The following is a 144,179-nucleotide window of genomic DNA, read 5'->3' as shown; positions in this document are numbered from 1 at the left end:
CACAAAAAAATGAAGAGAATAACAACAACAGTACTGCAAAATAATGAAGGAAGTAAAATGTGCCACACTCACGTGCCAGTCCAGAAAGAAAGATAACGTAAAAATTGATTAAAAACATGTTTTATAGGCCAGAACGCGTCATGGCTCATTGATTCTGAACGAAACATTTCTTCACTACATTAACTCGAGAACGAGTCCATATGTAACGAGTATAGACCCAACTTTAATCACCTCTAACGCTAATCATGTTGCATTACTAGTACATCGCACCTCAGCAGGGTTTTCCAGCTTCAGTCTAACAAACGCACAAGGTGCTAGATTCGATTTCACAGCAATCATTATCACTCTTCAATATGAAAGGGCGTATAACCTTGCCATATCTAATGAAGTTTTTTAAAGGATGATTGAGTGCATGGGAAACGTTTTTCATTTTGTTTTGTTTTGATTTTTTTTTTTGTCAGCAATGTTGCCGTTTCCTTTTTGACTTCCGTTTCGATATTGTCACAGTTAAGATTAAACTGCCATGGAGTTTGCAGTGGGAGAAAATCAAATATTTGAACGACAGTTAAAACGGTGTTTGCTCTATGATATTCGTTATGTTATGGCATGTATATATATATCGAAATAATGATGCATTAAAGCACTATAATACATTACCCAAATTCAGAGACATTTCAGCTTCCACCTCTTCAGTAAAATTTCAGGCTTAAATTCGGTCTCACATGCTTGTACTCCTCTCTCTGTTTGATAATCCAATATCGCAAAGAAAAAAAGAACTTCCGCAAAACAAACCCAACTGAAATTCCTAATGGAAGCAATGACTACGATATTGATAATACAGATGATGTATGTGACTGCAAGAAACAGTTTAACTTCGTTTCGGTGCATATCCTTGATGGGTGATATCATGTTTGACATTTAAATTCACCTAAAGTCACGTGGTGATTCAACCGCAGTGTCATTGTACTTTCGATGGAAATGACCAATGGTGCAAGTGACGGGGGGTTGGCGGTGAGTTCAAGCGCCCGAGTGCATTCCAGGTAAGCGCCGCTGAAGTACATTATGATTGATACGGTCACGTGCGACGTAATATTTTGTTTCGTCCACACAAGTACAACTGTTTTATCTACTTACCCCTCTCTCTCTCTCCCTCACACACACACCCACACACACACACACACACACACACACACACACACACGCACGCACTGTATATCTATTTATCTATCTATCTATCTCTATCTATCTCTTCCTGTCTTTCCTTTCCATTTCGCACATATATACGCACACATGCTTTTTTTTTTTTTTGGCTCTTCCTTTCCACGTGCGTGGTTGTGTTTGTCTGCACAACATGTACCTACTGTGAGTTTGTGTGTGCATTCATATCTGCCTACCGGCATGTTATGAACTCTCTCGCCCATTTCCACACATATACATCAGCACAGAATTTGTCTTATGCCATTCATCATTATTTTCCATCCTTTGTTTGTTTGTTTTTGTTTTTGTGCAATGTTGCTTTTGTGTTTATGACAGTTATTTGCAGAACTTCGCTTATTTGCAGAACTTTCATATTATTTTCTTCTTCTTCAGAGAGATTAGACACAATATGCGTTAAAGGAATGGTACACTATTGGTTGAGGTGAGGATTCAGCCTTTAACTTTTTGCGAGATACTTAGAAACCACTTTAAGAAATATTAAAGAGCATACAATTCTAAGGGGAATTCAAAGTTTATTTGGTGAAAATCAGTTTTGAAATGGCTGAGAAATCCACCAAAAACAAAGTAATACAAAGATATTTTAATAAAAGGTGGAACTTTATCAGGATCGCCTTGTTTAGGATACCTCAGCCTTTTCAAACCAAATTTTTATCAAACAAACTTTGAATTCCTCTTAGAATGAAATATGCTCTTCCATATTTCATGAGAGGTTTCTCATTATCTCAAAAACTCATCATAAAAACGTTGGAAACCTAAAACCCCATCTAAACCGGACCTGTACCATTCCTTGAATGTGTAATTCATGGCGATGGTACGGAAGTAATGGGTGAAAAGTTATCATACTTCCGGTACAACCGCTGGTGGTTTACTGCAAAAAAAAAGAGCTTTTACCTTTATTTTTTCGTGTACAATGGCTGTTCCCTTTAGTTCATTAGTCACATGGGAATTTTCGAAATTTCTTGATGTAACATTTTCAACAAAGTACACACTCTTTTCATATGCATTCATATCACTGCTATATCTTTGTGTTGAGTCTGGGTTACCATTTTCTCTTTTTTCCGTCTTCTTTCCCCTTAAAGTCTGGTTTCCATCTTCCATATTGGCAATTTTTCATATTATGTATACAACAAAACGAAAACTCTATGGTAAAATTAAAAAGTTGCACGTTAGTGCCAAGCATTTGGTACGATATTGTCATCAAAGAGATAATTCGACTGCTTTTTTAAAGGCTTGTATTGTCTATCGCAAGTCATGAACTCCTATAGTTGTTTTAAGACCTTTGTCGTGTGAAAATTTGAAAATTGTATTTAGCTATCATAATCCTTATATTGCTTGGAGAAGTCGCGCTGATGCACGTCAAGGAAAGCCACTGATTTTATGTTGGTCCTTGTGCCATGGTCTAACTTACTGAGCTAGGGTTAAGGCATCGGCACACCTACCACGGTAACGGCACCGGTCCGTGTTTTGTTTGTTTGTTTGTTTGTTTGTGTTTTATGATGCGCGAAAAGGCGCATATTTAAAGAATTGTTATTTCAGTACAAAATCACCCCAAATTTTGTTCACATTTCAAAATCAAAAGCAACAAAGTCACCAGCTGAAGATTTATTTTGTAACAAAATTAGTAGCGAGGAAGTGATATTGTAAGAGAACCAGACATGGTTACTTTTGGCGTTCCATAGCAAAACACCGTTGTCGTGCTCGGTATGCCGAGGCCTTTACACAGAATGCGAGATGACGAGAGCCATCGAGGAGTGTGTTAGAAAGGTACAAGATGTCCAACCACGATCCTTATGTTTTACCGCACACTTCTCGAGGAGAGGGGACGGTGCGGTGACGCGGGCGGGCGAGTGTTCCTGGTTATTGATCGGGATCATATGATATTACGCATATTGTGCTGATAACGACACTCATGCGCGAGCCATCCTCTATTAGAATCTCGCGTGTCAGATATGATAGGTTTGGATACTGGTTGATTCGCGCTTAGCCATGTTTAGCGGGCATGCACAATTTATTGTGGAGTGCACGGGTTTGAAGAGTGCTCGTGGGTCGACTCCCTTCAACATAAGATACGTTCAGACGACAAGCCTTAACCTCGAGGTTAGGAAACCTCGAGGTTAAGCTTGTAGTTAGGGACCGTGTAGACGCACTCGTAGTTAGCTAACCTCGAGGTTAGCTCGATGTTAAGAGCCACGAGATATCTTATGGTTAGCGCTTTAACCACGAGCCGCGGGGGGTCCCCACTCGTAGTTCAGCACCGCGTGGACACAAAAATCAACGCACTCAAAGGGGCAGGAGCTTAACCTCGAGGTTAAGCTTCGTCGTGTGGACGCACGTCGATGTTAGGGGGCAAGAGCTTAACCTCGAGGTTAGGGCTTGTCGTCTGAACGTAACTATTGCTGTTGATACGGGGAACAAAGAATGCCGACTCCTCTATTCATCTACTTCTTTGCCATATAATCTGATTATCAATTGGAGGGAGTAGTGACCTGGAAGAGATAATTATGATTATCCAAGCTGAATGGTTTCATCCTCCAAGACAGTGCTCCCTTTGGTGACGTAAACGTAAAACTTGCCTGAAGTCGATAACCATTTCATTTGGAATGACTGAAAAACTGAAAAATATCGTGAAGTAGATCACTCATCAGTACAACCTCTGCATTGTGACTCCACGATAAACCTGTAACTGTAAAAAGTTATCGCTTTTTCTTGTAACGTTTTCATTTCTTCGCCGCGGAAATAGAAATGGAACCAGGATGGGCCACTTTTATTTCGTCATAATTTGAGATCATTCGATGTACTGTGCTTTCGTCTTCTCCAATCCATATTATGTGACTGTTGAGGTGTTTATCAGATTAATCATTTGTTGCGTATGTGTTTTCAACCGGAGAGTTTTAATCTCTTGTAAGCCTACAAATTATATCTCATTATACTCTTTGTGACGTTATTTGCGTATGCTATTGAAGAAATATAACTTTTTTTTCATGTCTTACCTACAGATTCAGAGTGCCGGGGATACCGGCATGTTAAAGTGCATCCGGCATTATATACAGTCACCTATGTGCAATGGAGTTACGAAGAACGGAGCGACTTACTCTTGCAGATTTACATCACTGTCAGGAACTAACATCAATATCTCATCTATTAATTCTATTTCAACCGAAGGTGACTAAAAAGAAAAAAAAAAGAGTAGGCGCCATTACGGGTACCTTGTGCAGTGTCACTTTTATTGGCAGCTCGTGTACAAGGTTACCGTGGTCAGCTACCAAGTAATTTAGCTTATCTGTTGTGTTCTCCTCCCATCGTTTGAATAATTACGCAGTACCCGCTGCATGCTAAAAGGATTAGAGCCAACACTTGCTGTCGGGCGAAAGCTTGGTGGTCTAGTGGAGATGACGCCTGTCCGGTGATCAGGAGGTCGTAGGTTCGAATCCTGCTCGAGTATGTACGCCCATGATTTTTATCATGGCTACTACTAAACCACTGATCAATTCAGTGCTTATTCACGTCGATGTAGGGCAATTTGTCAATCAGTTGTTATGTATGTTTAGCGTTGTTGTTGAGTCAGGAAAAAGAGCACTTTCATAACACTACTAACTGATTGTAGTAGTCTTTTGATTCTCCCTTTTCCACCACTTCATTCCATCAATCTTTTTTTCATCTTGATAATTTCTTTATCCCTCACTTCGCTTCCATGGATATCTCCTCTCTTCTTACTCTTCTTGTCTATACACCTGTCTTTTCTTCATCTTTTCTCATTTCTCTTACTCCCCTTTTTATTTCTTCTCTTCCCTTTCTAACAGTTTATCTTTCTATCTTCCCATACTCGCTCTCTCCCTTCCCCCTCTCCATCTCTCACTCTCATCCTATATACCATCGTAATCGAATCGACAACCGCGATCCTTGTGCGCGGGTATGAATAATCCATTTCAGTCAAATCATAATTGTGACTCTGGGCGCAAAAATAATCATTCCGATCGTCCTCCCGAAGGAAATGGAGGAGTTGCCAAGTCCGGTGCAAACAGGCTTAACCTTTCCTTACCTTCGGGTGTTCTGAGATTGCGACGTTCCGACCTTTAACGAGAGCTGCAAGAAATTTGTTCCTCTAGAAATATTGTGAAAGTGCAGACGAGTTGAAATGGAATGGCTCGTAGGAAAGACACGAAGAGGATGAGATGCGTCATTTATAACATTGTATTATTCTTGCTTTGCGTTTTTATTTGAAGGTGATATCGGCAGGTGTAAAGCTAGATAGCCCGTAATAATGGTTCAATGCTACAGATCCGTTTAAGTATGAAAGAGAGGGTTTTATTCTATCTTCTAGATTTTATATTGTATATCTTGATATCTCTGTCAGATATCAAGGGCGGGAATATTTCATTTTCCTTGTTTTTGTTAATGATGTTAATAATAGTAATAATACCACGCAAAATCTCAAATCTGTTTCTTTGGAGGTTATCACGGTCCAGAGGAAATTGCACAATTTTGGCATTGCATTGCTCCTTTTTATTTATTCATTTATTGATCTATTTGGTCAGTTTTGTTTCGTGTGGGTGCGTGCTTTTTGTGAATGAGTAAGGAGTGGTGTTGAAATATTGCACACGTCCCCAACTTATAACATATACGAGCACAGAATCAACGCAAGCTTCAAATGAATACATGGTACCATCAAACATTTCACGTCAGCCTTAGATAGTAACATGTTAAAAGTCAACTTCAGCGCTGTGCAACGAACTGCCGGGTACGTACTATACCTGCTTTGTGGTGCTGCCTTTCCTTTAGCAGAAAAACTAACAGGTGAATGTGTAATATAGGAATAGATGTCGGTGGATAGTGATTACGATACTCTATGCTATGCGGGGTTAGAAATGACCGATAGCGCTGCGTATTAGACGAGCATTACTGATGCTCTGTTGCAAAAGACCAGTGATGATAAATGTTTGATGACTTAGTATGTGTGGGTATGTTGGTGTGTGCGCGCGTGTGTGTGTTTGCGTGTATGTGCGGAAGGGTAGAATGTCATATCTTTTGTTGTCAAACACCTGCTGGTTTGTCACATACACATCCATACGCACAAACGCACACGCACCTCCATATGCATTAGTTCACTATATATGCAAACACACGCGGCCTGCACACACACTAAACAAGCACACGAACACGATCTTTGTTGTGTCAAACAGATTCGTAATGACAATCCACATGCACATAGAAAGTACACCCTTGTAGTATCTTTATTGGAAATGTATCATGATTTTCACAGCATTGGAAAAGGAAAGGAAAATTGACAGAATGGAGAGATAAGTAATTCGTCATAAAGTCATGAATCATAATGAAGTTATAACACTCTTTCATTTGATGAAAAAAGCTGCTCCTTTCAACGTCGAAATGTATTTTATATCCCTCAAATCGGTCATACCAGGAAAATACTATATTTGATGAGGACGCACAATCTCATTATTACCTTCGAAGCATCCATCAGATATATTGGCTCTACCACCAGCACAAGAACGGAAATAAATAAAAGGTAGTTTCACACTTCCTAATCAAAGTTTAGTGGAGAGACATTTCATAAAATTCAACCCCAGGATAACTACCTTGAAAACCGAAAAGGTGAAAAAAAAAAGAGATCAAAACGTCAGGAAACCAAGTCCCTTCCCACAAAAGTCCCGCGAGGTTGAGGGGTAGTAATTAGAAGTTGATTGGGTGGCAGGTGTCAAAAATAATGGCCAGTCTGCTGATCAGAAAATTCATCTATGTGATCGTGTGATAAAGGCCGTCGTGAAGTGGTCCCCGGGAGAATAATTGCATAGAAGGGTACTGTTAGATCAGCTCGCCGGTCTCCTAATGGCTCAATGTCGATATAAACCTGAGTCCTACACCCTCATCCTACCTTTACCCAACGGCGCAATAGCGATCGCCTGTGGGGGATTCGAAGTGTTTACAATACGATATAGAAACACATTAATGTCGACGAGGAAAACCGCACAACTGTTTGTTTCTTGTCAGGCTTGTCAAACATAATACGAAAGATTGAATGTAAAGACAGTGGAGCTGTAAGTAGAAAATGAAATTAAAATCTAGAAATGTTTTGAAGACGAAGAAAAAGAATAAGAAAGTTTTGAAGTGGAACTGGATTTCGAGAGGGGTAGATTTAGGAGAAATTGGATCAGACGGCGTATCATTAAATAATCGGATATGATAGGATCAGATGAGGTAACTTGGGACGACCAAGGTGTAGATTGGATGTGATGGGATGGGATGGGATGGGGTGAAAAGGCATTGATGGGATTACTTTATTGGGGTAGGGACTGGTTAAGGTAAAAGGGATTTATGGGATTAGATGAAGAAGCATTGTGATGAGATGAGATGAGATGAGATGAGACGGGGTGAAATGGGACGAATGCGATTATATTGTACTATTTTGGAAGTAAGAATGTGTATTTTGGAAAGGATGAATGAGATTAAATGGGGTAGGGATGGGTAGGTTGAAGTTAGATGTATGGGATTTGGCGGGAGTTGCATAAGATGGTATAGGGAATGGTAAGTTGAAATGGGATGTATGAGATTATAGATAGGTAAGCATAATACGGTGTAGGGATGGGTAGGTAAGATGACTTTTATATCGGATTAGGTGTAATAGGAAGAAAAAGAGGATAGAGGGATTGGAAGGATGGAATGGCACGTATGGGTTTAAATGGGATTGGGATGGGTTGGGTACATCGAGTACATGGGGAAACATAAGACGGTAAAGGGATGGGAAGGTTTGAATGAGACATATGGGATTAGATGGTTTAGCATAAGATGGTGTAGGGATCGAAGGGTAGGCTGGAATGGAATGTATGAGACTATGGGGAAGCATAAGATGGCATAGGGTGTGTAGGTTAGAATGGGATATACATTGTGTTCGTAATGGATAGGTATATAGGAAAGATGGCATATATCGGATTAGGTGTGGAAAATAAAGAGGGTAATGGGATGGGTAGGGTACAAAGGGATGTATGGGATTAAATGGGAAAGCATAAGATGGTATTTAGGGAAGGGTATATAGGATGGAATGGGATGCATGGGATTATAAGAAAGCATAAGATATGGTATAGGGATTAAGGTAGAAATGGGATATATGAAGTTACATGGAGGTAGCGTAAGATGGATTCGGGAAGGATGGGTTGAATGGGAGGTATGGGATTAGATTATGGGGAAGCATTAGATGGTATAAGGATGTGTAGGTTAGAATGGGATGAATTCATAATGGGATTAGATGGGGTAGGGATAGGTAGGTAAGATGACATACATTGGGTTAGGTGGGTAAAAAAAAAGAGGATGATGGGATGGGATGGGATGAAGGCGAATAGCTTAGTTGGTATGGGTTTGCCAGATTGAGGTAGGGATGCCGTAGATGAGAATGGATGTACAGGAATATATGGGTGGGATGGATAAAGGATAAATGGATAAAAGGGATGACTTGATGGGATAGGGATGGGGTAAGATGGAATGAAATGTACGGGATTAAACAGGAAGGGTGAAATGGGATCAATGGACCGAGTGAATAGGATGAATGGGTCTACTAAAAAAATGGGATAGGGATGGGATAAGGATGGGATGGGATAATAGGATGGATGGGTGTGGTGGTATAGGATAGGGATTAAAATGGATGGGATCGGACCAGGTGTAATTGCACAAACGGGATTAATTACTAGATGATGTAAGGATGGATAGGGTCGGATGGGATAGAATGGGACGAATTAGGTTAGACACTGTTAGATGGCGTGGGATAGGATAGGATAGGGTACCAATGGACGAATTATATTATGTGGGATGGGACCGGTTGGGGTGGGAAGGAGGAGGGTGGAGCTATACAAATGGGATTGATGGGGGACAGGGATGTGATGCATGGTGGTAGTCTTGACACAACTAAGAACATTACTCCCTAAAAGTACAGCGCCAGCAGTAAATACTACATCCTTTCCCTAATCAGTTTTAATATGCGACATTTATTTTTTTTCAATACAATACGTTTGATTGACAAAACATGCTCTGTGTAGAACATAATGGCAGCGAGTCTCCACATCATTCACTTCTGGAATTCTGCGTTTACTGATTTCCTGTGTACCGTGTTAGCAATGACGATATTACATTTTCTCGAACAAGGTTATACACTCCTGTAACCCAAAGGTTTGCTATAGTGTCTTAGATTACAAAAAAGAAAAAGAAAAAGAAAAAGCAAGATCTACTTTGTGTGTGTGTGTGTGTGTGGTTGGTTTACACTTTACTGAAAGCGTACCAGCAACATCTCTGGAATCTCACGCAGCGTACACTAGAAGTATGGAATAACACGAATCGTTTTTGTTTTGCTTCGCTTCCGATTTCCTCCTGTTAATCTTGCTGGTGTATGAAGGAAATCAAGTATGGCCTACAAGCATGAATAGTATTCGACTTTTCTGCTGCGGTAACATGCACAGGAGTCAGCGTATGCTATCTGCCTACAGTCAAACAATATCATGAAAATGTTAACGCACACGCACACACACACACACACACACACACACACACATATATATATATATATACATACATATATATATATATATACGTATGTATATATATACATACATGTACATGTTATTCATATGTATATTCACGCTCTCCGTCTCTCTATCTCTCTCCCTTGTTATGTACAATATTGTAGTAACGTGATACCGTATGTCCCCCAAAAAAATTACAACGGTGCCCTCCGTAACAAAAGCTTTAAAAGTAATGAATCAATCCGAACACAATTTCATAGTATGAAACTATAACTCATTGCCCACATCTTACAGAAAACCCTATTCAATTTGCTTCTGTGGTCAAAGAGAAATGAGGATTTTTGTATGTCAAAAATCCTTTCCCTCCAAGTTCTGTCTGTTGTGTTTACACATTTATGCAGTTCCAAGACCATCCAAGTGCTAAACTTGGAAGAATCATACTCATGACATGCTTTCCGTTTGTGTCTGTGTTTCTGTTTTTGTTTTTTGCGGGTTGCGGGCAAAAAAAGGGTTTTTTCCAAAAGACAGATTACATTGACTGTAACTATTGGTGTCTTTACCAGGAATTTGAAATTGTATTCATATTTCCTGGTTATTACTCAGGAAACACGTACTTGCCAAAGCAGTCAGTTTTGTTTGTTGTTTTTTTTTAATCTGAAATGTTATATATCATATAATATATAACGTATAATATATACGCGTATATCTGTTCATTTGTATACTGAGGGGGGAGAAAGAGAGAGAGAGAGAGAGAGAGACTGATATCTCACCCAGGTACGTGCATGGGTGCCTCTGTATTTGTTTGAGGGCACGCAGAGTTCTCATCATAAATACTCAAATTATATTCTACGGAACATCTGGTACACTCGTTAGAAATTTGAGACAACATACACGAATATTCTTGAATACGTGGTAATAGAGGAAATGTAAGCCATCTGCTGTAGATATAGTCTATATCTTGGAAAAGGTAGTAGGCCTACATATTGTATATGAATTTTGATATATCAATACATATTCGTGTGTGTGTGTGTGTGTGTGTTTCTGTATGCTTGTGTGTTGATTTATCCACGTATTGATATTCACACATCTATTAAACGGTTGATGACTTTTTTTCGTCAACAAGTTAAATTGTTCATTTATTGTCAACCAAAACCTTGAAGAAGGTGGAGTCCTCAGAAAATTCGGCAACCAAAATGACTTGTTTGCAAAAATGAATTAATTGTTTTCTTTTGACAATCATATGCATATATACGGATAGATATATATATATATAGAGAGAGAGAGAGACAGACAGACAGACAGACACACAGACTGATGCAGAGAGAAAAAGAGAGACTGATATACGAATACACCTCCATGTTTTTTTCGCGGCGGTGTTTTGACAAATACTTAGATTAAATTCCGGATAGATTCTTGAGAATTATTGGGAATTTCAAATAATGTCCTCGGATACAATCATATTGCTATCACTCACAGCTGTAAGTTTCTTTCGGGTTCAGAACAAAATGTTCTCACCAATGCGGAATTTGGTTATCGTTTTCAATAACAAAGATGTGAATCTAATGTGGGTGATATGATATCTGCGCTCATCTCTATCTGATTTGATTAGACGTGCGTGCAAATATCTGAGATATAACGACGCAACTCAATATGCCTCCGAGGTATATATTCCAGATCCGAAGCATCAGTATAGATTGTAATATTTCGTGTTTAGAAAACTGCGACAGTGTATATGTGTTTCTGTTAGTGTGTGTTTGTGTGTATGCGTGCACAGTTGTTGTTGTGAAGAGAGAGAGAGAGAGAGGGGGAGGGGGAGAGATATTTCATAGGCGAAGTTCTACTGGTTGGTGTTGTTTTCAGCAAATTGCACTCCGCTCCTGCTGATTTCCTCCTACTGTTTCAAATGTGGAACGTTGTAATGCTTTATTTAGCATCCAATTTCATTCGCTTAAGTGAAAAAAATAACAACAACGTACAGATTCTCAGTGTGACATTAATAGGCCGGTTTAAGAGGTGAGTAGATCATTAAGTTGTACAATGAGCGCGGATGGGCAATTAATTAGGAACGGTTGGCAACTTCGTTCATTGCATTCATCAATGCGTTAAGTATATAGCTTAACATGACAACAATATGCAACGAGTCGTGAATGAGATACTTGGTGGCCTACCGGCATCTTTGCTGAAAGGACTAAAACATCTGTCTTTTGTATAGGTCAATTGTTTTGTTTACCATCTTTCATGAGGAAAAATGCAGGCTCGGACTTTTCCTTAATGTAGACTATTGATTCACTGATCTTAGGACTTCAAATCTCTATAAGAACTGGGTGAAACACCTTGCTATTGGTTAATCTTCCTTAGAAAAATTTGCCTTAAAGATATATATTACTCTTTTTTCACTGTTTAACACAGAAGATATATGTTTTTCCAAATCTTGGGGTAAATTGCTTGTGAATTTCATGACAACATGCAACTTGTACCGGAATGCACTTGTATATCATTGGCACCTTGTATCATTTTCCGTATCTCTGTATGATGGTGTGATAATAATGTCGAACAAGTCGATCCAAGTCATAAATGCCATGTTTCAAGAATCCACGGTATAAAAGCCACTAGAGGTAAATTCATCGCCCTGCGTATGGATGCTGCGCAGATGCCTGATCACATTTCAAGCAAATGACCCACTGCTGTTGCCATAACCACAACAACATTAACGTTCGTCTTCCTGCGCTTTTAAGCTCAACTCGTCTGGGGGAGAATTCATTATTTGCACGGAGAATGGACGATCGCCTGCTAATGACTATCACGCATCAATTATCGTCTTAGGTTATTGCCATTTGGTGTGGAATATCGTAAAATATTTGTCTTGTCTCTGAGGGGAAATGGAATGATTTGAAAGACAGGCAGCGGGGAGGACAATGAGTGTAAACGATAGCGAGAGAGGAGAAAATGCGGACGTGGAGGAAGCTCCAATCAGTTACGGAAAAATAATGTAGGCATCTGTGTGGATAGTAAATTTATGCACAGTGGTATATAACACGCTCCCTGTTCCTCTTAGTAGCGGTCGCTTTGAATATGATGTGCGCGGGGGACCGGTATGATATGACGGCTGAGAGAGAGAAGGAAATTACAAGCTTAACTATATGCCCTCTGTGTACCAACGATCGCTTAAAGGGGGACATGACTCCTTCGCTGGATGCGGCGTCTTACCATCAACCGAAATAACAATCAATAATAATTTTTGTTTGCCTCTCATGTTTTTACTGTTACGTAGACGTCTGAATAGAGTGATGTTGTGACGAGTTTTGTTTTGTTATGTTTTTTTTCTCAAGGAATATATAAGCCGTCTCCTCTTACAGCTGAATGCAACAGCGTGTAAACAATCCAAACTGAAACTGTTATGGCGACGGGTAGTTTTTAGAATAGCAGAGTAACTGTTTCTGTTGAGTTACAGACTTTATACCAACTGGAATTTTTTAACTCAATTGATAATCATTGACACTGATCAGCTGTAAATATCCTACATGGACGTCAACTCATTGTAATAAGCTAAAGTTTAAGGTCCTTGTTCGTTGTTTAACAGCTGACTAGATAATGATAATACTATAATTACAGTGTGTGTGAGCGCGATATAAATGTTGTGGATGGAATAGCAATTAATGAGGAAGCCACAGACTAAAATAATCCAGCCATCCCAACTAACATGTACGAAGAAATGTAATGGGCCATGCTACTGATACGGAGTATGAGTATTTTAATTAACGTGTGATCTTTTTTTTATATCAAATTACTGGCACTCACATCTCAATAAAGGAAGATCAAAATCAGTTTCGCTCTAAAGAGAAAGCGGAGTCATAATTATTGAAAGAGATGAAATGGATGGGGGGGGGGAGGGAATAGAAAGAGGGTGAGAGAGAGAGAGAGAGAGAGAGAGAGAGAGAGAGGGGCAGACACGTACAGTTACACAGAAGAGGAGACAAAAAAGAATTGTGAATCGTGACTTGTCACTGATTAATGGCGCCGTGCATAGCCTGTTACTGTCCACTGAAAATGAATTGTTCATCATCACATCATCAAAATGATATATCGCGTGTGGAGACTAATAGAAAAACCCCAATAAAAGGCACGCACAAATACATACTATATATATATGATATAATATATATATATATGTAAATATATATATATATATATATATGTATATATATATGTATATATATATACATACATATACATATATATATATATATATATATATGTGTGTGTGTGTGCGTGTGTGTGTGTGTGCGTGTGTGTGTGTGTGTGTGTGTGTGTGTGTGCGTGTATGTGTGTTGCGTGTTGTATATTGTTTGCATAAATTTAACTCTAACAGAACCTGGGGGGGGGGGCAGAATCCGCCCTCCCCCCCCCCCCCCACGTTTCGCGCTATAATTCTGTAACGCGAGAAGGCCTCTTGATTTTCTCGTTCAAGTCTCGCGGAACTTTTGAGACCAAATTTGCAACGTCCGCGCACACTTTTTCGAAGCCACGCCCATTTTAGTTACGGCATGTCCCCCTGAAACGGACACAATTTTGTGATTTTGTGTACATTTCCTATGGAAAACAGTGCTGTGTCATAAGTCATAAAACCTGATTATTTTTACAATTGATCACTTTCATTGATTGATTTTATGCTAATTATGGTGGAAAAGTGGTCAGTAACAATTTCCAATAAAAACAAACAAAAAACAAAAGTTGAAAAACAAAGAAATTCATAAGAAATCCTGAAAACAATAAAATACATAAGAATTGAATTGAGCTTTAGAAGTTTTTGTGATGCACAATTGTTGAATATGCCAGAACATATTTACAGACCAATAAGTAGACTCTCAATGCTTTTGATTAGGCTAAAATATGATCTTGAGCTTAATTTGCATAATCAATTAATCAAAATTAGAAATTGATTGTTTCAAAGAATCTTATGACACAATCTTGTAGATTATGACGTGGGTGTCACGCATGCCACATTTCGTCACGATCGCACCACCGATGGCCGAGATCTCGGGGGGGGGGGGGGCGGCGGCGGAATCCGCCCCCCTCCGCTGGCCGAAAAAGCCCGGCCTGATTAGGGTTAAGATGAATGTTTTGTCGTGGTTTAAAATTATTGAAATCAAATAAAGATTATTGAAAAAAAAGTGTGTTTGTGTGTGTGTGCGTGCGTGTGTGTGTGTGTGTGTGTGTGTGTGTGTGTGTGTGTGTGTGTGTGTGTGTGTGTGTGTGTGTGATTGTAGCTTTATCCTTCTGTCGGAGGAAATTTACAACACTGATCATTATTTAGTTCGCATGTCGGTCTTAAATGAAACTGAGGGTATACTAATAGTTTCCATGTCAATGGGCACTTGGACTCTACTCGCAGCATATACCACGACTTGCCATACAATTGCCATATGTGTCAAATTAGGGCTGGAAAATGATAACACTTCGGTGGAGAAGAGGGTGATGATGGTAAACACCCATCGCTCGAAATGCTAACTATGGGGGACAAAGAGTTCTTGAGTTACAGCAGTCGCCCGTGTACACTCCGCATTATATTACACATTATTTCGCAGCTGTTTTGAGAGGGAGGGTCTTGTTTTACGTTATATATAGTGTTAGCAAGTTTGCAAGCTGCTGCCAGTGCTCTGCCTCAATAAAGAATATGTCGAATTATGAGTGCAGTGTTTTCCCTGGTCATGACACAAGCATTCTGTGGCGACAAATGTATAACTTTCATGTTTTATTTTGTTGTTGTTGTTGCTCAAAAAGAGTGGTGTACCGCTCTCTTCATTCAATTGATCTTTGCATTTATTCATGACGGAGTGTTGTGGTAAACTTTGATTAAGCAGCCACTCAAGAAATAAACAGAAAATGTGGACCAGAATAGTCTAAACTGTAGCCCCCCCCCCCCCCCCCCCCCCATCGCATGTCAGTGCGAGAAGACGCACTCTAAATAACGTGTACACGAGTAAGTGACACGATTACACGATGGTGCTGAAATCGAGACAGGTGCGCTGACACAGCCACTCAATGCAAGGTTGTAAATCATAGGGTCGGTGTTTTCGAGCTTTAGGAAAGTAGGATAGATAACTCAAAGCCTCTGGCTTAAAGGACAAGTTCACCTTCATAAAGATAAGGATTGAGAGAATGTAGCAATATTAGTAGAACACATCATTGAAAGTTTGAGGAAAATCAGACAATCCGTTCAAAAGTTATGAATTTTTGAAGTTTTTGTGCAGTACCCGCTGGATGAGAAGACTACTGCAGTGTATGAATAACTTAGATGTCACATGCGTACAACAATATAAGGAAAATATAAAGAGAATTTCACAAAATTCCATCTTTTGAAAAAAGTACACATTCCCCTGACTTGTTACCGACAAATGTTATGGGTAATATTATTCCCCCTGCCTTTAGAAAGAGGCAAGTCAAATGCTCTTTTGTTATGCGAAAAAAGTGAAAATATGTTGAATTTTCTTTTACATTTTCTTTATACTGTTGTACGCATATGACTCACAAGCTGTAGTAGTCTCCTCATCCAGCGGTTCCAACACAAAAATTTTAAAAATTCATAACTTTTGCATCGATTGTCCAATTTTCCTCAAACTTTCACTGATGTGTTCTACTAATATTGTTGCATTTTCTCAATCCTTATGTTTATGAAGGTGAACTTGTCCTTTAACTCAGTAGCTTAATTACTCAGTAGTTCCTCTTTCGATCAAATGGTGACCTTTACGCTCCACTTTGTACACTTCACTTTCACTGCTATAAAAGAATGTTTTGATAATAAATTATACTCATGTGTTTTTATGCTAACCCAGCGGTATACCTTCGATACAACCTTCCACTATAAGTGAGGATGTTTAAACGGGCTCACTTGCTGCTAGAAGAAAATCTTACGTGCTAAACATAAGTGAGCATTCGATGCAGTCTGAATCATTATGAAACTTTGTCCAGAAAGATGACCGTATACTCTGAAATCTCAGGGCAACTATAGACTTTCTTCCGTAATCCAAGAAAGAGAAAGATGAACTCAACAAGCGTGCATAATCATAACCAAAACCGATATAATGTTACCACACATTGATCTCCCAGACACGATGCTGTTTTTTCATCATAATAATTGCCATGGACAGAAACTGCAAGGGCTCGTTCAAAGCAGTTGCTACCCTTTTTTGCACTTATTGGTTGCTGTTGGTTGGGTTTTTGTTTTTTTCATTTGCTTCGCTTTTTGCCTCACAGTTGCCGAACGGCGTTTTTTTTTCTCACACCGTGTGATATTGAGTTCGTTGCTCCGCCCACACGCTTACAAGGGAGGCCGATAATGCTGTTCATCTGGAGGGTTATTGACCATGACCTATGGCAGAAAGATAAATACACTCGTGTCTTCTGTTAGCGGTCACACTGCTACCATCTCCCGTCCTCGCTCTCTGTCTGTCTATGTGTCTGTCCGTTGTTGTCCCTTCTCTCTTCTTTCTTCCTCGTCGCTTCTGCCTTTGTCTCTGTCTCTTTTTTCTCTCTACAGAACCCTCTCTTTTTCTGACTGTTTATGCAGGTATACGACTGCCTGTGTAGTCATACCTGCGCAAACCTATCCTCTACTTTTCAGTTCTGTTTAATCGAGCAGGCCACGGAAAGCCATCCGGATACCAAGAAGAGAGAGAGAAAAAAAAATCCAAGCGTAGGTAATCACATCGTGTTGCTGATATTATGTTTTCTACGAGGAAGGATCTGTGCGAAACCAAGCTAATCGGTAATCAAGCTCTCACTATCAGCGCCGGGTGATGTGATGATTCGCTTATCCTTTTCCTCTTCAGCTCCCATAAATTTTGTGACGGACACAATATCAATCGATGAAGAATCATCGGCCTGTACACTGTGTATTATAGGAAGGGATGTTGGTGGGCTCGAGTTCCCACATCCCTGATTCAGTGTAGGCCTACCACTGATACGAGCCCACTTACCAACATCCGCGTGAATGGTCTTTTAGTGAAAACGGTATCAAACAACTTTGCGTTAATCACGTCATCGGGCTGCTTCCTATATAGTAAATTACGGGGATTGTTTAAGCATGTAATACGTAACCATACTTTCAGCACATAGTTTGGGTAGTGCCGTTTGAAGTGTTTAATTCTATCACCATATTGTTATACCATAACGACAAGGGGGGGGGGGGCTTTCAGTGACCTCATGTACCTACAAGTCTTTCAAACAGAGTGATGGTGCCACCATTAAGTGATAGGCCTACCATTGTTTTCACGGCGTTCATTGCTTTAATTTATGCATGCAGGCAGGACACGTAATTCTACACACTGGAATGTACAAGCAAGAAGTGGGGGCATTTCCACATCCTTGGTACGAATTAAAAAAAAATCATGTTTTTTTTTAATCTTTAGTTTTTTTTAAATTCTTTAATTCAGTTTTTATTTTCCACATATTTAAAATAAAACAAATACAAATACAAGTCACATTGGAAAAAAGTGCACTGCTTGACTCAATCAAGGTAGTTGGTGTTCTCTGCATCTCAACTGATATCTACATCATATACTTCTCCTCATCCTCCACATCCTCATAGTATTCAACATAAAACATAATCAAAGTCTATACTCTGGATAGATAACTATAAGAGTGTTTTCCAGTAAACATATCTTTCCACTTTCTCTTGAACTTACTCACTTGCCTATTCTGAATTGCAATTAACTTCTCACTTTTATATATTTTTTTCCCATTTCATCAACAACAAAAAAACATAAAGGAGTGAAGAATTCCAAGAAACCTGCATATAAAAATCATGTTGCTCAGGTTGAAGACAAAATAATATTCTCGACGCGCCCCTTTGATCCTATAAAGAGTAAGATAGGGTCGATCTCAAATTGTATTCGATTCTATATTTTGCTTGTATTTGCGTGGGGATTTTTTTTTTCAGCCTGGCAAACCTTGCAGCTTTTTCTTTCACCCTCCCTAGGTAAAATACACGCACTGCCAATCAGTTGTTGCTACATTAGCCAGCGAAAACTTTTTTTTTCATAAAAAGTCACATGATTATGCTCTCTCTAGATGAAAGAAAGATGGATACCAAAAAGTATGTCAACCGAATTCCCTCTGCGCTCAACTAGCTGTAACGAATGCTAGCAGAAAATGTCATATTTGTAGGGTACTGTTACGCTCATAATCAAATCATATTGCTGTCTGATATGTATCAGTCTGTCTTTGTTTTCTCGCATAGAACAGAAACATGGAGCGACTATCTGTTAATGTACGTTGGGTCGATGTGTTTATAAGTGTGGGTCTATTTGCCTCTGTCAGTGGGGTATATATGCTATTATTAAAAGGTCTGCACTGTGTGAGCTGGTTTTCTCTCTCTCTCTCTCTTTCTCTCTCTATCTATCTCTATATATATAACATGTATATATACATACGTATATATATATATAATATATATATATATATATGTGTGTGTGTGTGTGTGTGTGTGTGTTATGTGTGTGTGTGTGTGTGTGTGTGTGTATCTGTCTGTCTGTCTGTTTGTCTGCTTGTCTACTTGGGTTCTCTTTCCGGTTGGGGAGCGTCTGAATGCTTGACAAGTATAATAGCGACGCCAATCCCTTTGGTTCGTGAGCACTGCAGGGGTTCGACTGCTAGGCTATGTACAACTGATGCGGCAAAGCTCTTCACTAGATTATGGTTGGAATCAGATACCACTTACGTTTACGCAGGCTTTAGATCGCTATTGAAACTTTAATATTATACACAACCGAAACTTATATCGCAACCCCAGGAGCGTTATGTTTGTATGTAAGTGATTGTATGTCAGTGTGTATGTGTGTAATTGTTTGTGTGTGTGTGTTTATAGGTGTGTGTGTGTGTGTTTGTGTGTGTGTGTGTATGTGTGTGTGTGTTTGTGTGTGTGTGTGTATGTGTGTGTGTGTGCGTGTGTGTGTGTTTGTGTATCAACAGGATAAAAAGACAATTACCCTAGAAGGAAATCTGTATCTGTATCTCATATTAATATCCTCTTATGTACAGTATCCTGATATTCGTTGCCGATTGTGTGTATTGTGTGTACTTAAATTTCCTTAGACACTACAAATACAATGTATATATATATATATATATATATATATATATATATATATATATATATATATATGCATAACATATACACTGTTGGTGTTGCCCCTGTTATCAACAAGGACCTGCAAATGAAATTGCAAAAGTTACTTTAACCAAAAAAGAACGAGTATCAATAAAATTGCTATGCAGCTTAGAAAAAAAAACAGAGTGCAGAAAAATATTTTGCATTTCGATGTTTGACAGTGCGACGCTAATTGTACCCACACATTGAAAATACATGTACATGTATAGGAAGGGATAGCAGGTGACAAGACTCGCCAGCAATTGCAACCTTGAGGATTTTAATGGCTTCTTTTAATACAGCGTGCCCTGTAATTAGCGGGTCAGAGATTTCATGGGTATAATTTTTGTTGCCAAGGTTCTATTTTACATGGACGTGTAAGGGTTTGTCCACATCGTGCGATGCAGGCTGGATGTTGACGGCAAGTCTTCAGCGGTATAGAAGATGCAGAGAATTGTATGTAACATGTATTGAGCACAGAAGCAAACTCATCTTTCTCCCTCTCTCTCTCTCTCCTGCCGGGCTACTTTCCCCGTGACGCAAATCCCCCTCACTCCGAGATGAAACGATGAAAGGAATATATGTGATTTGATAGAAAATATGCGAGGAGACGGCGAGTATAACCTAACCTCGTACAGTCACAGCCGCTTTGGGAGCTATAGGAAACAGCGGGGGATGTAAAATGAAATTATCAATTCAGAATATAACGTTCAACTTGGAAACAGTACCGGGCTGCAATGTGTTATGGCGAATAGGGCTTACTTTCAATTCGTTCGGATAGGAGAAACGACATGTTTTTGAAGATGCTGATATCCGGAATATGAGGAAATATAATTTACTTACTGAATACGCATGCAAGCATCCACTCCGCATTGGTTGTCATGAGACGCCTTAATTTTTTTTTTTCACCCGGCGAATGAAGGTAATGTCACTGCGCTGGGGAAAAAAAACCCAAACACACCAAAAATAAGAACAGGGGAAAACGGTTGGTGGACCGTCTTTGAACGTGAGTGTTGACTCGTTCATGTATAAAACATAGCCACTTTGCATCCATGCCCAACGCACCACTTTACCGTCACTGTATTTTTGCAGAACACATTCTGCATTGTGTTAAGATGTCTCGATTCGACGCAAGCGACAATATTATGCGCCATGCACTTTGTACCGCAGAATGAGTTGTCATTTACTATCGGCTGCGGGGAAGTGGAATTCGGTGCTTACTTAGAGAAATAGAGAAATTGTTAATGGCATGTATTTGCGTATCATTAATTACACACAGTGCATATCTATAACCGATGACGATCCAAAGGACAATGGAAATTGTTAAAAATCTCATCTAGAGGCTTGTCTTAAATGAATACTGAAGGGAAGGGTATTCTTGCTTTCTAACCCAAATTTTCTCTTCATTTCTACTACTAGTAGTCACGACGATAAGGCCATGATAGAATCAGAAGAGCAACTTCCATAGATGTTGTCACACCTTCAGCTATTATACTTCTAAGGTCTCTTTATATCCCCTTCAACCTAATTAGTGATACAGTTTACTCCTCTTCCATTCTTTGTATTCGGTGATTCCTTATTTTACCTGTATACAAAACTATATTATGTTTCAGTAGAAAACTGAAACATGTATATATATATATATATATATATATATATATATATATATATATATGTTTATATATGTTTCAGTAGATAACTGAAACATATATATATATAAATATATATATATATATATATATATATATATATATATATATATATAAGTTTTCTACCCAGTTTGAATTTGCCATATCAAAGAGAACGCTATACGCATTGATATTCATTTAATATCTGCATTATATCATAACATTGCGTATCATTTACGACCTTGACTTATAGTCGGTCTGGAAAGTCAGGTCTGTTTGTGTGTCTGTATGTGTGTGTGTGTGTGTATGTGTGTGTGTGTGTGTGTGTGTGTGTGTGTGTGTGTGTGTGTGTGTGTGTTTTATTGGGTGATCTGACAATCAAATCATCCTGGCAAGGTGCAGTGAGACCGGCTTTATATATCCCGTGACAACTCTTCACACGTGTTATAAGAGATGGACTTGCTTCCTTTTGCCCTGAGGCTAATTCAGTGCAAACGGATGCCCAGCCACTTCCTCTATGTAGCGCTAATGTCTTTCCATATACCAACGGGATCAAAGAGTAGCTCCTTATGGGTCAAATAACAACATACTAGTAGCGATTCTTTGTTCTGCGATACGCATGATACGCACAAAATTGTCCTCACTTCCCGTCTAAATAGCATCGAAAGCAATCCGACATACACGCATATGAAGCCTCAAAACCATACCAATAACGCTCACCAGGGGCACATATCTTATATACTAGTTGGCAACAATCGCGTGTGTATAGATATATAGATATATCTGCCTTTTATTTGCAGTACAATATCATTCATAATGTAAGTCATTCCACTCGTAATGAACACGTACAAAATTATCATCAGTTTACAAACAGTGGCAAAAATCACTAGATGAAGGAAAAGAAGGGTACGACTAGGATTTTGTTCATCATAATATAGTCTGAGGAGTGAAGTGCACTATCGACAAGTTCACGTGAGTTTTTGACTCATTTGGTATGATCACATAATTATATCAATGACAATGATTCGCCCGCTTCCCTAACTACTTAACGCAGTCTATTAAGATTCTTTAGTATTGAGAACTACTGCAATCAGGATCAATTACCAAGCACTGTTATTACTGCAACACTCAATGACAATCAATTCCAGTGTAAAAGAAAACACATTCTCCCTTATTGCGCTTAACGGCAGAGGGGTTACGTAGTGTTCAGTCACCTCTATAACAAAGCAAATAGACTATCTCCTTTAAAACACTCAACATTGTATCCTGAAACCAAGTTTGGAAACATTTTTAGGTTTGTGGTTAGATAAATGACATTTGGTGACTATCGGGCCAAGCAAAATAACAAGAATAAGACAAACTACAATGAGGTCGTCAACGCAAGTGAGCTTCATACAAATGACCTAGCACAGGACATTCGACAATGTTTCAAACGAGTAAATTTTGTAAAACCAGAGAGCACATGCTCATCTCAGGTGTGCAGTGCGGTATAAAGTGACTTGGCAGGTCCATTAGAGGACCGTTAATGGACGCTTTCTCTATGCCCCACCTGTACACAAGACCATACAGGTTCGCGCTGTAGGATGTCCAGTGATAGCAGTTAAGCCACACTATCAATTTGAGGAAATGGTTCGAACTTCCTGAAAGTGTTTCCTTGTTTGTTCTTCCGTTGAGATTTTTTTTTTGCGGTTGAAAATCCTCAGTATCGTCACACACTTGGTTAGAAAAGCGCTTATAACGGAACATACGCGCACACACACACACACACACACACACACATTCACACACACAATATTGGTATTACATGTGTCGTCATATCTGTCTTCATCGGGTAACTGTTACAATCCGCGAATAAGCAGAACCAAAGAACAACACCCCCATGTCAAAACAGCTGCTATATTACACAGCTAGGTTAGAGTTGCTGTTTAATTGTTCATACCATTTCTGCTCGCATCTAATAAGAGACAGGAAGAGAATATCTCTATGAGTTAAACAGATTATTCACTTTAATATTGCAATGAGAGAAGCGAGTGAAATATTCGTGACCTATTTCAAAGTGGTTGCTGGCTTCTACACTTACGCCGAATGGTTTGTGTATTTTTGTGTGAGTGATAACAAACAATGTGCGATAGGTCATCAAAGTAAGATAACGAATTAGATTTAAAACAGCTTAAATGTTACTAATTTAAAATAATGAAACAAGAACGAAGATGATAAATTGAGGAGTTGCTGTCTGATGAATATCAGTACACACGGTTTCATTTCTGTGAGCATAACACAATGAAGGGTAACTAATGTCGCTCATACTATATGATCCACACACGAAAGAAAAAAATCCCACTCCAAATGACATTATGCTTCTACACTAATAATCGTAACATAATAATAAGGTCTCCTTTGTCCAGGGTAGCCTCTTCAGTGTTGCCATTGCTCTACCAGAGGGCCCTGTTATTACTATTACCCCAACGTTGTCAGGTACCCATCTATACACCTGGGTCGAGAGGGACGTGATGGGTAAAAACATCTTGTCCAAGGACGTAAGCACTGGGCGGGACTCGAACTCGGGTCTTCCGATTGGGAATCGGATGTTTTATCCAATATGTACACGCCACAGCGCCCCCCCCCCCCCCCCAAAAAAAAAAAAAAAAAAAATGTGTGTGAAATTCCTAAAAACCTCACCACGATCCATCTACACATCATGAGAGCGACGTACCGACGGGCACATTAACTGTTTGTGTTAGATGGGGAGACCCACATAAATATTTGCCGAGGGACTGCGGCTGCCCTGTAATTTATGCATGAATTAGGCATCATGCAACCTCGACGAGGTCTGTAACAGATAACACGTACTCTTTTGATAAGGTGTCTTTCTCCATCAAGGCATAAAATAAAAAGACAAGTAGAAGCTAGAAATGGGCGGACACCATCGGAGAAGGATCGATAATATGCGCGTGGGGAAAAACTGTCTGACAACAGCCGAGTTACACCGCCACGCATAATGTTTCTACCATATGTCTTTCAGTGCCTACATGTGCGTATGTGCATTTGTCCTATGTTGTTTAAATTGGTCCCACTGTGGAATGTGCTATGATAAACAAAACTCTTGCTACACGACACATTGGTTTTTAAACCAAAACTCTATCAAGTGTCTTAGTTTTACACTCATTTAGTACAAATGAAAATCAAATTGTTACTACATACAAACATGGTGTTCTTCTTGTCATCACTCAAAATACATTAAACATGCTCTCATCACCTTTCTGCAGAACATTTTAAATCAGCCATGGAAAAGTTAAATTTTTCTTATATTACAAATTTTCCATCGATCATATAACTGACCTATCAGAAAAAAAAACAAATATAGGAAATATCAGGATCTAGGAAACAGAGTGTTCATATAATTATATAAACATGGTTGGACCTTTGGAATATCATTTTGTTGGAATTGTTTGTATCTCACCGCATGAGCTTTATATTCTCAGATATTTGTGCTACGCACAATGTGGGGTGTATTTGTTCAATTACTTTGGCTTCTGTAAAGGAGTAATAACAATTTTCTTAGTTTCAACACTGAACTAAATACCTGGATTGGTCACTGAACTTGGTCCTTCATATGACTGTTAACAATGACTAATGATATAATCTCAGGAATGTGATTTTTTTTTCCTTTGAGTATATGCAAAACATACAGCGCGATGACGACCATCGTTCAACGTGCAATATAAATATCATATCTCGTTTCTATATCTCCTAGCACTTTAACAGGCCTTGTTTTTCTGCATAGTGCATGTATCTCCACTACCCTATACATGACCCATCGACATCATCGTACCCCCATTCCACAGAGATTTTCTCTCATCGGAAGCAAAGTTTGTCGCTTCCGGCCACCCATCGAAGTGCACCAGATCACAGTCCGATAAATCCGACTTCTGTTGGTCGACTATCGGGTCAGTGTCAGACATGTCGGGCTGTGATCCGATGACTCAAGATCGTCCGATGAAGATCACGCGTCACACGTCTGACACTCATCTGATAGTCGACCAACCAAGTAGGATTCATCAGAATGCGATCCGATACACTCCGGTGGGTGGTCGTAAGCAACAACCTTTGCTCCGATGAGTAACCAATGAGAAAGAATCTGCGGAATGGGGGTATTATAGGTTGCTATACGAGCAGAGGTATGCATGATAGTTCCACTCTTCAACACACTCCCCTGACAAAGATGCTCAGTCCATACATTGCTTTGAAAGAGTCCAAAAATAATAACTCCTGGTCAGTTCATCATATCCCGCTGTTTGATTGAGATTGGTATTGTTCCAATGCCATAAAGGACTGTTTGATTGATTTGATGTGGTTGAAGATGTAGTAACAGATAATGGCTGAGAACGATTCCCATCCCAGGTACCTGTATGGGCACTTAATATGGGTCGGTCTAGGGGCGTGTAATGAACATTCAATCGATGAAAACCTGGCGTGAAAAATTCCCATGTAGTACATGTAGTATTTCTTTCTTGCGTGTCGACAATGCAAGACAGGAAAGGAAAACACACATAGAAAAGGGGACATTCCTGTAGAGAGAAGGACTGCGATTCTCGCGTCTCCAGAAATCATCATAATTTATTCCCCCGGATCTGCGAATGTACACTCTCCTTAAGGAACAAGCACTCGATATGCGTTAATCATCCAAGACACTAGGGAACCCATGCTGACTGGTCTCGATGAGGAGAAGGGGGGGGGGGGGGGGAGGGGGGAATCGATGGAGAAAGAAAGTGAGCGAAGGAGGGATGGGAGAGAGACTGATTAACTACTAGTCACAGAGTCGCATTACCAATCTATTCTCAAAAAGGGGGCAATATTTGACATTTCTTTTCTAACGAGTAGCTTCAAATCTTGGTGCCGCACAAGTAATGACATGGTACAGATCCCATAATGTGTGCGTCATACAGTTATTGTTTCGCACCAGTCAATGCATCAGATTAAACACAAGAAGGCTGTCTGAACAGTCTTGGTTGGATGGATAATCCTGATAGAACACATCAAATCCAGCGCCTACGCTTCTCCTTTCGATACAACCAGGTTGAATCACAGTAAAGACGATGTATGAATAGAATATTTCCCTTCGCTGCCTTCTCCGCGTGGATCTTGTGGAAGGTCGTCAACGCTGGATGAGCTCAATGATGGCCAGAGATCACGGGGCGCTAAGAAATACTTGGCTGAAAGGTCAAGTGACCCTCGGCACTCATCAATATCATAGCTAATATTTCAAGATATCAGTACTGCATTGTGTCGTCGTTGTCCGTACTACTCTCTGATCTAAGATCGTTGAAACACGAACTCATTGTAGTGATGCCACTTACTTTCTTCGGTCTCTGGCGGCCCCACCAGGGCGCTCGTGCCGGACGCGCAGCAGCTGATGAAGCGAAAGCCTGTCGCTGCCAACAAGTCGAATGCCTGCTCCAGATAGATGTGTTTCAGATAAAATCTGGCACTGTATCTGCTGCTCTGGCCGCGATCCGGGTCGCGACTCTCATTGAGAGTGTCCCCGAACACCTCCCTGGCCAGCGACACCTTCCCGCTGACCAAAATCCTGTACACCTTCCTGAACTTCACATCTGCAAGTCCATCGCGCCCGAAGGCGAACGTACCGCGGTATCCTATGGTGAGAAACCCAGCCGCCTTTCCCGAAGCCCCGTTAGTTGGGAGAGAATTTGCCGAGGCTGCTGCGTTCGTGTGACCCGAGGAGCCAAGCATGCTCATTAGGCCCGCCAGCCGGTAGAACCTGGCCTCCTCGTACAAGCGAGAAACTTCGGTGAAATCCTCCGGCAGCAGTAATTTATGAGTCCGCAGATAGTCTAGAATATACCGAAATAATTGACCATCACGATCGATGAAATATCTACCTCTCGAGTCTCTATGCAATAGTCCAGACTCGGATCTTCCTGTAAATAGCTCCGCTAGGAGCGAGTCTCTGTCCTTGGTTAGAGTCGATAAAGCTGTTGTGTAGGACTGTCCACCCACATTGAGTTCCACCACAGCGGGGAATGGCTCCAGGTCCGACGACATTTTGGGGATTTTGTGCAGCTCAGTGAATAAATAAGACACATCAACAAAGTCTGCATGGAAGGCCTGAATCCGAAGTGACAAGCGAGTGCACAACCATCTGCTCCCGCTAAATGTTGTGTTGCAAGTACTGCCTCTACTGCGGTGCGACCTGCACTCCGCTTTGTGCTATCCACTCCGAAGCGAGCTCAGTATGCAAGTGACGATATCTGAGCACTGCATGCGACTTTGAGCGTAATGCGCATACTATCGCCACCACGCTGAGCTGCCGACTGCGATGTGCGTCGCAGAGCACGTAGACGGGCGACTCGGCGTCGCGACGAATCAACGCGCTCTGAGCATGCTAAGCATTGTTCGCCATCGTCAGCTGATCGTCTGCATGTATTCCCCGCGACATCTAGCGATGTAATTTTAGCTGCCTGTATATCTTTGCAATAATGTCATTCTGAAAAAAGTGAAATAAAACCAAGCTTAAATCACCACACGTTTCCATCTATTTCTCATTACTTCTGAACAGAATTCCCGACAGCATCAGGTCATAACCGGTAAAGTCTGTTTATGCGCGACGTTGCAATTATCGAATGCCATGTCTGATGAAAACGTTAACCCCTAAGTGTTGTTTTTATTGTACCTATTGGACTTGGCTTTTAAATAGATTAGTGAGGAAACGGTCGCACGGCATCATGGCTCATTCTTAAAACATTTGGAACTGCTACAAAAGCTGTATTTATTTAATATGGGAATACCTTTAAAAAGAAAAAAAGAAAAGTGTTCAAACTGTCCCTAGCACTAACGAATATATATATATATATATATATATATATATATATATATATATATATATATATATGTATGTATATACATATATATATATATATAATCATATATATATACATATATATGTATACATATATATATTATTTATTGCAAAATGAGCTAATAAAGCCCCATTTTTAAACATTTCAAAGTAAGTCCATCATGAGATTAAATTAAACCTTACCAGTAATACCTCACTGATAACAAGGAATATTCTAGAAGTTATGATTAAAAATGTCCTGTCTTTTTTTATTATTTTCCTTGCTTTTTAGCAGCTTTAATCACAAACATCTCATTTTAACAAGAATGGAGCTAGCTCATTTTGCGATAAAACTCTTCATAAATTTACTTCGATCTACTTACAAGCACTTCTCGTGAGGACTGAAATGTTGACAATTTATGTTTAGTGCTTATTTATAGTTTTCATTAATGCAATAATAGTCTGCTCCGTCAAACACATAAACATTCATGTTACTACATGTCTTTCGCAATCAAAATGATTTTCCCCCGACTGTGGCCTTCCACTTAAACATCTATACCTGAAACCAAGCGTTATCAATTTTCTTTTTTAGAACAAAAACTACTAACATGATTAAGCGTTGTCCAAAAACCCCAAATGCAAGCACTTTATTTTTTCAATCATTCTATTTTTCAAATTGTCTTCCTGCTTGTGCGTCTTCCTTGTTGCGGTTTTGGGATTTAATACCAGTGACGAAAATGTTATCAGAGTTACCGTGACGATTAATCATTGAGCCACGAGGATGTGAAAATATAGCTGACAATATTGATTAAAACTTGCCGGTATTTCCTCCTGTGTAGAAGGAAGCTTTCTTTTGTCTCTATAATTTTTCCCCACTGACAATAGTAAAATGTTGACACAGAAGAAATTTGTTCTATAATTTTGTTCACTAGATAGGAGCGTTCGAATATCGCAGCCTGCCTCTTGAAAAACACGGAAATGGTTGTAGCCCATTCCCGAACATCAGCTTTGTTCTAGCACATGTGGTGATATGTAATAATGTAAAACGTTGTCTTGTTCAATTGTATGTTCAGCCTTTTATCCACAAGTTTGCTTGTCTGTATTGAAAGGGTTAATTCCTTGTTATAAAACATTATACTCGTAATTAAGGTGTTTTGTGGAAACAAATTAATCAACAAAAAAGACGGTTTGATTGTAGCCATCGGAATCAAAGGATTTCTTTTTTTTTTTTTTTTTTTGCTAATTACATGTCTATCAAATTTATCACTAAGAGCGACTGTGCTTTTAAGGACCTAAGGTGCCAGTGCTCGAAACAGATATAAAGTTCTTATCATACGGTAAATTGCCTGATTTATTTCCCTTTGAAGCCTATAATGTCGTTTAGAGATAGATGTGTGCTGTGTTGTCTTTATGTTGATTCTTGGGATAACTGAACGCAAGAGCTCTATAGAGGGCGCGCGTCCATCAATTCGTACAGTGCTCCAAGGTCGCACATTGAAGAGCTGTGTTATCATTATTTCAAGTCACAGCTACATTACAAAACACTTGCTTTATAATATCAGCAAGTGACTGGTTTATGCATTTAGCTTTGGTAATATTGATACTGCAGTTTTTTTTTCAGTTATTGTGGACGTCTTCAGAAATGAGGATGGGATGAATGATTTCCCCCTCGGAGTGTTTGAACGTTGTCCGAGACACCTAGTATCTCGCCAGATCAATTGCGATGCGTTACTGATTGTATAAGTTCTTGTTGATACAATCTACAGTATGAAGACAATTTACTTACTAAAATGATAAAACTATTCACTGACATGAAGATATGGAGGATGCAATATCTTAGTGAGCCCTGTTTTGTAATCTAAATGAATGTTACAGCATGATGTGTGAGCCTAAAGGTGACTTGTTCTGCGGTATTACATAATGACACATGAGTAGATCTTTTAACGTTTTACAACAGTTTATGTAGTTTCGACTTTTTGTTTTCTAGAGTCACATTACATAGCAGATCTAGCTCTGTATCGATACACTCTACTTTGAAAGTAAATATTTCTTTAAAGGAGATGGATGCTTTGTTTGTTGTGTTAAAATGCAATGGGTCTGTCTTCATCATAATGTATATATAATTATATATACAGATATATTCTGTATATAATATGTACATACGTATATCATGTCGTCTTAAGTTCTGCTTTGAATTGATTCTAAACTTAGAAGAGCTTGCCGTTAACCCTTTCTGTACCAAAGAGTCAAATGCACACAAACTTCACACATAAACCTATGGACTGGTAATAAATGTGGCATGAAAAGGGTTAATATACCAAACATCGGTTTGTAATGTCTTCAGTCAAAGGAAGACTAAAGGACTTTGTGATGGTGATGTGAATGATATCATGTAAAAACAGGTAGAGATGTGAGTCAGCGCTAAGTCCATCCCCTCTTGCTAATTGACAAAGTTGGGGCAGAAGCGATGTGTATTTCCATGATTACTATACTCTGATACAATGGAGACGATGTTGACATATCTTCCAGGGGAACTGAGAAGGGTTTACGTAAGACACAAATGAAATTACACTCTGAGCGAAAGGAAAGTGAACAAATCCTGCGCTTAGAGGAGGTTGAATAATGAGATAGAAAAAATAAGACTAAGGGAGAAAGAAATAGAGGAAAAACAGATTGACAGAAAGAAAGAAAGAAAGAAAGCAGAGAGAGAAGGAGAGGAAGATGAATTAAGATAGATGGATAGAAGAGAGGTGGTAGGAGATAGACAGAGAAAGAAGGAGGAGGGGATGGGAACCTTGACTCATTTCGCACACCTGAATCACTCAATGTTGGTTCGGAACAGAGACCTGTTTACCAACGCTTTATGGATAATGCATTTAGTTGTCATCAAGCCGTCGCATCTGTCTGGTGGAAATGCTGAAAGCTTAAAACACATGGCGGAAGGTTGTCACTAAGTGGTAATGTGACTCGTGTATATTACTTGTTTAAATTTCTAACACTCATGATTTTTAATCTCCCGGCCACTTTTTATGTGTGTGTATGTGTGCTATAAGATGAACATTTAAAAAAAAAATCTGATTCAAAGGAATGGAAAACGATGTCATATTCGAAGCAGTATTGGATGCCGAAGACCAACAATTGAAACTGGGTTAATAGATGGGTTAATAGATTACCTGGGTCCATTAAAAGGACCGGTCGGGATATTACGTAGGAAGTATGCAGAGAAGAAAGAAATAAGTAGGAGGGAAAAGATTAAAAATGGACCGTAATATTACGACACGCCTGATGGGAAAAGAGTAAGAGTGAGAGAAAAGGAAATGGGCGAAAGGGGGACGGGGACGGGGAGGGAGAGGGAGAGATAGATAGATAGAGACATAGATAGATAGAGAGTAAGAAAGATATATTTTTCAGATCCAGAACCAATATCACTGCGTTTAAAGCGTGAGTTCAGGAAGACAATTATCTTTCAACATGGTAATGAATTCATAAATTATCAATATAAAGTTTCTTGAATACATATCACCACCTCCACATTTTTTCAGTAATGAATATGATGATTAAAAATTGTGCTTGAATTTTAACGATACGGACCAATTATAGCTGGACAGTTCTTCTAATAAATGTCAGTTTGTCAATATGCATTAATGAATGATAGTTTGCGGAATTATTTACTATTCTTATATGTATGATAACCCCATTTGCTCGGAATACCTGAAGAAGCTGTTACCCTAATCATTTATCATTAGAAGTAACAAAATAAGCTTAAGCGCAGATGATTATCAAATTTATAATGATAAAACGCATTAAGTAACGGGTAACTTCCGTTATAATCAAGCGATCATCATCAACAACGGACGCACGTACCCTGACCAAGGGAAATACTGTACCAAACGTTACATTTGCAAGATTAGATTCTAGGCAGATGGGTTTACTGATTAAACAAGGAGGTGGGGAAACGATATCGAGTTAATATCTCATCAAAAACTGTCTACGTCTGATTAGCTCATTAGACTTAAAATGACATCATCACGCAACCATGACAACGCAGAGATGAACACACGAAGCACAGCGGAAAGTGAAAGGCACAATATTCATCAGACACACCTTATAAGCAGGAGGCATTGATGTCTTTCCCTTCAGATGTCGTCTGAGATGTAGGGGAGAGAGAAGAAGCATTTTTATCTATTGTCATTTCGTCCCGAGTTCTCAAACGGAAGTACTCCAACTTTTTACTAGACTGCGGATACTTAAGAGAGAACCCTATATCCCTGGGCGAACTTCTTGTAGGTCGCTATACAGGGTCAATAACACAGGAGGTCAGCGAAACACTCCAGCCGTATGAAGATCTCACGCTGCACCCACTCTGCACTTTAGAGCCGTGAAAATCATTGATTTTTTGCTGCATAAATGGGTCCGATGTCAATTTGAATACAGGAGCCCAAGTAAAAAGAAAGAAAAAAGTTTCACCTCCTTCCTATCTCATCCCTAGACGAGATAAATTAGTTTTGCCGTTATTGTGTCAGCTGCTCTACGGTGGATCCCTGCACAATGTGGCCAGGATGCTCACGACGGTTCAGCTGACGGAGGGATCGTGACCATGATTGGTTGAGTCCGGTCAGACGTGACATCCCAAAATGCGATATGAGGTGACAGTACTTCTCATGGATCGTTTCAGATTTTGTCGGCGGGGACAGTCATCCGAAGTAGATGTAGACATACCGCAGTGACACATTGCTCTTGTATTTGCTCGAAGCAGACTGATAAATCAAATAGAGGAATATTTATGGCAAATCTGCGGAGTGTGGCTTCATCATTCAATCACGCAAAAGCAAACATCAATTTGACGAAGTAACACTTTGCTTTCTCCTTGTCTTACTCTGTTTTTTCCCCTTTGCTTTGTCCAGTGTCGGTCACATGAATCTTATAAATCATACAAAACAAAATGCTAAGGAGAATCAGCTGCTGATATCGAGGCACATCAAACACAACCTGCGTCCAGTTTTTTTTTTTTTTTTTTTTTGCAGACTCTGTTTTGATCACATGTTTCCTCTCGCGATTTTCGTAAGGTGGTTTAACAATGATAATAATAATCTAGGAAAATCCATGGAGATGAGATATCTTTTCTACGTGTGTGGCAGTCGTTTCTTAAAACCTTTAAAAATGATCAGAGAAGACTTGAATGAGTTAGCCTCTTTCCTAAATATCATTACGCGCATGTATCAGCTCAACACATCGAAAATAGATCTTTCTTGATTCCTAGATTTCCGTTAAAAGGTCCAAGACCCCAAGTCAACGATGTTGTCAACACAGATTTTTTTTTTCAAAGTCATGATTTTTTAATGCCAAAAATGTCAAATGAATAGAGAAAGGAGTGCCACGAAAACGAAAAAAATATATATATGTGTCATATCGCTACTAACTTTGAAAGTGAAAACACAAAACACCCCAAAACGCAATTAGTAATTTGTTTTGTGTATGAGTTTGTGTTCTTTGTGTTTTTGTGATCTAACTTTTTATACATTCAAACAGTGAAGTATTTCCTCTTTTCTCTCTAACAATCCTTTTTTTTTAAACCAGAATAGTTTTTCTTAGAGAGGTGCCGCCTAACAACAGATTGTTTCAGATGACAATTTGGTTAACATTGAATGTTCTGTAAGGATTCTGAGACATCACTTCGGGGAAGGCGACATGCTTGTGAAGCTATCCTCATAGCTCAAGGACACGCAGTAGACCTTGATGATGTCCTGTTCCGATTCTCGATTCTCGATTGCTTTCGCGTTGAAGTACGAAAGTTATCCTTTTCCCTCAGGTATGTAATCGGAGGTGGGGAGAGAGAGGAGGAGCAGTAGTGGCGAGAGAATGATCTTATTAGGTTTTAGGCTAACCCTTGGGACCTTACTTTTCTGATACAGGGCCGGCGGATACGAGGGGCGGGAATGGGGGTCTCGGCCCCCACTTTTTTTTTTTTTTTGCACAAAACATAGGAATACCTTGTTTTTTTCTTGCTTGTCAGCTGAAGAAACCCGGAAGTGGAATCAGAAAGCAGCACTGAAGGCTCCCTCCTTTTTTTTTTTTTTTTTTTTTTTGCTTGTTAGCTGATGAAACCCGAAAGTGGCATCAGAGTCGCCTCCCACATTTAAAAACTTGAGACTTTGTGTATTATATTATGTTGACACACACATACACACACACATACAAATACATATATGATTTTATGAATATATAGATATACAAATAAGTTGGCTCAGTCGGTAGCGCGTCTGCCTCACGATCACGCGGCCCGGGTTCGAACCCGAGTCTGGACTGAGCAATGTTGTGTGTAAACATACCGCCCCCTCTAGCAAGAGGCAAAACACTCTGTCCCTCGGATAGGACAAAAAATGGAGGTCCCGTGTATGAGAGAGTCACAGCTCATGCACGTAAAAGATCCCGCTTCATTCATTCATCGCAAAGAGCAGGGTGTCTAACCCGGTGAAGTGGTCCTACCCCACATCCAACTGGACCCCATGGAAGACCAGCTTAGTGTAGCTAAATATGGGCTATCCAGCCATCTTCACAGATGGAAAATGAACAACAACAACAACAACAACAACAAATAACATAAATATATGAATATATGAAACATATGAATATATAGATATGTAAAGACATATTGAACGCAGTCTGTTTTTGAACCCAAATCCAATTGTGTAGTTGAAACTTGACTTATGCAAACAACGTGAAATAATTCTCATGTGATTGCCTCGAGAAAATGAATTACGATCTTCCCCCCCCCCAAAAAAAAAAAAAAAAAAAAAAAAAGATCACCGTGGGAGCTAGAGACGTGCGTCAAAAGCAGACGCACATCAGACATACGGCACGTCCATCGCGAGTCCCAGCGGAAATGGTCATCGATTGGTGATGACCCTGTCGTGATCGATGGTCTCCTGGAATCGAAAGTGATCAATCTCAATAGACATCTACAATTCTTTCACGTCATGTGACGTATATGAACTAGATCGTCGAGCGTCCGTCAAGAGTCGGTAAAACAAAATGATGGTATTTCTCTCTTCAAACGGCATTTGCCATTTCAGCATCGTTCACACTACAGATTAGATCGAACGAGGAAACAAACAAAACAGAGAGCATAGAGCAGAAGGATCTTCATGCTTCATCAGATTATTCTTTTTCTCTCTTTCCTACAAGTATGTTTTGCTTTTTCCTCTCTCCCGCTCTCTCCCGCTCGCTCTCTTTCTTTATCCGTCGACGACGAACAGCAGAGAACGCAGTAATGATCTTCGATTCTTTCATGAACGAAATCTCAAATATTTACCTGGGCACGTGCACTTCCAAGCGAAATATGTATACCAACACTCCACCGCCTCGAATTATGTCCGAAAAGTGCATCTCTCACTTCGGTAAGGGGAACGAGCTCCCTCGTGTCAACGACAACTTGCCAGACCGAGAAAAAAAATGTTATCTCAAAATGTTATAGAATTCTAACGTGAGAGCAGTGAAATTGCGGCTTCGAGCCAGACAAAACTAAAATTCGGAAATTTAGTAGTGACGCAGACAATTTTCCTAATCACGCGCAATTTTGACAGAATTGCCAGTGCGTTGTCATGACAACACGTTGCAAATCATTGTGTATGTGGATTTATCCAACGCTTTCCTGCAGTAATCCGAAAATGAAAACAAGGTCTTTACCAACGACCCTTCGGAATTACGCATTTTATTTGGTTTGTGGATTAACGAATATGCTTTGGAATGACGAACCTTTTTTTTCGGATTAACGGACCTTCGGAATAACGAACCTTATTTCATTTTCGGACTAACAAACATTCAGACTAACGAACCTAATTTAATTTTCTGATTAGAAAACCTTCAGAATGACGAACCCTATTAATCCTTTATTCATTCATTTCATTTTATTCCATTTTCATTTAATAAATCAATGCGGTGATAAAAGGAACTTGCTCAGCTAGTGGCTGTTGCAAGTCCGTGCATACAATATAGCAGAAAAACATGCCACAATAGATTCATTGTACAAAAATGATTGGAATAAATCACACACCACATTATTTCATGTTCTAATTAACGTACCTTTGGAATAGCGAAACTTACACTTCATTTTCGGATTAACGAACTTTCGGAATAACGAAGTGCAACAGAAGAGAAACACTGAAATATTTCGTGATTGAGATTATCATGGTATCGACTTATCCTCATAATTTGATATGATATGCGTTTTTATGGCGGCTTTGAGAGATAAAGTGTGATGTGCATCACTTATTTGTTCGGTTAGGGAATTCCATATATCTGATCCGTGGCGTTGGATAGATCTATGACGGAGAGGTAGCTCGGAGTTGTTAAAATTAAAGCTATTGCGATGATGTGTGGGATACGAGTGTATACGGTGGCAATTCGGGATGATTGTATCACGTTGAACACGATTGGTAGGTGTAAAGGTCGTGCGCTCCAGCTGTTTTAAGTTGTTTGAATAAAGGATTGGTATGAGCTAAATATGCAATATGTGTACAATTTCGAATAATCTCTTTTCTCTAAAAGAAATAGTGAATAAATTATGATTTGTTTACATTTCTATGTACATTTTTTTCAAATTTAAATCGTATTTACTCTTAATAATGTGTTACTTTTTGACAGGGAGTGGACAGCGTGTTGGTGATCGATTAAGAACGTGTTTCCTGGAATTTGGAAATGATGAAACCCTATTGGCATTTCAGCCAACATTTGGGAAGAATTTGACAGGTACAAGAACAGTTCACACGCCAACAAACAATACTACTTCGTCCTTTCAAATACGTTGTACAATTCCAAATCCATAAGATATAATATGTTGTTGTTGTCGTTTGTTTGTTTGTTTGTTTGTCTGTTTGTTTGTTTTTTGATGATGACGCAGATACGTTCACTGATCTGGGGTTTTCCCTTCCATCAGGTTTCAAGGAGTGACATATTAACCTTAACTGATGATACTGTGCACTTGGGGGTTTGTGAAGAAAACGAGCCATAAGGGAACACGTGAGGTTCACCAATAGATGCAAACATATCAAAAGTGACGTAGCAGTTACGTGAAGGCGACGACTCTTCGAGGTGCCCACATGACGCCAGGATGAAATAATTTCAGACATATTTGCAGCCATGACTTATCATGTCTATCGCAAACTTCTACAGATTCATCGTTTTTTGTTTCAGTCTTTTCATATGTCTGTAATCAATGTATAACCCTTGGGACACATCCCGCTTGATAATCACAATTCCACTCCAGGGCCCCATTTCATAAAAGATGCGAGGACAGTAACTCTTGCTGGAATGGCAACTTTCCATTATGATAGCAACAGCCATTCAGGAAGCTGGATCTTTGTCGTTACCACGACAATTACCATTTCAGTCAAGGGAGTTGCTATCATATTAACCTTTTTATGAAATGGGGCCCAGAAATTTGCTATATGCTCCTGCAAGAGCATGAAGTAAAACCACATACCAATCCTGAAAGGTTAGGTGCACGCATTGCGGAGATACATATACATGGCAAATACTCCGACTTGGTTCGATGCTATTCACACGGCGTAGATAATTCATCGGTGTCGTGGGATCGATAAATATGACACCCGAATCTGCCCACTATGATTTGTGTATCGATGTGTGGTCGAGACTTCGATATCTCAACACGAACGCGCCTTGTATACGTGCTTTGTGAAGCAGTGCATCATAGACACGCACACAATATGGTGCGTTGGCGCCATGTGTGCGACATGGCGGTTTGACGCCACGCTCAAGAAACCATAATAACTGGTTAGGCCTACAGTGAGATCAGTACTCAACTCACACATGACACAATGAGACACCACATTTAAAGTTACTTTTTTCACTTTATGGAAGTTGTAAGTAAGTGTCATAGTTTTCTAGTTTTCTCGTGTAATGACCTTTTCTATGGAAACTCGTCCTGCAATTCCGCTTTATAAGAAAAATGCCACAACATTCGTTATTAAAAAAAAAATCCATAGTGTTAATCCATGAGAGATCGAAACTACAGTCCAGCATACTAGAGAACGTTGTATCCGCTTTGTTCAGTTTCCTTAAAACAATGTTGTCATTCTTTGATGATGTCCTGCCTATCAAGGGCGGATTTCGTCAGTCCGAATCTAAAGAAAGATATACAAATTGTATTCATACAGCTTCAAATACGTATAACGAGGAAAATATCGAGGTTTGATGCATGAAAGTGCTTCTTATTTATTGATGTGAGATGTATACATCTGCTTTTCTTTCTCTTTCATTGTCTGACCCCTGACAAGCCGAGTAAACGGATAGAGAATCACAGAGGGTCCCCCATCCCTCCCCCCCCCCCTCCCCCGGCGAAACCTCACTCGAGGGAACCTCTGAACAAAGCAAGGCCCCTTCTCAGAAAATGATTTGTGGCCATAGACAAAATTCATTTTACGCGATATGGGAATAGTTCCTTTGATATGATCCATTGCAGGGATACGGTCCATGTGATAGATGCAGTCGATCGTATATTCTGCAGCCGCCACCCCCCCCCCTCTCTCTTTCTTCTCTTGTGCTCTTATAGTTCATGCTCTGCTTCTTTCTCTGATACTTTATGGACAAAACCCCACGCAATTACAAGCAAGACAGAGGGCATGTATAGACAATGAACATAATGATCATTTCGCAGTAGTATTTTCTTTTACCAGTCAAGGCTATACTTTTCCCGCCGATTTCTTTTCTTGATCGTATTATGTTATCCTACATTGTACATAAGTTCCTCGCTGGTCAAACTTTGGAAGAATAGTTTATGTTTTTAGTGCGACTCCCTCCGTTTCGTATGAACGTAAATCTACATCCCTTTGTAGTTATCAGACGATAATTATTGTTGAATACATGATTCATCAAGTGAGATAATTTGAACAAACTTATGAAAAGTCCTCATTTTGTAATATATGTACCCATGGGATTATGTATGTATGTTTTGTATATACGCATGTTTTTAATAGTATGCACATGTTGGGGATTGTTGAAAACAAAATTTGATGACAAAAGTGCTTTATGTGACTGGTACTGGCTAATGTTGGCATGAATTACAAGCTGCTATCACAGAATTGCTTAATCCTTTCATCCCTTAGACGTAAATATCTTTTTTTTAATCCAAAGCGCAATTGAATAAGCTTTGTAAGAGTCTACGTATTTGTGTTTGTTTGTTTGTTTGTTTTGTCGTCCTTTCTTATATGTTTTTAGTGTGTATTATTATCACCTTGTACTTGTGTTCCGCAAAAGTATCTCTCTTTTGACTGTAATTTGCATCCTATTCGTTCGTAAGAGAATCGGCATTGAAAGCTTTCATAAGGCCTTTGGGGATTCCCTCACGTGCTATTAAGTTATTCTCTCTTTCCTTTGTTCTCCCTGTGAATGTGATGTGTAATGTGAGTAGGTGAATTTATGTATGTATATTTTCATCACATGGAATAAATGAATTGAATTAAATGAAATTGAAAATTTTTCTCACGCTTACTTGGGGATCAATAACGGCACATTATTGTATCGCTGGTTCTGTCGATATCTTTTTTTTTTCTTTGCTTTTGTTTTTGGAAAATATCTTGTGGTGTATTCATCAGTTGTTCATTGAAGTTAAATATTGTAACCAGAAGCTGACTTGCCAGTTGACCTTCACATGACAAAAAAAAAAAAATTATTATGTAAACGATTGTATTGAATGGTGACAATAAGAGCAACATAGAAAAATTATATAAATCCTACACATGCATTACGTTTGAATACAAACACTCATATGAGACATAAGAAACAATCGTTTGGAATTACCATATATATATATATATATATATATATATATATATATATATATGTATATATATGTATATGTTATAATACATGTACACACACCTACATACATACACACACATATATATTTATATTACATATACATTATGTGAGTGTGTTTACTATGAATAACCCGATTAAATCAGTAACACAGTATATATGATAATATAAACAAGATCCAACATTATTCAACAAACCATAGATTGGTATATTGGACGACAAAGCATAACATTAGCATAAATTTCAATGGATTAATACAATGCATGAAGATTTCTCGTCTTGCAGTAGTTGCTCTTACTGCTTCAAATATTTTGATATCAAATCCTTTACATAGTGGAAGAGTAATTTCGTAAAATAGACGACATACCATCACAGTGAACTCAATCTTGTCGGATGATGGAGGACTACAACGTTCTAAGAGGAAGGGATTGATCTACATTGCATATTTAAAGATGGTGCATACATTAATTAATATAAATAGCTCAAACAGACATTTCTACCAACGTCATGGTTGCCATAGATAGAGAGGGAGAGAGAGAGAAAAGTGAATAGAATGAGAATAATAGGTTAAGCAATACCGATTCAGTGTGCAAGCACCACGCAGATATAATTACGCCGTAAAGGGCCGCACAGTCACGAATTCTGTCGCGCGTTTGACAATTCCAAGGTCAGCCAGGCCACATTGTGAAATAAGTTTATGCTCAAAGCGATCGCCACTGCAGGCGACAATTCCGTTCTCACTGGGGGATAGCTATTTGAATGTCTGTCCGAATCTAGGTCGCGAGATGTAGCTAGCAAACAGATCGATGAAATAAAACGGAATGGGAAGGGTGAAATACATTTCTGAAGCACTTCGTTACGCAGTCCAGGGACTACCGGCTTTTATTTCCGAACAAGTAGGCATCTTCTACGGACCGGAGCACAATTTGATTTTACTGTTGAAAATGCATCGATTCCCTTTCATTAGCCGTTATTGAACAGAGAAATTCATAGGCGCCGTCTCCGCAGACTATAAAGTTCGAAACTTTGTGTATCGTGTGCATATTGGCGAACCGTCAATATTCCCTGACTATAGCAATCAAATGAAACAGTCTAACATGTGCAATATTAGGAAGCATTTCACGTTTTAAATCATTTTTCAACCCATCGGTTATGTGCAGGCCCATTCAATCAAGTAAAATTCATAGTGATACTTTGCTTACGTCTCTTTTCCTGCCATAGTATCACTTCTTCCCTCCCACGTGCACTTTGTATTATCGATAACATCAAAAGATAAAAGCATAAAACTGTTCAGTTGAAAGGTAGTATGGACTACCAAGGCTCGTACTGTTGAACCCGGTTGGCAACGATTTCTGCTATTATTGCATTAAAAAAGAATTGGTCCAATTCTTCTTACTGTGAAGAAATCGTGTTAAAAAATAAAAAACCCGTCAAGAATCCAAACAAATCGATGCAAATTTGGGTGGTTTGATCGTTGAGTGAACATTATGTCTGACCATGTTACTAACTTGCGTTACTCCCTAAACCTGTACTCTATTATTAAAATTTAATCGTATTTGAACATTGATTATTACAGCTGTCAGAATGATATGAGTCAGATCCCCTATATTACACTAGTATACCTATACAATTCCAGACCATACTATACGACACAGTTAAAGGGGCTGGCTAGTAACTGATCAGTGGGAATTAGTGGGAATGCTGGGGGATGATTGTTCCAATCTTTGTGGGATTCATTTAAGAGTACACTCTATTTTTGTGTGAAAATTGTTTGCTTCAAAACGGTCTCATAGTCAAGTTTAATGTGCAGTTTAATGTTTCCAGGTTAGCATGCCTGTACAGTGACGGGGCATTAAACTACACATTACTTGAATAATTTTCATACAACAATAGATATATAATGTACTCTTAGATGAATCCCACAAGAATTGGTTTGATCGTTGAGTGAACATTATGTCTGACCATGTTACTAACTTGCGTTACTCCCTAAACCTGTACTCTATTATTAAAACTTAATCGTATTTGAACATTGATTATTACAGCTGTCAGAATGATATGAGTCAGATCCCCTATATTACACTAGTATACCTATACAATTCCAGACCATACTATACGACACAGTTAAAGGGGCTGGCTAGTAACTGATCAGTGGGAATTAGTGGGGATGATTGTTCCAATCTTTGTGGGGATGATTGTTCCAATCTTATCTTTGTGGGATTCATTTAAGAGTACACTCTATTGTTGTGTGAAAATTGTTTGCTTCAAAACGGTCTCATAGTCAAGTAATGTGCAGTTTAATGTTTCCAGGTTAGCATGCCTGTACAGTGACGGGGCATTAAACTACACATTACTTGAATAATTTTCATACAACAATAGATATATAATGTACTCTTAGATGAATCCCACAAGAATTGGAACATTAATCCCCCAGCATTCCCACTGATTCCCACTGATCAGTTACTAGCCATCCCCTTTCAATTAGGATGACCTACACTTTACCTTCTAAATACTATAATATGAAAAAACAAGGTACAACATGATATGATATATATGTAATACAATATGATATATCATACAATATTATATAATATGAGATAATACAATAAAACATAACATAACATAAAATAATATGATATGATAGAGACTAATATGCATCATAAGGATAGAATCATACAAAACTAGAGAGGGGCCGTCAAAGGCGGCAGACCCACGCCTAAGTACAAAGTCGGGGTAAACATAATGTGCATTCGGTCATCTACCAGAATTCGGCCACTTAATTGCCAGTGTGCTTTATCACCAGCCAGTGAGTTCTACCAAAGATCGTACACTGAAGTGTACGATCTTTGGTTCTACAGTCACATCACACGCAAATCACATCATTACACATACGGTATTAACACTCATTCACGTACAGGAAAGTCCTTAAGTCTCCTCCAAAAATCCATCGAAAATCCCAAATTCCACCGTCAAAAGTGCAGAATCGGAACTTTTCCAAGCGCGCGCGAATTAAGTCCAGTTTTTAAGAGTATTGTCTACGCGACGGGTCGCGGAAAAAGCGCTAAAAATCGAGAAATACGCCGTTTTCTTGCGGGATATTTTGATTATAGCAAGCCGAGAGTGTGATGATATCAAAGGTCGTATGAGTGTACGATCTTTGATGGTATCCACAAAAGCAAAAAAGAAAAACAAAATTTACGTACCCCCTAGGCAATTACCCCTATGATTAGTGTCTACGGGAATTATTCAATGCAAGGGTTGAATGCAAATGTCTACTGCACCAGTATTCGGCCACCAACGAGCGCCACAACGTCCCCGGTGCAATTTTGCACCAACAGTGTAGAGCGCGATGCATTTTCAGCGGCCTTGCACACGCATTGACATTGAGCACGCATATCGTGCAGTGTGACTGCGACCGAGCAAAATGCTCCTCCAACGAAAAAAACAATCAATGTTAATTTGAAAAATCATCAAATATCAAAGGTCGTATGAGTGTACGATCTTTGATGGTATCCACAAAAGCAAAAAAGAAAAACAAAATTTACGTACCCCCTAGGCAATTACCCCTATGATTAGTGTCTACGGGAATTATTCAATGCAAGGGTTGAATGCAAATGTCTACTGCACCAGTATTCGGCCACCAACGAGCGCCGCAACGTCCCCGGTGCAATTTTGCATCAACAGTGTAGAGCGCGATGCATTTTCAGCGGCCTTGCACACGCATTGATATTGAGCACGCATATCGTGCAGTGTGACTGCGACCGAGCAAAATGCTCCTCCAACGAAAAAAACAATCAATGTTAATTTGAAAAATCATCAAAATACGGGCCAGTTTGTGATGACGGAGAACGAACTTTCATAAATCTAGAAGGACATAGTCCCTCAAATAGGCCTAAACGTAAATTTCGGAATTCTTACGAACATTTGAGCAGCGAAGTCGGATCGTTGGGGAGTTTATGTGTTCGTATGGTAGCGGAAAATCGCAAAGTGAGAAACGGGAAATTTTCGGAATGGTCACTATACCATGGGGTCAAAACTTCAAGGTCACACAGAATTTGCAAGGGTCAACCGATTATCACCAAAATCTAATCGATTCTTTCCTGTCATTATCCAAACATTCCCTGAACATTTCGTGCAAATCCGTTTACCCGTTCTCTTGTTATCTTGTACACAAACAAACAAACAAACAAACAAACAAACAAACAAACAAACAAACATACGGAACCCTTTACATAACCCCCTGCCGATTTTCATCGGCGTGGGTAATGATATGACACTGAGCGACTATAGTGTACTATCTCGATCAAAATTATCGATTGCTTGGAGGATAGTCTAACACGTCTAATGAAGACCTTCGTCGACTGCACATCGGTTGCAAATACATTTTTTGGGGGGAGGGGGCGGGGCATTTCGAATTTAAAGAACTTTACAAAGCACTCTTGGAGAGTAGTTTATGCGAGCTTTTCAGATATACCGAGCCTATTTAATCACTGAGCGTACAGCGTAGTGTCTGCCAAGAAATCTCATTAATTAATGAGCTGACTAGCTTTGAAGTAAGCGTCTGGACATGATACTGTCGGATACAGTTCGTCATTCCGAAGGTTCATTATTCTGAAGGTTCGTAATTCCGGGAATGAATTGCGGTCATTCATTATTAAAATTTTCAAAGTTTCTTTCCTCTGAAAATGAAAAAGGTTCGTTTTTCCAAAGGTTCGTGTACCGAAAACGACATAAGGTTCGTGATTCCGAAGGGCCGTTAGTACTTTTTTAAAATTTTCATTGGGAATAGAAAACCTTCGGAATAACATCGCAAATGTTCGGATTTAGGAACACTTATACTTCATCTAATACGACATGTGTGTGTTTCGGAATGACAAACCCTCGGAATAACGAACCCTATTTCATTATCGGATCAACGAACCCTGGAATTAACGAATATCACCCAATACACTTGGCCATTTTGAAAATCTTGACCATCCTTGAAAAGGCCTTTATTTTTGGTAAACGAGCGGTTGGTTACGTTGTGAGGTTTTTGCATTTGTTTATAAGGCTTATCCCTAATATTTCATATTCTCCCTTCGTGTGATAATACTATTAATTAGATCTTTATATGTCATCGTTGTTAACATTATTTTTAACTACTACCATCATAAAAAAAAAACCAATTAGTGTCGCTACAAATCGAGGAAACAGAAAACTAATAGAACTTATGAATGATTATTATCTAGATTTCATGTGTTAAGTCAATTTGTCTCATTGAAAGAGAGTTTGAACACCATGCAGTCACCAACTGAAGATAATAAATTAACGTAATTATGTAATACCCAAAGAAACTCACTAAATCACACCGTGTTAGTCAGTGACTTCTAACATGATATAGCATGAAACACTAGATGGCGCTATTTACAGCGCCGTGCTTCTGTAAAGTCTTATGCTGAAAGCTATCTTCATATTTTTTTTGTCTGATGAATTGATATTGGAGTGTTTATCATCATGGATGCACGCAAAAATCAAAATAAAACAAAAAATATCAGATAAACGTTCTGACAAATGTATACAGTCACCAAAATAAATCTATAGTGAAAACTGAAGTGAATAATAGCATAATTATGAATTATAACAGAAGCCACAACATACGCGACTCTGACGCACTCCCCGTTTTGTAATCACGTATTTGGCTTTAGAATGGCAGAAAATGGGTGTTAAGTATAATCTTCATGAAATACTTATCATGCTATTTGATTTTATCCTAATTATAAGAAATCTACTTAAGCATGGAGTAAGTTTCAATCTGACACCTTGAAATATACATGACGTTATAACTATTCAGTTTGAAAGATACATGACGTCACGGCTATTCGATTCTCTTATTTGACGAAAGGCCACACAGCCTCCAATATACCGATATTAAACTATAATATCGTTTACCTTACTAGGTGTTCATTTTTCATTCCTGAATTGTGATCGTAAATGTTTATAGAAACACTTACTAGTAACCTAACATGTAGTTTTCAAGCATAATTTTTACCTACGATCACCTCAACACTTTTGATCAACAAAAACGGCAACAATAAAAATCATATTACCTTCATGCTTTCGTCATATCTTGATAGCTGTGTCCATTTAATTCATATCGGGGAAGTATTCTATCAAGGAGCTTCGAAGCTCCTTGATTCTATGGGGGTTATCCCACGAAACCGAAACCCACAAGTCACATGTCCCAAGAGTTCGACTGTGGAAAAGGGCCCATGATTCATACAGCCCACGAGCTCTACACTTCATAGGCAAAATACTAAGACCCATGAGTCCGACAGTAGGCAAAGAAGGCCCACGGGTCCGACACTAGGCAAAAAAGGCCCATAAGTTTGGCATTAGGCAAACAAGGCCCACAAGTTCGACATTAGGTCTCGTGGGCCTTTATTGCTTACTGTCGAACTCGTGGGCCTTGTTTGCCTTGTGTCGGACTCATGGACCCTATTTGTCTAGTGTCGAGCTCATGGGCTGTATGACTCGTGGGAGTCGAACGCGTGACGTGCACCCATTTTATAACGCACTATAAGTAAAAACTGTAACTTAACTGCAGTCTATAAAAAAGAAAGAAAATAAAACTTAACTGCAGTCTCAACTGACGCGTGTTTAGAGTACTGACCTATTAAGAGTGTTGTTAGGTGTGTTGGTTTTTATGACATTTTTCATTCATACGTGACTATACATGCCAGTTACTTTCGGAGATTCGGGTTCTAACAGATCATGCCTGCTCTTGTTCCAACGCGTTGGAGCAAGAGCAGGCATGAAAGCCCTCTACGTTGCAACGTAGAAGGCTTTTACTCGCACATCTTACTAACAAACATAACACATTACGATTATCATGGGGAAAAATACTGATCTTGGTAAGCCTTCCCAGTACAGCACTTTCTTTTCTTTCTATCTCCCTCTCAATTTGTGCCTTACCGACATTGGCTTTGGTTTTGATGAGAAGGGTACAAAATATAAAAACAAAAAGGGACAAAAACAACATATAAGCTCTCTGAACTACAGAGAGCTAATGCGTCGTGTGCAGGGCTGTTTTCATACCCATTATTGTCCTTCAATTGTGTATCAGCTGCATCAGAAACAGTGCCCTCTATTGTCGCGATTTCGCTTTATACCATGAATGAACATACTTACTCCTGGGCAGCCGAGAGCGATCGATATAAGAGCGCGATGTGAATAGCTATAGTGTCGTCTGCCAAGTCATCGTCCAAAGAGTCCTCGAAAAAATGTTTCCTCGCACCTGTCAGATCTCCTCATGTCGCTCATGCTGTGCTTCAACCCCCTTCACAGAACCAGGCAATTGGCTGCTTATCACTGGATGATTTCGTTGCCACGGTAACGACACGACACGTTTCATGTGCTAATGAGCAGATCTCAATTTGATTTTCGTACAGTCGCTCAAGTAGTCGAGAAGGAACGGGCTACATTCTGCTGTTCGACCTTGTTCAGGTGGATCGCGGTTTGCTCTAGCCGTATAAAAAGAAAAGACAAACTTGTGATTACATGGCACTAATACTTCGCGCAAATATTGGTTAATTTGCTGGGCAAGGATCAAGAAATGAATCTTCACCGATTTGACTGAACCCAGTGGCAGAAAGGGAGCGTGTTAGCTCAAGAGGAGCATTGTTGAGACATGAAAAGAGTCAGTGTAGCATTTCACGGCTTTTATTCCATGGAGTTGTCAGCGATACCTGACCGTAAACGTCGCGATAAGTCTGCTTGCCATTAATCACACACGTGTTCCATTAACAAGGAGATACGAGTCAAAACCTGGTTAGTCGTTCGACCATGAATTCGACTTTGGACTAGACCAAAACATAATGTTGGAGAAGCCAGTGACATACCAATTTTGATCTTCTTTTCGACTTTCTGCTGGCGATATTACCTGTAACTATGGGCGATGGGGATGACAAACGCAGCTGAGCTTGATCATCCAGCAGAATATTCAGTAATTGAGTGTTGCATTGCATCTTTCCTCCAGACAAACTTTGGGAAAACAGCGAGAAAATCATGGACTATATCGGCTTGACTCTAACCGGAAAATACGACCGGTCTGACATCGTCTTTTGGGTAGCTGCATCATGTTTGGATTGTCCAAGCAGCAAGCAAAGTACAGGAATCTTTTACTGGGACGTACGAGGAACGGTTACAACGGGCTCGAGAGTTTCGATAACATTGGCAGCATACTAGCTCATTGGTGAGTTCCTACAATTTTGACTTAGAGAACACGAAAAAGAAATCCTTACTTAATACGGGTTAATTCTTTTTTCTTTTTCTTTTTTGCAATGACGTAGACCTAGACTAGAGTTTATAAAGCAATAGAAAAGATCATAGAATTTAGGAGTCAAAATGGTTAACATGAAGAGATCAATGCAAACAGTAAATTCATGTCGGAAAAATGAATAGTCTACGTAGAATTTGTTTCTCATATGTGATTGCTGATCACGTTTGATCAAGTCAGAATGTTGGTTTTGTGACATCAGTGCAACTTATACGTCAGAATTTGATATCTACGATACGCCAAGTTTGACAAAAAGAGAGAGTGATATGTTATTATTCCAGTGCTGATGTTGTAAAAAACTACAGTACCTTAAGTCAGACACCTTTAAGTTGTTATTCATAGCTCTTTGTTTTTTATTTATTTTCATGCCAAGGATCCTTGGAAAAGTCACAAGGGTGATTTGTCCGAATATATACAATGAGTCTTCAAAATTTCCGGGATTCACGAACCTCTCGACAAATTTCAGATTTCACTGATATCCGGTTTGGCAGTTCACCGGCTAATTTCTGAATTTCAAATCCATCTCGTTTTCCTAATAAGTTCGACATACACCGTTTAGGTCTGATTTTCTTTCTACTTTGCACTTTACTCGATCAGTAGATCTATATCAAGCATACTCAAAACATTTTCACTCTAAGAGTTCGATAGTCATTTCCGGCGGTTTACAAAATTGAAAACAGTTTTAATTAGTGCAATTCTGCTTGCAAAATTGCCTTGCCTGGCAGTCGAACTTGAATAATATATAAGGTCTCCTTTGTTTGGTTATAGATGCTACTTTATAATTTGTTACCAGTGTAGTAGCTAGGCTATATATCATCACACCTGTCATCAGTTTAAAGGAAAACACCAGTCCAGTGTTTAAACTGACTCAAAAAAGGTAGAATCAATTAGTAGGAACATACAGAGTTTTTTCTAAAATCGGGCAAAATTTAGAAAGTTGTGGAATTGTAATTTCGCAAAGCAGTGCCATAATCGCGTACGGATATTAAGTGCCTGGTGTAATCACTGTCTGAGAGGTGTATCGACGTGCACATAAGTATTTGCATAATTTCTTCTTAAGTGAGGTTAAAAGGACAAAAATACAGTCTCCTCATTCCAAATTACTGTACTGTTGTAAGGAATTGTTCATGACGATATTTAAGGGGTGGAAATATTATTGAATTGTAGGCCAAATTATCAAATATGTATGATATGTAATGAAAAACCCGTTGCTATGTTTTGTTTTGTTTTGTTTTGTTTTGTTTGTGTTTTGGGGGGAATTATCTAATTTCGTGTCATTGTCTAAATTGCATACATGGTTATGATCAGTGTTACAGTTTTGCTAATACAACACGGATCATACGAGATTTTGTGAATATCATTGTCGTCCGATTTTATTGAAACTTGCTTTGTTCTATCTGTGTGACGTCACTTTTTTTTTTGCGGGAGCAAACTTTCACTTTGAGCTTCATATGAGACCTATACTCTATTAGATACCTTGCAGATGCTATGTAAATAATGACATTTGCAATAGTCTAATAAATGGTAGCACAGCCAGATTAAAAAAAAAAAATGTATGTTTGCTGATGATTAACGCTTAATTTTACAAAGACCCTGTAGTTATGCTTTGCATAAAAAAGTTGAATAAACACGGGAATGAAAAGTTTAATTTGACACGCATCCACCAATGAATGTCAACTAACGTAAATCGAGGTCGCCAAAGGTGGACCTGCTCAGTAAACACAGAAGCAAGAAGCACTTCAACCAGGGAGGTGGGGCCATCTCCGTGCTTCAACCTGTTGCATACTGATCGTGAGATTTAAATCGTTACTTATGGGAACTGAGTGTGCAGTGTACAAACTCTGTAAGACATTAAAGGAGCTCGAAATCGAATTACGAGTTTACGATGATACGAGCTAAACTCGAGTACGCTGTACGGAAAACTGTACGATGTAACATTATCAAATTCTTTTAAAGGCAATATACAATACAATGCAATGCATATATCACATTGTATCATGCATGTTGACTTGTACATGTTGTATAGACTCATGATATTTATACCCTGATTATCACTCTATGTGACTGAAAGAATATCTATGATATGTGTCATATACAATGTATTTTATAATATACTAAAATTTCTATTATTTTTTCTTCATATTACTTGGATACGCCCACAAAAAAAGAAAACTTCCAAAGCAAGATTCTGTTGATGACATCATCTGTCAATCACTGTTAAAGTTGATAATTAACAAAAACATTGGAATACGGTTTCCCTTATTGGATAGAATGCGCATAACTTGCATGTTTCCTGCAATGCCTATTGCTAATCATATTAGCAACATGAAACATACAAGTTGTACTCAGTCTAGGAAAAAGGTGTATTCTAATTTTTTGTTAATCATATCAGTATTTTCATCTTATAAATAGTTTACCAGTGATTTACAGATGATGTCATTGACAGAATCTTGGTTTGGAAATTGTTTTTTTTTTTTGTTGGCGTATCCAGGTAATCTGAAGAAAAACAGTAGAAAAATATTCAACATATCTCAATTCATTTGACCACATAAATCAGCACGAGTCAACATGCATTTGCATTGTTGAAATGCACAGTTCCTTTAAGATTTTCGTGTTTTCTTGTCGAAAGAATTCACAACAATAAAAACACTTGATGCAACGCAAAATATCGATCAAAATGGTTATTGTTGAGATGTGATGGATTTTACAGGTGCCCCAGTGCGCTTTATTGAGTTTTAATGCAGGTGCTGACGTTGATTCGTATCAGTATTACTCCTATTATCATAAAGGCTTTTGTACTCAAGACAAGATCATGTAATATCACACATTAACCCTTCAAGAACCACTGTCTCAAAATATCCACAGATATCGCAATGTTTCTCTTGCCTTTGGCTATATGAGGATTAACAATCCATGAAAAAAAGCTGGCTTTGACAGCAGATGATATTGTTCTCGAGCCGTCGTCATTGTACAAATGCGCTCAGACCGTAATTTACACCACAGGACTGTCATGAATGCGAGTTTGATGACGTCTGAGGACAAAGACAGCAGGTGAACGACCGGAACGCCGTATTAAGTCTTAAAAGTTCTTTATCATATTTGTCTTCTTTGTTGACTAGATGCTTCGCTATGTGTATTTTCACATTTTGAGTCCTGGGGGGCATTTCATCAACGAGTTCGTCGGAGTTTTCACCGACAAATTTGCTATCAGCCAATCAGACGCAAGGATTTCATTAGCTTTTAACAGTTGTCAGTGTAAATCCTTGCGTCTGATTGGCTGATAGCAAATTTGTCGGTGAAAACCTCCGACGAACTCGTTGATGAAACGCCCCCCTGATATTCACTGTATGAATGTAAGAGAATTTTTTTTTTCATCACATCAGTACACTAAAGGAAAAAATCAATACACTGTACCACCAGTGATTATAGATGACAGGGGTGTTTTTCTTTTTTCATGGACCATTTTGACTAGCCATTTTGAATAGCAGTATCTTAGTAAACGTCAGTCCATTTTGTCAAGCACGCCTATGGATATTTATGTGTATCGTTGAGATTGAAGAAGGTTTTGTCGACCACGTCCAAAGAGATTGACAGCTAGCTTGTCTCTGAATGAGACTGTCTTGATAATTCAAACATTAGACATTTATTTAAAAGCACCGACAGTCCAAACAGCAGACTTTTATTTAAAAGTACAACCTGTACCTCCTCCCTTTTCTGCTCCCGGTCAATTGGTAATTGGCAAAATCATAAGAGGTGTCACAATCATATCCATCTATATCTTTACATCCTTGTTGTTGATTAGTCTACAAGAAATTGGACAAGAATACACAGATCATTGTTACTCAATTTAAAATACTAAATGCGCCTCCAAAACAATCAAAATCGTCTCAATCGCAATCAATCCGTCTCATTGAAAATACCTCTTCCACACTATGAATAGAAGGTGTGACACGTTTTAGTCGTCGTGTGCTGAGTCTATTCCTGCGTGAAACCCCACAATGCCTCGTAAAACGAAGGCTTCCACGTAGCTCACAAAACAGTTGACCGTTGTTAGAATCCGTTTATGCTTCATAAAATAAAGATAATCGACGATTTTATGTGTCTCTTAATATCTTAATATATGTGCTCGTGGACATTGATACTTTCTGTGTGTTTGTGTGTGTATGTGTATGTATGTATGTATGTATGTGTGTGCGTGTGTCGGCGGTGTGATTATTGAAACTTTCAGTAATCAATTTTTGATTTGATGTTGCGTTTACGCAGCAACATAACCAGTGTCTGCAGTTTTTACTTGTCAGTATGAATCATATCTATTGGATTTTGGTAAGTGATGTTTATTACAAAATAGGAGCAGTTATGTGAATGATTATGATGATTCCAATACATATTCCAATACAGTCTGCGGTGTGAATGATTTTTTTGCCACGCGAGTTTTAAGACAGTGCTTCCTATACGGGCAGCAAAATCCCATCTTGTAAGTACGTCTTAATGAAAGTAAACGGAGACTGAGATTTGAAGAGAACCTCCTTAAGCAGACCATTGCCATTCAGGACATTGTATAATTTGATTGTAAGAAAATCTACACCATCACAAACAAACACTATACTACACAGCATACCAACTTCGATGAGTGTTATTCCATTCATGCCCCAGTTTGTAAGTTAGTAGCAGACAATGAGCTCTTTCACAGCCGGGTGTTTCCAGACACGATCATGATACCTCCGGGCTGTGGTAGCCAGATGACAATCGAGGGAGTAAAGTACCACTTACACACTTACAGCAATTGTAAAACACTCCTAAAAGAGCATTGTCAGGGGTGAGAAAAAGGGGAGTGGTCCATGACTGAGTTCAAGCTGTTATCTCTTGTCGACTACACGGAAAGGACGCAAAATCTCGTCAAAAAATCAAAAGCAGTCTTAAAAAAAAAACCAGTTAGGTCAGCGTTGATAAACACTTTAAATAATAATTATAACCGTAGATGGATATTACGTGATTGTTATTAAGGATTAAGACGCGAGGGTGTAATTCAAGGTATGATCTGAATACACGGGTTATCACATTGTGCAACAATACTCTTGTAAGAGTATTATACCTAATAAATCGGATTTAATGCACAATTTTTACGTACGATAATATTGTCTGCGAGACTTTAATTGGCTGAAGTATATACCATCGATGTACACGCAAGGGTAGCGCAACCCAGGGAGAACTGACATTGCCAAAGCAGCTATGGTGCCAGAATTTTACGGAAGTAAGGGGGAGAAAATAAGTGCATTATCACCATCCTAAAAAGAAGAAGGTATCTGCTGATTGCCACCTATATCATTTAAGAAGCACCCTCGAATTCGAATAACTACTAGTAGGCCTATGTAATGGGACATCGGTCAGCCACAAGTCAGCCATGCGCCACGAAATCGAACACCCTTGCTCGGTATGTCCAAGTAAGTTTGTGTCCCCTCATCCGTCCCTTTGCGCTTGTTGTCATTTCGGCGATGTTATCCTTCCTCCTATTGTGAACATTTGGTCAGGGGTGACACGAAATAATTCGGCTTCCGCAAATAATAACACTTACTTCCTTACAAATGCCGATTGTTATTCAGTAAGTTGCAATAGCTCGTTAGCGCCAGTGCGGAGAGTGATCCCAAAAACATCGACTGTCAAGCAGTTGTAGAGTTTATCTGAAAACTAGCAGTGATCCGTTGATAAGGTGTACAACATTTCGTTTTTCTCTTTTGTTTTAATTTATTTTCTGTTTGGACAAACTTCTTTACTCTAATAGTTACGAGGCATTAGTACCAAAAGACCAGAAATATGTAGTAGATGCACATGTCAACGCTGGCACCCCTATACCGTAACCATGGCAACAAACATGCTGGACTATCGTTGTAAAACATTCACAGCAAAGATCATTACCAAGACTGCTTCGCAGAGGAGCATCGCCACAACTTTAATGTGTACATCATGATACAAACATACTCTCTAACGGTATAAAACTGCTACCACCTCCACGCCGTATAGAGCCTTTCAAACACCATGGCGACAATGAGAGCAATGTGTGTCACTGTGACCCTCAATGTAGGCCCTACGGTGTCTCGATCGGTTGTAAGGCATCGACACTCTCCGGGGGTACCAAAAATGGGACACCATTTACTTGTTAGCATTGTCAGTGGTGACTCACCACCAAGTTACATATCACAGTATTGAATGAACGATCGAGTGACTTTTGGCAGATGAAATGACGACACAAGCGGTTAAAAAAAAATGATGGACGAAAGCTGCTCTGTAATGCCAGGGATGGGCAAAACAAAACGAAAGAAAACAAACGCAAAAATAGATCCGCTTCATGTTAAAGTCATGCTAGGTATAGCCCAGCAGAATTACATGCTGTGGACTGTTCAGATGTCACGGAAATACTTTCTACCATTTTCGAAGACTGTGGGTGTAATGTAAAGCTCTGCATATAAATCATACTCGTAAAAGTTTCGTCACTATTCACTCCACACCACTCCATATCTGCCATACGTGATCCATAAAGAGAACAGAATTTCGCGATGAAATGTTTATGACTCTGACGCAGATGACAGTGACCGTATCCTCCCATACAGATTATGGAATGTCCCTATAGGTCTAATGCAGGCCATGCCCTTTATACCATTATAGGCAGTGGTTTAGCTAAGGCGAATTATGAGTCACCTTTGCCATTATTTCTCCGTCCTACTATTCTGTTCCATGGCATTGTTATGTGCTGCAACGATTATCACCAAAATGATTATAATGATAATGATAGAAATTCTGTCACATTTGGGAACCGAAAAGTTGTTCAATGGGAGTGATGGTGTCATACTGTGCTAGATATTCGAGCATCTAGACTTTGACATAAACATTTATCATGATCTGTCTTCAGTTGGAATGTCGTGAAATAAAGTGAATAGCGCTGAAACTCACACGCACATCACATTAGAGGTTAAATACCTATGCATATCTCAGCTCCCTCTCCTTAAAAAAAAAAAAAATCAGAACCCCTTTTCTGCGAGCATGCTACCTTCAATCAGTGAGTGTTGAAAAGTTGATTGATTGCCCTCGCCGGCACACCAGTCATTGTATAAAAGAGGAACATTTTGGCTAATCTCCGGCTTAGAGTGGATTTAGTTCGGGCCATAATAGCCGGGGGAACTTCATAATTCAATAGCTCGTTCTATTGATAGCAGCCATAGTGGCGCTCCCCAGTGGAGTTGGCTCATTCATTAAGGTTGTGATGAATGCTAAGGGAGCAGGACAATAATGTTTGACGACCAAGTTTAGGCACGCTCCGTTGATGGGGATACTCTCCGTTCTCCGTAAGACAATGTTGCAAATCATGCTATATAAGCAAGAAGACTGACTAGAGAACGATACACAAGGAGCATTTTCAGAACGAGAAGAGATGTTCGTTGCTGCGACCCCATCCATAAGCTCACGTGGAGAAATCTTAAATGACCTCCTAACAGAAGTATGGAGTCTTGAGTCTTGATGAAGTAATCCCTGCAGCAGCTGCAACACAGCTGGACTAGGATGGGTTGGTGCAGTGGCAGTATGTTATTGTGCACGTGTTAACGTGATGCATGTGAAAGTAAAAGATGCAAGTAATGTAAGTAAATGCTAGTAAAAGATGGTCTTGAATTCCAGCATCTTGTCACCAACGGGAGGCTTCATCCTTCTAATAGCTTGAAGGGCAGCCACATGGAAAGCAGCAAGGGTTTGTGCTGTTAGTGCTCGAGGTGGTAGACAGTTTCATTATACGGATGGCTCGAGGATAAAAAGAAAACTTGTAGGGGTCTATGGTGGAGAAAAGAATGAAAGACGCAGATCACGAAGAGCATGAAGAAAAAGAATAAGGGAGATTGAGGAATACTTTCTACATGTTCTCATGAGGTACTGGCTCGCGATCTTCTGCAAAGAGTCGTTGCACAAGCCTTCTGAGGACAAACGTTTACTGACGAAGTGCGCGAGGAGGGCTTTGGTCCTCTTTCTCTGCAAATTTCAGCAGTTAATCGTTACATTAGTTAAGAATCATTCTTTTCGGGTGTATGTTCTCTTTAGATTTTTCAGGACCGAGATAACAGGATCGGTTATGAATGTTTAGCCTACAACTTAAAGCTCGTCTCTGTCTTTCGCTACTTACTGCACCCATTCTTTCCGGTGATAGGATTAAACAAAAAATCTGTTGCGTCAGTCTTGCTCTGTAAGTTTTAATAGGATCAGAGGGGATGATGGAGCATAAACTGTATTAGCGGTGATGAAGCGTTAAATGGGACCTCCCCTCAAGACGATCCCCAAGGGGAATAATTGGAGGAAGAGATTTTGAAAAGAGGTATAATATGAACTCTTCCAAATGTTGCCAAAACTAATTCGATAAATTTGGAGGAGATTATCAATAGGGTATAAAGAGGGGAAAAAGCAGGGCCCGCCGAAGACATCATTGTTGTTTACTTTGTCGTTTGGTTTTCTAGCGTTTGTTCGGCTTCGTGGTATTTGGGATCGCCATGCCTGCACGCGGGCTCGATGTATTGTCACTGATTGTGACGTCCATATCAAACCACTGTCTCGTTCCTGCTTGTCATTCATCAATGACATCGCTTGTATGTGTCACTATCCATGTACGATCATCCTAAGACTAGACGAGTAACTGCGCTCTTTTCTTGTTGGTATATCGAAGAGCTTGTTGTCTTGGGGCACTTAGACTGAACATAGATCTAAATGCCCTACTCATATTCATCGTCAGCGTCCCGTCAAACTGGTAGGATACTTATTCAAAAAAAAAAAACAGCGGCTGGAATCCGAAAAAAAAGGTGGTGCGGTTCAATTGCACTGATAAAGTGACAAATGTATGCTTTTTTTTTAGTTAGTCCGTGATTCGTCAACACATTGCAGAGCGTCCCTTGGTTTTGCGTGAAGTTTGATGTAAAATGATGTCACTTATACCTTATGGCAGCCCCTTAAGGAGAAAAGCACCCCCCCAAAAAAATGGATAAACTCCAAAAGAAAGAGAAACAAATCCCTACAAAATATTTCAAATAATGACAAAAATCGGATATGACAATCTTAAATTTCCCTCTTTTTTTAGGGTGGGGACATTTCTTGACCGGACCTTTAAATGAATATTCAAAATGACCACTTTGACGATGCCATGCCTTTACGATTGTCCATATACTAGTATGTTATATATGAAATTCGGGGGAAAATGTTATCTGTAGCTAGTACAGGTAAAAGCATACTCCCATACCAAAATATATTAGAGGTAACATTTAGTGGTGTTTTTTTTTTGATTTTGGGTGGTTTAATGCAAGTTTGATATCTATAAAGCTGAAATATCAGATTTTTGTCAATTCTCCCTGTGTATTATTATTACATAATTATATATGCATACATTGAATAAATGGGAGTCAAGACCAGAATGTGTGCATGCATGTTTGCGTGCGTGTGTTCCTGGCCATACCACTTGGCGACCTCGGTCGGCTGGCGACAAATCCTAGGGTCAGAGTATTTTTCTTGCCATTTCCAGGATATTTGGCTGGTTTTTTGCCTCGCAAAGGTTTGTGTAATGGATAGCGCATCCAGGCAGAAAGAAAAGCATCTCGGGCCAAGCAAAATGTCAACTTGTCATGGTATCGTTTGCATCTGACAGTACGTTAATTGACAGGTATTTCTCGTTTTTCAGGTGTCCCCCCAGCTATACAATCTCACACCGCCCACCGAGCCTGGGTTTCTCTCGTCGAAATAACTGGGCAAAGCCAGCAGTTTCGAGATGCACTAACGCTAGTGAAAATACCAAATCGAGCGTCATGGTTTCCATCATAGCGCTTGCCCTGACGCTGAATAAACATTTTTGAAAAAAAAAAATGAAACCCACTATATTATTAATACTGAACTTGATTCTCTTTGGAGACGTTACTGCTATGGGCAAAGCAAATAACTTATCGTAGCCGAGTCTGTATATATTACTCATGTTGCTCATACAAAATGGCGATACGCGATCGCTTGGCAATATCATTCATTACTTTTCTGCCTTTTGTGTTGGTTTGGACGTTTATACTCACCAATATCAGAAGCGTGACAGTAAATCAAATCAGCTTAATGTGAAATATTCATCACAGTTTTGTTTGGTTTGGTTGATTATTCATATCGATATCATAGTTAAAAGATGATCGATGCAACTAAACTGTTAACGTTTCAACATCCGTCGCCTTCTCCAACACTGCCCAACATGCCCACAAACTCATATCCACACATGCAGGATGCACATAGGCACCTACACTTTTAACTGAACTGACCGGGAATCAAAAGACAGAAATATTTCAGCATGCCTTGCATGATATATGGCTGCGACCATAACATTGCACCTGTCAGCGGAATATTCGATTCACTTATCTATCCCAACATAAACAAGTCGTCACATTTCTTCTCGCCCAGTTTTGTGTCTTTCATCGCAACCAACTGGGCATGTATCTTCAACTATATCTCTTGAGAGTTTTCATATAGGAGTCAAACTAACCATATTTCGTTTGGCGAAATTATGATATTGGATTCTTGCAATCATTCTGTCACATTTCTTGATGATAAACACACTGCGCACCTTAATCGTTGCCGCACTGGTAATACAACCTCCAAACAACGCTTGACTTTACGCTAGGTTCGGACGAAAAGATAATTACATAACAATAAAACAAAATCCTGACCAATAGCCAAGCTAGTTATTTTGACATTAACTGTCATAAGAGATAGATGCACTGTTTATGACATACAACCGCTAACATGACGATGATTTCCCAGCTATACCCTCAGACCGACTCTGACCCTAAAGTTTTTATGTTTCAACGAACAAAGAAGCTGCAATATCCCGAGCAAATAGCTCTGTGCCCGAAAGCCCCACGGACAGTTTCGACGAATGCTGATATGATAGAAAACGTCAATTTTCTTACTCCTGAAAAATACGTCATGCAGATGCAGTTGGTATAATTTCCCATTTCCAGACAATACTACAAATGGAAATCATCAGTTGCTTATATGGCGTAATCATTCACTGACGTGGATACCACCTACTTCAATTAAGAACAGTTGTAAATGGGGATATTTTCAGTTAATCGTTGAAAAAAAAAGACGGACTGGGCTTTTTATGTTTGCATTTCTATGAGACCTTGATAATTACGACCACTTAATTTTAATGTATTCAATGCGAGCCAGCAAGACTGATGATTTTGGACGTGTTGATTACAGCTAAGAAACTTCTATTTATTTGTCTGTGCAGGGAGGTACCTTCCGGGTCTGTCCAAGTCAACTTTTAAAGACAGCTGCCCATATAGATGTAATGAGGTTTATATCTTTACAGATTCAGTAACAATCGATTTTGCAGAATCAAAATTAGATGCAACGTCTTTACGTCGTAATGTTTTAATCTTTACATAATGTTCTTTTATAGCAGATATGACTGTAAAAGAATCATATGCAAAAATATAAACTTTTATTTTTTAATGGGGGGGGGGGGTTTATCCCTAGATTGAGAACGCAGTTCAAAAAAATGACTCTAGCATTCGTTCGTGAAGGCCTCCTTCCCTTGGGAAAATGTGTCTGGTTCCGACTATTTCATGCGACTCTTTTGTTGACCTAATCATAGAAAATAATTGTCATGACTGCCACGCGACGCACACACACAAAAAGGCAACCAGACGTCTTCATGCAGACCGAAAAAAGTAAGTATACTTTGAACAAATGTGCGAGTGAAACAGCCTGTTTCAATCTATAATGTGATGATCAATTCAGTGGGCGGTGGGGGCAGCGAAAAGCTTGCACGACGTTTATGATATGTTTAATGGTTTTATTTATGTTCCTGCATGCAGTCAAATCTTGTCTTACCCAGCACGCTTGATCACTCCTGACGACCTCCTCCCCGCGTGGCAAATTGCCGTGATTCGACGACCTCGGTGGCTCATGAACTCTGACTTGCCTTCTCGTGACACGATACGACCAATCCACAAATTACGTTGAACTCTCTCAGGAACATGTTTTTCTCGGCAATCACATTCTGTTTATTTTGAATTTGCGATAGACCAATCTTATACATTCGTTTCAAGCAATGTTACAGTTGGCTTTTCATAGTATACTAACAGAGTTGATGCGCTGGGATATTGCCCCCCCCCCCCCCAAAGTGTTGATTGTTAGTTATTCCTTTTATTCACTTAAGCTCCGCTTATCGTTTTCTCTCACCTCCCTGTCGTATTATAGCATAGTCCGAAACTGTAGGAGCGATGTAAATAAACATTCTCGATAGCATCGGCTGAAATATGTGTTTGTCGACACCGATTGTATACATACAATGGCATGCAATAAAAAGGTAAGTATAGATTAGACAAGGCGAATTCAGAAGATTGGCACATCATAAAGCGTAAGTGGAAATGTCAGTTTTAGTGTAAATATAATTTACTTTAGATGCTAACTTTAGATGTTTCAAACTGAAGCGGGCGGACGATGTGGAAAAGAAGGAGAAGAAGAGGAAGAGAAAAACATAAGATGATAGGAAATTCTATGGAGGAGATGGATGAATTACCATGAGGTAAAGAGTAAATACTGTCCTCTCCATGCCACACTGACACGGTATGATCTTCCACCTCCCTGATCTAACACATTCAATCCTCACAAACAGATGTGATTTGCAGTATACCAAGAAACTTGTTAGATGATACGAACAACATCACTGTGAAAGCATTGCCGTACTCAGTGTATGCCATTCTGGCACGTACAGTTACAATGTGCGACTTGGCGCGCCTGTGTCGATTGATGCTGCGTCAGGTTGACTAAAAACGATGGTAACCCTGCCTCTCACCCATGCCCCTATGCCACTTCATTACAAAGTGGACGAGAAGTGTAAGAAGTGTGAAAATACAGAAGAGGAGGGAAAAATGTAAAGCAATGGAGAAGAGAATGTGACATTTTTTTTCAAGTAAATGTCTGCATTCTATTTTGAAAAGGGCATGCGCTGCGAGACATTATTGTGTCTTGGTGATTGAAATTTCTGAAACGGAGTTGAATGGCACAGTTCTTGAACTGTACTCCGCTGGGAAGGGGAGGGGCAGACATGGGGTTGAATATGCTTCAAATCTTACCCGTTTGCTCTCCTCCGGGGAATGTGTCAGCGAGGTGCATTTTGACAACTCAGGCGACCATAGCGGTTTACTTTAATCATATTTCATTAAGCAAACAAAACTGCCATTTCTAGAATGACCTCAAATCTGTAGCCTTGTCCAAGGGCTGAACGTAGAGATTTTTTGCATGTGTGATTTTTTTTTCTCACGAATTTGAGTTCAGCAGGGATACGTTCACAAACAGCGCCGATTGGGAACATATCAAGAAACCGGAGCAACATTAATAGGCGATTCGGACCAGATAAAAGTCAGTTTGAGACAAAAGAGTAAAACGTATAAAATAAGCACAAAAGTGAAAGTTTGATCAGAATTAGAATTAGGGAAGCTATGAATTTGTCAATCTTCGCTAATTTTTGCAAAACAGTTCTCATACAGTTGGTGTGAACATGCGAGTGAGTGAGCTAGTGATGTCGATATTTCTTAATCTTCTATCAATTGATTGTGTACAACCCCCCCCAAAAAAAAACAAAAAAACGCACGCACACACACTAACGAGTTGTTTCAATTTTTGCTCTAAATGTGTAAAACATAATGTCATTCTTGGCTGAATAACTTCAAAATAATGATCTGTCAGTTACCTGTAATTAAGACTTGGGCGTAATTGCGTATAAATATAAAAAGAAATGGAAATATCAAGATCTTGTGTACAAACTAGGCCTATATGGAAAGTTGTGAGGAGATGACATCATCAACTCATTGATTTGCATATCCATATTTACTGTTGTTGTGAAAACTAGCGAAACTTCAAAATGTCATAACTCCTAATTTTTATCCGATTTTGATAGTGCTCATCATTTTTCTTTTCTGACTAACTTTTAACTGGTCCTGAATTGTCCTTTAAGAGAGAAAATTAAGGTGAGGCCGTCATATCAGTTGGAGACGTATTAAGTCACGTGAGGATAAAGGTTAGAAAGTATACCCAGACCATGCGCTCCAAAATGAAGCCGGTTGCGCCAAATACAATTATTTAGTTTCGTCGACCACTGAGAAGTAGTTAGGTCAATGGCTTTGGTAGAAATTTTCATCTCAAAGACTGAACCAACCACTGTCGGGGTAACAGCAGTGGAATTACAAGAAAACCGTATGTGGCCCCTGAGACTTTTATGACTCGTTAAAGTGAGGGAATGTCAAGGTTTCCAAGAGACTATAAAAACTTTTATAAATGAAGCAGCATGTGCACCTCGATAATCAGATGTTCCTTCTACACTACAGTGACTGAGAGGTCGCCAGGGCAATGACTTGCATGAATGTCAAATAATTTCAAGGAATGAATCATCATGATTTCAGTACCGTCGGGAGATGTTGGAAAGTGAAGAGTACTGAGGTGAATATTCCTGCATCATAATACTGTAAACAAAGACATCGCGCTTTCTTCTTAGGAAAGGCGAACCGCAAACCCTTGTTTTCTTCCCATGTTTGTCTATTTTTCTGTTAGTCTCGATAAGGCTGATGGTTTACTTCTATTTCTCAAACGTCAGAAATTACTCACACTAAAATATAAATCTTAGATGATGTAGATACATGGTGGTGACAAGTCATTGACACTTCGAGACGATTTACAATTGAAGAATTATTTGAAGAAATTTACAGAGCTTGTACAAAAGTGAGGGTCACCCTTCAATCATAAAATTTGTTAATTGCAAGCGGTAAGTGTTTGCTGTGTGTAAGAAAATGAGTTTTATTCCTTTTCCAGCTGCCCAATTAGCATCATCGCACATTTTCTCATTTGATGATGTAGTGCTTTTTAGAGAAGTATACCATCAAATTTGTCAATTGCCAGCAGTAAGTGTTTGCTGTGTGTAAGAAAATGAGTTTTATTCCTTTCCCAGCTGCCCAATTAGCATCATCGCACATTTTCTCATTTGATGATGTAGTGCTTTATAGAGCGCTTACCATCAAATCTGTAAAATGTTTTAAAAACGGTTCTAGGAACAGTACCCCCTGGAAAACCACCCTCCGGATAACTACCACCCGGACAATTACCCCCCAGGACAATTCCCCCCTAGGGCAACTACCCCCCGGACAACTACCCTCCAAGGGCAATTACCCTCCAGGGTAATTACCCCCTAGGACAACTACCCCCCGGACAACTACCCTCCAAGGGCAATCACCCCCCAGGGCAATTCCCCCTTAGGAAAACTACCCCCTGGATAACTACCCCTCGGATAACTACCCCTGGATAACTACCCCCTCGGATAACTACCCCCTGGATAACTACCACCCGGATAACTACCCCCTGGATAACTACCCCCCGGAGAACTACCCCCTGGATAACTACCCCCCGGAGAACTACCCCCTGGATAACTACCCCCCGGAGAACTACCCCCTGGGTAACTACCCCCAGGATAACTACCCCCTGGGTAACTACCCCCAGGATAACTACCCCCTGATAACTACCCCCCGGATAACTACCCCCCGGATAATTACCCCTCGGATAATTACCCCCCGGATAATTACCCCCCGGATAATCACCCCCCCCCCCCCGATAATTACCCTCCGGATAACTACCCCCCCCCCCGATAATTACCACCAGGATAATTATCCCCAGGTTAATTACCCCCTCCTCCGATAACTAGACCCTAGATAACTTCCACCCGATAACTACACCCTCCGATAACTTCCCGAGGATGATTACCCCGGATAAGCAAGCCTACAACTCCCCCTCCCCTATAACTATCAAGACGAAAATTACCCCAGGACAGTGCACCACGCCAATTACCCCCTGGGTAACTACCTCCCGGGTCATTGCCCCCCCCCCATCTTACCTTTAATAAAAAGAATATCATTACTACAGTAAACGAAGTTCTTTGTATTATTTGCCAGGAATCACGGAGATGCCATACTGATACATCATTTTATGAAAACAACATCTTAAAGATTTACGATTTGTATCGTTTGCACTTAGGACAATTTATGTAAAAGCTTAATTTCTCCCTCTGTATTTTAACTCTATGATCATAAAAAACGAAGCTGTCCCTTCATATCCTACCCGGTAATCCAGTAAATGTCAATGCCTTTAACCAAACTATTTTCGCTAAATCTGTATTTTCTTTTACTGTTCCGAAATTTCGGATTTCTCTTGATAGTATAGTATAAAAGAAGTTTTAAGTTTGAATGCCTTTACCATTGAACTAAAGACATTTTGAAGAATGTTACACTTCAGAATGAGTTAAACTTTTTGCAATATTTTTTAACCACAATTGTCTATCGTTTACCACAACTCCATGTAACACTTCTTTATTTTGAGGAGCTTATATCTCATGCCTCACGTGCCCTGGTTTTGACCCATCATCTTCCTCTTCCCTCTCGCTTTTCTCTGTCCACTGTGAAGGTAGTCTATTCCTGTCATTCATAACTCACCTTTCCTCTTTCTCTCATTACAAGGGATTTATCTCGTGTGTGTTCATGTGCAGTGCACTCCCGTTAAAACGAAATGCTCAGGACCGGCAGTTTTTTGTTTTTTGTTTTTCGTTTTAACGAAATTTCGTTGTAACCGAACAAATATAATATGCAATGTATAACGAAAAGAAGGAAACCACGCATAAAAAATTTTGTTTGTTGAATCCTCATCATACGCTGGAAAGCTATGTGAAATGGGAGAATACCTTTTTAATTTCGTTTAAATATTACATTTTAAAAAGAGCATAAAGTTGTTTGTGTTGTCACACATGTGTAGAAAATGACGGTGTAGGATTTGGTTACAGTTCGCTATTCCAAAGGTTCTTTTCTTACTAAAGTACGTTACTCCGAAGACTCCTTATTCCGAAGTTTCGCCATTCCCGGGATTCCGATGGTTTGTTTATGTGAAGGTTCGCATTTCCGCAGAATCATCATTCCGAAAGTTCATAATCTAGATCAAAATAATATATTGTTCATTTTCCGAAGGTTCGTTGATCTGAAAATGAAATGAGGTTCGTCATTCTGAAGGTTTATAAATCAAAAAAAAAAAAGAAAAAGGTTCACTAGTCAGAAAGTCCGTTGTTCCGAAGGCTTTTTCATCCGAAAATGAAATAAGGTTCGTTATTCCGAAGAAATTTTGTTAATGAAAAAAAAAAGATGAGAAAGGTTAGTTATTTCGAAGATTTATTTATCTTAAGACGATTATAAAGATTGCAATTCTTAAGCTTTGTTAGTGTACTCTCCTTTTTCCACCATGGATTAACGATACTTTTTGTAATGTTCCGATTAACGAACGTTTTGAATTCCTATCATTTTCGGACTAACGAACCGTATAAGAATAAGAATAAGGACCATATTTTATTATCGAATTAACGAACCTTTGGAATAACGCCAAAATGTGCTTAATAACAAACCCTCTTTCATTTCCGAACTAACGGACATTTAGTTGTATCAGAATCTGTGTGTTTTGTATTAAAGGACTTCGGAACAATGAAACAAACCTTATCTGAATTCAAATTATTTTATTACAACAACGCAAGTTCCCCTCGGAAACTGTGCGTGATACACGGAGTGAACATTTAATGATGCGTTCGCTCATGCAGAGACGCTTTAATAATGCTTGTTCCGCTACGCATTTTCGAATGCGATCCGCATTTCGTTATAACGGAGCGCATTTCTTTTGTTTTTCTTTGTCAGTGGCGCTCAGAAAAGACTTCGTGATAACGAAAATTTTGTTATAACCGTCTTCGTTATAAGCGAATTTTGTACCATAGACTTTAATGGCGATAATTTTGGGACCAGAAGTTTTGCTTCGTTATAACGAAATTTCGTTATAACCGTGTTCGTTGTAACGGGAGTGCACTGTATCTTTATTTGTGTACTTCGTCTCTGTCTTAATTTGCTTTCTTTGCATTGTTTCATCAATTTTGTAACTATTTTACTGTTATACCGTTAACGCTCATTTCAGAATTGCCCTACTGCATTATTGGGCATATTAACAACTAGTATATCAAGGATGTGGGAAGAGATTGTCACCTCCTTGGTATGATCACTGCAGAACATTACCTCCCTTGACAATTACTCCTTATTAAAATTAGGCTCCAAACAATCACCCCTCTTACAATAACTCTCCCCCAGAAAATTACGTCTCTCATTGTTATTTTCGAACACATTAGCTATTTGAATTGAAAAAAAAAACCCAACATTTTTTCATATCGTCTGGTTTTGGTCGAGACCTAACTTCAGGTTTTAAACATCTTTTGGGTGAGATAATTAGAAACCCCTTACGAAATATTAAAGAGCATGTTATTCCAAGAAGGATTCAATTTTTTGAGAAAAAAAAATACTCTTGAAATGGCCGGGATAAAACAGAGCAGCCCTATAATGTAAAAAGGATTCTGTCAACTACAACTCTCCCTAGATCTATTCAAAAAGAGGGTGCAGGACAAAAGACTTCGTTAACAACTAGGGGTGTTTTGTAAAAAAAAAAAAAATACCGTTAAACTCGTAATATTTTACTCTTTCTAATGAGACTAACTTATATTTGAACTGGATTTCCTCTTAAAGTGTCTAGAACATTTAATTTGAAAACTAGCACAATTCTACTTGTATGTAAAACAAGCTGTAATTTTACTCTCATGACAGATTAGGGCACCTTTTGATAAAAGTTGCCAGTTATGACATCTTGTTAGTATCTAATAATTTCAATAAAACCATGGGTTCTGCTTGATTGATAAGCTCGAGTCACTGACTTGTTACCATGGACCTGCTTTGATCGACCTACAACGATTGGTAATTGTGTGGAACTGACAGCTTGTCAGGACTGATAACTTTCATAAAACCGTGCCCGGATCCTATCAGAAATTATGGCTTTATATCGAAGAGTCCCTCGCTAATGTTAAGGGAATATGAATTGCAGTGAAATCAACTCTCCTTTTCTTATGTTTATCGTCTATCATGTGTTATAACGGTAGAAAATAAATGACAAGCCAAAAGAGTGATGACAGTGTAAGAGAAAGGTGCATCTTCTGATATGGTGTTATGAACTTATGGAAAATATACGACGGGTGGTAACTTTCGGGGGGCGGGGAGGGAGGGTTGTCCAGTAGGTAAGTATGAGGAGGGGGCGGGGGGGGGGGGTTCGGGGTATTAATGGGGGGGGGTAGTAATCCGGGTGGTAGTTATCCTGGGGGTAGTTATCCGGGGAGTAATTATCCGGGTGGTAGTTATCCTGGGGGTAGTTATCCGGGGGGTAGTTATCCGGGGGGTAGTTATCCGGGGGGTAGTTATCCGGGGGTAGTTATCCGGGGGGTAGTTACCCAGGGGGTAGTTCTCCGGGGGGTAGTTATCCAGGGGGTAGTTATCCGGGGGGTAGTTATCCAGGGGGTAGTTATCCGGGTGGTAGTTATCTGGGGGGTAGTTATCCGGGGGGTAGTCATCCAGGGGGTAGTTACCCAGGGGGTAGTTATCCGGGGGGTAGATGTCCTAGGGGTAATTGCCCTTGGGGGTAGTTGCCCTAGGAGGGTAGATGACCGGGTGGTAGTTTTCCTAGGGGGTAATGGCCCTGGAGGGTGATTGCCCTGGGAGGGTAGTTGTCCGGGGGGTAGTTGCCCCAAGGGGGAATAGACCTGGGGGGTAATTATCCGGGTGGTAGTTATCCGGAGGGTAGTTGCCCAGGGGGTAAGTGCCCGGATACGTTTAAAAACATACGCACTATTTTATTTTTGTCCTCAGAACTAGGCTTACTACTTCATTCGTAAATACGCACCATTTTTGTTCATCAAGAGATGTCTCAAGCCGTGAGTATTGGTGGCTAACACTGAAAAACTGGAGGCGGATGCCGATAGACGTGATGACTTTTGAAACAAAACTATATATCATAATACAGTGTATCATAAAACTGAATGCAAGAAGACATTAATGTCAAGGATCCTACAGGGATATATACTGTACCTGGACCGGACCACGTATATTTATGATACATTATGTGATACGATATACAGCTTTTTTCATAAGCTAATTTAAGTGATTTACTTTTTGTGATTCATCATTTTACCGCCTTCTCCACGAGATCCAGTGTTGATCGCTGCCATTTTTTGTCGCCTCTGTTGTGCATGTTCTGTTAATCCCAGGGGCGGATCTAGCTTTTTTCCAAGGAGGGGGTTTCAGGGGCTGAGCTGGGTATTGGGAGGGAGGGTAGCGACCGAGCCCGAGCGAGCGAAGCGAGCGAGGGGGGGGGGGGGGGGGGAGGGGGGGTTGGGAGGGGGATACCCCCTCCCACAGTAGGGAGATTTTTTCATTTTTAGGGTTGCCAGCTTGCGATTTTAAGCATACTTGCATGCTCTATTTCATCTCTGTTTTACCAAATAATGGGGGGGGGGGGGGGCTGCAGCCACACCCCCGCCCCAAGCGCGCCGGAACACTTCTGGTTTTAGGGGTAGGGGCAAAATCTCGACGGGGGCACATTCATGTGTATAAAAGTCGCGTTTATAGAGCATTTAAATCAAATTTCTAGGGAATTAAACATAGTAAAAAAAAAGAACACTGCGAAGGACTATGATCATAACTTTTGCAAGCTCTTCATTTTACTACAAGTACGGACAGAGCAAGCGAGCCACTCTGACTTTGCCATTCGTCTGAAATGTCTATATTAAAAGCTAAAACGTAATCGCATTGTTCGAGCAATAAAAATTATATCTATAGTACTAGAAAGCATAGAAGAAAAGGAAAAATGCAGGCTAGGGTTTACTAAAGGCATGTTCCACGGGGCACACTCGAGGACGCGAGGCTACCATCTATACACTAAATTCACTCATAAGTAAATGTTAGTGTATCGATATAATAATGTATATTGTTATTGATTATAACTTTCAATTATGAAATTGACAACTTTTAGACAAGAAAAGTGCCTTTATTGTTCATTTTGGTCTTGAAATAATTGATTAATTATTTGTTGTTTGTTTGTGTGTTCTTTCTTTCTTTCTTTTTTTACTTGGCAGCCCAAGGGGGGGGGGGGGGGGGGTTAAACCCCCGACACCCCCTCCCCCCCCCCGCTCGCGTAGATCTGCCACTGAATCCTGTTCTGTTCATCCTACAATTAGCTTTCTCAGTACATTATATGAGTATACCGATTAAGTTCTCAGTTGTATAAAGTGATCTGTAGAGATAGGAATGTGGGAAAAGATGTGGCAGCGGTATAATGGTTGAAAGGGCGTATGTCAACACAGTCGGTGCGAAGTTTTGTGCTTGACCAGAAACGTGCCACGGTTGACCGGTAAACCGAATTGTGAGTCTGTGAGATAATAATTTGCTGCTGTATGACGCATTGATTCTAACTATCAGTTCATTTCACAACAGTGGCTTCGACTGATCATACGATCTAATGACGCTTGAACTTGCGTCTTGTTCGCATGGCACGCAAAATACATTTCAAATGCTCCTTTTCTTTACTCAGAATGATGAGACTAATAGATATTCCAGGCTGCTTAAATGACAACCATGTTCCCAGGTACTGGGAGGTGAGGGAATTCAGCCTAATGAGGTCACAAATTGAATGAGTGACAATCATGTATCGACCTATATACAAATGCGGCGATTATGGATTACTCATTTCAGCGTATCATTGGTCAGTATCGAAAAAAAAACAGTTTCATAAACACGTTTTGACAGATTAGCAGTGCACAAATCGATTTATAGGACTAACAGTACTATAACTACTTGCTCTTCGACGACTTTCAGCTTCACAAGGCATTCATGTTCCAAGTTGACATTGCAGTATTTCCATCTGTGCACGAGAGAAATTGAAACAAGCAAGCAAACAAACAAGATCACATTTGTGACACGATTACACCACGATGTATTAATATAACCAGTCGCATTGCTGTATATTTTCATTTTATTAGCTTTACGATACGACTGCAGTTATTGCTGTATCTTCTCTGTCTTCCTTTGAACTTGGTTCGGCAAGAGAACTAACCAAATCTTCCTAGTTACTGAGTTTTGGAGGTGACACTGCTGATTATTTAAAACGATAAGATTGAAATATTGGTTCAATGATAGCCTTTACTCAATACGCTTCACTCCACGTCTATAACTCAGTCATTGCGAACCACGCTTTTAGCAGAGGCGCGTTCTGCGACGAACATTGACAAACGGATTTATTGAAAGCTTGTTCCACAGGCAGACAGGTATATATCGATTACACGTAACATGTCAAGATAGATAATACTCGCTGATGATCTAATCATCAAACACATAGTACAAGGTTATAATGCCCAAATAGTATTTAACTCCCCCCCTTTTTTTTTTGGGGGGGGCATATAACAAGAAATTGATAAGGAGATAAATCAACAGAAATAAATGTTAAACATCTGCTATGTCGTGACTGCTTGCGTTATAGTGTCACCTTTTACGAGAAATATCGATGTCCGTTGACAGGAGTTAGTAATGCATAAGCCTTAATAGGGTTATATGCTTACAATACACAGTACATCATATATCAAAACGTACATCATGTAATGTGTCGAAAGACATAGATATGTGCTGTTGCCAAGCCTAAACCATGCATCAAAGATTTTTTTTTATCTCATTGAAACGAGTAGAAATTATTTCGGAAAATATATAAAGAGTATGCATCCATGTCATGAGTGTGGAAAAAAAAGTACAATCTATATATCTATAAGAGAAGATTTGGATTTTCAGCTGCAAATACTTGGTGCCGCTGCTTTTGATTCGTTTTGTTTTGTTTTGCTTGTTTTGTTTTGTTTTGTTTTATTATGGGTTTTCCCCCCCAAACAGGTTGCGAGGATCTGTTTTGATAGTCAATGATTTTTTGTGCGATGCCCTCATTAATTGAGTGGATGGCAGAAGTATTTCGGGGTCCTCGGCATCTTATAATTTCATGCTACAAAAGTGTTGTTAAAACATTTCAGCTTGCTGCATTCATGATTAAGTATCCCTCCATAATCTTCGGTTGCATATTGGTTCAGACTTTTTTGTATGTGATTTCAAGTGGAATGTGCAAACCGTTGTCTGAACTGATAGTATTCCTTTACCGCGTGCAAATAGGTCCATCACATTTATCTATTTGGAGAGCGAACACAATGCCTCTATGAAACATGCATGTATACTCAGTCAAACAATACACGTGTGTGAAATTCAGCATAGGATAGCTGACAAGACTAGGAAGACAAGACTGATAAGTGTCAAAGGTCACGGACGCGGCGCTTGATAATCATGTTTAATGCTATGTCATGGTATAACTGCGCTGAAAAGGCGCTGTAAAGCGCACAACAATACGGTATGACGATATTATGCTTTTTGATGGAACAGCCGGTCAACATTTACTAGCATTTTTATTTGTACCGGCGTGCTATTTTGATTAGTGCAAAGCAACTTTGGGATAGTTGTACTGAGACAGTTAAAAGCGACCGGAGCGTCTCAATTAATTAAGGATTGCAAAGAGTTCTGTTTGCTCATTCTGTGGAAGCATCAGCCGCCTAAGCATTTGTTCAAACAGACCACGTTATGAAAAGTAGAGGAAAAATCGATCAGCTCCAGTTTCGATGTATAGGCTAAGATTCAACTGATCTGCTGTCGAATGTTTCCAACTCATAACGAATTCCGTGTGGCGTTTATCCGGAAAGCAGCTTTCGTGTTCCCCCGATACCGGGTATAGATCCGACCCACAAACTTTCGTCTTTGAAATTTGTCTTAGCTTTGCTTTATCGGAGGGCTTTTTTGTAATCTTGTATTCAGATATTTAATCATTTTTGCTTTATATACACGGTATTGCATTTGAATAAAACATCTGTTGAGAACAACGGAAACGATGTGATCATTCCCACTTTGGCAGTTTGTTACTATGATCAATGTCTTTCGCCACTTTCGAGGACACTCACGGCAAATGTTAATTATGGAACATATTCGTGATACAACAACGTTATCTCGACATATGTGTCTTTTTAATTTTTCCATTCTAATAATCAAAATATTCCTTGCAGCTGTTGCGGCTTCTTTTCCAGATCAGATTTATAGACATTGAAATCATCATCTGGCTAAAAGCGGATTTTAAAATATGGCTGTATATCCTCGAGTCTTAAAATTCATGTCAACGGTATTAGCGGCACTTAAACTCACACCTGCTAGTATTCTGACGCTCTCTATTTTTTCTCAGTTATGTTACCAATCCATCATACATTTTTCATGTCTTCTGCGTTGTCTTGGAAGTATATGCCTCCCAAGCGAGAATACGCCGTCAAATTGAGCCATATCATTTGTTCCTTTATGGCTGCTTTCACAAACGGAAAATAAAAAAATAAGGAAAGAAAGCAGTTTTATAGCCGCGTAGTCATGGTATGCGTTCTAGGTGACGAAATAGAGATGCAGTAGTCTTGAGAAATTTGGTCTTTCGCTTTTTGCTTGCACCATTCCGACAAATCTCTATTGAAAAGAATGAGACTATTGTACATAGAGACACCAAGGGATGGTGTCAATGTATATTTACGCTAGAGATCCTGGGTTGGACCAACAGTGAAGGGGATAAGGAAGGTACATACTTGGGAAGAAAGGGATAAAGACGGTCAGAGACGAGATAGAGAGGGCATAGAGAAAAGGATAGTTCAGGTGCGACGAAAGGTGTATAGTTCATTTCCTTCTCGCCCCACCCCGTGAGACGGAATTAGATTCCCTCTTCAATCGTGCCACTGTCTTACAATCAATACCAGCTCTGAGTAACACAAAAGTGGTGTTTAATCTATGTTTACCCACGTCCTATTGTTGCGCATCCACGTGCAAAGGAAGCTATACGCCTTTCTCACCAGGTCGTCCCGCACGTAATGCTGTATTCTTTTCTAGTGGTCTGCTATCTTGAGGAAATCTTGAGGTAATATCACAAATTCAAAGCTTCCCCCACCCTTCCATCCACCCCTAAAAAAACGACCCCAGTAAGGAATGCTATTGATTTCGGTAGCATCGACACATTAATGACGGACTCCTCACATGTCATGTGTCTGTCGTAATAAGAAGAGAAAACAACAGAGCTATACTTCACAAAAAATAGATTAAAAGTAATCAGAATAAAAAAAAATTGAATAAGAGACACAATTTCTATTTACAAAAAAACACTTGAAATTCTCACAAAACGATGATAACGGTGATACGATTTTTAGCCATTCTGTTTTGGCTGTTTAGACTCAACATGAATTTCAAATTTGATTGTTAATTTTCAGCTCAATTAACATCGACTAAAGCGAAACAAAATTTTTCATTCGTAATAATACGTATGATCAAATATGAGTGACAGAGATATTTAGAAAACTTGTCATAATCTCTCGGCTAGGCTCAAACATAATATCCCCCAAGATTATGTTTGGTCACTGTCTACATCATATTTGTCATTACACCATCATATTCTTCATGTACAAACATGATTTACGAAGATACAAGAAAAAAAAACCCATCTAACATCGTGTAAGCTTTAACCTACACACGCGATGAATTTTTACCTGAGTTTTTCGTGAACACTGAAAAGTTATAATCTCTTCCAGCTGAGGTTTAGACAGTAAAGCTTTAACTTGCATTACAAGGAGCTTATATATTCAGCCTTGTCGGACATAACCTGAAATTTGTTCGTTGACTCAATGTACAGGATGTCTCTTGTCACATGTTACAATTACCCTTCTTTAAATTTAATCAGCAACCCAAGGTGTAAGTTCAGAATCTGATGGAACGCCGTATTGTGTTTTCGCTGGTTAGGATACTGTCGAGAAACGGTCGTTCAATATTTACACCCATGAGCCTGAAAAGAGGATTCTGTTCGTGCTGTTGCTACGATATTATAGAGGTCGTATTCTATATTAGCAAATGTCCCTAATGTTATAACACCGTCATTCTATATACAGTAACAACATGATATTGTGTGGTATGTCTATATCAATATGTTCGAACGCATTCAACAGAATTGATAAATGGCGTACGTTTCATGATAGGGACGCGTCATATTTTAATGGTAAGTTGCAAAAGAACGCGACATTGGCACTTGACAAATTGTGTTGTGTGTAATAGATGTGGTTTGTTATTGAGAACCTGCTAAGACTTCACTCTTCACATGATTGATGATTTTCGCTCAAATAATTAAATGCTATATAGCATGATATCATCTGCCGATTAGTAGCGTAAAGTCCAGCTTTTATTACACTGGAAGTAGGCAGCTAACTCTGAACACATAGCCTGCCCAGCGGGAATAGAAGGGGTGGGGGGGGGGGGGGGGGGGGGGGTGGAGGGATGGATCGAGTTAAAGGAACCGAACTGGGTCGCGATGAATTATTCATGGCCAGTCAAAAACAAAATTGGCCCGACAAACATTCTGATCAAAATCACATGGTCCTGTACATCATATACAGTGTATACAGAGAGAGAAAGAGAGAAAGGCATCAAACACGGTAGAGAGAGAGGGAGATAAGAGAGCTGGGGGGGGGGGGGGGTCATACTTGGGACAAAATAGCGTCACCTACGTACGGCTGACGAGGGGGAGGGAGTTATTTTTCGCTAACAATCTAGAATTTATGACGAAGAATGCATGACATGTGAAAAACATATTCGCAAGATGGTTCACGTTGCAATTTTCCGTGACGACAGACGAAGGCGGAGAAAATTGCAGGCCTCTGAAGTCGAGTTCTTGCCGTTTCGCCTCCATTTGTGCATTATGGAACTACAAAGCTCCACGGTTTGTGACAGCTTTTCACATATTCGCTCAGGGGCAAAAATGACACAGACATAAAACCGGAATGGCTTCCCCCTCTCATCGAGCGTGAAAAAAGCCTCCGATCAGCATAAATCATGTCAGACCCAGACGGTAACCTTTATGATCTTATATGACTTCAGGACAATATCTGGCGGAAAAACGTGCCTAAACTGTTGCCAAGTTGAAAAGTAAGCTACAGATTGTTTTCCCCGCGTACTGGTTTGTGGATACTCCACGTCAACAGTCAGAATGTTCTTCGTATCTTTTTTTTTTTTTTTTTGGGGGGGGGGGGAGGGGAGGGTGGGGGATGAAAGAGGAATGTGTTTTGCTTTACGTACACCACCATCGCAAAAGATCTGTCTACGGATGTGTCCCTTTTAATAATGGAAATGACGCCTTGCCTATAGTAGTAGAACTAAAAAAAGAAAAAAGAAAAAAGAGCATTAACGACTAAAATATGAAATGAATTAATCTGATGACCGATCAGCCGACCAAATATGAAAGTGAGCAAATGTTATCATTTTGAAGGCTTTAAAGTGACTAATGATATTCGATCTTATATAATTCGAGAATAAAAGTTCGGTTAATGAGTGTAGCTTACAGTGTCAACCTGTTGTACTTTCGTCTCCAAGACTCTAACCACGGCATACATTGCACTGCTGCATATAAACGTGAACTTTATCTACCCCAATGAGGAAATTCCTTAGCTGCTCTGATAGGTCAAAAGTCGAAACCTCTATAGACACATGGAATTTCCCTATACTCGTCCAGGTACCATTGATAAAACAGTATGGTTTGATCTTCTTCCACTAATACTTGAGAAAACTACAACAACTTCATGCTTGATGATTAGTTTGAACGCTAAAAAACATCGTAACTTAAGAACATCTTAAAACAACTTTGTTCCTATTTTCGGATAAGAGATCCGAACTCATTCCACAAGCTCTCTCCAATTTGAGACAACAGAAGTAGATGTCATTTTTTTTGAAATGTCAGCTTCCATATGATTATGTTCATCTTACAAACTTCCCTCTTCAGCAGTTTGATTGATAGGAATGCTGTGTCTGAAACTGATTCCGCGAATTCCCAAAAGTGAACGAATCATTTCGGAGACACAGTTCAGATTTCAACTACAATTGCAGTCGAGACCAGCGATTATCATCGGAGCATTGCATCTTGTATCATTCACTGGTTTCCCGCGAGTGTCATTAGAAGCTAGGTTCGTTGGCTTACATTTCATTTTATGTCATATACGAGAATCTCGACAGAGCACGGTTGGTAAGATTGAAGAAAACGTTTTATTATAAATAGTTTCATAATGGCGTTGTAAATTTTGTGACAGGCTTTCTTTCCTGACATTCCAAACGAGCTGTTAAAGGAGAGCAGGTTCACTGATCAGACATGTTAAAAACAAATTGAGGAGTATCATACTGTAAGATATGGATGTAACATATAAGCCAATACATATGCTTTATTTATTTTCACTCTTTTTATCTTAAAGTGCTTTGAAATTAGCAGAAAGCAAATGAAAACTTACACTGCAACAAAAACATGATGTATGCCCATGCATGTGTTTTTGACAAGAAGATCTTATATCCATCAGAAATGCATGCATATCAGTAACTCGCTATCTTGAAATTCAGTTGTCTCCCTTGTGGTGGAAAAAGCTGTAAATATGAGTGCGTCATATAGGGCCTATACAAACAATCCTTGAGGACAAGATGCTTCAAGAACCGTACTTGTGCTCCTTTTATTACTTTGAGCAGGAAGGATATCTCAAGAACGTTAAGTTAGGACCGCCATGTAGGCCCTATATCATGTATAATACGGCAGCATCGGCGACTCGTAATTCGAAACATATTATGAAACACTTTCCTTTATATGTCAGCTATATATACGGAAAATACCCTCGCTCTCATTTCATTCAATCTGCCATCCCTAAGTAGCACATTTGTTTGCTGGAGTAAAAACTTTAATTTTATTGAATTTTTTTATCCGACGTTGTTAGTACAAGGTATCATCAATAGACTATCCTTCCAGAATATGCGAATTTTGCAGCCCTTTCAGTTTATATGTGTGTCTATATACATGCACACGATAATAACTTATGAACATACGATCGTTTCTTATTGAACACTTCACAATATTGTATAGAATATCAAGCATCGCAAATGTGTTGTTAATAAGTAGTCGTGACGTAGGAACTCGACACCAGTTCATAAGTGGAGAGTATTGTCTGTGCACAGTGGTAACAATGAAATCATACAGTGAAAACATTGTCGCCAAGTGGTTCATGAGGTATAGGGCATATGTAGGCCTATAGATTGTCTTTTAGACAGCGTTCCCGTTTCTTCACTTCCTTCTTATTTCATGAACTTCACTGTTGACCGGTAATTTGCTGAAACTGAGTTGGGATTGCCTGCACGTTCGCTATGACCTTTGACATCGGCCTTTCACACGAGACGTCGTTCATCATAGGCTACATCTGAACTAGATTTCTCCATTTGTCATTTTCTGTTTTGGCTCTTTTCCCCCTCAGCGAGATCTGTCAGTAAAACGAGAACACAAACAAGGCAGAGTTTGGGGAAAGAAGTTTATTTTAGTGGTCGTGAACGTGAAATCTGACATTTATAATGCCGCACGAAGTGCACGTGAAATGTGACTGTTTTGTCATACCTGAAGATATTGTTCCACAGATTCATGGAAGTGTGCAATAGGGCCTACATAATATTATCATGTTAAAAACAAACAACCTCAAACAAACAAACAAACATGCCAAATACTTAATGTTGAGGAAAACATTTTTCTGCGCAAATCACAAACATGATAATTATGCTGCTTATATTACCTTCTTAAACATGACTAGGGTTTTTCTTCTTAAAATCCTCTTAAAATGCCGTATGTGCAGGACTCCTATTCTTCTCAAACATCATGACTACTGCAATGGGAGTATATCTGTTACAGGCAAGTAACCAAGTAGGATTACACCGTGTATGACTATGAGCAAGCAGGGAGCAAGATATCTTTTTCAGCAAAAATAACAAAGGTGAGCGGTATGTCCCCGTTCCCTGCGGTCGTGAGTTTGATAATGTAAAAGTCGATATATGCACAGCACCGATTTCTAACAAATGACTAGACGCCAACGTCACGTACATGACATCTCAATGTCGATCAAAGAGTATAGATTGTTATAGTCGTGAATTTATCTGATTCCTACTGGGTTTGGCGCTTTCTCGCCCCGTCCAAACTGCCGTCAGATGTGACAGAATAGTAAAAAATGCCGCTTCTATTCGTCGCGTACTTTGGCGCGTGACATTTTCGTCGACTGAAGAAGGAAAACACCGTGTGACATCACACATTTACGGGTTCACCTTTGGGAAAAGTGCAGGTACAGACACTAGGAAGAAGTTACCATACATTTTAATGAGAAGAGCAATGTCCCATGGGCGAGAAATCGGGCGATTGGATAAACTTTAACCCCTTCATGGAGGTCCGTGCTTTTGAGTACTGAATATGATTCTCAGCAGCATTTTACTAAAGGTAAAGCAACAGTTGCTTGTCTCTCTTTTGCAGAGAAGCGGAATAACCCACCAAAAATCTGTTGTGAATAAAAAATAGTGGCATTAGTAGAGCTGATCAGTGTCTATTTGCGTCGAACCGCTGATTGGATTTGTTCTCAATTATAACACTAACAGCATTAGCAGTTACGAAAAATATCCAAGAAAAAAATAACAAAAGGAAAAACATGAAAACTAAAGGCAAAATGGTCTGTGTGTGCACTATACATAAACAGGTTTTATTTCATTTCTGGGTCAGGGTGTACACTATATATAGGAACCCAAGAATCACTGAGACATATATATACAAAGATCCTACACCATTGTACACTACAATAATGTAGTGTAGGATCTTTGGACATAACTGAGCAGGATCATCATTGAATCAGGTGATATTTCGTTGGTGAGAACTCCACGAAAGGCATCTCGCAATTATGACCTAACGGCTCTTTTTGCGAGCAGCAGATTGTTTTATCGTGATAACATTCGCAAGATTTTTCCGATTTTGTACATATTTTTGCACTAATCTTGCGTCTCTGAAGTATCGCTGTTCACAGTGAAACATGCATAAGGGAAACACTCTCTGAATGTTCTTTAAAACTTGTCTATAAATTGCATCGTAGACATACTCATGGAGTGATATTGAGAGCTGATGTTAATAAAATAATGATAATGATGATGATGATGATGATAATAATAATAATAATAATAATAATGATAATAATAATAATAATAATAATAACAATAATAATAATAATAACAACAACAACAACAACAACAACAACAACAACGAGTCTTATGGTGTGCCTCGATAGGGGATCACAGTTCGATATTCCGAAGGTTCGTTAATCCAAAAATGAAATAAGGGTCGAAATTCTGAAGGCGCGTTATTACACATCTTTTATTTATTGCGGCATTAACGAACCGTTTCATTTTCGGACTAACGAACCGTTGGAGTAAGGAAGCTCTTCATTTTCGGGTTAACGAATCTTCGGAATTACGAGCCTTACATCATTTTCAATTTGACGAACCTTCGAAGTAACGCCATGTGATGTTCGGATTAACGAATCTACTATACAGGTAAAGGGGATTTGTGTGATTCGGAATAATGAACCTTAGGAATAGCGAATCTTATGTCATTTCCGGATTGACGGACCTTTGAAATAACGAACATCACTCGTCGATAGGTAATCTATTGATCACTGACTTTCATCGATGAAAGCATAGCCATCTTTGTGTACAATGCGCGAAGCCTAAGTGTATAAGGCCTACATAGTTATGACTGGTATCTCATCACCTTTGACACATTTGACTCAGGTTTTGAAATTTGCCGAACCTACGGTCGGATCTCATATAGTGAATGCGGAATGAACTGCCTCCTTAAAAAGCTGTTGAATGCACGCAATCTCATATACATATATGATATTATTCGCATCCAATCTTAGAAAGCCGCCAAATATGATTTATGTACGTCACATGCCGTACGCCTGTTCAACCGCTGCCAGCACACCCCACGCAGCGACCGCTACCGTGCCCGCGGGAGCACGTTGTTTAAAGGCGTTGTTACTCATGTTTTCTGATTGCCACTGATGCCGGAACGTGTCTAACCTTCAAATAACAAACATGAGAACAAAAATCACACATCGTTAGACTCATACGTTGTGTCCCTTAAAAAGACGCACCACGGATGTTTCCTAGTGGAAGAGATGAGCGTGTGTATTCCACGTCTAACTGAGGACCCTGAATTCACGTTAATCGCAAGCAGCAAAACTCCTTTAACTAGGAAGATTTGATGCCCAAATATCATCTAACAAATTAGATTCGTTCGTGATTTACCACTTAGGTCAACTATCTTAAAATAGAATGTAACAGTAACAGACATTAAACTGCATTAGACAAACATTTTGATTTACGCTAAATGCCAACGAAAGCTTTCGGAAGAGGGCGGTATGCAAAATAGACATTTGAATCTTACTGTTTCAGTATACTTTCTTTGAGAATTTGTTCGACGACATTTTACCTGATTATCAATTAAAATCTTAGTGGGTTTGTAATCAAGAGGACAACAATTAACAATGGCGAATGTGTTAATCTGGAGTAGCTGGATGTAGATAATAGAATATGATGTGTACTAAAACGTACTAAACTGTACTAAAACATGTTTGTATGCTGCGACGGATTTCACGGCCATCTTCTGAGCAGTCCGGAGATTTCAGAATGAAAATCATAGGTAGATCCAAAGAGGGCCCTGTCCCCTCCATATCGGATAAGAAACGAAAACACCTAAAAACATAAAAACCTTGACGCTAAAAGGCACAAAACGAAGATCCTGTCGGCAAGACGAATATTTTGCGACTATTCCCCCCCCCCCCCCACCTCTGATCTTCTTGACCATGATGAAACAATACCAGATGAGAGAACGTCGAGAGACTGAGCCTTCACGTTAACTTTCTCCTCAACTCTCTCTTCCATTTTGCCCGGTCTACATCAGCGAGAATCGAGTTCTGGTGATGCGGGCTCCTGCACGTCACAGCTGGCTCGGATCGAGAAAGGTCATCTTTAAGACACATGCATGAATGTGACGACATATCACCGAGAACTCAAGCAGTGGTAGAAACTCCGTTAGTCAATCTGGTTGCCTTGACAACCGCAGTGTATTTATGCCGAACTCTCACACTCTCCGACAAGCTACACTTCAATGCCAATCGGCAAAACATTTAGTTTTTGCTTCTTCTTCTTCTTTTTTCTTTTGTTCACCTGCGGTAGTGTTCTCTCTCTCTTTCAACTCTTTTCCCGCCCCCTCTCTCTCTTCAGAAAAGTACGCTATAGGCCAGTTTGCTGTGTTAAGTATATATCTTATGTTATCTTTTGTTAAATCATCATTATCTGATAAGACATAATAAATTATAGCATCAAGTTTAGAAGCACATGCCCAGGGGCCTTAAATATGATTTTTACAGACAGAGTAGAATTTATAGATATGCTTTTTTCTGAACAAATTCACAGTAGATAAAATTGTTTTAGCATAGTCATCTATATAACATTGGCAATTTCGTAAAATGATAAATTTGTCAGATATTATCTGTCCCTAAACCGTGGAAAATATGGTTATAGATGATGAAGATATTGGAAAAATCGGGTAAGTGTGATGTGTACGAGACATAATATATCGTTATCATCCTTTTTTATATAACAACAACTCATTTCTCTTTTTTAGCTCACCTGAGCCGTAGGCTCAAGTGAGCTATTGCGATCGCTCTTCGTCCGGTGTCCGTCGTGCGTCGTGCGTAAACTTTTTGCATTTTCATCTTCTTCTTGAGAACCCCTCGACCGATTTTCACCAAACTTGGCAGGTAGCATCCCTAGGGGGATAGGATCTCAATTTGTTCAAGTGGGCACCATACCCCACCTGGGGGGGGGGGGGGAGGGGGGCAGAGGGGCCCAAACCTCTAAAATTAAGGAATCTTAAAAAATCTTCTTCTCTAGAACCAGAAGGGATAGAGCTAAGTTAATACTATGAATTAGTACATTGATGATTGTAGTTTCAAGTTTGTTCATGGCGGAATCAGGGGTGCCCCCTTGGGACCCAGGGGAGGGGGTGGGGAGGGGTCCTAATGGGGCCCAAATTGTACATTTTCATCTTTTTCTTGAAAATGCCATTATGAATTTTCACCAAAGTTGGCAGGTAGCATCCCTAGGAGGAAAGAATCTCATACCCATCAAACGGGCACCATGCCCCACCTGGGGGGCCCCAGGGGACCTAAATTTGGACCGAAATTGTAATTATTAATCTTTTTCTTGAAAACTCTGTCTCAAATTTTCACCAAACTTGGCAGGTAGCATTCCTAGGGGGATAGAATCTCAATTCCATCAAATGGGCTCCATGCCCGCCCTGGGGGGTCCCAGGGGGCCTAAATTTGGACCGAAATTGTAAATTTTCATCTTTTTCTTGAAAACCCTATCACACATTTTCACCAAACTTGGCAGGTAGTCCCATGGGGATAGGATTTCAAAGTATTTGAATGGGGATAGGATTTCAAAGTATTTGAATGGGCACCATGCTTTCCTTGGGGTTCCAGGAGGTCCAAACCTCCTAAATCAATGAATATTCAGTAATATTTTTGTCTAGTTCTAATCAAAAGTGATAGGGCTTTAAGTCTTTTTTTGCCCAAGCTGCATAATCCAACATTCTATAAAGTACAGTGTACTTGGTAGGTATTTTTTACCAGTGTGATGGAACATGTAAATGGACACCATGCCCTCACTCTCAAAACTACCTCCACCATAAGTTTCCAATGTCCTCAGGTAAGAGTCTGCAAGAATGCATGGAAGGTGAAGTTGCGATACTCAGGTGAGCGCGTGACCCCCTGGTCTCTTGTTTCCTTTCAGAATTGATTTATTCGTCATATCTTGTCTATACTTGCTTCCCGATTTTACAGTCTGTACTTATCTGCTTTATCATTTCAATTGCGTAATTGAAACTGGTGTTGTTGGGTATATTAGCTCACTGTAGACTCAGTTACATTGCCTCTGTGTGATACACGTCAAGTTTGTTTCATAGAGGAGTTTGAAAAAATACGGCAAACACACAGTGTAAACATGTGCCGAAATATTGAAACATTTGTAAGTGAAAAACAAAAACAACAACAGAATTTTGTCCTATACGGGTTTTTGTCGTCACACCCGATAGAAAAGTGAATTAGTATTCTGTCCCTCTAAGAACCACCACATCAAAACGCATTGATGGGCGTATTGTTTACAAACAGATTGTTGATGATGATAACATATTTATAACAAATGCCCGCGAATCTCGCCAGACTCCGAGCCGGTCACGTTGCGATTTGACCTTACCCAGTCGATCGATTCATCACAGCCACAAACGCTATTTGCCAGGTGTCTTTTACGATAATACCAACCTGCTATCCCTCCCCCGCCCCACCCCGTTTCACATTATTTTGAACTGCTACGCAGTGTGGGGTTGGGCGCATGCATGCCTGATTGAACACATTGAAAAATATCCGTTGTTCAAATTATAGATGGGCACAAGTGTCATCGTGAATATAAATATCTCTCTCACACACACACAAAAAAAAAACATAATGGCGCAGACACGAAGAGCACCAGAACAGCATAAAAAGAAATCAATCTTAGACTGTCCCTCATACAGTAAAAGTCCCAACGTTGTATCGTAACTCGCAAAGACACCGTCAATGACGACATCAACAACAATAATACAAGCAGCAGCAGCAACAACAACAACAAAAACAGCATCAACAGCAACAACAAAATGTCTGCTTGTTAGGAGTACCGTCTTTTGAAATCCCACCCAAACAAACTTGTAAACAGAAAAGAACTTGAAGAGCGCAGACCTCCGAGAAGCAGCTGCTCATATTTTCCTCCTTCAATGGGATTTCTAAAAGATATAACTTCCATGGCCGAGGCTAACAACAGACAAAATACAGTATCATCAGGATTATGATAAATCCCGTACGAAGCTTTGAGTTTATTCTGGAAAGAAAAGGCACGTCCGAAGATTATCCATGGATATCATAGGTATAGCCAAACTCAATTAAGAGTGGTGTCGGCAATGCTCTTACTTTTACTACTTTAAAACTCAAACTGTGGGCGAATGCCCAGTAAGAATTATAATTTGTCATAGCAGTGCAAATTATGGATTTTGGCTACCTCCTCAGATCACCACATTCACAATCTGAACAAAACATCAAAACAAACCAAACTTATTCAGGGGCCGCGGAACTGGGGGGGGGGGGGGGGCTGCAGCCCCCCCCCCCCCCCCCACACACACACACACACGTTTGGCTCGTGAAAAAAAAAAAGAAAAGAAAGGGAAAAAAGGGGGGAATCGTGGGGGGGGGGAATCAAAACACCCATGAATTTGAGTAATATTATCCAAAGATTCCGCCCTTACATAAAGTTCCCGTCTAAGCACCGGCGTAGCAAAAGCGGGGGAGAGAGGGGGGATGGGGGCAGTTACATAATTCTGAGTGCACAAGACTTATCACTTACATTCCGAAAAATCAAAAGTTCCCTCATGTACAAGGGGAATATCCCCTTTTAATCAACCTTTTCCTCTCTCGGTTCCCCCGATCATTTTTTTTTTCTGATACTCGCCCAAACCTTGACAAACCAAACCTTGACACCCCCCCCCCCCCCCCCCCCCCCGGTCTCGCAGCCCCCCACACTGAAAAACGTTCCGCGGCCCCTGTACTTAACAAACCAAACATTGCGATGCTGACTGAATGTAAAGGGATTTCTGCGAGACGACTGCTTCATGTTTGTTTTTTGGCATCACGCGTTGTCATTTGACGATGAGGGCGCCCCATAGAAAGGAGCGTGTTGGCAGCATAGCAACACGTCTCCTCGTCTGTCGTTGGCAGCTTTGCCATGAGACACGATAAAAGTTTTGTTGCCAGACGCAAACAACTTTTCGGGTGGTAGCCAAGAGACTCTTTCACTCACAGGATAAAACGTTCATGAAGCACTAATACTTCCCATAAACATTTCCCACGCTCCCCGACAGTGACAAGGCGCATTATCATGACGATATTTTCATGATTACATCGAACTTTCAACAGCTGTAGTAAAGTAAACCTCTTCCATCGTCTAGGCGCTCGATTCATGATTTCTTTGGGGAAACATTTTCCGATAATTGTTATTTTGATCCTGGCGGCAGTTATCATGATTAAAAGTGATTGTCAAGCATTTAGTCATCTTTACTGTTCATGTTACTATCAAAATATATGATATTGTTTTTTGCCTTATTCAGCAATCCCTCCTTGGTAATTTCATTTTCATTTCGTTTCATTTCAGTCTTTTATTATCCATATTATGGATATTTGTTTTGTTCACATGCTTTTTACTAAACAAAAAATGAATACACAATAACATGAACAGCATTCAAACGACATATAAGACATATAAAGAGAGGCATCTTTTTGCCAACATTATAAAACAGAAAAACATCATAAGTATAACATTATCTTATATCAACATAGATTTTCAAACATTCAACCTATTAATATTATCTTTAACTGTGAATACAACAAAAACTAATATAAGTGATTTATTTCCGTATACTTTGGGGCAAAATATACAAAATCCTGAAAATCATTCATCTGTAATAACCGGATAAAATGAAAATACAAACAACTTATTCTTACTGTGATCTGATTCAATCTCCTTTAACTTCTCAACATATTACGTTAATCATAAAATAGATAAACATCATCAGCTACACTACTCCAGAACCTTCCGTACAACCTCCAGCTCAATCTATACATCCTTCAAAACTTTCCTAAACCATACATTATCAATCAATCCAATCTATCAATTTAGAAATCCAATCATTATCATAATCATTTTTTTTTGCCTACCTATTTTTATAAAAAATATCATCTACTATACCAAAAAAAGTGCATTAATGAATGACTAGATAAACTGGTGTATTACGAAAGTATAATATATATATATATATATATATATATATATATATATATATATATATATATATATAAACAAGAAGTATGAGGTATTGGTTATTTTTTTTTTCATTTGAGTTCTTCCATTGATTCTCTGTGTATTGCAGGTACACTATTCTGCCTTGTTTTCTTACAACCGTTTCGAAACCGACATGATATGCACCTGAAAAAAAAAAACAACTCACAGAAAAAATATGGGTCCGCAGAACGTTTTATCTTTTGGGGCTGGGGTGGGGGATGGAGTCAATTGTCAATGTACCCCCACTATCGTTATACGTTTTGTGTTTTGTGTTTTGTGTTTTCTTAATTTTTTTTTTGAAACCGACATGATATGCACCTGAAAAAAAAGAAGAAGAAAACAAACAACTCACTGAAAAAAAATTGGGTCCGCGGAACGTTTTATCTTTTGGGGCTGGGGTCAATTACTCCCACTATCGTTATACGTTTTGTGTGTTCTGTTTTCTTAATAATTTTTTCTTTTCGAAACCGACATGATATGCACCTGAAAAAAAAAAAAACTCACATAAAAAAAAAAAAAATAGATATCGGGTCCGCGGAACGTTTTATCTTTTGAGGGTGGGAGTGGGGATGGGGTGGGGGTGGGGTGGGGATGGGGATGGGGTCAATGGTCAGTGTACCTCCACTATCGTTATGATAATACGTTTTGTGTGTTTTGTTTTCTTAATTTTTTTCCCGATTTTTCCGACTTTTATCTTTGGTAGAGCCAAAAATATGTATGTGTGTGTGTGGGGGGGGGGGGGTGGAGGGAGGGTTGCAGCCCCCATAGTCCCGTTCCGAACACCTGACAAGAGTTTACTCCGTAGTATCGAATTTAATCCACATGCAAATGTGTGGAAGCTGCCTTCATACATTCATCTGATCGTTAATGAATAAGTATTGTGAATATCAGACTGTTGAGTAGCTTGTGAAATATAGCCTGTTGAGTAGCTCGTGAAATATATAGCATGTTCAATAGCTTGTAAAATATGTGCGATGTCATAATTCCATATTCCCATCCTTTGTGTAGAGGCTTATTAAAGCTCACTGATATTACTACCAGGCTATGTGAAAATGTTTGCATTTCTATATCTCGATATCGGTGAACGATTAGTATTTGTCGCATTCCTTCGCAAGGCCCTTCTGGTGTCAACACCTCCTCCCCCATCATCTAGGTGGCTATAGTTATCAGAAAATTATGAAACTGACACCTCATTTAGCAAGGAATCTGTTGCATTAGGATTTATCTCCTTAGAGTTATCATTTCCTCGGCATATCATATTTCAGTCGTTGTACAAGGACAAACTCGTTGACTTTTCGATTTCACTGTGGCAATTATGGCAATATTTTGATCATTGTATGTAATCTTTCCTTTGTCAAATATTTTCAACTGCAGTCGATTAATTCTGCTCTATGTTCGATGATAGATGGCCCCGCTATTAAAAAAGCAATAATTCGTGCATCATTCACAGGAAAACCCCACTGTGTTCCATTTTGCGCGCGTGTGTATGTGTGTGGTATGGCGTCTTGGGATGCATGCCGTGTTATACCAACAGACATGTATGTGGCCAGATCAGAAAGTGGCTGTGTCAGGTACGAGCTACCGACTGACAGGGCAAATACGTGACGATATGCGGGACCCAGAAATTTCCTCCCCTTTCATGCTAGGCTTGAATAGCTTATAATGTTTACATGGATATGTTACATGTGTTCCTCGACGGATCTTCGTAAATCTTGCCAGATTACCAGTGTGACGCAGACCCTCCATAATAATCATTTCTCCTCAGGGGCCGGCTTGCCCCTACCACTAGAATCAAATGGTAAAGCTAGAAAATCCCGACCAGTCGTGTGTATCGGAGAGAAAAGCCCGTAAGAATGGAGCCTGGATTCCACCTGTCATATTAAAATGTCCCTCGGCGATCTACCTTCAAAGCTGTGTCACCACACAATGTCATGATGTGTTCCGAGAACTCGTCTTTAGGGAGCTCCGTAATGTATTCACTCTGTCGCTCGTTTGGATAGATCAAACTGATCTCCATGTCGAACAGATTTTCTCTTCCCAGAGAAACAGCGTTCATGCTGAAAGGCCGATCTACGTGGACTTCTAACATAGAGGCAAGATCTCAAGCGGGCTCTTGCTTGTGAGTGAGGGGAGGTTTCTAGAAGTTCACCTTTGATTTAACCTTATGCGTGTCTCATGGAACTAAAAAATGAACAAGTTGTCTATACTGGTTTGTTTGTTTGTTTGTCTGTTCGTGTTTGCAAGATTTCATGGCTCTCATAGGCATGGGTAATAGTGGGATTTCAGGATAACGTGGTTTAAACCTACAGTTGAAAGCCCCAAATAGACTGAAGTCTTAGTAAAAGCTTATAAGAACACACACACACACACACAAAAAGATTACGTTTGTTCCTCAAAACAATTATTGTACATTTACAGCATGGTATCAGTGGGTTATCTATGCGAAGCATAATTCATGAGTCTGTGTGTGTGTGTGTGTGTTAGTGTGTGCGTGTGTGTGTGCTTAATTCTATCATTGCTAGTGAAAGCATGGAGACAACTAAATATTCCGACTTTTTTTTTTCTTCTCAATATTCATCGAAAGCACTATTTGTATCAAACCTTTGCCCTTTTAGGCAAACACTTTAGATAGAACCATTAAAGCTTCCTCTGCATTTGCCAATTTAATATTATTTCCAGATTTCATGAAAGGACGCTAAAAACATGATTATTGTCTAATGTGGAATTTTGGGCAAAAATGACGCGACGTTTCGCTGTTTTAGACTTATTAAATCTAAAAAGATTTTCTTTTCTTATGTTGATACACGGAGGTTCCAAAATTGTTCTTCAGGTTTTTCAGGTATGAATATATTCGTACGTTCATTCACAGTTATATCATGCAGTAAGCAAGCCTTTTTGATTCTACAATCACATCAAGTTTCGACGATAGCATGAGAAATATGTTGGTGGAAAGTTTTGCACCATCCCTTTGCGATAGTTCACTTAACAAGTCGCGTCACAATGTCATGATCTTATTTTAGTGGTTTGGCTTTCATGTGAATGCTCCGATCTTTCCTTCTTCTTTTTCTATTCCGAATCAAATAACACAAAATGCTGCGATTTGCGTAGATTAGCTTTACCGCCAATAAACCTGCCTTCTATTCGAAATCTGGGCGATGAAACAGCGGACATGCAGGTGTGCTTTAAAGGGTGTGTACAGTTCTGGTCGAGGTGAGGATTTAGCTTTTAACGTTTTGCGAGATATTCAGAAACCGTCTATGAGATGTCCAAGAGTATGCAATTCTAAGGGGTATCAAAAGTTTATTTGATGAAAATCGATTTTGAAATGGCTGAGATATCCAAAAACAAGGTAAAACAAAGAGATCCTAATAAAAGGCGTGGCCTGTCGCCTTTTGGTATTATTACTTTTTTGGATATCTCAGCCATTTGAAAACCAATTTTCATTAAATAAACGTTGAATCCTTCTTGAAATTACATGCTCTTTCATATTTTATAAGAGGTTGCTCATTATCTCACTTTTCAATAGGAATGTTCAAAACATGAATCCCCACCTCAACCAGGTACTGTACAGTCCCTTTAATCACCTGCACTTGTATTCAATATCCCCGTCCCACAATGAGACTCCATGTTTGCGTATCATTTCACCATTACAAGACAGTATAATGCCCAGCACTTCGTGAACAGAAGAGTCCAGTGTGCCGTGCAAAGTGAATGATGACATTATCACTGCGTGTGGTTTACGTATTCTCAAGTTGGTACATCACTGTATTATAATATTTAATTATACAGCGTTTAATACAACGAACAATCACTTTGGATGAAGTTATAGCAATCGTCTTGCAGTGCTCTCGCACGTACCAAGTTATCGTTTTTTTAAAGCAATGTATATTAGTGAAAATCCACCTATTACCAAATCAGGTGACAATGGAGGGGAGGGTGGAGCCACAGGCAGGGATACCGTTGGTCTCATTTTCTCATCATCGTCGTTATCATCATCACCATCGTTACATTCCGCATCCCGGGGGCTCGCAGGTGAGCAACATGACTGCGGATTACATGTCATCGATCCACGGGAGTAAACATGACCCCAAATGTTTGGCGGGGGTCAGAAGGAGAGCAGGGGGCGAGGATTAGGAACCTGTAAGACGATACCGCGAAGAGACATGAGCAAATCCAGCGTAAACACGTTTCCTCCCTCGCTCGCTCCCTCTTGAGGGTGACATTGTAAAAAAAAAAAAGACAACAGAAGCAGCCCCCCCCCCCACCCCGAAAGAAAGAACTTATACAACATGAAAACCAGATTCGCTAAGACTATTATTCGACATTTCGAAAATCTGGGCATCCGGTTTATTGGGGGAGCATTTCTCGCAAAACATGTTCTTTGTTTGCTCGTAATTTGAAGACAATGATGAGGCAATAATGTTTAGGATAGGATCCTGAAACTATGCAAAACTGTCCATTTTAATCTTCAACCCCCAGGAAAAAAAACCAACAAAACGTACAACATGAAAACCAGATTCGGTAAGTTGGAGAGCCCGGGCCCCCACTTTTTTTTTTTTTTTTTGCAGAAAATGTAGGGTCTGACTTGTTGTTGTTGTTGTTTGTTCGTTTGTTTGTTTTGTTTTGTATTGTTTTTGCTTGTCAGCCGATTTTGGGAGGGAAGCACAACAAAATCTGTCAAGCCTTTTTTTGTTTTGCTTGTCAGCCGCATTGGGTAGAGAAGTGGCAGCAAAATGTCCCCCCCCCCCCCCCCCCCATCGTGAAAACGGATCGATGTCCCTGTTCTCGTAAAGTCGGCCCGCTCACTTGAAAAAAAAAAACCGAAACAAAAAATGTAGCGTCGGCCCTGATCAACACAAGAAAATTGGAATCCGTCTACTCTCTACACTTTATTCATGCATGGCACCACTATAGACCCCAAAGGGCCTAGCCAACGAGCGCGTGTCTGCTGGGCTATAATACACAAAACATTTAACCCCTGCTGGAATGTGTTTCGCACAATGGTGATATTTGTCTCCAAAATGTGAACAAGAATTACACACAAAAAAAGAATAAAATGAAATGGAAGAGGAAACACGTAGCAATGAATGGAAGTCCTAAGATCGACAGAGACATGTATACAAGAGCTACCATACATAATTAATGAGTTATTTCACTGTGATGTGATGGGTCGTCGTTGAGAGATTAGAATTTAGGATCTGACTCTGTCACACGTATCGTCATTTTTCCCATTATGATAATAATTAAAGCCAGGATTAGTGAACAATTCTAAAAACATGATTGCAGATATAAATTCTTGGTGAATGAACCATAGCTTTTGATTTCTAGAGCAGACACTAAAAGCGAATAAAGAGTCTAATCCTATAAAGTACATGACATGGCACCAACGTAAAGCCAAGTAAAATGCCAACCGTTCAATACGCAGAGCAAAAATTGCCATCAATGTTTCGCTTGCGAGGTCAGTGCAATGTCGCCCTCTATTGATGATAAATGAATAATGATGTAAACAAGATGGCGATGTGTCAATGGTGAAAGTCGTTGGAGTTGAAGTCCTTTCTGCATTTTCATCCGTACTTCGAAGACAGACATGATGACAGTACCATCCCAACGCAGGGATTAGATAGGATGCAGTATACAGACGTATTTTTGCTGCAACTATGTCAAGGTTGAAGTATTCAACTCCAGAAATAGTCGTCGATGGAGACAGTGGCCGCGGCGATGCTGACTGGGTTTCCGAAGCCAGCGGCAGCGATAATGTCAGCGGGTGTGTAGACCTATCACTTGACTTGGTTTGGTTAGGTGTATATAGACTACTCCTATACAGGCTACAGTACACTGCGACTTCGACTTAACGATAGGGGCCTACCTAGAAATGTTAAATTAACAGGCTGCTGGCTAGGGATCTAAATTACTGGTAGGATTTTACTGGTTTCTCTATGTCCTGTAGTAAGAATTATGAACTTTTATTACTTCTTGGGATTATCTATTATTCAACTAAACAAATAATACAAAATCTACTGCACCGTGCAATACCGGCCTACCTGACAAAGTGACAGAATAATCGGCATGTTGATTGCGGTCACTCACCAGGAAGAAGAAGAAGAAGAAGAAGAAGCATTGGGTAATTGTGCACTTTACGGCCCTACTACAGTAAATATACAGCTACTAGGCCTAAATTTACTATTACTAGACTTAGACAGTTCTAGAGTAAAATATCCCGTTTGCGGTAGTTTAAGCTTTGTTAAGGGTTTTTCCAACTTGTAAACAAATCAGGCAAATTATTTTCAACCATTTCATATATCATAGTCAGACAAGATTATTCATTAATGCAATTGTTTTCATAAAAGAAACTTACCATTGACCAACGCAGTTTTAATGATTTACCAGGGCAAAACCCGGCACAATTTTCGCCGATAAGGGCGATATGCGACGTAGTATTTCTGCTTGCGGCACGATGTAGGGTTGGGGGGTACCACGTATCGTCACCCTAACTAAGAATCTGTAGCTTGTTTATTCTAAAAATATAACACAAATCCGCCTAATTCTTACCTCAAATATGCCATAAATACTGCAGTTTTGAATGTCGTGACCGTCTCGTTGATTATGAATCTCCGTTTTAAAATAGCGCAATTTTAGTGCGTGCGTTCCGTTTTCTTCGCGCAGCTAAAAAGGGAACCTTGCGATCGGCACCCCCTCCCCTCCATAGGTATACACGTGAATTTCACAGCATAGGTAATACACGTGAATTTCACAGGCCATAGGTAATACACGTGAATTTCACAGCCATGCGTCGTTACTGAGCGGATGTGTAATTTTAGCTTGGTTTGTTTGAGTTTGATTTTCGTTTCTTCGTTTTTATTGTCTTTATAGCTAATGACACTTAATCCCGTGCGTACCTTTTTGTTCTATACGCAAACAGCCATGATACGCAGGGTGCCGATGGGAAGGTGCCCTGCCGATAGGTGGTGCCCCAACCATACAATCCCTATGCAATACGCGCGTGCTCCGCGATCTTTAGCTGAACGCCTTCACATGTCCCGCGAACATTGCGTAAGCGCCAATTCCCATTTGCATTGTGAAAGCACGTGAAAATAGCGGGCGCACATGCATTGGCCGCAAACAAGATCGCAAGTCTTTCTCATGTTTTTCTGAATTTTTTCGATGGTAGCATCCACTTTCCGAACAAAAATGGCGGCCCACATCGGCTCTCGAAAGTTCTATCTTATGTGAGGATATGTTTTCAAAATCCATGAGCAACGGGAAAACGACAAAAAATCAAGTTTCTTGGACCATTATTTCTTAATTGTTATGTTAAGAAGTACCGAAAATTTTATTTTGAATGTGATATGTTGTCATTTAGGTGAGAAAATTTCACTTTCGTCAGAGATCGTGCCCATTTTACCGGTTGGTTTTTGTTGATTGCTCGTGTGTTAGTATATGTGTAGTGTGCATGTAACAGTGCAATGCTGTGTTTAGCGGTATATTACCGTGTATGTTGTACCTGCCGCGAACGGCTGCACGGCCGCTTACTGCCGCAGTTACTCTATACTAAGAGTCTACTTCTACAGATCTAGGTCTAGTCTAGGTCTAGTTGCGTAGTGTAACGTTAGAGTTAACCGTTAGTAGATCTAGAGGATTATCTGTGCGAGATTTTATTTTACCCTAATCGAGCAGTGCGCGAAGAGGCCCTCTATAGCTCTAACAATGTTACCTATCTATCACTATCAGGCACCGCGGGTCCGGTTCGACAGCATGTGTTCACTTCAGGTACTGTGCTGTCTGCATGTGTGTGAGATTTCGCATTGGGATGCAGTGTATGTATGTGTCAAGTGAGTGTGCGTAATGAAAGCACTTACCGACTTTCGGTACGCCACATGGTTGCTCTAACGCCCTTCCCTGGCCCTGCGCGGCGTGATTGAGAAGAGACAAACTGGGTGCTGTGCATTGGCACACAACGGAACACAGCCAGTGGTAAATTTTTGTCCTTCATTCATGATTTTAAATGAATGGACACCGCGTTTACATCTCATGCGGGGGATCAATAACTAACCTATCGCAGAGGACATTATGTGTATGTCCACTGCCATGCCTTGACGAAATTATTCTGTGAAATAATGAAAAAAAAAATCCAAAATCTTATCCCAATTCTTCAGTTTGTTGTGTTTATGGTGTCTATACAGCACTACGGTTTGGATGCCATAGGCCATGTACACAGTTTAAGCAGCGCCTCAGTCAACACAGCGCAAGCGCAGATCCCTGACATGCATAATTTATGTCGTAACAAACCCACTGAGAATGCCTGCCGCTCCACCACTCAACTCCCGATTGCATACAGAATATCGATATCTCGACTATCAGCTGTGCGATCGCAGCAATGAGAGAGCTAAAAATATCTTGGCCTCTTCTCTCTCGGGCTCTCTCCGCTCCCCAATGCGCTTGCCAGGTCTTACCTCGTTGCTGATTGGCTGAGCCACGTCTGCATTGGCCGTGTGTATTGTGAGCACTGTCTGGATCTCTCGCTTGCTGCATCGCTAGCATGTACAGCGCGTGTAGTCACTGCACGCTATCCCGCTCTCGTAACCCGTTTGTATGTACCCTAACAGCCTCACAGCGAGGTGTACATGGTATCAACGTAAAGCTTATCAGTGGAGGAAAGCGATGATGTCATTTTCGTAAGGCATTGTGGGAGAGCTAGCCGACTAATGAGGGAAAACCTTTCATAGTTGAAAGCGATAGCAAACCAATCATCAACTGATACTAGCTTGCCGTCGTCTGCTAAGGTAGGGATCAACGGCATGGTGCGTGCAGTGCGCTGAGCAAGACATGACGTCATCGCTAGTGAACGGTGGGAGTGCAAACCGTAGTGTACAGTAATCAATTTAATACATGTAGTACCGTTCGCTTGTGTGGGTGGTTTGCGCGATTTGTGATGGGGTCAGGATGGATGATGGAGGCATAAAAATATTCAAGTAACTGTTGTGGCTGGTAGCTGGGGTGTTCAAAATTGGAAGCTATTGTATCACAGACTTACTGCCAACTTTCTCACATTTTGTGCCATGATCATGGCAATTTTCTGCAATGTAACATTACAAATGTAAAGCTCGATATTCCTGCAGCGGAGAACAAAGGCACGCGATATCGGGATCGCACAGTGTTTGTTGTGTCAGCTATGCAGCTAGAAGCGCAGTGAGTGAAGCGGGCTTTTAGTGACCTTATCACTTGTCAAACGGCGTTCCATACAGCAAGAGAAGCTCACCAGTTGCTTCAGTGCGTGGTGGTTCATGGGATATCACCTTTGCATATGGGGATGAGGTAACGATAATATAGGGCCGTATAGTGCACAATTGCCAAGCATTGTCCTTTTTCTAACTTACAATGTATGTGATGGCAAAAAATGTGGAAAGAAAGAAAAAAAAAACAGAGACGTAGAGTAGATCTAGTAGGATTAATGCAGAGATGGCAAGTTTCTCAACAGGCTTGGTGCGTTATAGTTGGGTGTCCAACACATCGACACCCTAATGTTTTTCTATCAATAGATGTACTTAAAATATCTCACAATTTGCCTGAAATTTTACTCACATAATCTACGGTATCGTTGTTTTTGCTGTTGATCTCGTTTATCGTCGGGTTTTTCAGTAATATTTTGACATCTTCAAATCCCCAGTGAAGAATGCAAAACCACTGCATGTAGTCTCATGCGTGAAAAGTTTGTTCTTTACGTGCAGTGTTATAGGGTGTTGGTTTCAATGTCCCGTGTCGATGTGTTGGACACCTACTATACTACTTACTAGTGGGAGTGAGTAAACTGCAAGAGTGCAAAGCGGGGGTGGGGATGTGGTTGTAAACCCTCTCACACGGTAGGTAGCTTTTTCATTTTGGGATTAAAAATTGTGCAATTTGGTGCAGACTTATAGACTCTAATACAATTTAACTTGCATAATTCTCATCTACAGTTAGCCTGACCAGATGCCATGCGAAGAAGCACAGCATCAGACAAGTTACAATACACCAATCTACTGAGACCCCTCGAACACAGCTACAAAACTACAAAACTGCTGAATGCAACTGTTGTTGTTGAAAATGTCTGCATTCTTCTTACATATTTCACAAATTACTCACATGAAACGAAATACTTGGACTATAAGCATGGCATATTAGTCCATAGTGAGCTCTCATGCAATGTAAACTGAGCAAAAATTGCAATTTCAAACCGGAAAGCTGACCATCGCAGCATGATTCCAAATACCTAAGCCCCAGCTTTGTAATGCAAATTTTGCTCAAAGATGATAGAGCGCCACATAGCGGTGCACATGTATGTCGCAATAGCTCATAGCTAAATTCAAAGCTGGAACCACGGTGCTCCGTGTGCATGCTGCTTGAGTGTCTCGCCAGCACAGTCGACAGCGCCACCTTTTCGCGATGTTTTTGCTGCGCTGCAACAACATTTCTAATCATTTCGAATCCAATGATGCATTTGCCCAAATTACATGATTTATGAGACTGCTGTCTTTTTTTTTTTCCTGCTGTTTTTATCACTGTTGTCTGTGTGTCATAGCCCTTGTGTACTTGTTGCTGTGGTCATCAGTGGATCGTGTGATAACTATACATGGTTTAGTGTAATGCCGCGCACTGGGCTTTATGTTGTGTGGTTTGCACGGGCCAATATCAGCCACCACTGAAGCAGGAGGAGTGCTTAAACAGGAGAAGAACTTGTCTCCTGACCCTTCCCGATTAAGCAGTGACCACTGTATCATCAAATGTTATTCTAGTAACTCTGTGAAATGAAATATACATTGTAGGATCTTTTGTTACTAATGAGATGGCGACACTTTTGCAAAGAAAGGGACATACATGTTATATACACCAACAGACACTGACATTGTCAGGGACATACATGTTATATACACTAACAGACATTGTAATGACATTGTCAGGGACATTAGCATCAACTAACATAATAACAATAGGGATATGGGACATAACAGATGTGTACTCAATATGTACAAGGATGTTAATGGCATGTTATTGACGTGGACAATGTACATGGATTATGGCCCTTCTGATGTTTTGAAAATGTGAAGCCTAGATGTATACAAGCAACTGGTAGTTCATTATAGGGCAAGGGATTCCAATTCTGCCAAGTGCACCTTGCTGACACTCCATGTGTACAGCCTGTATGTGTTGTGAATGATTTCAAAAGTATATGTTTCCCTCCAAGTGAAAGGTGAAAGAGTGAGATTCTTAAGGGCAGTTTTGTATGCTTTCCTTGATAAAGCCATTTTTTCTTGTCGCTCTCTCCTACTTTAGTGGCTTGGAACCAGCCTGGAGCAGCTCTGTGGACAAAGCTTCAGGTGAGCTGTTTTATCTGGAAGCGGGGACTCCAATCCAGTCTCCACGACGACCAGATGAGGGAGTGTCTCCCCAGAAAGATGCGTCCTCGTCTAAAGCTAACAGGAAAGCCATCAGCCAACTGCAGAAGGTGCTGAAAGTGAAGAGCAGGGAATCTTCTCCCCAGTCCTCCCCAAATGGCAGCAGGTTCTTCTCCAGAACCCCGCCTGGGAAAACTCACAAGGGTGCGATGCCGTCGTCGAGTCCGCATTCCCCCGCTGGCACGGGCAAGGATGTCACGCTGAAGGTGGGCACTTCTCCAGGCAGTGCCAAGGACAGCATTAGCACTCGCCTGAAAGCGTGGTTGGGGATAGTCCCCGGCAGGGGATCGCCGGAAATGCTGTTGAGGAGCGGTGAAATGAATGGAAGGGCACATCACAATGGAGGACCTGTGAAAGGAGATGATAGACTGATTGTAAAAGGACTCTTGCCAAGTGGGGCTGCCATGAAGTCTGCTGAAATTGAAATAGGTGAGTGCTACGCTTCTTCTTCACTTATATGTGACATTGCCTGATATGAAGTCACTTACGTATATATTTAATTTTGATAATCAAAATGATGTTCTAATTTATTTCAAACAAAATATATTTTTGCAGTAGAAGTGCACAACAGAAAACAAAGTGAATCAAAATTCACACAGGTACAGGAAGTCTCGAACACAGTGGCTGGAAGTTGCACTGCCAAGCTGATATTGCGTGAATGTGCTTATGATGCATTGAACTTTACACCATGTTCCCAGCAGCCACGGCATCCCCATTTGCCTGAAACATGGTGTGCTGTGGATAGATGAGACACTCTCCTGTCTTGTTCATTCCAGTCCTCGCCCGTAGAACATTAGCTATCAGACCCTGTTTTCACGGTGTCTGGTCAGGCTAGACTATCAATTCATGTATTTTCCGCCACGTCCCGCTAAGGACTGCCTCCAAGTTTTGTTACGGCCTAGCGCCATCATGTTTTGTTGCATTCACCCATTTTATTACAGCATACAAGGTGCCTCATTAATACCACGACTGCCATGGCAAATTATTTGACAGTTTAAAAATCGGACACGGCACCCACAGCAAGCATGGCCTGTCACGTTTGCCAATCCCCCCATTTCACCGCGTTGTCTCACGTCCACCCCGATTTGTCCACAGTGGTGGCCTGAAACATGACTGCCGTGGCCGCAGGGAACATAATGTAAAGGCAGCATTAGCACATTGCGTTTGCAAATTATAGAATGAAATATAATGAATGCATGCTTAGACGAGCATGTGCTGCATAGTGGCAAGATGTATCGTTTGTACATGCAGAGGTCTAGTCCATGAGTTTTACATCATGGATTTGATTCAGACTACCTTTGGGAATGTTTGCCTGTTTGTTGGTATTGTTATCAACATTTTGTAAGTCTGTTTATCACGCGCATCATGAAGCATTTACAATACCTCTACCATTCATTTTGTCACAGTACATGTACACTGCTTACTAATGCTTCATTGGAATAAAAGCATGGTGCCTGAGGGACCAGTAGCAAAAACTGCTCTTTCAGTAGCCACACTGCTCTCCTACTCATCAACATTACAGGAGTATCTTTCTTTGTGTATGAGACCATGGCTTCACTTTTTATTTGTGACAGCGCCTGCAGTTGTAAAGCTTGTATCTTTTGATTCTGAGCTGTTTGTAAGTAGTACACAGATCTTTTAATAGGAACCTGAGTTTTATTGTCAGCTTGAACTTTGACCAAATATCTTTTTGGTTGCTAGATCGAAATGAATGCTGAAAAATATGGCAAACTGCAGAGTATGAAGAATGAAAAGGAGATGATACAAAAAAAGTTGATGTAGCCATTTTTAGAGTACAGAACCCAACAAAAGAAGCCTTTTATGATTTGAGTAGCAAATATGTAACTTCAATAATCATTACACATCTGTGAGTAAAGTACAGTGTATTGATTATGGCTTAGGATATCAGAGTTCCCATGATGTTCAGTTGCGCTTCAGTTTGCTCTTGAGCCTCGTGATGAGTAAGCAATAAGGCAAACAATTAAAATCCTGTAATCCTCTTAAACTTCTTATTGAGGGAATTGAGTTAACGATTGGTTGTTTCATTTAGTGATTAATTGAGCACTATTAGAATTCATTTGAAATCAGGCCTCTAAACATTTATCGTTGTTTTTATGAAAGAAAGAAGAGAGAGAAAAAAATTGGGGCCCTATACAAATAATTTGTCCCAGACAATACTAACATACACAAAACAAACATTATAAATTTTATAGATCTTAGAAATATTAAATGAGAATATTGTATATGATATGATATTAAACATTGATTGTAGAGGAAAAGTCATCCAGCAACAACAGCACCCCTACAAAATGTAAATCTTGTACATTGTAAAATGTATGCATTCAACCCCCAACAAAATTTTGTAACTCGAAGTGTGCACAGGGGGCCTTGAGTGGAGCCATTATACCGAACAAAACAGTCATTGCACTATGACTGGAATGTGTTTTGTGATCAAATATCACTTGAAAATTGGCAGTGCACGATTCTGATGACAGGGTCACGTATTCCAGCAAACATTAATGGATAAGGGTTGATGGTGGTTGAGTACAAGTATATCAGTGCAACTTGTCAGTATTTGACAAGGGTATGGAAAGCACCAAGGGTTAAAGGTTATCCTGTGAGGTGTGAATTAATGTGTAATACGTGTAGACTACCAGGAATGGCCACAATGTGAACTCAGATGTCAAATCTACAAAGTAGGCCTACAATGTACTTGTAACTAGGGAAGATTTACTGCCTGCATTATCTAGCTCATATTTTCAGTTCTGCCTACATGTGCACGTAGTTGGTATTGAAAAAAAAAAAGGATTGTAGTACATGTACACACTATTAATGGTACTTCAGTTGTATTCTGTGAGAAGGAAAACGGCATTGTAGTGTGAAGGAGAAGGAAGAGGAGGAAGTGTGGGTACATGTACATACTTGTACAATACAATGTATGTTTACATATTTTCATTTGTATCATGACCTACATGTGTAACTTGATAGACTGTGGTTTTACCCATGGTAGTGTTGACATGTTTATTTATTTTGTATTCTCAAAGTGTTTTGATTGTCCCAAACAAGGCACACTGTATGACTTATTGTGAACATGCATAGAACTGTCAAACTAGACAGTGTAACCAAAAATCTAAGGCTTTACATTGTCCATTCTAACACATGATTACAGACATTGTGCACATACATCAAAGATGTATTTGGAACAAGTGTGAGGAACGTACATGTACACCTTAAAAGTGCAGTGGGACACTCACTGTGTTTAATAGGTACAATAAGCTTGAACTTATAGTGTTTAAACAGAATCAAACCTTAGAAGACAAAATTGAGTATAGTGCGGAATGGCACTGGAAGTGTTCAATGATGAGATTCCTGATCAATATGTTCCTAAGGTGGAATCGTGATGACTGTTACAATGTCATGTAAATCTAAAAGTCACAGAAGGGAAATATGAAATCCCATGACATTTCATCTCACAGAAGCACTGTACAATACACTCTGTACAATCTGTTTTATCTTGTTACAAAACATTACTGTAGAGTTGAAAATTGGTGCTGACAATTGCAGTGTAAAGTACACTGTGAACAGTCACTGCTTGATTGAATGCCACTCTGTGTGTGTCCATTCAATACAAAAGGCACCAGTACACTGTAGCTCAGTTTATTCACCACTCTGCCATTTTGAGGTCTAATGCACTGAGCAAACTTAACCCTCTATAGGGTCATATTTGTACAGCCAGAAGGCTTGATTTGTGTCGAACATAAAAAGCTAGCGAGTCTACATGTACATTATACACTACCAGTGAGTCGACTCTTATTTTGGTCTCTCACTGTTACACAGAATATAAACACACACTTGTATGCAATGTTTTATGGATACCAAATAAGTACAAGAATTTAAGTACATTGATTACAAAATCTGCTGGAAAGCTATAACCAGTGGCCAACAGAAAGTTTACATCTGTCTCATTTTCCCCCCAGTCTTAAGCTGATTGCACTCAGAGGATACTTTTTGTCATGAATACAGTATTATTTCAATGTGAGCTACAAATGTAAACTGGGTTTTCTCCGATCCATATGGCATGCACACATCAGAAGGAGTCAAGCCTGTGACACCTTTTTATACCTGAGAGAGTGTTCAGTGCGCTCAATATATTATAAATCTGTGCATAACGACATTCTTACATATGAAGACAGTGTATTTAAATCATTACAATTTAGTTTCTTTCAAGTAAAACTGTACGTACGAATGTATTTACATATTGGTATCCAATGAAAGACCTTCTGTAGTTTCTGTGTGCACTCCACAGTGCAGCTCCAGATAACCTCATGAATTTTCCTGTTTAAGTAGTCTCTGTTGAAAAAAAGAACAGTGAATATATGAAAATTTTATCAGTCTTGAAACCTCTGACAGTAAATAGAGTAATGCTACATCTCAAAATACTCCTGTAACTCTCCCTCTATAGGTGATTGTATCTCATCGATCAATGGTGTCCCTGTAACCTACTCCTCAGTGGAGGCTGTTCTAAACTCAATGGAACCAGTCAAACAGGTGAGTGAAATTTGGGACTTCCCATCATGTTTTTGGTTTGTAAACAATTTACTGTAAAACATGATGTATTTGTAGCTTGAAATTTTCGCGAATTTGCCACTGGCATCCAATGCATATTGTGTAGGCAAGAACTTTCGGATGCATTTGAATTTCGCGAATGTTGGCACTCGCAAAATTCCCGAAATTAAATTGCGCGCAAACATTTCTCGCTTTACAGTACAGTCATGATACATGTATGTGGCCAAAAAAAACAAACATGTAAAATGGGAATAGTGAAAATGCATCAGAGATATTTAAAGCTGTTTCATCCTTGAAAGATCTGTAATGGATGTCATCAGTTACATTATGTGGGTACTTTTTTCTTCTGGCTGCTAAGCTCCTCTAGAAATGTAATGGCTTGATATGCCTATAGGTAGTTACTAGGAGCAGTTGAACTGTGAATTAATCTTCCCATTGAAAACTTGCTGCTTTTTGCATTTGAAGCACTTATGCTGATGTTTGATTTCTGGAGTCCTTCCTGTTAGATTTATAAAGCCCTTTCCTGGCGTCTGAGCTGCAGATGTTATCTGATTAATTCAATTTAAATAGCACCCAACTCCAAAGGGTCTTGCAATTTGCTTTGGAAGGTGGTAAAGTACTGTAAGGAGGCAATATGAAATTCAAGTCTAGATAGCTTTTGGGGTTTTTTTAATTTTTCATCTCAGGTCAGTGGTAAGAAGTGGTGATGGAATATTGTAAAGTGGGGTAACTTCCACTATAATTGAGCAAATTGCTCCCTTCTCCCATGCAAAATCCATACCGATACTCCCATTATGTGCAGATGTACATGTATGAAACATTGACTTTCATAGAATAATGGTTTCGCAATTTATGCATGTAGACAGCACACATATCCGTACTCTTGTTCATCTTCAAGTAAAATGACCAATGACTTTGTTGTGTTAATATCATAGTACACAGGAAGCTACATGTATTCACTCTGTTGAGTTGTTTGATTCATCACACTCTGTGCAGGTGAGGCTATTTGTGGAGCGAGCCGGCAGCAGGTCTTCTGACGGCATTCACCCCTCCCCCCTCCCGGCCAGGCCACCCAATGGCACCCTGGTGCGGATGCTCAACAGCATTGCTGATGCAGGAAGCAAGCAGCAGCTGCAGCAGCAACCTGTTCAGGGCTTAGAGGAGAACGTTCCTTCCGCAGTCATGTATCTCACACTGGTGCGCGACTCGGACGACGATGATGCTCAGGTTAGTTTGACACGACATCAGACAGATGGGATGTGATTGACACCTGTCAAGTAAAACCAAGCATTCACTATTCTGATGGAAAAATATGTCTGCCATGTAGCCACAAATTACAGTCAAACATTTCTCAATTTTGATCCTGCAGCTAACATTTAGGGCACAAATTGAGTACAGATAAATCATTTTGATCCGAAATAGACATGAAAAAATTAATTGTGAATGTAGTGTATCACATCTGATTAGAAAAGAGGGAAGTAGTTACTAGCGTTGAATGTGTATCATTTCTGGATGTCATGGTAGATATTTAGGTTTATCATTAAAAGTTGAAGTGGAATAGTGTATGATTTAAAACATTGTAGTATCTAGGAATGGAAATTTAAAGGCTCTGTCAAGCTTATCTTGATGTGTTGCGCTGACAAACCTGCTAGTCTGCATGAATCAAGCCATAGCAGTGCTGAGTGTGGTACGTGTTATGTTCAAGTTTTGCTGGTTAGAGATTTGAAACTACTTTCCTCATTACTGTTTAAAATGATGGTTACCATTGTTCCAAACACAAAAAGAAAAATCACAGAGCTCTGTTACATGGTCGATAATCACTCCTGCTTTCATTTTTCATATGTTGTGGAAGGTTTCTTGAAAATAATCATGATCATTAGTTGAGGCATAGTCTATGGAAAGTTCCCAGGCTTTTTACCTCAAGTAGCTTGGTAGAGTACAAGACAAGTTTCTCTCTTTTGTTTCTGTGTCTAGAGCTGAAAAATGTGATGTTGTTCGCATTGTTTCTTCTTGTCTCAGGAGGTGCTGTATGTGTATCCCAAAACATCTGCTTCTTCCAAGCTAAAGGACATCAATGGTCTTTTCATCACCCTGGGAGATATGCTCATGAACATCACCGGTAGTAAGATCACATGGTGAGACGACCATACCATCTTACTGGAGTTTATATCATCTATGAATGGAAGGTTAAGAATGCAGAGACAAGGACAGAACATTATGGAGTTATAGACCTCTGAAACATTGCACTAAGTGAAACATTGCACTAAGGCATTAATGCCTCAGACACACGTAATAATGCATCTGGATTTCAGATGTATAGTATTCTTATTGTTCATCTTGTCAACAAGATAATATGAGAACGATGTAAGAGTCCATATTATTGAACTTAGTTTATGTAAGCAGACACCAATAGAGATGAACTGACTAGATAGATGTAGGGTCAGAAGTCTGGTCAATATCAAGGGCCAACTTCATATTTCGAGCAATAGTGTAGAGAGAATTTTATCGAGAGAATAATTCATTGAATATTGGGACAAGAGTGAGACAGATCAGCAGTGTGTGCCTGATAGATTTGAGCATACAACAATTGTGGGCATGGAAGGAATTGATTTGATAAAATTCTTTAACATATAACTGTGTGTGAAAACAATGTGAGGAGTGTGCAGTATCCTTGACAAGGTTTGTTACATTCATGTAGTCTTATATTGCAGTGAATTGATCATGGGCAAAAATTGTTTCACCATAATATCATGCGTTTATACTCGTGAAAATGCATGGGACAGATACATTTTGGTATGTAAAAGTACCAGTAACTGAAATGATACAGAGACTGTTAACATTTGTGACTCCCATATAGTTTTTATCACCTGATGGTGGGAATGATAATACACACATATTCCAGATCTTCATATGAGTATAAAAAAAGATTGACAAACCTGTCCTTGCAACGGCCTGCATAATATATACATGTCTGCAGTAGCAATTTGTATCTCATTGCTACTGTCAAGATTACCTTTACGGTAAACTGCACTATGGCATGTGGCATACATCACTCCACAAAGCCATATCGCCTCAGCTGCATGCAGTCATGCGATTACTCAATACAAAACATGTCATCGGGTTCAATGAGTCGAGGCGAATGTGTGATTGTTTATGCCCATGCTGGAGCCAATTGGACTCCCCTGTTTATATGAACAGCAAGTGAAATTTGATCACTTGAGCATGTTGTATGTGACTGCAATGTATGCCAGTGCAGGCGCTAACATGTAACTTGACTACATGTGAATATTTACAAAGGACACCTGAACAAAGACTAGCAGGGAGGTTTCCAAACATCAAAGCCTCACCAAGATTGTGTAAATGGCATGATGACAGAATACAATTGTAGTTCTGTTTTTCACGTGCTTTTCTCTCTGTTTGTTTTTTATTTAACCTGAGCCAGACCAACCAATCATATGCAAGCTCATATTTGTGAGGGGAACACTACAGGAGTAGGTTTATGTATGTCTTATCATTAAAATGTTACTCAGGAAGGCAATAAGTCCCTGAATAGCTTTTCACAATTTTAAGTTTGTAGTAGTCATATTGAAGAATGTATTTCCTTGCAAACTTTAGAATAGAATTGCTCATTCTGCAACCCAGGGTAATAGGTGGCTACAGTGTACAGTACATGTATGGTACATTGGAAACTGCTTTAGCCTCATATGGTTATATTTGGTCATTTTCTTTATGGGTTTTACTTGACTTCCACTTTGTTGTCTTCTCATAGGGAACTTCTCTCATTAGGCGTTTTCACATCAGCCCGATAAAAATCCAAGCTCGAGATATTTTTCACGATTGCGAATTAGAGCGCTATTTCATTTCTTATTCACATCAGCCAGAAGAGAATTAGCCCGCATTTTTTTAGAGCTAATTCGACAGCTGAGTATGTGCAAACAGCATCAGTAATGTGTGTGCCCTCTCAAAGATTCCTCATGATTTGTGTGCAGTTTGCCTCGATCGATCGGGTCACACATGCTAGGCATGATGGGATGCATCGCGCTAATTTCTCGAGTCGTTTTCACATTATCAAATAGCGCTCTACTATCTCGCTATTTCAGAAATTTCCCGAGTTGGACTCGAGAAATTTTCTCGATCAGAGCGATACAATTAGCGCGCTAATTTGTGTTCACATTATCAAATAATGTGCTATTTCATGATTGGGTTAATTTCCCAAGTCAGAAAATAGCGCGCTATTTCGAAACATCGGGCTGATGTGAAAACGCCTAGTGTTACATAACATTACCTATTGTATTCAAATACATGCACACGTGAAGTCAATATGTTTCTCCCTTTTTGTAATATATCAAATATATTAGCATGGAAGTGAATATATGTTCCTCCCTTGTTATCCACCTGCCTCATGATAGTTTCCTTCTGTGGGTTCATTTGTAGGAGGTTTTCATCTTCTATCTCTCTTCTCTTTTTCTGTCTCCAGTACATCTCTAGAAGTAGGCCAGGAACTGGTTCATGTTGGTTACTACAAGTGGGGCTCAGAGCTGCTAGTCCTGGCCCTGCCTGCCCGGTATGCCTCCAAGCATGTTGTGCAGTGTATGGTACAGCAGCTAGCCCGCCTCCTCAGCTTCATGTTTCTCTATCTCAACAGGTAATGTCTCCATCAGGTCCCATCCCATTAATCCAGGCTATGCCGTTATTAATAGACATTACAGCATTTTGTTTTTGCTATTATTTTGACCAAAAATATAACACTCTCTTTTGGAATCTATGGTTTGTACTCAGTGGAAGAAAGCTGCAATTTTATATTACAATAGCATTTGTATACAACCCAAGCCAAATGTATAATTGTGCTATGTTCATGTGTAAAAAGAAAAAGAAGAAAAAAAGCTTTTTGATTAAGTATTTGAAGTGACAAGTTTCGCATGCAACACATTACATAGATTGAGTTTGATGTTGATGACAAAAATAGATTGAAGACAGCAGTGATGGTGATTTACTAACAAATTACTGTGAAATAAGATTTTGATGAAGAGGTCAGTGATGTTGATTGTATTTGCAGCACCAGTAGAGATTTTGATGTGGATGGCAAGGATGATGCATGTTGATATTTAGAAAAGACGATAATGATTATAAAGTAGATGATATGGATGTCAGCAATGTAGTGATCTTTTGAAAGAATGATTTAGAACAAAAGTCTTGATACTCTTTGACTTTCCAGAGCTTTCTCTGAAGAAGCCCACTGCCAGAGGCTAGACCACTTGTTTGCTCTCCTGTTACACCGTGTCCTTGTGGATCGCAGCCAGCAGGAGGCAAGGAGGAAACACAATGAAGACATCTTTCTTCAGATGCTCCCGGGTGTCAGGTGGCTCAATCTACCAGATCAAGACAAGGTAAGTCGGTTGTTCCGTGTTAGATGGAGGTGATATTTTTCAGTGAAAAACAAATGGTACCAATTCTCACAAAAATCGATTCAGTAAGAAGACAACTGAGGCTCAGTTATTTGGTCAAGATACCAAGTTCAAAATTTGACCATGCCATTTTCAAAATTTTGATGTAAGAAAACAGTGTTTAAAGTGAAAACTGTACACAACAATAAATATTTGAAAACTAATTTAAAAGTGAAAGCTTTGGCAATGACATGTTTCATTGTATAGAACTTTAGTCTTCACTGCATGTTACATTCATGGATTATGCTGATTATCATTACATCATATTTCCCTATTTAGCTCAATGTCGATTGTAGCCTGAGTGAGCTGGAAGCAGCTGACTTTGCAGACCTGGTAAGATTGGTTTTCTCTCAGCCTCCTCTTTTTATTCTTCAGTTCCACTGTATTTGAAATGATAGTTCTTGAGTTATTTGTCCAATGCAGATCATATAAAATACCTCACCTCTCCCCCTTTCCAAAATCTGTAACTTTTTGCTGGTGCCTGTTTAGCTCTTACAGATTATTGGAATCAATAAAATACAACAAATGCAAACAGAGGGAAACTGACCAGAAATGAATATAATTTATTATAGGAAAAATGAGCAAAGAAAATGGGATTCCATCGTAGGATTTATCATTGCTTCTATATAAGTGTAAATCATAAGGACTCCTGCATTTCACATGATCAAAGAAATTTATCCTGTTTTCATTTCAGTAGATTGAATACTAGTATGCCTACATCTTGACATACAAAATTAGTTGTTTATTGTCTTTACATGTTATATTGTTACCTAAACAGATAATGCGCCTTTTAAATGTTATGCTGTTTTCATACATTGACTGAATACTGATTGGATATGGAGATTAACTATAATTGTTGTCATTTAAGTAGGAAAGAGGATTTGGAGGGGGAAAAAATGGGTGATTTTGAAGTTTTCATTATGCAGATATTTGTCGTCATCTCGTGCAGCGTATGTACTTAGTGAATGTGACTAAAATTCAGAGGTTTTATCAAATAATACTTGCTTACCCTTCTTTATGTTGTTTCCCACCTCCTGTTAATGTGTAAATGTCAAGAAAGCATATGAATGTGTTTCTTGAAATCATTTATTTCATAGATTCATTACTTGTGTGATAATACTCTGTTGTAGAGAGAGCATTGGCTGATTGGACTGTTTATGGGAGGAATCATTTATGTGCCAATTGAAACATGACAGCCAACGTGATACCATGGAAATTGCTTCTTGTGCAAATGTCAAATGTGAACGAGCAAACATAGTGTTTGTCGAGCATGTTTGTATTCTGTTAACATTTTCTGACTCTGATGGAAATGATGCAGTACTCTGAAATTGTATTAGGCATGCATTGATGTAATGTATGATACGATGGAACAATGATTTGTTCTTTCTTTTCTCCCCAACCTCTTCTCTTTGCAGTGTGACAGACACTTTGATTACAGGCGGCCATATGTCATATTAGGATCATGTATATTTTACAAGGTTTGTTTAGACATTTTCTCACAATCTGTATTCCTATCGTAATTTTCTTCTCTCTCTCTTTCAAACAATCATATTGTTGAATTTGATGAAATACTCTTGTATTCTTGACTACCAAGGTTGTCTTTTTGTTTTTGTTTTGTTGCTTTATATCACCTTTTGATGTGCATCGGCAACTGCTGATTTCAATCCATGTTAACTTTACTGTGTGAAAGCTTCTTTGCAACGCGTTATGTGCAATCCTTACAGATGAAGTAAGCCAAGATATATTAACCAGCATGTAATATGTGTCATGTGTTGTGGGTAGGCGTAGCAACTTTCGTTTAGGCCAAGGTTCCTTTCTTATACCTGCAGTATGATTCCATTTTCTACTTTCCTATGTACATGTAAGTTTATTTTTAAGGTGTCAATCTGATTTTTAAAAAGATGTTATTTGTATTTAAATGTATTTCAGATTTAAGACTTCTGCAAATTTCTGTGTAACAGATTCTGCATTCTGTAGTTTGAAATAATGCTCTTTGAAAGTTTCTTAAATCTTCATAACTTACCGATGTAACTCTTCTGTGATAATTTCTATCTTAGATTTTACTACATGTCACTAGTCATTGCTGACGCTGTCTCAAACTGTAGCAAAATGCAGCATTTTTAGCTTCCATCACTGTCAACTACAGTTTCTGTTACCAGTTGCTTCTTACAATTTACTGAGATAAAGTATGAAACTCACGGTAACTAGTCAAGTTTAGCCATTGAGGATGAACTGATATTGCTGTGATATGCATTTCCCGTAGACACGTGCCTCAATTTACCTGGGACGAGTCTTCAACATGTTAATGTTGTAATGTGATCTCCCCCCCCCCCCAAACAGGGCTACCTCCTTGCCAATCACTTGCCAGTGGATGACCTGTTGGACGTCCACCTCTACTGTCAGTATTACAGCCTCAGCTCCCTGTCCACCCAGCAGGCTGTGGGTCAGCTGGTCATCTGGAGAGAGGTGTACCCAACGCGCCGTGTCCAGCCAATCACGGCTCCCCACCCCAGCTTCACAGAGCCCCAGGGGAGGTGGTTCCTCCTCATCGTTGGTCTGGTAAGTTAGTACTGCACTGAAATCAGTGGCGAGTAACAGTCTGATTTCTATGACCAGCAAAATTGGCAAATGATGCCAGGTCCTCATGGTTTGCCCCAGGTGTCTAGCATTAGTCAGCAAATGGTATCAACCGGACACATTTTGCCATATGAGAAGAAAAAAAAAAATGACAGAATGATCAATGTGAAGGTGATCAGAATTTGATAATGGAATGCAGAAAGAAGTCTCTGACAATTCTACCATTTAGTTTGTCCTATGGTAAAATTACAGGCTAAGTATAATTGATAATGCTCCAAAAGTGACTCCACGTAAGTGACTACCGTTAGATTGTGCAATGCTGGACTGTCATTGGCACTAACAACTCAATTGTTTTTGTTTTTCAATTTTGGTGGCATCTCATGCGTATCCCTAGATGAAATTTCAACATAAACATCATCTCATGTCAAATGTTGGTGGTAGAATGTAGGGCATGGGCTCTGATTTGTTATTCCTCCTTTTTGTTGAAAACCCTATTACAGTGGACTCCCATTAAAACAAAGTCCTCGGGACTGGCAGTTTTCTTTTGTTATATTGAAATTCTGTTAAAACCGAACTATTAAACAATAAATATACATAGAGTGGATAATGTTGCGACCTGAATTTTACTTTGTTGTAGCCGGAATTTCATTATAACCGTGTTCATTATAACGGGAGTGCACTATAAACAATTCATTTAGAAAACAAAATTTGCGACAGAAATATCATGCATGGAATTTGTACATACAAACTGAAAATTAAAATGACCGGAGTAGCCTGGGAAACTTGTGGTATGTCCAGCCTAGCAACAACTGAGATTTTAGGTATGAGATTATGTTGTGGGAAGCAGTTTCATTAAATTTTCTGGCATTAGCACAGACACATCCATATGTTTGACTACATGAAGAAAAAGGAAGTATTTAGTCAGTGTCTTGATAGTAATCTGATGTATTAGTCTTTGTTGATCTGCTTCTCCCATCAGAAACATTCTGTTCTCTGTGTACTGCTTGAGGCCGGTGGATGCGCAGCTTCGTAAGTAGTTCTCTGGTAGTAATGATCAGAACGTAGTTGGAATGTTTGCATCCAGTGACAACATATTTGCCATACTCTTTATTAATTTTGTACAATCTGACATTGTGCCCTTTTGTGAAATAGGAAATCTGAATCAGATATGAATACTTTATCCTGGTGTGAAAGTGCAACAACCAAACTAAAGGAAGTGAAACCGAACATAATTATATTAACTATTTTGGTGTAAACAAATATTTGGTCACTGCATTTATACAAGATGTGTGTGTTTGCATAAGAAGTTTTGTCATGTGTGACAGTATTGTAATCAAGGCCCCAGCACTCGTTTGAGTGCGTCATGCTCGTCGTACAGAAAAGAAAGACCCTACTATACATAGAAATGTACCTCAAGTTCTCAGAATGATAGAACACTTATGTGCAACATTAACGATGAGTAGAACACCATGTTGCAAGTCAAATATTGAGTGATAAAATTTATAACTATTGAAGCTGAAGTACATTCTCACTATTGCATATCAGTCTTTAACCAAATGTTATGATTTTTTTTTTTTTAAATGAAGCAATTGCTCTTGTTTGGGTTTTATGATGAACTAAAAGTCATCTATAAGACAGTTTTATGAATATTGTCAGGATTTTATAAATGTTTTGCAAAATGCCACATGTCTTTTCTATGCATCATTTGTAGAGCTGACGGTGTAGTGTATCCAGATGAGTTCTACGTAGATCAAGCTAGAGCAACTCTCCTCCATCTAGAAACTCTCAATGTCCCTTCGGCCTGTGAGGAAAGGTATGTAGCCATGTAATACTGTTCACGTCATGGACATCTTGAAATCACTTGATGGGTTCATTGAGTCAGTACCACTGCTTATGGGTAATTTTGATGTTGGGGGGATCAGATAGATAGGAATTTAGTTTAATGAAGCTGTTCTAACTACCAAATCGATGCTTATGTATTAAATGCTTTGCGGGATAACAGGGAACAGCACTTCACACTTCCAATATAAAGCTTGAGGAGTGTTTTAGTTAACAGGTTGCTTCTGTGTGTCTACTCCTCTTTTGTTGCACTTGTGTGTTTAGTTTGACAAGCTTTGAAGAGAAGGATGAAAATATTTTGCCACTCATTATTTCTTATATGCTGTGATATTTGAGGCATGTTAAATCAAAGTTTTTGCCAGTTTCAAATGCAGCAATGTAGAGCACTTTTTTATTTTCCTCTGCCATGTACATTGTATTATTTTTAAAACTATCCATTAACATAATTATGCTGCTGAATTATTCATTCAAGCTCTCAACTTATACTCTGGCAAGGATTTTTTGCCAGGGCATTTTTTTTAAATCTTTTTATTTGAAAAACTAACATCATGACTTCTGCCTACTTGTTTGTTTGTTTGTTTGTTTTTTCCAGGTTAAAAGTGCCACCCATCCCTGCCCTATCCTGTGCGGATTGGATCTTTCCCTCCCCCAGGAGAGGCAGCTTTGATGGCAGTGTTCCCCCTAGACCTCACCCAGACTCACCCATGCTGAGCAAGCTGTACAGCCAGTCACAGACGCCGCTAAAGGGTAAGCCAGACTGTAATATTATATACCTTCTGTATTTTTAAAGGGAGTGTACAGTACTGGTTGAGGTGAGGATTCAGGTTTATAAAATCTTCTGGTGAGATAATGAGAAACCTCGTATGAAATAAGAAAGAGCATGTAATTTCAAGAAGGATTCAAAATTTTTTTTTTTGGGGGGGGGGGTGCTACCGGCACACCCCCCCCCCTTATTTTTTTATTAAAAACAAAAGAAATAAAAAGAACAAAATGAAATGAAACCCGAAAGTGGCACCAGAAATATTACTTCCGCCCCCCCCCCCTTTACAGAATTCCTGGACACGCCCCTGATGCAGTATAGCCTTCTGAATATTCTAATTTGGTGGTAAGATGAATTAAGCATGTGTGAATATTTGTGCAGTAAGAATGGTGTTGTATTCTTATTTTGTTCCATGGTGCAGGTTCGCCAGGTAAGAAGTCCGAGAGTCCCCACACCTCCCATAGGCGATCCGCCTCCCCTACCCCACCGGTCTCCTTCCTCTCGGTCAGCCCGAACCCGTCACGCAAGCACCCTTCCACCTCCAGCCGCACCGAGTCTGACAACGACAGCGACTCCACCAGCCCTCACAACTCAAGAACCAACAGCACGCAGTCTTCCCCGTCCGTCAGTCGCCGCAGCGAGTCCAGAAAAGAGTCTGATGCGTCGGCAGGCTCAATAGGAAGCAGTGAAATGTATAGGGTGAGTGCAGTGGATCAGGCATGGACAGAAGAGCATGAAAGGGCATGTGTGCCAGATCTACATGTAGATCTATGTGGCAGAGGAAAACCTAAGCATAAATATATGACTTGGGGCAGTAAATTGCCTGACGAGACATATGTTTTGTGAAGAGAAAAAGGAAAGATTGCGAGTGTTGGATACAGTGGAAAAATGTGTAATTGCAGGAGGAAAAATAACACTTCTCGTCTTTGTTGCTAACATTTCTGTATTTGCAATAATCTTACAAATAATCTTTATTCTATTCTTCAGAGATTTTATATATTTTGTTGTTGTGACAATCAAATCATGTGCTTCATTTGTATGGCAAACATGTTCTCATCAGCCTGTTTTCATTTGCTGCAGGCTGTCAAAAGAGGGCGCCTGATCCCTGACCCCTATTCCATGGGGGTCATGAAACGTGCACTGGAGGAAACAGCGTCTCCGGATTACTTCACTGCCACTAAGTAAGCAACCATGCAATTACCAGGGCTCCATTTCATATTAAAAAGATGTTAGGATAGCAACTCTTGCTGGAATGGCAACTTCCAATAGCAACAGCCAATCAGAAAGCTGGATTCTTGTTGTTACGATGACAATTGCCATTCCAGCAAGAGTTGCTATTGTATCAACTTTTTGTAAAATTTGGCCGAGATCTAACAGCAGTTCAAGCATTATTGAACATACTTTACCTTAGTCATGTTTAAGCTGTTCATTTTTGTTCAGAAAATGATACGAGTCATTCAGACTAGACTTGAAGATAAATTTGATATTTTCCCAAGATTTTTGTTAAGAATCATATCTACAAGACAGAGTTTTTCTGTGTGAAAGCCTCTCCCCAGACTTAACTGATGAGTTAGTATGGGTAAAAGAAACACACATAAATATATGACTTTTAAACATTCCTTTGACCATTGTTCATATGAGGACAGTATCAAACATGGTTTTAATATGGACCCTGGGGCCTGTTATATGAAGATGTTTGCAATTAATGTATCTAGCAAAAATTGCAGTTACTATGGCAGCAGCTAGGGAAGAACCAATTGTTTCTGAGTTTGCAGGTTACCGTAGCAACAACATTTATTGTAATTTGCAGTAAGTTTCTCACATCTTTCTCAAATTGGACTTTGGAGCTTGTCCTTTTGTGTAATTTTGTTTGTTTTACCCAATTATTTATGGAAGACTTGCCTGTGCCATGCCACATAGTAAAATTGTTAAATTTAATCTCATTTTCATTTTATTTAGACTTTTCATTGTCTGTCTCTTTTTGACAATGAATATTATCATACATTGTAAATAGATTGAAATTAGACTGCTACCATTTTGATTAACATGTATGAGGCAATTGCAAAATATTCAAGGGATGGAAACAAAGTAGGTGTGTCAGAGAAATTTGCCTAATGATCATGTGTGGTCCTTTAACCTCAGATTGACGTCGGGGCGAGACAACACCCTCTTCCACTACGTCCATCTCGACCCTGCCACGGGGATCATCATCACCCCTACGAGGTCGGACATTGCCTTCCTGGGTGGGGTCACCCACTCCCAGCTCCTCCAAAACTTTCAGCAGTGCTGTAAGGTCGTCCGTCAGCAGCTGTCCCTGCACGCTCAGCTGAGGGTAAGGCTGATGCCATGCATTTGAATGGGGTTGTGGGTGTTCACATGGGGTGTTTTTTAAAAGTTGAAATTTTAGGGCAAATAATTTTTACACGCTTGGTCAGGTAAGATAAATTTTGCATGTTTTTAATTCTGCGGAATCAAAACATGAAATAATGTTGCGTATATATTAAGCAAGAAATTTCACATTTCTGTTATTTTTGCACTGGCTTCTTGTTGCGTGAAATTAAAAAAAAATCACTGTTACAGTACATTTGTGGGAGACCTTCTGTGTGATTTGACCCTTTCCCGCATAGAAACTTGGATCGTCTCACTCAGAAGTGTGTATACTGTGCTTAGAAATAGTGACTGGTGTCTACACTTCTATAATGAGAATAATTGTCATGATGTGATATTATGGGGAAAAAAAAGACCACAGTCCCCAAACTTCCAGAAGAATACATGAATGTGCTGTAAGGTTAAGGAATAAACATTTATTTTAAGAATATGTTCAACTCTTTTTCCAGGAATGAGGAACAATTTGATATCAGAATGTTTTATGTCTATGACTGTGATGCAAATCATGTATGGATGATTGAGGAATTTGAGAGGGTTTGCAGAAGACGTCAACTTGCGTTTTAAAGGGTTAATAATTGCAGGTATTGTATCATAGATAACGTGTGCCAAATGTGAGTAAGCTTACTTTGGAGTGCTGTTTGGTCGGCCAGGAACTCATTTTTGTCGAGCCCACCAGAGGTGTGGGGAGACTAATACCCCGTTTATACTAAGGAAAAAGCGGGTTCTGAAACCCCCTGTAGCCGCTTCGAGCAGGCTTTCAGCTCAGTATAAACAGACAGAATTCAGAAAAGGCGATCCGGTCGGGTCGGGTCCGGTCGGGTTCTGAAACCTCCTACGGGGGGAGGTTTCAGAATCCGCTATAGCAGGCTCGAGGAGGCTCGACAGCAGTATAAACGCTAGGGGGTTCGAAAAGCCGCTTTTTTGCCGACCCGGAAGTTATCACTGGAGGTCATCGCGCGTTCATGATGTAAACAAGCAACTGCACCGGATCGCGAACCCACGTTGTTATAAATTCGCGCTCAGCAGTCACGTTTCCGCACGACAGTGATGCCACGAAAGCGCGTGCCGGTTTTCGGAGGGGAATTCGGTTACCATAGGAACGGAAGCCGTGACCCTGCTAAGACCCGCTCGGGCCTGCTTTCGCTCGCGCAGTATAAACAGACGAGAGCCCGCTTTTTCGTAGCGGGCTTTCGAACCTCCTCGAGGCAGCTGGAAAACCCGCTCGCAGTATAAACGGGGTATTAGGGATCGCCTGTGGCGTCTGTCCGTCCATTGTCCGTCTGTCTGTCCGTCCGTCGTCTGTCCGTAACGCTACAAAAACTTGAATAACTCTCTACTGAGGATTTCAATTTCAATCAAACTTGGAGGGAAGAGTGTTTATACAAAGTTACACATTTTACCAAACATGAAAGGCACCTCAAGGTCAAAGGTCACAAGCAGAGGTCAATGAACTTTACGGCCCAATGTTAAGTTTTTAGGGCGCATTTCGTTTATGGCTCGTAACTTTTGATGTGTCTGTCTGTTTGTGACCAAACTTAGATGGTAGATGTCTCTTGGAAAGTTGAAGGTTACCACAAGGTCAAAGGTCACAGACAGGGGTCAACGAACTTTTAGTGCCCAATGTTAAGTTTTTAGGGCGCGTTTTGATTATGGCTCATAACTTTTGATCCCTTTGTCCGTTTGTGACCAAACTTGGATGGTAATAATAATAATAATAATAATAATACATACAATTTCTATAGCGCCGTTGTCCACTTTGATTAAATGCTCAAGGCGCTTTACAATTGTACATCAAAGCAAACAGACTGGAGATACAAGTACATCACCGTAATAGAAGAAGATGAAGAAGCAGAAAAAAAAAAGACATGAAAGTCTGTCTTCAAAAGACACTGGTCTTCAAAATGCACTGCTAAACAAATAGGATTTTAAATTACTCCTTAAAGATGTTATAGAGCTTGAGTCTTTCAGCTCACGAGGAAGTGAATTCCACAGTGTTGGTCCAGCGTGAGCGAAAGCTCGTTCCCCCCAAGATTTCCCAGAAAACGGAATATGTAAGAGACCTGAAGTTGAGGATCGAAGAGTTCGTGAAGGTTGGTATTGACGAAACAAACAAACATTGTAATCAGGAGCTGTTCCCTCAATAACGTGATAAACCAAAAGAAGTATCTTAAACTGAATACGCTCCTGTACAGGCAACCAATGAAGACTCTTCAGGATAGGTGTGATATGACTGCGTTTACTTGAGAAAGAAACAATACGTGCAGCGGCATTTTGTAGCTTTTGTAATTGGGCAATTTGCGAGTTTGGTAGATTGAAAAACAAACCATTACCGAAATCAAGGCGTGAAGAAATAAGTGCATGAACAAGTTTTACCGTGGCAGAGTGAGTCAAATACTTGCGAATAAAACCGATATTGCGCAATTGATAATGGACTGATTTAGAAATGTTGGTGATTTGATCAGACATAGCCATGTGAGAGTCAAACATAACACCCAGATTGCGACATGACTTTGACAGAGGAATATCATTACCTACAATCGAAATACAATTAATATCCAACTTATTCAAGTGAGATTTAGAACCAAAAAGGATAAATTCACACTTGCTGTGGTTTAGAAACAATGAGTTAGACCTCATCCAAGCATCAATATCAATGATGCAATTTTCTAGACAGCGCAGTGCATGAGATGCTTGGATTTGATGTGGTGGAAAAGATACAAAAACTTGTATGTCGTCTGCATATAGATGATACCGAACAGAATGCCTTTGAAATATTTTCCGCAGACCGATCAAATAGATAGAAAAAAGGGTGGGCCCGCCAACAGAGCCTTGAGGTACACCACAGCCTAATGGCTTTGAAGACGATGTGACACCATTCAAAAGAACAGACTGTGAATGGTGTGATAGGTATGATTTAAACCATTCGAGAGCTTGTCCCTGGATACCCAAACTTGTAAGTGTATTGACAAGAATTCTGTGATCTACAGTGTCGAAGGCCGAAGACAGGTCAAACAAAACCATTGCTGTGACGGATCCGGAATCCATGTCCCTTGGTAGATGTCTCTTGGGGAGTTGAAGGTCATCACAACGTCAAAGGTCACAGACAGGGGTCAACGAACTTTTAGGGCCCAATGTTAAGTCTTTATGGCCCGTTTCGATTGTGGCTCATAACTTTTGATCCCTTTGTCCGTTTGTGACCAAACTTGCATGGTAGATGTCCCTTGGGGAGATGAAGGTCATCACAAGGTCAAAGGTCACAGAAAGGGGTCAACAAATTTTTAGGGCCCAATGTTAAGTTTTTAGGGTGTGTTTCGATTGTGGCTCATTGTGGCTCATCACAAGGTCAAAGGTCATAGGCAGGTCAATGAACTTCTGGGAGTTAGAAAAATATTAATTTCTTGTGCGCGAATGGGCGAGACACAATTTGGCACTTGCCTTGTTGGCATGAAAAGACTAAACTTGGACACACATATTACAACAGTAATGTAACAATCACACGTCAGAATCAGATCCCATCTCACTGAGTATCAGTATCTTAAAGGGGAAGTCCAGGCGATTTTTATAATATCACATCATGTAGTACATGAATCGACAGCTGCATGTTTAGATTTGTGTACTCAATATAACCAATTTGTAGTTGTGCCGATGTAAAAGTCTGAAAATCAGCTGGAGTTCCCCTTTAAAGTTTTATGTACCTGACACATTTTATTCACAGTCCAGTGATCAGCTGAGTGGAAAGTCCATAACGAGATGTGATGCACTCACCATCCTGAGAGAGTTTGGGGTCTGCTTCCGGTGCCATCCGGAGAACTGGCCTGAGAAGAAGCAACCTCCAAGCATGAAGTACTGGGTCACAGGGTGAGTGCCATCTATGCCCTTTTATGTTCTTTGTAGCGCCAGCAAGTCATAATGAGATTAGTAGTGAAGGTTTAGGGTGTTTTGTTTTGTTATGTTATGTTTTTTTTTTTTGTCGTTGTTTTGAAGAGGATTTCTTCTTCTTTTTTGTGATAGGGAATATTTAAACATTTGGTGTATATGAGACATCAAGGAATATTTGACAACAAATGTTAACATAGATATGTGGTACTATCCAATGTACAAAACGTAACTATGGGAAGCAAGATACTTTGGGCCAGTTGATATTCCAGGTTTGTTATTGCTTGGGTTTTATTTTAGCTCTTCTCTATAAAGGATATAGTTACAAGCTTATCCTTCCAAAATGTGTTAGATATTGTGTAATAGACAAGCTGAATGCTGGTGTTCGTAGTGAAATGTAAGTAACATTGTTTCCCTATTTTTTGCTTTCCACTAGTTGTTAAAATGTGACAAAAATGGGCGCAGTTGTGTGTTGGAAAGGAAGGGTTCTCAATTATACATACTATGTACAAGTTGAGTTGTAGGTTATTTCCTTGGGTATGCAGCGAATAGACCATATTTGAAATTTCAAGCTAAAATTGTGCATTTTGAATTATGATGGAACATTTGTTTCTGGTTATTTCATATTCAGGAGACTACTGAGGAGGCGGACGGAAACCAAAGAGTGCTACGTTTGTTACCATGACAGCACCACACAAAACGCGGTGGAGCTGGCATTCAAGCTAGCATTCGGTGTTGGTCCCTGAGAGTCAACATTGGCCCTCGACAGTGTAGGCAGGTGATGGTCAACATTATGTCATAACTGTCCATGTGAGCCAGTGACAGGCAGTATGGGCCAGGGTCAGTTTGCATAGGCCAGGAACAGGCGACGCTATATGTTGGTAGTCCCTGTTGGCCATTGACAGTCACCGCTTGCTGCCTCGGTATCAACTCTCGACGATTTTTACCATTCATGTGCCTCAGATCAACTGCACAGCAAAAGTGTGTACCTTGCATTACTGGACAACACATTTTAAGCAGACCTTTTTATGCAAGCACAGGTGCACATACGCGGTGACGGGGACATAGAACTTCCACTTTCAAGACCACGTGTGGATGTGAGCTGTGGTTTTGGAATCCACATGTCAGCAATAGCACATTAATGTGTCTAATATGAAAAGAAAAAGAAAAGCACTTCGTAAAGAGGAAAAAACTTCTGTATTGGTGCTTGGAGTGGTGCTCAATTTCCTTGATTTTCTTTTCCCCTTTCTCTGTCCATGTCTGTCTGACGTACCATATTGAATGTGAAAGGGTGAGGAAGTGTGTTCATCGCATAAAATGTGTCTCCTGTGAATTAACACTTCAATTTCTTCATGGTTCCTAGGGAAGAAGTCATAGTCTGATGATTATGATTCATAATAAAAGAAAGAAGTATTTCTTTTTTTATTCTTTAGTTTGTTAATCCCACAAAATGCTATTGTTAGACACTTGCCACTTACATGACTTCATAAGGATGACTTATGGATGTATCACAAAAGATGATGCTATTGTGAATTTGACGGTGTCTGGTTTATTTAACTGATATTATACCAACACGTGATGCACACTTGGTGTATACTACCGCTGTCATCCAAAATGAATAGAAGAGTCACTTGTGATATTAATCGCTCAAGTGATGCTTACTCTTACATTTGAAATGTGTACACTCATATCTTATTGAAACTCGGCAAACCAAGCAAGTGGATGTGTGGTCATTTACATTTAAACCTTGCTGAGATTAAATTCTTAAAGGCATTAAATGCAACTTAAGTGAGAAATAAACATGTATAGCCACAACAGCACTCTCTTGAAACATATCTGTTAGTCATATAAATCCAGTATTTGACTGGTACCTTTTCTGTTGTTGTTTTGGGGGAATTATTTTATTTGTATACCCAGGTAAAACATATTTGATTTAATCAAAAGAAATCCCTCCCCCCCCAAAAAAAAAAAAATAAATAAATAAAAAAAAAAAAAAAAATAAAAAATGAAAGACTTAGAAGGAATTGCAATTGCACAAAACAAAGACAGAGCTTATGAATTCCCTGAGTGCCAATAGTCTTTATTCTAAATTATACATTTGATAAAAGGATATGTTGTTTTATTATTCATTATCTTGATAATGAAGGACTCCACCATACAAAAAGGACAATGGAGAAATTATGGGAGTGTTTATGTCGCAGGAAAATCTTATATATGGTGCTAGAGATATGTTTTAGCTTGCAAATGTAGGCAATAGTTTCCATGGCCAATTTTCGGTGAACATCAAGCTGCAGATGCGTGGAACTTTACCGTTTGTGACTGCATTCATATGCTTTCTTAGAAGAGATAAAGGACTTGACTTTTTTTTGTTTTTGTTTCACAACGACCTTTTATATGTGATAAATTGTTGTTCCTGTTCATTCTGTGGAGAATGTCTGTACACATTTTTCGACTTGAGAGAAGAGCTCTGTTGGCTAGAAATGAAAACTGAAATTGTTTATGTTTACCAGGATGAGGAGCAGGTCCAGTTCCACATCAACGAGTTGTTTTATTCATGGCACAATGATATAACCCACCAACTATCAAAAAGCATTTAACCTTGGTTTCATTTACTCTGAAAAATATGTGATATTTATTTACTTCTGTATGGCTGCTCAGTGCTGTCCTTTATGAGTACACAGTGTGGCCTCCGCTTGATTACTTGAAAGCACCTGCTAATATCTATGGTGTACATTTTACAAGTGGATGCTGTTTGAAAAGTCCACCTTGATTTAGTTTCACAACTACAGTGCTGTAGGAGTGAGCACTGTCACTGAGGTGTCACTGTTGTAAAGAAAATCAGCTGTCATCCAGATGTCGGGGGCATTTCTTTAAAGAGCATTAAGAACAAAGGTAAAAAAGTGAGATGAGAGATACCTTATTGAATTTTGTTTACAAAACATGCTGTCACGCTGTGGATATGTCTTGAAGGTAAAACATAGTTCTCATATGCTTGCAGAAACTCAATTTTTGCTCTAGAATTGACACATATGCATATGAAATGTATGAAATAACACTATGATAACACAATTTTTGTTGAGAAATGTTAAATATTTGCCAAAAGGGCACACTGATGGTGTTGCTGTCTAAGAACATATCCAATAGCTGTTTCTACATAATGCTCACATTGATAATCATAAAATCGGCCTTAGCAGTATCCATTGAGCTTTGTGCAAGAGTGAATTTCGTGCAGCTTGTTGGGAATACAATTGCTATGGCACAATCAATCATGATGTAATTTTCTACCTACCCACTATGGGACGGGGAGGGCTCTTCAGATATAAAAGTCAGGTACTCAGATCTAAATTATTTTACACTTTTGATCTCAAAATACTCTGAAACAACTCATCCTGGCAAATCGCACCAGCCAGACACGTTTCTTGGTATGCCCTTTTGATATATAGTAAACAGATTCCAAGTGGTGGAAGATGAATTTTCAGCCTTTCTGAGAACTGTGTTTTGCCTTTAAAGGGATCGTATGGTTTTGGTTGAGACGTAATTTCAGGTTTCTAACATTTTTTGATGAGATAATGAGAAACCTCTTATGAAATATGAAAGAGCATGTAATTCTATGAGGAATTCAACATCTATTTGATGAAAATTGGTTTTGAAATGGCTGAGATATCCAAAAAAGAGCAATTCTAATAAAGTGTGGGACCCACACTTTATTACGATCGCTTTGTTTTACTTTGTTTTTGGATGTTTCAGTCATTCCAAACCCGATTTTCATCAAATAAACTTTTAATTCCTCTTAAAATGGTATGCTCTGTACTATATCGTAAGTGTTTTCTTGGTATCTTGAAAAAATTTAAAAGCTGTACCATCCCTTTAAGCTGATTACTGTAAAAGTGGATATTTTCGCGCGACTAATTTTTCGCGCTTTGCCGGGCCAGAAGTGTTTTGCGTGTTTTTAATTCCGCAGAATCAAGACATCACGCACAAGAACGTATGGCAAGCAAATATATTCACGTGCTTTTATTTTAGTGATAGTTTCTGGTTGCGCGAAATGCGCGAAAATTTCAACACCGCGAAAATTTCCACTTTTACAGTACTCTGCTTTCTTTCATTCAGTACGATTTAGTCAAGGAACAGTAGCTCCCATCAACACTGAGCTCACTATGTACAACCTTATCATAGACCCATATTTTTGTAAATCCTATGGCAGAGATAGCTGTTCCAATTCACCAAGTATACTAGCAAGATAGATGGTGTATACAGTATATGATTTACAACATGTCTTATGTTGATATTATATTGTATGGTGAAATTTGATTTATATACATGAATACTTATTTTTTATTACCATGATATAGGATTATACATTTTGTCCCATTATTCACAGACCCATGGGGTTGAAATAAACACATGTAGAAATATGTGTTTTCTATGATGGAGTGTAGATCACTACAAGTATTACTTTATCTAGAACAAGCAAGAATTAATTTCCCCAAGTTATATGGAAACAGTACTTTGCACACTTGGCAAGTGACATTTGTATAGGGATAAAAGGGTGTCACTGAGGTGTTCTGACTTTGTGCATGTAGTTGTCTGTACCTATATTTCATGATAAGACTTGCACTAGCCATGGCACAAAACTCTAAACCCGTTGAAGATGAGTCCGTTGGACAGGTGTCTATGGGAAATGCGTGTTATATCAAAATCAGTCCGTCCTCAACGGGCTAAGCAAATGGTTTAAAGCACAAAGAGGTACTTGCAGTAACTAATTGGATAGTCAAGCATAGTACTGTGGTAGTTTGATTCATGTATGGGGAAAATGGTTATACAGAACTGTTAAACTAAGCTCAGTATAGAAATATTTATAATATGATAAAATATATGGCAGATGCTTTCTCTTTACGGCATATGTACATGGACTACAACCATTATGAGGTAAAGTGTGTGATAAGTAATACGGACAAAAGAAACAACTCATTTGTGAGATGATCAGTTTATGCTTACATTTCTGATCATAATATAAGTGAGTTCTGTACAAATCTAATGGGAATATAATTCATCACTTTGAACCTGAATTGGCTCTTCACATTGTACCATTTTGATATTCCTAAAACACATGAATGGAACTAGCATCCTCCCCCACTAACTCTGTCCACTGTACTTGCATGATACATGGTATCTTCCAAGTAATATTCTGTTTCAATAACTGATGTGATACTGAAATGGTACATTGTACTGAATGGCATGCTGCACTAATTTTTTGCAATTTGTGTATGCAGTTACTGATAGTTGATTTTCTTTTTGCCCCCTGCTTCCTCCTGTAGACACACACACAAAAAAAAAGGGATACAACTTCATGTATTGAAAAGCTAATCAGATTTGAGATAGAAGTGAAAACAGAAGTACTGCTTGCTAGACTGCTGTTGCAAACATTCCACTCTTACCAAAGACACATATCATGATACTTTTGTGATTTTGTTTTAATATATATCTTACCCAGAGACTCCAACTCTCCTGTTTTCGATGGGAGATCTCCCGCCGAAAACCCATTTTTTGCAAAATCTCCCATTCTCCCGCTTGAGATTTAATTTCTCCCGCCCTGGCACTGTGTCTCCCGTTGGAAAGGATTTCTTACTTATTGCCATTGTATGTTGAAAAAATAAGCCTTAGATAGCACCAGGGAGCCTGTAGAACCCTAGGAACTTCGCGCTTTACACACATCAACTTGGAGTCTCCTGTTTGCTGGGAGTTTCAGGCGGGAGAATCTCCAGATCAGAAGGTGCTTTGGGTTGGAGTCTCTGCTTACCTGAAGAACTTTTTCAGTAGCCCTGTAGCCCAACCCACATCTACGCTTACATGTATATATATATATATACACACACACACACACACACACACACGCTCACACACATGCTTACACGCATAACATACAAGCATTATTATACCCACCCAGACATGGTTACGTACATATGAAGACACAATGTATATCATATGTATACCTAGTTGTATGTAACTGAAAAGCCCACCAGAACATTATACAGTGGGCATTGTGTTTCTACCAACGAGAAAGACTTGGGCATTTCCAACTAATCCACTAAATCTACCCCATGGCTAGGGAAAAAAAGCACGTACAAACAAAACAATTTTTTCTAAACTACTGTATTTCTTGATTTGTACTTTGTTTATGATATATGATAATGATAACAGCAACTAGCAACAACCTTGGACTAGAGCTGTGCTATGTCAGAAGTGCGGAACATACATTGTATATCATATCACTGTCTATCAATCACCAATGGCATACTCTGCCTACTGGCATGCATACTGTCTAGAGATTGGAGGTTTTCGTATTGAGTGGGCACCTTGTGTACTGTTTGTACTGTTTATCAAATGATATTTCTCATTTTATTTATATCAAGTACTGATTATGATATATCATGTCACTATATATATGGAGAGAGAGGTATAATGAAAGTCAATATTATGATAAACCACTATATCACTGTGCTGCCTTTATTTTCTTGTGCACTGTTTACTGTGAATGATGCGAGTGTGATGTCATACATGGAGATATTGCAATGAGAATTTGTTTTGCAGAAACTGATTCAGTTTGTGTAAGATTACTGTATACGCCATGTATTTAGCAAGTCCATTTTTTTTAACGAATTAGAACGTCCAGATAATTTTGTGATTGTTTAAATTTGCAATCATGGCTTGTATAGTAATAAACTGAGAAATAATACGCATATAGTTGCATTCGTATTGAAATTAGAGTTAATATGTTAATGCATTGTTAGTTTTACGAATAGCATCTGACTTGCAAAATTCGCACAAATAAAAATCTTGCAAAATGTAATAGCATATACAGTGAATCAGTTACAAAATGGGAATAAGGAATTAAGTCTTGTACGGATATGTGATGTCTTTGCATGTTGTTTGCATGTGCATGTGTGTATTTGTTGGAAACTGTTGAAAGCAGCAATATCATTGGAAATTTGAGGAGAATTGGACAATGGATTCAAAAGTTATTAACCCGTTGAGGGCGAGTCCCGAGTATAGATTGATTCTGTGAGGCGGTTTGTGTATTATCGGCATGGGCAGCGCCATTACTGCGGTGTCCCGGCCGACCTCCCCCACCCCCTCCCTACATTAGCACGCGCAAGGAATGAAAAACTGACGCATGGTTGTTTTAGCCAATAGGCGTCTCGTACTGTGTGTGGGAACGCTTGCTTAATGCGCGAGCCTTTGTTACAAGTGCGCGTACTCCTGCTACAAGTGCGCAATAAACATGTTGCCCGTGGGGTGGGGGAGAGGAGGGGGGGTAGGCTGGGACACCGCAATCTGAGCTAATGGCTGCGCCCATTGCCAAAAACTGTCTGCTGCCCTCAACGAACCCGAATCGGTCTATACTCGGGCAGGCGTCTATAGGAAATGTGTGTTGTAGCAAAATCAGTCCGTCCTCAAGGGGTTAGTCTTTAAAGTTTTAATGGCGTCATTGCTGCATGAGAAGACTATTACAGTTCACGATGTCATTTTGGACAACAATATAAAGAATTCTAGAAAATCTCATTTTTCATGAAAAGTACACATTCCATTGACTTATTACTATTATCAAAAGTCAAGTACTACTTCATTATGCTAGAAAAGTGAAAATGTGTTGTTGTTTTTTATATGTATTTTTTATATTGTTGTCCAAAATGATGTCATTAAGTGTAGTAGTCTCCTGACGGCACCTAAACTTTAAAAATTCATAACTTGAATAGGTTGTCCGGTTGTCATCAAACTTTCACTGATGTGCTCCACTAATATTGTTGCTTTCACTCAATCCACATATTTGGGCTTTGGTTTCCTCTAAAGTTCAGTAACAAGATTGAATTCTAAAAAATAAGACACACACACACACACAAAAAAAAAACAATAAGACTGATACCAAAATAATGTAGTCCACTGACGTGAGAGGACTGTACTTCAAGCTGATGGTGTGGGGTGTATTGTTGAGACACAATACCACATACACGAACAAAAATCAAAACATAAACATACACACTGAGCAACAAGTACTGTAACTGAGCAGCGTCAAAAATACCGCCATCTACGGCAAATGCTTGATTATAAGCGGAACGAAATACACTGTTATTTTTAAAGAGGGTCTAGTGCTACTTGAGTACAATTTTTGTACTTGATGTGGCTTGCTTAACCATTTGTGAGCTTGGAGTTCTGATTGGCACAGAAAACCCCGCATGGTTGTAGGCCCACACACTGTCCGTATTTCCCTAGCCCAGAAAGGGTTGGGTTGACAGGTTAAGGAGTCTACTCATCACCGTAATGGCATACATTTATATTTTTCTTCTTATATTGTTGCTGTTTTTTTTTTTTTTGACATTCTATGTTTTTGACTACCGATCACACTTAGGGCAACCTTCCGAGCAAATGGTGCTTGTGATTAGTGAGGTCGAGAGGGCATTTGAATACAAATGAAAAGGATTCCGGTTTAATGACGGCCATTCAGCTGCTTATAGTCTACCCAAACAAACTGTGTTGACAACTATTCCGCATCCCACTCCCTCTATAAAAAGGCTCTTGAAAAATGAATGCAGTGGAAACCAAGGATACAGATCACTTGTAGTTTTTTATTTATTTATGTTTATATTGTGCGAAATTAAATGATACCAAGAAACGTGTGATTACTTGACTACATCAAACCATAGCGTATTTTACTCTGATATCGCGTTTGTGATGTGACAGAGACATTTTGTTTTGTTGTAGTTTCCGTGCAATCAAGTGACCAACATTGGGGTTTCCTTAACCCTCTGCCTGCCACAGTAAATTCCTGTCCATAGGTTTGTGTGACAAATTTGTGCACATTTGACTCATTGGCATAGAAAGGGTTAAATGAGTTTTATGGACTTTACTTTCTCGTAGAGGATGTGCAAAAATGTAATACACCGCGTCGATAAAAAGCAGACATGTTCTTTTTTTTTGAAGTTTCTTCTTCCGCTGCTGCTTCTTCTTCTTCTTCTCCTCCATCTTCTTCCTTTTCTTCTCCTTCCTCCCTCTCCCTCTCAATCAATCAATCAATCTCCCTCTCTCTTTCTGTTTATAAAGACAGTACGAGTCTTATGTTCACATTCTTGTCATCGAGTCGCGAACGATGCATGCCATACCCGATAAGAAAAAAAGAATTTGGCAACAGCCTCAGACAGCGTGGGTGTAACGGAGAGTGATTTCTTTTTCTGGTATATGTAGAAGACATACAGTAGCATATAGATATCTAAAACCATGAAAACGATCGCAAGTTGCTGCGAGTATTAATGATTGCCAGATGCCTAGATAGCAATACATGCAGTACCATGATAGCAGTTGTAATAAATGCAGTTGGCAGTCTGAAAGTTTTAGTTGATGGAGACCTGTTTGTGCATCTAGAATTCAATACTACTATTGCTGATTGGCTAATTATCGCTGAGGACAGGGTTCGTGACGAAGTTGTGCTGTTGACCCCCTCCCCTCGATCCCCCCCCCCCCTTAAAAAAAAGTAGAGGGAAGCAAGGTTCCATGTTATTTAAGCTATTGAAAAGTTTGTTTGTTTGTTTGCGATATAGGTGATTAAGAAGTTTTAGCTATATAAATGGACTAATATCCTTCAGTGTAAGTGTAAATTCCTGGAAAATGTTGTTTGGAAATGTCCATTGGTGGCGACTTTAATAACGAGCGAATGACCAAAATGAGGCATTTCTGAACCTTCACATCAGCAGATGTAGTATCTAGTTAACGGACGTCTGCATGAAGAGTCGCCATAAACCAAGAAAAGGCAAACTTTGTGAAGCTCCTATGTAGTACTCTAACATATTTTTGATTTTGTCCACTTTTTATCCAAACGTCCACTTTTTTTCTCTGGTGATAGATTCTTCAATCTTGCGTTGCATTAATGTTTCATCTTGGGGATAATTTTTAGCCTATGTTAGGTTTATCAATGTCGAAGTGTAGGCCTTACCGTATTCACATTTCAGAACTTCTCTTCGGCACAGAGGGAAGTACAAAGTGTATGATAACGTTCTGGGGTGGGGGGGGGGGGGGGAAGGAGGGGAGGCGTACTTAGCAGTCCGCCTTATGGTCTCATGGTCGGCCATGGCGTTAAGCATCATTATGTAGGATGTTATGCTGTCTCATTCATATTTTTGCCTTTTCCCTTCCTCGATCCGCGGCATTGAGTGCATATTCTTTCTTTTGAGGTGGAGGGGTGTTTAGCAGCCAGCCTTATTGCCCTCAAGGTCGGTCATGCCGTTTCAATGACTCTTGCTGACAATCATTGTGCGAGATGTTCTGCCGTCTCATTCTTGGTTTTTTTTAGCCCCCTCCCCCCCCCCCCCCTCGTGTCTAACTGCATTCTCCACAACTATCACATAAAAGCACATGGAATACCACGTGCAGTCAAACAGACCCCGACGCTATTCATTTCTTTCCTTTCTAACAGCATTGCTTGCGGCAAGGTATTTCTTCCCTTTCAGCTGCATTATCAACTGATTTTGGCAGAGTCTGCTCTGGATCATTAATCATACACGACGCTCAAGTGTACTGAATGAGAAAAGACTGATACAGATATAGATACGATCAGGACAGAAACAATAAATTGAAGCTGAAAATAGAAACTTACCCTCGTGGTTCGTCACGTTCGAGCTAGGAGAAAGCTAGAGAAATAAATTAAACATATGCATCACTACATGTGACGGAAGCACAATTAAGTAGCCGTGGAGACGCTAGGAAAGAGTAAATGCTTGTAACCAATGGTAACAGAGAAATGACAACAAATCAATGGTAATGAACACCAATAATACTAACATATTACTAATACTACTACAACTCCCCCTCTTCTCCTTCCACATGGCAGTTTTACCGAACCTATGCAGCGATGTTCTCGCAACATGTCTCGATATATATGGCTACATTTTCCTTTGAGGACTTGTATGTGTGTGTGTGTGTGTGTGTGTGTGTGTGTGTGCGCGCGCGCGCGTGTGTGTGTGTGTGTGTGCGTGCGTGTGTGTGTGTGTGTGTGTGTGTGTGTGTGTGGGTGGGTGTGTGTATGTGTGTATCTGCATGTGTAATGGCCCATCTTACACCTAGAGGAGACAAAACTTGCGACAAGATCGATTTCTGTCTTGCACGTGAAACCGAGAATCGCCAGAGATGGATATGAAAATATAATCGACGTTTTCAGCTATTAGTTTAGAAAATCCTCATTACAACACAGAGGAAACAATATTGGGGTCACCAGATGTCAAATCGGATTAAGGAAAGGCTACGCGCGCCACTACAGTCTCCAGGTAAGGGACTTTCGAGTTTGGCACTGGTCAAGGTTGGTCAGTCGTGGCGTCAGAGACATCTCAAGTGTTACATAACTGAGGTTATTCAGCTACAGGCCTTTGACCATCAGCTCTGCAGTTATGAAAACCGTGAGTTTGAGAGGTCGAAAAGCAATATCAAGTTTACTCGTATCCTGTAATATTTTGGCCTAATCAGAGGCCGGGCTTGAGACGAAGATCATTTTGATATTGCAAACTATGTTTGGGTTTTTATTATTTCTTTCGCTTTCACTTGCAAGTAGCAAAATATTTTTTGAAAACAAATATGATCTGCCAGAAAAAAAAACATAACAAAACAAAACCGAGAAACATGAGCGCTAAACATATTTGACAGAAAGAATCCAGATTAATTTTGGTGATGATGAATAATCAGGCAGACACATATTTTAATAAACAGACGACGAACGAAAAATATTTACAATGTACTAATATTATTTGAAAATGTAATCATCTATAGGGTATACTACATCTTTGTTTAGCAAACATTTCCCGCACAAAATTAGTCAGTGAAGTTGAATATAAAGAAGACAAATAACTTGCTCAGGAGGTTGACATGGCTTTGCTGCAAGAGAAATCAATTCTGACAACTTCGGATAAATCGGGAACAATCATGGGACGTTGTCAGTATACGATATCTCGAAACAATTCCAAGGAAATATTTATTGTTTGGAAATCAGCCGGAGGGGTGCGAATAATAATTGGTCTAAACGCTTCGGCCTTCGAATGGTGACACACGTGGGACCAGCCCCTTGGACTTGGACCAAGATCTGCCAAATATCTCGGCAGAGTTCAGTTCTAGGTCATTCCCGTTCCTCCTCCTTGAAAGGGGATTATCCCAAGAGCTGCCATCTCGAAGTCTGGAGCTAAGCCGGCGATATCACTCACTGAGTCGCGGAAGACGGCCCGAGTTCAACTCGAGGTCACGTTTGTCTACAGCTTTGCAGGAGAATCAAAAGGTTAATCGAAGATGTCGTAAGCATGCCAGGAAAAAAAAAGATATAGATGAATATATATATATCTATATATATATAAAGTCGTCCAAGTTCATGTGGAGGTCATGTTAAGAGAGAGAATTGGGGGGGGGGGGGAGAAAGTAATGAGTTCCCTGACGCACACGTTGATTACCATGTGGACCGGAATCTTTTGAAGACATGGTTGCTTCCTCGACGACAAAAGGAGGTGTATTCACGTCTTAAGGAGATAACAATAGGCTTATTGCTAGAGCGTGTAACCACATGCAGTTGGGGATACAGGAACATCAACAGATTCTCTGTTGAGATCAAAGGTCATTATCCGTATTCTAATGGAAGAAGGGAGAGTTCTATTAAAGTCAGGGCCTCGGACGATGCTTAAAAGGGGGAGAGATTAAGCCAACTTCTCTTGAACAGAAGACCTTTAATACTCCCGAGACTTCGCACTTACGTCTTGGAGATTACAGTGTCCGTGTCATTGGAAGGACATACTGTCATACCATGGCATGGGATGGAAACATATACGCTATACACAAAATTTATAAAGGTATTGCCATCATCAATTCCTGTCGTTATTTTCCTATTTTGCTATTGAACGACGTTATAAGGTTGATTGTATGAGTATTTGTAAAACTTTGTAATCGAAGACTGATGACAATGGAAATTCTAAAGACAATCGCCTTTAGAAAGCTGAGGAAAGGTCTTCGTCGACTGAAATAAGTAATTTGAGTCTCTCTGTGTCACATGTCCGAGGACAAGAACGAGATGGTTGGTTACCTGCATGTTTGTTGCCTACGATTGTGAAGTGAAGGATCACATCGTGCTGTGAATGCTTGTCTGCATGTGCTCATGATGTGTGTGTGTGAACATATTCCTACCTAGATGTGTGTGTCGGTGTATTCCATGTATACGTATACAGAGATGCGGTGTGTATCTCCGAGTAAATAATATAAAGAGAGATAATACTCATAAACATCCATTTTTTTTTCAGTTCTCTTCAGAATTACGGCCGATTTGTTTTTTTTTTCAGTCGTCACCAGATCACAGACCAACTTTAGACGAACCTGTTTTGCTGTCAGCAGTGCATGAACAGGTCAACTGCAAAGGCGAACAATTATAGAGATATTTGCGTGGCGTGGGCTTAACACATACACACAGAGACAGTCAGACAGACAGACAGACAGACACACACACACACATACACACACGCACACACACACCCGCACACACACACACACACACACACACACACACACACACACCTACAAACAAGCATATACACACAAACGTGCATACAAAGCGGTGTTTTTTGAAAAATTATACATCTGGCATTTCTATCAACAATAATTTTGGCGGCGTCGCGTCGCAACACAGGACCTGTTACTCTTTCTCTTCCAATTCTTCAACCGGGCGCTGCCGGCAGCGGTGATAATTGAAATGCCGCATGTTTGCCTGATGACCTGTATTAAATCTGTTAACCTAAATTAATCTAGCATGACAAAAGAAATAATATTTTCTGGCTGTATTTCGGCTGTGAGGAAAGTATAGAGGCTCGTGTAGAGTTTAGACGGAGGATAAAGACAAATTGAGATCAGATGCCCGGCGTTTTCTCGCATGCTATCCATACATTGAAAAGCAAGTAAGACGTCTGAGGTGCCGGTACTCTGAAGGCAACGAATGGAAGTGCAAACAATGGCATCTTGTCACAGAAAGATGTCTGCTCTGAATACGCCTTCCAATTCCCCTTCATCGAGGACTTCGTCGTTGCTATCTTCGGGATCGCCGTTGCTGTCTACCAGGTCCCTGTCGGGTGGAAGGCGAGAGTCAAGGTTGGTCATTAACATCCCAAGCCACTTATGTGATACGCACCATAAATGTAGAACTCACCCTGCTCTTCAGGTTTGAGTTTCCTCAATTTGTCTCCTTCTACAAAAGAAATTTGTTAAGATCGCAACTGCTGATCTGTAAATCAAAAACGTGTTTGAAAAAAAAGGAACCAGTGGGACTCGAACCTGTCATCTACTGCTCATCATGAGCAGTTGCGATCTTATTAAAATGTCATTGGTAGAGGGAGACAAATTGAAGAAACTCATACCTGACCCCCCCCCCCTGAAACTCTTCTTTCTTTCATTTACAGTGCTCTTTTCCACACAATCTAATTTCATGAAAAAAAAATCGTTTGTTTGTTTTTTCCTCTTGGCACACGACACTCCTTGACCAAGGCGAGTCAAAATCGATATGCACGACTTGTATTCTGGACATCTCTGCATTTCAAAGTGCAATGAGTTGGCCCTACCGAATGTTCTTAAGCATGAGGTAAAAGTTTTATCTACAAGTGTTTTAGTGAAAGCTTTCCAAAGCGGCTGGTATATAACTGACGATCTGTTTTTCAAAACTCTCGTTGTGTGAAACTTACATCCATTTTTTTGAGTCTTTGCATGTACCTTTTTTTTTTCTACGTGAAGAAGCAACTGTGGGCGGACAAAGGCAGTCATTTTCGCCGGCTCTGTAAGCAAACATGTGACCATTGTACATTCGATAATTATTGAACAAAGAAACAAACACTGGTTCTTTATGGAAATGAAAGTCAAGTTTGCGGAAGAGAACAATGAAGAGCAAACAATTAAACGACAACAGCGACGGGAATGACATTACATTAGCAGTGGGCAAGAGAACGCAGCTGTCCAGAACTGAAAGAAGGCGCGACTGTCGTTTATATCATTTCTGTCAGTAGTGACTTTATAATTAAGATGTTTTCTCTTCAATCCATGCCATTCACCATGTTTGATGGTGTGGTTGCAAGGAGAAAGGTAGTTGACCTGAAACGGTGGCACGTATGTTCCGGGAAAAGACGTTGAGGACAAAAGACGGATTTCGGGAAAACTTGGACGCACGCCCGCAAAGCAGGTAGCGTGGAAATCAAGGATAATCGCTTTCCCCACCATTTCGGAGAAGCTAAAATATAAGGAGACCTTGAATTAAGGATGGACCTAGTTGTAGGTCCATGAGTTCAGCAATGACAATGTACTAGTATGTGAGTGTGTGTTTGTGTGTGTGTGTGTGTGTGTGTGTGTGTGTGTGTGTGTGTGTGTGTGTGTGTGTGTGTGTGTGTGTGTGTGTGTGTGTGTGTAGAGATTAGGGGGAGGAGCACCCGACCTCTTGAACAAATTTTTGTGGCATTTGTGGAAGACAACTTAGTTTGTTACCGTGAGTGAACAATTATAACGAACAACTCCAGTTCAGTCAATTCTTTGAATCTGTCCTTTACTGATGCATGCCAAACAGGACGACTAGTATCTTTGCACATCCAGATGAAACGAATCGGATTTGGAAAACAGATCACTTGCTCGTTATTACAAAATACGATCTCATGGTTAAAGACATACAAGTCACTATTGTTTACTCAGTTTAGTGTATCATCAAGTCAGAATAATTCTAGATTGGCTAGCTTGCGAAGATGTAAACATAGTCTTGATAATGAAAACAAATGAAAGACTTTGAACTTTATACGTCACGAATTACACATTGTGTAATCCTATAGGTCTAGATAATGATCCTGATATAATGATAACTGTATTGTTAATTGCTGCAAAACTACCTGTGCTAAACTTTCGATGGAACAATGATCTGTGGGGCCTACGGGGGGGGGGGGGGGGCGTCTATACCAGTTAGTATCGAAGTATTTTGTGCCATCAATAAAGCCTCACTATGAAATGAGTCACTTTCCATATGGACCACCATCATTTTTCCCTAGCAAGAGGAATCTCTTTTCAAGCGCCTTCATGCAATCTGAAACCAATGATACACTTTGCGACCGATTGACAAATTGCCCTACATTTGAATAATGATATATATGTAGACGCATAAGCTTAGCTCGTGATGATATTCAATAACACTTAGCCTTGGTTGAGTCCAGCTGACCATTACTGCGTCCAATTATGAGCTACTTTGATCCAATCGAAAGAATTGGAATTTGCCGGTGGATGGCCGTGCGGACACATTCGGCGTTAATCCTAACTGGCTAACATGCCCTCACGGCCATCGTTACCGCTATTTCCTGCAGTCGGGCTAAGCACGTCTTTGTGAACCATCACACCGTGACCAAGTATTGTCAGGGGATGCTCCGGCTTGGCCGCAAAGTCAACCAGGGCACACCACGTTCCGAGGAACAGACAGTCCACAAATGTTTATCTGTAGTTAGTTTTTACTGCAAATTATTGACATAATATTTCAACATTGTCTACGGTATTCATGTCGTTTGGAGGACAAGGATAGGGCACCAGTGTTGACAAAACAATAATAACTCCCTAACGCTTTATGGAAGCATACATGTATATTTTGCGCACGTGGGCAGTCAGCCTTTTCGCTTCGATCATACCACAATTCTACATGCCATGGACATGCAAACACTAGTGTGTCGTGTCGCTATCATTATTTTCGTACTGCTCTGTTTTTAATCAAGGAGCATGCTCAAATTCGTGAAGGGTGTCACGTAAAACAGAATATGTAATATCATGCCATGACGTAAAAAGCCCTAAAACGATTTATGCGTTTACTGATGGAAGTCATTCGTAAATAGAGCGACAACATTTTGAGAGTACCACTACGAAATTGCAATCACTTATCATTAATTTTCATAAAATGTACTTTTTGCATCTCATTTAAAATCATCTTGATTAGAAATTACGTAATACCTGATTCTAATCATGAGTTTATTCTTTCATGATATATTCTGTCACTAATGCAGTTTTTCTGCATCTGATTATCCAATCAGAACTCATTAATCAAGATTAGAAGCAAATTATTATACTGTATATACATTGCAGGGGTCATCTAGTCCTAATAGAATAGCTGATGCATCGCATTATTTTTGAGATTTTGTTCTCATTATCTTAATGTTCTTGCACCGCCAAAACACCATTTACGGACTGTTTTAGAAGTTATTACACAGTTGTACCCAAAAATTTGACGATAAATTTTGGTTTGGAGTCACTTTCACTTTGTAAGAAAATTACCAGTTTGCACATAAGGAAAAAAATCCTCTCCAAACTCAGCACCGCCCGGTGTCTGAAAGAGAATCTATCAGTTTGTTTCTGCGCTGATTTAGTATGAATATACAAGGCTTTGTTTTACTTCGCCTTACATTTTTATTTACTTATTTTTTTTTTGTCCTCGTGTCAGTGAAAGTAGTCTGACTCCGGAGAAAGATCTTTTTTTTTCCTTGATTGAAGCAAGGAAATGGAATATATCTAAAGCTTCAAAAATTTTCAATTGATATTTCATTATTATCTTCAAATAGCAAAGTCAACCTTGATATGTAATACCTCTGCACAATTTCTTGGGTTTAAAACAAAACAAGCAGGGTTCTCACATAAATGATTCCGTATAATTGTCTATGATATACTCAGTGGTCATCAGAAGAAGAAAAAAATCTAACATAATATAGATTGCAAGCGATTATTGTATCAGTTTCAATGGGTGTTAAAGGAAAGCGGCTTATTAGACACTATATACAGATCATCTTTGATATAGTAGTGGTTGTGTTATGTCTACCATGAAAACGATGAGGTTTGAGGCAATTTGATACACAGATCGCTTCGAGAGTTACGTGATGTAACCAGAAACCGTCTGAAGACTGCATCACTACGTGCATCTATTAAGAGGTGAGATATCAGGTGTGAGAATATCGATTGTAAATACAATTCGCTTCGCAATCTTATGATAATCAAATAAACACTCCAACAGGGAAGATGCAAAGAGGAGGGGGAACAGGTTAATGATTCTAAGCGGCAATCACGTATTGCTATCACATTAATCGTACCTATTGCACCCAATAAAGATCGCCTGTACCTAGACCTTTTCAAATCATTTTAACCCAACAATCTTGATTCGCTCGGCAACACCCCCTGAAGGTGTGCGTGACTGAAGATGACCCGCACATCCCACGCTCCGGGCGTTGAATACCTCCTCGAATCGCAAGAAAAAACAGCGCGACAATTCCAAAAGCATTATAGCTGCTACCGATCTCTTCTCTCTTTTTTATCCTTCCAAATATTATGTTGTTACATGCTCCATTGCCTTATCACAGACCCGTCACGTCTAGCTCGGCTGTTGTCTAGGTCGTCTGCTTTGTGATATCGACAATCATGTCTGCATGTGGGAAGTTTCAACCTCATCACTCATCATGTTTTCGAGTCCCTCCTCTCCCCCCCCCTTCACAAAAATAAGATTTGTTATCTAACATCATCATAATACAGAAGTAAAGATTACAAAATGTGTACCTCTTTTGTCATTGCGCGTCTATATCCGTTTTACTATCGTCGCTATCATTCACCTTATTAAGAGGCGGAGTTGATAAGTTGTTGAAAATTGGCCCTGGAAATCGTGAGTGACTAGACAGTGAACATCTGTGATGATTACCGACACCCAATTCGGCAGGCATCCGAGATAACAACTTGACCTTGTGGAGAGTGCCTTCCGCGATAGAGATGGTTTTTGGGCGGGTCATTCGCCGTCTTCAGCATCACACCAGGTAAGGCGTAAATGGGTGTCAAGTTCGTAACCTTTGACATCTAGGGCCCACATAATCAGGGCTGCATGGTTATCTGAGAGCAGGTGTGACAAACAGGAGCTCGTGAACACCACCAGGAGTCCGGGAATGTTTTCCCCTGGGTAGAAGTTATAGCCACAGCCGTACCCACCTTTCATTGTTTTTTTCCCCCTCTCTCTCTTTCGCACTCTGTATCTCGTTTATTGCAAAATGAGCTAAACGCCATTTTTAATCATGTCAAAGTAAGTCCATCATCAGATAGAGCAAAATTAAACCTTTCCATTATTACAATACCTCACTTGTGACACAGCAAGGAATTAATATTCTAGAAGTTATGATTAAAAATATCCTGTATTTTCTTATTATTTTCTTTGTTTTTAGCAGCTTTACTCACAAATATCTCAATTTGATAAGAATGGAGTTAACTCGTTTTGCAATAAAACTCTTCATATCTATGTGTGATAGTGTTAGTCCCATTGTAAATACATGCTCCAGATCAACACGTTTTGACGCTAACCCTCCCGTTTCACTTTATTCTTTTTGCGTGAGGTGTAGGGCCTAGAGAGTTTGTCAAGGAATTCTCGCTATCGCCAATGACGTAAAAAGTACCCGGATGTTGATTTAAGCGTCATTTACGGTGCATTATGGGATAGTCCGGTAGCAAAGTCACTTCCGTTCGTACGCGCGTGATACGTGACTAATGCGATTTACACACACAACCGACTGTATTCTACGTGTACTTCCGGTTTTCTCGACTTGAATTACAGCTTTAATATGATTTGAAATTTCTCCATTCTTAAGAAATTGCTGTTACTACAACTATTGGTTGTTGCTGCGAAGCTGCCATGTGTTGTTCGCACGACAATAAATGAAAAAAATCTGCAGAAATAGGACCCTTACTGGCATGCGAGACGTGACGTGGCAGCGTGGGTGAAGTTTGCGGGTGACTCCACAGCGCAGTACGTGCACGCGCGACTTACTAGTAGTGGTAGTAGCATTAGGTAGTAGGCCTAGCACAGTGCCTACGTACATTGTACGTACTTACTTGGAAGAAATTGCTTTGGAGACAGGATAAGTTCGAGATCACTGTTCGTTCCCGATTGTGTTCGCGACATTTCGACAGAGAACAAATAAAGAAAAAAGATGGGCATTCCATGACGATATACTGTATATCCAGGTGGGTGAATATTTTCCAGCATATTTTCAGCGTATGCAGAGATGACTGATCTGTGATGTACGCCGTACCGGTATGTGTTAGCTTATGCGCTGCGTGCAGTGAGTGGTGCATGCATGCTAGCTATAGCAAGAAAGGCCGGCCGCCGGCGGCGGGGACTACTTGAGTACAGTGTACGAGTATGACAGGCCTGGCCACTCGCTGGCTCGGGCAGTACAGCGGCCTACTGTACTAGTACATGTACTAGTATCCGTGGTCGGCGCTGCGCTATAGGTAAGGTACACGTACGCGCACGCTAGCGTTGTGCAAATTATGCCCCGCGCCGGAAGTGCCCTTGCTACCAAGACTTAGTGAACTAAATCTTGACGAGAAAGCCACAGCCGGGTACTTTTTACGTCATTGGCGATAGCGAGAATTGTTAAATTACATCACCCTTTAAATTTTTCTCGTTCAAGTCTTCTTCTTCTCTATTTCTTCTCTGATACAATGTGTAAATACATGGGTGTTTTTTTTTTTATTATTATGTTTGTGTGTGTGCTAAAATGTGGGAGTGTGTTTCTTGGCTATACCTCTAGTCACAGTTTGTTATCATCGTTCTTGTTCCGAAATCATGTCTATGACGTTGTGCTTGCGAAAACAACATTTAAGAGTAAGACAAACGATTACACATGCGCACGCACACACATGATTATAGATTATTATATAATAGATGGTGTTGGATATATTCTCAAACAGATATCAGGTGTTTTGCCTGACTATTACAACTAACATCTTTTCTTGTGGATGTTCTCGACGCCTGAGAACACCGGACTCCTGGTCTAGTTGGTAAGGAACTTGTGGTGCTGACACTTCCGTCAACGTTACGCCGAAGTCATCCCCTTGCGGAGTCATCAAGGGGGAAGGGGAGGGGGTGGGGGCAAGAACTGTGATTAGAGCGTTTATACTGTCGATTGCATATCTTTATGTTTTCCACTCTTTATCTTGCGATGGGTATTTATTAGAGCAAGCTGGGGTTTCTCATCTGAAAACCGGATATCAGAACTATCTCTGCTAGGACGCCAGCATCTTATCACCTGTTACAACGTCAAAGCCACGGCCATAATTCTATGACTGATTGCTCCCCCCCCCCTTTCCGGATATACCGAGATAGTGAAAGATAAATCCAGCAACCCTTGTTTGGCCTAGTTTTAGACAATAGAGACATGAACTAAACAGGACATGGCTGTCGATAACAACCAATGAAAAACATCACCACCGGTATGAAATATCGAAATCACTTTTCTGGTTCTTGGAAGGAACGTTATTAAAATTATAGCAATTGTTCCTCAGTGACGCGAAATAAGCTGAAGCTTTTCGTGTCTTGGCAGGTTTCCATAACTGCTTCATCATGCCATCGTTGTGCAACTGCTTTCTTCTTGCGCAGTATCTAGTTACAAAGGATTAATCCGCGCAAGGATTATCCTCTGCTATTATTAAATGAACAAGGAACATTCATCAAACGGATTACGAAGTAGATGGACATCGATTTTTTTTTAAGGAACGTTCATTGCCAAGTTCTTACTAAAGTATCACGAGAGCTCAAACAAACCAGCTTTTAACAGGCATCGTTCACGGTTGAACTCACTGAAGAATAGCATGGATAACTGCGTAAACTGAACAAACTGTATTCAAACCGTTAAATAAATTTGCAAGGGGGCATGTTATCGCGAAGCAACCAACACCTCTCGTTAGACCTAATGTTTGCATAATGTCATAAGAAAATGTTGGGCTGGCGTTGGCTCCAATAGAACCCATAAGTGTGATGGTAGATAACAGCTCATGAATGAAATGAAATGGTATGGATTATGACCAGCTAATTTGGAAACAACGGTATAATATAGGCATGATATTGGATGTGTATAGTGAATGATTGTCATAGACATGAATAAACGTAAAAATCAATTCGATGTTTGTCACATGCCACCCTATTTGCATTGGCGTCTTGAAGTAACTCGGCAAAGAAATGATACAGGGCAAAACCCCATGCATACACTGCATGTGGTTGCTGTGATTAGAAATTGAGGTGATACTGAGCTTTGTGGAGCAGGTCCGCGTCCACCACGCAAAATACGTGAGTTGAATGGGCTCTGCTTTTCTGCCGATTTTAAGAATGCACGGGAGTGGAAATTACTGCGAGCTTCTTCTCTCTTCCTTTCAACAAACAAACAAACAAACAAAAAACAGACTGACAGACAGACAGACAGACAGACAAAGAATTCTCTCTGCACAGACTCAATGTGGTACTGCAGGGAGGAAGAAGATGTGAAAAAAACCCAAAGTAGGCACGACCATCAAGGTGACAACTCAAAATCTAATTTCACGAATACCTTCGTCGCACTCTTGACGACAGGTGTATCTTCTGCAGGTGCTTGAAGTGACCTATTTTGATGTGCCGCCGGCTGTGCAATCCAACACTTCTTTATGCACTTGTATACCATAACATTTGTGGTGCTGGTGCTGGTTGAAGTATTTATAGGGAAATGACGGAGACGTTATTGAAGCCGAGGATGATATCATGTTGCGTGCAGTAAAGCATTATCAGTTCAAACCAGAGTGATGATTACGGTGATGATGTGGAATAAGACATGATGAACATGGCGACGATGACAGCGACAGCGATTGAAATGCACTGTTTGGCAACGCCTCGGGTTTTGAAAGCTCAATAAACATAAAGTCACAGAAAGTCATAATTTGTTGCCAGCACCTTCTAAATGAATAATGACAATTAATACAATATGAACCCCTGATGGCAAAATTCATGATGTTTTCGAGCAATTTTCATTTTTAGAGTATCGAACCAAGGAGGTTCTAGCTATGCGAGCTCGCCTGTATTACCTCCTTGATCGAACAGTCCTCAGTAAGTTACAGAAAGTCAAAGTCAAAGTCAATGTCACAGAACTCTTCTGTGGTCAATGTCTAGTGCAGCTCCCTCTTTTGTTTATGTGAGTAAAATCATTTTTAATGGCAAGTTCCTTAAAGCAAAGAGGCACACAACCATATTGTATCTCAGTAATATACTAATCAACATACACAATGTCATGCACCATATCTTGTTTATTCTATTTGGAAGTGTTATATGGGAAACATAATGCTTATCAGTCCTCTATGCAATAACCATGTAACTGTAACACGAGCGACTTGTCAGTAGGGAAGCCCTGCAATTTTTATCTTTATCTTCTTTAATGAACTTTGATGGCGAACTTGTTTTCTGGTTCAAACAAACATGTTACGTCATAGCACTCTAGGTATGTAACCAGAGATAACCGTGCGTTAAGCATCCATGGACTTGACCATAAAGTGCGCAAGCTCTTTAACGCCGTGATCGGATTATGTCATTATTGGCGTGGATGCCTCGATGGTGCAATTAGATAAAGAGTTACATCTGTTCTTGCATTGCTGGCTCGACAAAATGGTCAACGCTCAATTTCATTCTTATGATGGAGATAGAACGGAACCCTTCCTCGACAAATGCATTTGAGTGGACTTAATAGAACAAAATAAAAATCAAGACTAGATTTTGATTATGATAATTTCTTTTAGCTATACAAAGTGTAGTTGCTCTTTAATCAGCTTTCACGCCATCAAAAGCCGAGACTCAGCTGCCTGTATGATAACTCATAATGCTGCACTATACAAAAAGAAACTCACAATATTGATGTGTTTAAATCAAAACTAAAATCACATCTCTTAATTTGGCATATAAGTAGTTTTTTTTTTTATAGACCTATATTGTTTGTTGTACATTGCGGCAGCTCCCCGTCTGTATAAAACTTTCCATTTTGCGCTTTGAACAATACTGATGTGGATATAGTGCTAGTTGAATAACCACTGTTGTTGTTGTTGTTGTAATGATGATGATGATGATGATAATAATGATAATAATAATGATAATATTAATACTAATACTAATACTAATGATAATAATAATGATGATAATGATAATAATAATGATAATAATAATAACAATTATTATTATCATTACTATCTTTATTATCATTATTATCATTATCATTATCATCATCATCATCATCATCATTATAATTATTATTGTTATCATACCAAAATCTTTAAGGTCCTACTGAGCGTACACTCTATGAAACTACTTTTTGAAGCAAATTTACCCCTACAAAAGGGATAATACCTGCGAATTCGAGGAATGAACGAATGCAGGGATTATTGATCGTGAAGATAGACTGTAAAGTAGCGACTAGTCTTCATTTTTTTTGGTGATATTGTTGTGTTTATAGCCATTATCACTATTACTACTGTATTTCCGTATTCCTTCACCTGTCTTCTGAATTACTTGAGAATATACTATGGTTAATGTTTTTTTAGACTCATGATGACCTGTTATTGTTTGGGGAAATATAGCTGAAAAGTTAGCCAGATGTATAGATGTAACAGAAATGGAAGGAAAAAAAATACCCATTCATAGCGTGAAAAATTAAAACATAAACTGTCAATTGCGTAGGCCTATAGGTGTACCTATGGGACAGCTTGATGAAAAATCCTTTCAGAGGGGCGTGTATCCAGTCAGCCGAAGTTTTTTTTTTTTGGGGGGGGGGGGGGGGGGTGGTGAGGGGCGTGACAAGCGGTCTGGTTCCCTCCTCTGCACTCGGTGCGATGAGTACCTCCAGAACTCCAGTGGAGCAAGACGTCTTGAAATTGATAGCTTACAACCGAATACGTGTCAGAAGCAGTTTAGGCACCAGAGAGGTAACATACGGGGCATGCTCCCTGCTCCGTCAGTTTTGGATTGGAGGACATTGAACGTATGCCAAGTTTTCTTCGGTGGGTAAACACAGT

The 144,179-nt window shown here is 39.7% G+C and overlaps 2 protein-coding genes across 2 annotated transcripts; one reads left to right on the top strand and one right to left on the bottom strand.

Moving 5' to 3' along the window:
- Positions 1 to 26,828: 26,828 nt before the first annotated feature.
- On the bottom strand, positions 26,829 to 27,756 carry LOC139717790 (BTB/POZ domain-containing protein KCTD8-like). Its single transcript, XM_071629290.1, has one exon. The coding sequence runs from the start codon at positions 27,576 to 27,578 to the stop codon at positions 26,829 to 26,831; it is 750 nt and encodes a 249-aa protein (XP_071485391.1). The 5' UTR covers positions 27,579 to 27,756.
- Positions 27,757 to 48,300: 20,544 nt separating this feature from the next.
- On the top strand, positions 48,301 to 120,099 carry LOC139717761 (protein inturned-like). The gene is made up of 18 exons (XM_071629263.1): positions 48,301 to 48,433; positions 97,717 to 98,267; positions 102,301 to 102,386; positions 103,401 to 103,631; positions 104,424 to 104,539; positions 106,882 to 107,049; positions 107,620 to 107,791; positions 108,128 to 108,181; positions 109,264 to 109,326; positions 110,189 to 110,407; positions 111,405 to 111,454; positions 112,137 to 112,238; positions 112,857 to 113,011; positions 113,446 to 113,723; positions 114,105 to 114,205; positions 115,167 to 115,356; positions 119,128 to 119,270; positions 119,920 to 120,099. The coding sequence occupies exons 1-18, from the start codon at positions 48,318 to 48,320 to the stop codon at positions 120,032 to 120,034; spliced, it is 2,910 nt and encodes a 969-aa protein (XP_071485364.1). The 5' UTR covers positions 48,301 to 48,317; the 3' UTR covers positions 120,035 to 120,099.
- The last annotated feature ends 24,080 nt before the right edge of the window (positions 120,100 to 144,179 follow it).

This window comes from Diadema antillarum, unplaced genomic scaffold (assembly GCF_040938485.1).
Source record: "Diadema antillarum isolate AM-2024a unplaced genomic scaffold, OU_Dant_1.0 scf00000082, whole genome shotgun sequence".
Taxonomy (NCBI): domain Eukaryota; kingdom Metazoa; phylum Echinodermata; class Echinoidea; order Diadematoida; family Diadematidae; genus Diadema; species Diadema antillarum.
The sequence above is the reverse complement of the archived record's forward strand: the minus strand, read 5'-3'. Positions and strand labels throughout refer to the sequence as shown.

Coding starts and splice junctions, on each gene's coding strand:
- LOC139717790 (XM_071629290.1), bottom strand. CDS start 27,578: ATGTCGTCGGACCTGGAGCCATTCCCCGCTGTGGTGGAACTCAATGTG.
- LOC139717761 (XM_071629263.1), top strand. CDS start 48,318: ATGTTTGGATTGTCCAAGCAGCAAGCAAAGTACAGGAATCTTTTACTG. Junction 109,327..110,188: donor GATCATGTATATTTTACAAG/GTTTGTTTAGAC, acceptor CCCCCCAAACAG/GGCTACCTCCTTGCCAATCA. Junction 114,206..115,166: donor GATTACTTCACTGCCACTAA/GTAAGCAACCAT, acceptor CTTTAACCTCAG/ATTGACGTCGGGGCGAGACA.